This window comes from Odontesthes bonariensis, chromosome 9 (genome assembly GCF_027942865.1).
Source record: "Odontesthes bonariensis isolate fOdoBon6 chromosome 9, fOdoBon6.hap1, whole genome shotgun sequence".
Taxonomy (NCBI): Eukaryota; Metazoa; Chordata; class Actinopteri; order Atheriniformes; family Atherinopsidae; genus Odontesthes; species Odontesthes bonariensis.
Genome location: NC_134514.1, coordinates 17,982,755 through 18,117,662, shown reverse-complemented (window position 1 = coordinate 18,117,662; position 134,908 = coordinate 17,982,755). Strand labels below are relative to the sequence as shown.

At 39.6% G+C, this 134,908-nt stretch overlaps 6 protein-coding genes and 2 long non-coding RNA genes across 21 annotated transcripts; 2 read left to right on the top strand and 6 right to left on the bottom strand.

Moving 5' to 3' along the window:
- Positions 1-18,007: 18,007 nt before the first annotated feature.
- Positions 18,008-33,081, bottom strand: pde9ac (phosphodiesterase 9ac). Of its 6 annotated transcripts, none has more exons than XM_075473475.1 (20): positions 32,995-33,081; positions 32,508-32,614; positions 30,926-30,996; positions 28,430-28,507; positions 28,207-28,250; positions 28,059-28,113; positions 27,805-27,875; positions 27,595-27,682; positions 27,405-27,486; positions 27,242-27,316; positions 27,067-27,153; positions 26,763-26,867; positions 26,466-26,548; positions 26,034-26,190; positions 24,589-24,702; positions 24,221-24,325; positions 24,003-24,131; positions 23,802-23,897; positions 21,153-21,231; positions 18,008-20,427 (listed from the first exon to the last, which is right to left on the bottom strand). In XM_075473475.1, the coding sequence occupies exons 2-19, from the start codon at positions 32,574-32,576 to the stop codon at positions 21,181-21,183; spliced, it is 1,560 nt and encodes a 519-aa protein (XP_075329590.1). In that variant the 5' UTR covers positions 32,577-32,614; positions 32,995-33,081; the 3' UTR covers positions 18,008-20,427; positions 21,153-21,180. The 6 variants fall into 6 exon arrangements, with proteins under 6 accessions (XP_075329590.1, XP_075329589.1, XP_075329593.1 ...); XM_075473474.1 differs by having other exon boundaries at positions 32,508-32,637; positions 32,995-33,077; XM_075473478.1 differs by having other exon boundaries at positions 21,153-21,225; positions 32,508-32,637; positions 32,995-33,077.
- Positions 33,082-36,937: 3,856 nt separating this feature from the next.
- Positions 36,938-43,869, bottom strand: hepacama (hepatic and glial cell adhesion molecule a). Its single transcript, XM_075474412.1, has 7 exons — positions 43,627-43,869; positions 40,976-41,323; positions 40,383-40,664; positions 39,284-39,374; positions 38,957-39,024; positions 38,736-38,806; positions 36,938-37,746 (listed from the first exon to the last, which is right to left on the bottom strand). The coding sequence occupies exons 1-7, from the start codon at positions 43,727-43,729 to the stop codon at positions 37,390-37,392; spliced, it is 1,320 nt and encodes a 439-aa protein (XP_075330527.1). The 5' UTR covers positions 43,730-43,869; the 3' UTR covers positions 36,938-37,389.
- A 2,813-nt stretch (positions 43,870-46,682) lies between these two features.
- Positions 46,683-50,835, bottom strand: LOC142388339 (neurogranin-like). 4 transcript variants are annotated; one of them, XR_012770306.1, is made up of 4 exons: positions 50,640-50,833; positions 48,990-49,145; positions 47,500-47,598; positions 46,683-47,330 (listed from the first exon to the last, which is right to left on the bottom strand). XR_012770306.1 is itself a non-coding variant. In XM_075473472.1 (4 exons), the coding sequence occupies exons 1-3, from the start codon at positions 50,652-50,654 to the stop codon at positions 47,543-47,545; spliced, it is 273 nt and encodes a 90-aa protein (XP_075329587.1). In that variant the 5' UTR covers positions 50,655-50,835; the 3' UTR covers positions 46,683-47,330; positions 47,500-47,542. The 4 variants fall into 4 exon arrangements, 3 of the variants coding, with proteins under 3 accessions (XP_075329587.1, XP_075329586.1, XP_075329588.1); XM_075473472.1 differs by having other exon boundaries at positions 48,944-49,145; positions 50,640-50,835; XM_075473471.1 differs by having other exon boundaries at positions 46,683-47,598; positions 48,944-49,145; positions 50,640-50,834.
- Positions 50,836-52,493: 1,658 nt separating this feature from the next.
- On the bottom strand, positions 52,494-55,894 carry LOC142388690 (uncharacterized). The gene is made up of 4 exons (XM_075474235.1): positions 55,407-55,894; positions 55,244-55,323; positions 55,067-55,110; positions 52,494-54,384 (listed from the first exon to the last, which is right to left on the bottom strand). Exons 1-4 carry the CDS (start codon positions 55,558-55,560, stop codon positions 52,494-52,496), a joined length of 2,169 nt encoding a protein of 722 aa, XP_075330350.1. The 5' UTR covers positions 55,561-55,894.
- A 282-nt stretch (positions 55,895-56,176) lies between these two features.
- LOC142388846 (uncharacterized) lies at positions 56,177-58,516 on the bottom strand. Its single transcript, XR_012770332.1, has 4 exons — positions 58,487-58,516; positions 58,349-58,399; positions 58,127-58,230; positions 56,177-56,274 (listed from the first exon to the last, which is right to left on the bottom strand). It is a non-coding gene; the product is annotated as an uncharacterized LOC142388846 (long non-coding RNA).
- Positions 58,517-58,706: 190 nt separating this feature from the next.
- LOC142388845 (uncharacterized) lies at positions 58,707-59,577 on the bottom strand. The gene is made up of 4 exons (XR_012770331.1): positions 59,333-59,577; positions 59,164-59,217; positions 59,025-59,060; positions 58,707-58,929 (listed from the first exon to the last, which is right to left on the bottom strand). It is a non-coding gene; the product is annotated as an uncharacterized LOC142388845 (long non-coding RNA).
- Positions 59,578-62,051: 2,474 nt separating this feature from the next.
- On the top strand, positions 62,052-114,248 carry LOC142388337 (uncharacterized). 3 transcript variants are annotated; one of them, XM_075473464.1, is made up of 98 exons: positions 62,052-62,313; positions 62,409-62,510; positions 62,709-62,900; positions 63,177-63,287; positions 63,877-64,069; positions 64,281-64,417; positions 64,910-65,134; positions 65,315-65,456; positions 65,578-65,701; positions 66,087-66,278; positions 66,400-66,537; positions 66,666-66,848; positions 66,950-67,144; positions 67,399-67,547; positions 67,672-67,840; positions 67,959-68,093; positions 68,298-68,450; positions 69,222-69,423; positions 69,685-69,825; positions 69,924-70,109; positions 70,375-70,446; positions 70,595-70,721; positions 70,810-70,943; positions 71,271-71,366; positions 71,654-71,803; positions 72,288-72,467; positions 73,729-73,845; positions 74,592-74,741; positions 74,843-74,995; positions 75,292-75,507; positions 75,909-76,013; positions 76,622-76,766; positions 76,857-77,068; positions 77,256-77,474; positions 77,691-77,794; positions 78,416-78,569; positions 78,958-79,057; positions 79,284-79,456; positions 79,755-79,991; positions 80,108-80,295; positions 80,681-80,801; positions 81,110-81,260; positions 81,369-81,508; positions 81,680-81,826; positions 82,188-82,316; positions 82,709-82,864; positions 83,915-84,031; positions 84,130-84,291; positions 84,452-84,670; positions 84,823-84,963; positions 85,284-85,418; positions 86,133-86,348; positions 87,065-87,243; positions 87,520-87,622; positions 87,759-87,917; positions 88,085-88,247; positions 88,544-88,647; positions 88,751-88,930; positions 89,020-89,241; positions 89,689-89,868; positions 90,252-90,443; positions 90,819-90,968; positions 91,117-91,220; positions 91,613-91,815; positions 92,243-92,463; positions 92,604-92,750; positions 92,890-93,054; positions 93,184-93,335; positions 93,504-93,672; positions 93,841-93,949; positions 94,296-94,432; positions 94,601-94,726; positions 95,288-95,467; positions 96,189-96,413; positions 96,544-96,670; positions 96,858-97,057; positions 97,177-97,389; positions 99,236-99,381; positions 99,762-99,889; positions 100,059-100,203; positions 101,228-101,360; positions 101,483-101,632; positions 101,744-101,870; positions 101,963-102,174; positions 102,320-102,482; positions 103,596-103,684; positions 104,366-104,526; positions 105,029-105,143; positions 105,653-105,849; positions 105,935-105,983; positions 106,076-106,222; positions 106,371-106,706; positions 106,871-106,968; positions 107,054-107,160; positions 107,249-107,328; positions 107,997-108,025; positions 108,119-108,247; positions 108,691-114,248. In XM_075473464.1, the coding sequence occupies exons 1-98, from the start codon at positions 62,103-62,105 to the stop codon at positions 109,144-109,146; spliced, it is 15,453 nt and encodes a 5,150-aa protein (XP_075329579.1). In that variant the 5' UTR covers positions 62,052-62,102; the 3' UTR covers positions 109,147-114,248. The 3 variants fall into 3 exon arrangements, with proteins under 3 accessions (XP_075329579.1, XP_075329578.1, XP_075329581.1); XM_075473463.1 differs by having other exon boundaries at positions 71,271-71,468; XM_075473466.1 differs by lacking the exons at positions 107,997-108,025; positions 108,119-108,247; positions 108,691-114,248 and having other exon boundaries at positions 71,271-71,468; positions 106,871-106,972; positions 107,249-107,327.
- A 328-nt stretch (positions 114,249-114,576) lies between these two features.
- Positions 114,577-124,916, top strand: scn3b (sodium channel, voltage-gated, type III, beta). Of its 4 annotated transcripts, none has more exons than XM_075473467.1 (6): positions 114,577-115,349; positions 117,026-117,192; positions 117,314-117,542; positions 120,808-120,946; positions 123,358-123,435; positions 123,964-124,916. In XM_075473467.1, the coding sequence occupies exons 1-5, from the start codon at positions 115,295-115,297 to the stop codon at positions 123,419-123,421; spliced, it is 654 nt and encodes a 217-aa protein (XP_075329582.1). In that variant the 5' UTR covers positions 114,577-115,294; the 3' UTR covers positions 123,422-123,435; positions 123,964-124,916. The 4 variants fall into 4 exon arrangements, with proteins under 4 accessions (XP_075329582.1, XP_075329585.1, XP_075329584.1 ...); XM_075473469.1 differs by lacking the exon at positions 123,964-124,916 and adding an exon at positions 121,867-121,920 and having other exon boundaries at positions 114,580-115,349; XM_075473468.1 differs by lacking the exon at positions 123,358-123,435 and adding an exon at positions 121,867-121,920 and having other exon boundaries at positions 114,581-115,349.
- Positions 124,917-134,908: the final 9,992 nt, after the last annotated feature.

Below are 134,908 nucleotides of genomic sequence, written 5' to 3'. Positions count from 1 at the left end.
GTGTGTGTTGTAAAGGCAGGAGCACTGTTCTATCTATTAGCTGATGCACTGCATTCTGGGTGGGCTAAGTCACAGATTGGAGACCCCCAAATGTGGCAGCACTCTCACGCTGCTGGGACCCAGAGGTTGTTGCTCCAGTGAAGGGGAAAGCAAACAGAGAGGCCATAAAGCAGAGCAAACATTGTTAGGTGGGACTGGCAAACCAAACTGGGCCCTGGATCCTGATAGACATGAGGAGTGGAGGTCAAGCAAACACACCCCTTTGTGATGGAGTGTAGCTCTCAAGTATTAACGAGCTACATCTCAGTTACTATATTCAGACAGAGGGAGGAAGTTTGGGTCCAAAGGAGAGATGCATGTCTGCATTCTATCATTTCTTTGACCTCTAAGTTTGTGACTTAATGCCCTCTATTCTGTCTCCTTTTGGGCCTTTATTTGAAAATCATGTGCTTGCTTGTCTCTTCAGACACTCAAACACAGCGGTCCAAAGTGCAGTTGCTCTGTGAGGTGGTTCGCTTGCACCGGCACAAACACATATCAAAGACAGACACAAGCCTCAGTGTACAGATGGTGTTTATGATTAACTAGCATGGTGTCCTGCTGTCATTGCTGACTCAATGAGGGGTATCTGGTCATCCGTTTCTGGGTCTCACCTCAGTGGTTTTTGTTATGAGTCAGAAAGAGGAACGTTTGTTCAGCCCCAGTAAAGTTAAGGAAGCAAAAGAGGTGAAATGCCGCTGCGACTTCTGTTTATTTACATGTATCATCAACCTGCCCTTTGCCCAGAGTTTTTATCTGAATCCTTTAAAATAGAATTAAACTCAGAGGAAGAGATAAAGCCATTATAGTGGGCGACTTTAATGTTGATGCAGGTATTGATGGTCCTTATTTGACTCCATTGGCTTTTCTCTAAATCTTATCAATCCACTCGCTCAGAAAGTTTACATGCACAGTTACATAAAGCTACTGGTATGGCTCAATATTTAATTGGACTACTGGCCTTGTCAACTCCAGTTGATCATCGTACACAATGCAACTTTCTCCCAAATTCTGTGTTGTAAAATCGATGAAATACTCCATGTTGTTCAGTTGATGTGAGTAAAAAGATTAAGGATACGATTAAAACAATCAGTACGTTTGCGTAACATTCGAAAAAAACTGATTATTGTTGTTATTTTGGCGAAAATTTTAATTTCAAATAACATGTGTACCTACTCTGGCTGAAAATGAATATGGTTATTGTCTTAGAATAATTCCTGCATGTAAGCGTTCGATTGGACTCAAACTGGAGTCGGTGCTCTCTGCAGGCCGCGCAGTAACAACAGAGAATAACCACAACTGATGGCGTGCATCTAATTTGTCAACAGAAAAGAAAAGAAAAAAAGACACGGGAGCAATTTGCCAACAGCTGAATTGTTTTTCATTTGTTTTAGTCAGTGAAGTAATTGGTCAACAGTAAAAAACTCAATTCTAACAAGTTGGTCTGGGGCATATCGCCACCTTTCACAGCAAATTTGAACACACTTCAATGCCTTTAGTCAATGTTGTGAGTGGCAGTTGGCTTAGCCTTACTACAGAAAATGTTTAAATGTCCCAAAACTGTTTCCCATCTGGAAAAGGTAGTCATGCATTGGGGGACTTGAGCCTGTGTGTAATTTGTAATTAAATCAGACGTAGAGAAACCTGGAAAAGAACATTCAGGTTTCTTTTCAGCACTGTAGCCAGGCTGGTAAAGAGCCAGAGCTCCGTTTAGCCATGACTCTTTAGTAGTCAGTAGCTTCTTTAACATATTCGCTTTTGGGGACTGATGAAACTTTTAAAATGAAGAAATAGCTGCAGGTAGAATATGGTTATTGTCTTAGCATTGTGGGTAAACCTGAAGAATTTACAGCTTCCTACATATCCGTGTTCCGCGGGGGTGTTATCTTTGAACAAAGTAGTTTTTTTGTGTAAAATAGGTCAGCCACAGTTGTTACTTTCTATATCCCCACAGCGTGTAGTTACTTCTCTGGCTGCAGGGAAGCTACTTTGCTGGGTTCACACCAACACGTGAGTTCTGCATCACTTTGATGTTGAAATATAAATCAGCTTCGTTGTCATCTTGATCCTTTCCCAAATGGGCTCTTCAAGAATATTTTTTACCATTAATGAACACTTCCAGATCGAACCGAGTCATTATATTTATCTATGTCCAATCTGCCTTTCATCTAAAACTTTTGCTGTTCATCATGTTGATCACAGCAATTTATTGGAACTAAAGGGACCACTATAGGCTGGTTTAAATTCTATCTCTCTGAGAGATTCCAGTTTTAGAAATGCAAGCAAATCGTTAGATTTACATCGTAAAGGGCTGGGTGGCTTGCAATTTTCTTGTTTTAAATTCAGACAAAAGTGAAATTAGTGTTGGAGTGTAATGAGGCCCTAAATAGCTCAGCAACATACTATCTAATTGTAACCTTAGCCATTCTTCATTGGCTCCCTCTTAAAACCACAATAGAATTTAAAATCCTTCTCCTCATGGTCAGAGCCGTTAATGACCAAGTTCCATTGTATCTTAAAGACCTCATAGTAACATATTATCCCAACAGAGCACTCTGCTCTCAGACCGCAGGCTTATTTGTGGTTCCTAAAGTTTCTAAAAGTCCGATATTAGGAAGAGCCTTCAGCTGTCAGGCTTCTCTCCTGTAGGTTTTGCTCCCAGTTTGACTTCAGGAGGTAGACACCCTCTGAATTTTAGAGATTAGGTTTAAAATTTCCCTCCAGGCTGCTGGGGGACCCTCTTCAGTCCTCTGACTACCTCTTGTCTATTCTCCTCTTTTTCTTATTTCCATTAATTTGTATCACTATTGCAACTTTGCTACTTTTGTCTTCTATTCTCCCATGACTTATATTTGTTCTCTCAACTTGTATCTTTCTCCAGAGATGTTTTGCTGCAGAGCTGCATGTTTATGACCTGCAGTTACGGGCCTGACCGCCTGCCCATGTTTGTTGTTTTCTCTCTTTTCTCTCCCCTCACCCCTTGCAGTTGAGGCAGATGGCTGCCCTCCTTGAGACTGCTTCAGTTGGAGGTTTCAACCTGTTAAAAAAGGATTTTTTTTTCTCCTCTTTGTCACCTTTTGCTTGCCCAAAGGGATAAATGTTAGCATTCTGTCGTTGATGTTGTAGAACTCTAATTCAAAATCAACAGAGATGACTTTTGCTATGATATGGGACTACATAAATACATTTGATCAAATTAGAATTATTCCGACTTTGTAAACTTAAAATTCATTGGAACATGCTTTTGATTACTCCAGCTAAGAAGCTGTTTGCATTCCTTGAGGTGAACGCTGTGAAATAGACACCACAGTCCTATCTTGTCAGTCTCCTGTAGACTCTCCGTGTGTTTGCTTAACACAGCTGCAGAGGTTCATTATCTTAACACATTTGATCTTGGCATCTTCGTGATGTGGTGAAGAAAGAAAAACTAAATGATATCTCTTGGTCTGTCTTGTTTAGAAGGGATGCGCTGAATCCTTCAGCAGCAGTGATAAAAAAGTTTAGAATTCAATCTGTATTTTTTTTAAATCTGTTTTCCATTTGAACATGTCCATTTAGATTTTTCCTGAAGGAGGCAAAGCTTTTGGTTTCATTACTGTCGTACATAGGCTGCTGAAAAAACACCGCATATGATCACCTGATTTTGCTGTCTCACACCCAAAAACTGAAAGGAGGATGTGGTCGTCAACTGGTCCTCTAGAGCTTTAGATCCACATTTGCACTTCCACTTTTACTGTTAAAAATGTGGAGTGCTTCCACAATTTGATTAAGACCAATTGCGCTTATGGACTACAGCCGAGGTGCTAAAACTGCATTCCAGTCGTGTGTGCGTGTTTGTGTGTGTAGACTTGCACAAAGTGAGCTTAAAATGGTGCAGTTTGACAGGGGATTTGTGCCACCCAGAAAGAGGTTTTCACCAAAACAGCAATTTTTGCCATGAACTGAGCAAACAAAAAAAAAAAAAACAGTAGGCTTGCTGCTCTGCGACTAATCAGTTTTGTCATATTTTAAGTAAACAGTGTGGCTTGGATTAAGTGCATCTGGAACAATTCTTTCATATAGGGACAGAAAACCCCCCCGATAGTAAAAGCAATATTTTCACTGAGAGCTGACTGCTTTACATACAGCCATGCAGTAACACACCATTACTCCCAGTATATATTTTCCTTCATAATGGTTTGCTTGAACAAAGTATTCAGAGGCAATCACAAAGCCTCCAAAACCAACATGGTGTTTCACCTCTGCAGCACTGCAGAATGAGGACAGCCAGTGGGGGAGAGCCAAGCTCTGTGGTTGATCCGTAGTTGATCTCTCCCCCAGACAGATGCCAAAAGTGTTAGTGTGTATGTGTGTGTGAATTTGAGAATGTGCAGTATTTACATTGGGATTGCAGAAGCTGAAGCTGCCTCTCTGTCTTCTGATTATATTTTCATATCTGTGCCTCCCTTATTTTCTTCTCTCTGTTTAACTGCTTTGCCGACAGCGTCTAAAGGCAGCGGCCAGTTGCTCAGCGAGCTCCCTGCTGTAGGCTGTCTGAACATATCCCCTTTCACATCATGGGGCTCAGGGGCCACAGTAACCCTCCTGGAGCTCGGGCTTGCATGGAGGAACAGAGAGAAAGTTGGATGACGATTTGGAGACAAACTAGAAGCAAGCCAAGAGAGGGTTTCTGCAAATACTGTGCATATGACACATTTCAAACGTGTGGGAAAACTGAATGTCAGCGTTCCATCAAGATTAAGAGCAAAAGACAGGTCATGAAGAGGAGGAAGGAAAATAAGAACTGCAATAGCAATGATTCACATCAAATTACGAAGTACATGCTTCATCTGCAATGAATGTGCGGTACCTTTTCAAAAGAGAACAAAAAAAGCACTTCAGCCCTCTTGTTTGTGTTCAAATACGGCGATGCTTTAAAGTTTGAGGGATTACTTTATAGCTGCATACATGCCCCCCAAAAACCCCAAACAAATAAACAAGTAAAGTAAAACAGAAAATAAAACAAAACAAAAAACTTTATCTATGGATAAACTAATCCAATATTCTGAAGTAATGACTCTGGCTAAACATTTGTGGTGTTAACCAGTCCTGCAAGTCTTGGAGAAACTTTAGTTCACTTCTGTATAAAACTGCTTTGCCAAAAAAATATATAGTTGTTTTTCTTCTCATAAACTGCTTAAATAAGGTCGTTGGAAAACTATTCTTTTGGATTACATACAGGACTTTTAATTGGCTCTACCAATGCATGATTTTAATAACCATTCTCTGCAAAGTGGGTAGAGACACTGAAGCTTCGGCACGGTAAGAAATACTTGCATAAGCAACAAGTAACTAATATCTTTAAGGGACAGAATGCAAGTAGAACAGTAAAGGAAGTTTAAGGCTAACAATAAGATAGACACATTTGGGTGTTAGAGGTGTTCGGAGAGGAGGTGGTTCTTACAAGAGATGAGTCTTCAAGAGATTTTTGAGAGTAAACTGTCCCTCAGATTCAGTTCCAGGACGAACTGAATCAGGTTTTCTACGCTGACATGAAGTGTTTTCCTTTCTTCTAACAACACTGCTATATTAAACCAGAAAGCTCTGTTTAGGTTTAATTTCGATGCATAATATTTTTCCTTCAGGCTTGTCCACGTGATCGTCAGCGAACTGTGGACAGGCACCAATGTTCTGTATGGAGAGCGGTGGTTTTCTCCTTGCAGCACAGCTGGGGGATTTGAGAGGGGCCATTCAGTGTTTAGAGTTTAGCATGGGTTTGTTTGGGATCTTGTGGACTCTTGTGGTGATCCTTGTTGGGTGACCCGTCCCGAGGAAGGAAAAAATCTTTCCTTCACTTCGTACATTAGCTCTCTGACTTGAATCAGTGGAGTCCAAACTCTTCAGAGGTGGTTTTGTTAGTTTTCCCAGTCTGATGAACATCAACAACTCTTTTTGAGGGTCCCCGGCATACTGCCTTGTTCGGGCCACGACACACCTCCACAAACATGTTGTCAGACTTTGATAGAAGCCTGATGTTTATATAAAACAGGGCACACACTCACATCTGATTGACTGAAACTCAAAACATCTGAATCTAATTTCAACATCAAAATGACTGCTACACATGTTTTTGTCATTGCATTAGTGAATGATTTTCCTCAGTGAATAAATGATCAACTATAATATATTTCTTCTGATTTCTCAAGCTCCTCTGTGTTGTTCTTAAGTATACATTGGAAGCGCTTGTAGAATACTTTACATTTCCTTCGTTTAATACCTTCACCCAATGGCATTTCAGATGGAAATCTTGTACATTCCACTCCACCATACCGTTTAAAAGCCAAATTTAACGTACCATAACAAATTTAACGTACCATACAATTAGCACGGATGATGTGCAAACCCCATTTCTGGAAAAGATGAGACGTTTTTTCTAAAATGTGACAAAAACTTAAATCTGCAATTTATCAATTAGTTAGAATCATTTGTTCGTTGTTGTTGTCTTCTTTTTTTTTTAACACAGGTAAGTACAAAGGAAATTATTACAGTTTCTTCACAAACCAATTTCTTGAGCTATAAACAAGTGAAGAATATGATACCACCGAAACACTTTAGATAAGCTGAGAGATGAGGTTCTGTAAGATGCTGCTATCAGCAAATGACTTGGTGACAGGTGAGAGTGTAAGGATCGGGTTTCCACCACAGGCGCTACGTCTCTCCAAGCAAGGAGGGGTCGTGGCTCACCACTTTGTGTCAAACTTTGTCAGAGAATCGTCAATAAGCTCAGAAAAATGTCTCGATATAAAATTTCAAAACCTACGGTCATAATACTGTGAAAAGACTCAATTTCACTGCGTAACTGCCAAAGAGGGAAAGCACTGCTGGATGTATTTGACCCTCGAGCCCTCGATTGGGAATGCATAAGAAACCATCACGGCACTGCGATCAGTATAACCACCTGGGAGTACCTTCAAAAATTTTTTTTTTACTCAACACGGTGTTTCTGTTTCCAGGAATATAAGCTAAAACTGTGTTACACAGTGAGGAAGCCATATTTCAACTCTGTGGTCAGATGAGTGTATTTTGAGAGTAGTGATCGCATCGAATTCTAGATTTATTTCTATATTTTCAAATACAATGAAACTGGTCCTTAAAGACACTGAAATGTATTTCTTTTGTACTTGTGACTGTAAAAGAAAGGTTCAAATTGTATTTAAGAAATATTTCCCTTTTTATTAAAAGACAATTGTAAATCATACTTCCAAGCAGTTATCACGCAGTTGAGACTTTATGTATATAAATTGTTATGCATACGAATAGTACACATTATGTACCCATATGAATGCTTCCGAAACAGAAGAACAAATGAGTGTCCGAAAGGTTTTTTTCGCTGTTACTAGATTGTGTCACTATTCGATTACATAATCCTATGTACACAAATGTTTGGATGCTATTTAATTTTTCTACATGTTTTGGTGTGTCTCATGAGGGCGATGTTCAGATGTTCCTGTGTCATCACAAGCAGGAGCAGAGTCAAAAGAAAAATGTGCTGAAACAACCACCGTCTTTCCACATCACACCCTCATATATGGCTCCCTATGCCAAACAAGCACTTGTTAGGAGAGAATTCCATGGAAATTCCCATAAAGTTAATGACAGAGAGTGAGATTACAGAAACAGGAGGGGAAAAAAAAAAAAAGTTTCTCTTTGAATTGTGAAAATAAATAAACATGTTTGGGCTTATGGCTCGGAGCATTAAACCCCACAGTGAGAATCTTTCCTTGCAAAGTCCCAGCAGAAGATGAAAGGCGATGTCACTCTAAACACAGGCGTAGAAAAGTATCATTTATCTTTCCCCATTGTGGCAGGCCAAAGCTGTTATGATCTGGCAGCTCAGGCGGAGCTACCTTTCTCTTTGTTTCTGTAATGTTCACATACAAATACTTTGAGCCTCTACTGTGTGTATTCAGGGTTATTTGGAGAAGAAAAATGTGTCATTGTAGCTGGTGTGTACACATCTGGCAAACTAATGGCCTTATTTGCGAGCTTGACAACAACCATTGTTACACGAGTTTATCCTTACAGTTTCAGACCACTGTGTTGGCGTCTCCAAACTTTGTCAAGCAGACACCATCAAGCAATGACAAATAAGATGAATGCACTGACCCACGAGCTAAATAAAAAAAAGGATTTAAGTGTATGTGAAGGATTAGATTCTATGGGCCTGGACGTGAAGCACTGTTGGACCTTCATGTTGGATGACGCTTGGTCAAGGCCTCCGGCAGCTCTTCTGCATCAGATGGTGTTGATTAAAAGTCTTGGCTCTTAGGAGTCACATGACTCAGAGAACATCTGTTTAGGATGTGGGGGAGATCTCCACATTTAATTTATCAAACTCTCGACCTGCTGTGGTTAACGTAGAAATTACGGCTAATTCACAGTGGGGAGCTTTTAATAAGGTTGCTGGGAGTCATTCAGAGGTGAATGACTAACCCCAGTCTCCTTAGCAGTTCAACTCTCGTTTGTGTAGTTTTTCATGTCTGTTGAATATGTTGCAGCTTTGTAATGTTATTTACCGTGAAACACGACGTGACATTAGGCATCATCATGTGCCTTCTAAAATAATCACAATCCATTGCTGCTTACAGTATAATGGTTATTGGTGTGAAATTACCTTTACACACAACATCTTTTGAAAGTATCTGCTTGCTTTTTCAGTGATATTTGACTTGGATGCGTGATGCTAAGGAATTGTGACGGTTTCTAAACCTTTCTACTGGATGAATCGCTGATAAAAATGACTAAACGCACATTTTCAACCACCAAATAAAATTGAAATGTGACATCCAACAGGGTTTTAATGTAGGTAACATCAGTATCTTTTACTGGCTCATCGTCTTACTCCCCGAAATGAATAACACACTTCCAGCATTCCTTAAATTCTTTTTATTTCTAACTGTTCTAGTTCACAGTTTAGATCTATCTTTGTTATGATATTATATTAAATCTCCTTTAAAGTGTGGAGCAGTTTCAACACGTGAAATGTGCTGGAATAGGTTGTTTGCAGATTATGTTGCTTAACCCTGTTGCTGAAACATGAAGTGCAAATGGAGGGCATTTCAAATCAATCCGGTTATCAGAACACACCAGGACTTGAGTGTCTCAGTTAGATATCCAAAAGGGGGTAAAATAAGAGGGTAAAAAAATAAGAACAGGGAAAAATGGTTTGCAAACTGCAGTGAAGAAGAGCACGCCGGATAATACTCATGTGAGCATTATCTCGTGAGTTTGTTTAGCTAACCTCTTCCTCGATTTATAAAATTCAAGCTGTTGACATTTCATCGGTTTATTAGAGCTGTACTTTTGCGACTGAACAATACCATTTAGCAATGATGATATGTGTTCTAAATGGTGTGTAGCGTTACAGCAACAAGCTTTTGTGGTTTTTTGTCATTCTCATTTCGCTATCCTGGAGCTTTAAACAACCACAACTGCGATGATTGACGATAAGTTACAAGTCCTCTTTCTGTTTAGATCCCTAAATGTTATCTCATGGGACGTTTGAGGGGGGATATTAGGTATTAAGGACACAACGGTAGCATTGAGAAGCACTGTGGCATTCACAGGAAAATCAAAGAACAATCGATAATAACTATTGAGCATCTTCCTAACAAGAGTTGTGATTCCATCCACTTAAAAAAGATGTCCGCCTTCAGAAGAGGAAGCTAAATCTACTGGTTTGACAGCAGGCAGGACTTAAAGTTCAAGTAATCATTCTACTCCATTATGTACAGGTCACATCTGATATATGTTATGGTTTTCTGTTAACGTTTTGTAACCTTGTCTAAACTGACAAACTTTCTTCCATTTCATCCATTCAGCTCTCCACTTTCTCCCCTCCATCTGACATAAGCGTATCACTGGAGTCACATGAGTTCATGCAATCACATGCATTTTGCTTTAAGACAGGTAGGTGAAGTTCGCATGATGTCCTGTCTGCATGATTTGGACATTTGCGTTCTCACATGCACCTCATCGAGATAAATGTCAAAAAAGATTCTGCGCTTGCAGTTCCATTATGAAAATGGCTTTGGTGATTGAGGAGGACAGTAGCGGGCTGCACATGGCAACCTGAGGTATGAGTGAAAAGATTCTCACTTCAGGAGAATGGTTCATGCAGTCTGTGGAGGCAAACAGCAGAAAGTTAGGAATTTAAATGAACTTAACTGTGCTACATCATTTAGACCGTGTGTGCCAAATAGACACAACATGGGCAAAAATCATCACATATGAAATGATGCATGCCAACAGAAATATGAGTATTTGACGACTGAGGAGACGTTTGTTTCTTCATTGGCAGTCTTTGTCGGCTCTTTTGTCGGCCCATTTTTTGGAGGTCAGCAGCGGTTGGTAGGCAGGCTGGTGGAGACCAAAATAGAGCTAAATGAAGGGTCAGTGTTGTACTTGCATTTACTTGCAATAAATATAACATCAAAAGAATACTGATTTTGCTCTGTATGTAGCACGTTTATTCAAAGTGCATCTTGTGTTGCTGGTGCCATTTAAACAGATAGGTTCAACAACACAGTCATCACCAAGGCAGGCACCGGGTGACACAAGCCTTTCAAGAGCTGGAGTGTCTTCTGGAACAACGTCAAACAGCGTTTGTCATTGCTTTTATAAAAATTGAATTTTCAGAAAATCATCTTTTTAATAGTGATTAGCGTCACTTAAGCCAAACTTAACCCAATTCCACGTCCAGCCCCATGTTATTACCCAGGGGGAGATTACAGAGGAAATATGTCAAGGTACTTTTCTTTTTTCTTTTTTTTGGTAACCATTCTCCATATGTTCATCTGTCATTAGTCCTGCTTTCCTGCAGAAACAGGCCAGCCATTCATACAGATAAGAGGCCAGTGTAATTGCTGTGTAGACCGGCAGTCACGGCACGGCTGCTGATGTTCTGCCAGCACACAATCAAGATGCCTCCTCCAGATTATCATGGTGTAAACAAACTGGTGCAGGCCTCTCCCTCAGTGAGCTGTCAGACATCTTCCATGAGTTGGGATTAGGTCTCCAACAATGGCTGCCAGATTGGGCTCACAACTTCTCTCTTAAGTAATTATGTGTGCAACCAAAGAATCGCAGTTACACAAAAACACAAATCCTAGTCAATCAGGACTGAAATAAATTCAATTAGATATGTTGAATTGTGTTTGAAATGAGTAACTCCTTTATCTGAGTGCCTTGTTTCGGTCCACACTGTGGATGTGTGGTTTTCTGGTGCTCTGTTTGACTGGAGAAACAATTAACTTTACTGCTTCTCACAAGACAAACAGCAAACCAGTAAAAAATATCCTATTTTTACTTTCAGGATTGTAAGTTTTAAATAAGTGTAACTTATATAAAGCTGTGACACAATTTTCTTAATTTGCTGCTTTTGACCAAACGTATCAATCCATGTAAGTATAAAATAAATGCTCCCGTTTAAACACATGTTAAATATCAAACTATGAAGAAATGGCCAAAAGGACTATGATGCAGGGTTGTGTTCTCTTATTCTCCCAAATGAAAGTAGAACAAGATGTCAGTGTGTCTCAACATCCCTCACAGCGTTTGGAAAATAAATACAGTATTTTTCTTTTCTTTTTTTTGTTATTTTCATGCTTTTTTATATCTCCCTTTTTTTCATTATTTCCAGAAAAGGGTGCAAATCATTAATTGCCTGCATCTCTGTCTTTGCTTGAAAGGACAACACAATATAGAATTAGACAAGTGCTCTGCATTCATCACGTTGAGCATTAATGACCTTTGCAAGCAGGAAATGTGAAATCTATTAAATTCACCTATTTGCTTAATGTTGAGTGAAAACAAACCATTTTAGCACAAGAAAAAGACAGACTCATCATGGAATTGTTTTGGGTGAAGGCCATTTTCTGATAACAAATGCAAAAGCAGAATTAACTGGTCTCAACAATGGGGTTTTACCTGCATGCGGGAACCAAGACAGTCAAAGATACAAACTAAATGATGCTGGTATGCAGGAAATGGATACTTGAGATGAGCCTCTATATGCACCGCTCTGTGGAAATGATACCTTCTCATAGTCACTGAAACCAATGTTGCCTTTGATGGTTAAATTCTGCAGTGACCTTGAAGAAGATATTATTCATAGAGCGGTATTGATACATGAAATGATAAGATGGATGAGGTTGCTGAAGAAGCTGGTTATGACTTCATGGGAGAGCAGCTTTGACAGAAAGCACGATCCCTGTGTTTTCAGGGGCATGTTTCCTGAGCCCATGTAATGATTTCCATGACAGAGTCATTCCTGTTTTTGATGCAGTGCCGAATAAGCCTGAGGTGTATCCAGTGTTGACCTTGTGCAGAGAGTTATCCACAGATTCTCTAAGTCTTTTAATGATAATATGTGTCGTAGATGCAGGAATAGTCAAAGTCTTCATCATTTTCGTGATGGAACACTGATCTGATATTGCTTCACAATTTGTTGATACAGTTTTATTTTTTTGGCAGATTGCAGAATGTTTGTGGATCTTCACTACTTAGAGACCTTGCTTCTTTTTTATGTCTAGTCATTTTATTGACCTGCTGCCAGTTAACCTAATGAGAAGCAACATGTTCCTCCACTTTTCTCTACTTTTTTGAGGCATGTTGCTGCCATCAAATTCAGGATGAGCTAATATTTTCATGAAATAGTCAGATGTCTCACTTTCAGCAGTTCGCGTTTTCTATGTTCTGTTGTCGACAAATATTGGTTTAAGAGATTTTATAAAACCTTGCATTCTGGTTTTTATTGACATTTTACACAGAATGTCCTCTGTGACATTGAAAATGACATTGAAGAATGGACTGGAAAAAATACTGAATGGGCCTTACGAATATTTTTTAGGGATTGCTTGGCCAGCTGTGAGTATTGAATCTCAGGACATAAATGCAATGAACATGAATCAAGAGTTCAGGATGATAAAAGAGATTATTTCAAAAGGAAGATCAGCACTTCCAAAGATGTATTTACTAAAAAGAACTAAGAGAACATTCCCACTCAGGATTTGCTATTGACTACTAAACTAAATGTAAATCGTAAAGCCTCCTTCAAAAGCTGACAATTTTTTTGCTCACTTTCTGACACATTCATGTCACAGGACAGGAAATGCGGGATCTTCCTTCAGTTAATTGAAAAGCATGTTGCTTCCAAGCTGGATTACAAGAAGTTTAGAGCAGAGTTTTGCCTCCTAAAGGCAAGAACTTTGACCAAAGTCAGTCAAAAGTCAAAGTCAACTTTATTGTCAATTCAGCTATATGTACAAGGCATAAAGTGGACTAAAATGGTGTATCTCTCATCCTCCGTGTAGACAGAATTAAAAAATATATAAGATGTTGAAAAAAGCAAAATAGAAATTAGATGACTGTGTTATTTACCCTGCCTCATTACGTTGTAACACCTCACGGAATAAAGCAGGTATCAAGAAGTAATGGATGTGTTTTACAGGTACATGAATATGGACACACAATTCAACACTAACATGCTTGTAAAAAAAATCTGAGGGGGCAGTTTGCAAGTCAGTTTAACAAAACAGGAGGTAAACAAAATCCAAAAGGTCAGGTAAGAAAAGGTGATGTAGTGATAAAAGCTATTAACACTTTTGTCTTACAAGTCAACCAATGAAACACAATCAAACTTTTATAGCAATGCAAAGATTTAGCAAATTGCGTAAAAGAGTAGGGAGACTTCCGTAACTCACTTAAAAGTGTTTGCTGACAGCTCTTTATGGAAATGTTACATTTAAGAGAGCGTTTTTATCAGGAGGCAGTGCAGGTGTCTCGGGGCCCTGTGGCTGAATGTGTGAGGTCTCCCTCGTTCGTAAAAACGTGTGGCTGTTATACTAATGTCAGTTTTTAGGTCTAATCGTTTCCCCAACCGAACCTTAGGTACATTCTGAGGGAGGAGAGAGCAGAAAATCAGATTAAAAAAACACTGATTTGCACCATCTCTGCTACTGCTGGTGTTAATTCTCTGAGAGGAAGAAGATAAAAGAAGAGAGCAACTTTATTGTGCTACTCTGATTTACACCATATGACACTGCTCTTTGTTCCTTCTGCCACAGAGTCTGAAGTTGCTGACACAAAAATGCAGGATCAGAACTTAGTGTTAACTTCTACTTGTGACCTTTGGCTTCATGCTATTACTGGCAGGGATGCAACTGTCCTCAGTAAATCTAGGTTGTGTCCTCACAGTCTAGTGGTCAAACAAGGCGTTTGGCATTCTTGTGAATGTGGGAGTCAGGAGAATGATTTAACTGCCCCTTCTGCAAGTATGGCTTTGTTCGAGTGATGTGTTTGTCTACATGAAAAAGGTCTGAGCTGCGCCGTTGTCCGGCCACCAGAGAAAAGGTTGTATGGCTGATTCATTCCTCTATCTGGTGCCACAGTCTAATCTGCGGCGTGACAAACGATAACTTGGAATTGCATTTGTCTGAAGGAGAAAACAGCTACTCTGCGGAGATTACAAAAAGGAAAAAAAAAAATCCTGTCAGAGTACATAATGAAGAACAGATTCATGGACAGTAAGGTGAGGTCGGACTGAATAAGCATTTGTTCCCTGACATATGTTTTGTATTTTATTCCATTTCTCATGAAAGTAGGGCATGGATCATCCACGTCCTCCTGCAGCAAGTCTTCAATTTCAGAGAGCCTGCTGACAACATGCACACACACACACACACACACACACACACACACACACACACACACACATACACACAGAAACCAGTATGCCCTCACCTTAACCCCTGGATGAGAACATGCAAGGAGGAGTTCTCCACGGAGCATTAACTTAGGAAATTAGACAGTAAGAAAACAAGAAAAAAGTGGGGGGAAGATAGAGGATGACGTTTTTCTGAGTTATGGCCAAAAAACCTTGACTACACCTGTAAATCTGCCTCTCTTGATGATCATTTTTCTGAACACACGGAACTGAAAGAACCTTTCAGTCAACATTCCGCTATGTCTTTCAAGATAAATCTCATAAGCTGCATCATTCTGTATTTCCATTTACATATGACCGGCTTTATGTGGACAAGCCAAAACATGTTAATCAAACGGCACAAACATTTACAAGGCATTACCACTGGCATCTTGACAGATGCAGTTTCATTCTGCGCTGTGGAGCCTTGTGAAAGGAATATCGTTATCAGTTTAAATCAACATTCCAGTATATGTCGTTCTCACATGCTCCTCAATCTGATAAAGTGTGATGAATCCAGATAAAAAGGCTTAAGTTGGATCAAATTACCCTTTGTTTCTTTTTTAAACTTTCTCCTGGCTCAGAAACCAGGATTTTGTGAGACCACCAGTGCAGATCTGTGCATCCTGAAAGCCGTGGGAGGTACCTGACGTTCATCACGCTGGAAAGTCCCAAATAAGGTTGCACGGATTTCCAAAAACCAACAAACACAATGCAATTCTAAGCTTAATATGGGGATTTGTAGATCGGAAAGAACTGAAAATGAGTAGGTAGAGCTCCCAGGAACAGGTGTAAATCAAGACAAAAGAACAGATGCAGGAAATTAAAGTCACCATGTGAGGGATTTAAGTGTTTCTAAGCATTTCTTTGTCACCCCCAAGTGGTAGAGTCACAGTCAAAGTAGATCTATGCTCAAACTTTCTTTCTCTTTTTTTCAGGACTGATCTATTATGTCCTACACATAATGCAGTAGCTATTCATCATTAGAAGCCCTCAAATCAAATCAAATGGATATTTGTGATTTCTGAGGACTTAAAAAGATGAGCTTACTCTAAACATCTTGAAATGCTAACTGATGTTTTCTACTCTTTAAATCTTGCATGTTTGGCTTTATTTGAACATTAATGGAGAAAACACTGTTATAGTGGTGCTTTCCTTAAAATGAACTTCGATATTTCAGTTTACAAGTCAATAAAACTACTGCCGTGTGCGGATTATATATCAAAACCCTTATCAGATATCTTTGCAAAAAAGCCACACCTTCCTTTGTATGAAGCGGTGTAATATCATTCAAACCGAGGGAATAAATATGAACCCTTACTCATTTAACTGCCATCAAGGTGTATTTGCAGTAATTACAGTATTCGCTTTCACATCAACAAACAGGTCCATTGTTGTGGCGGTTCATTATCATGTGACACCCAGCCTCAAGGCAAAAAGACTGACTGCAGGCATTTGGATATCAGCTACTTTTATCAGTGTCGATCTTATAAAAACATCTAACTGTCTTCAATGATATGGCAGAGGTTGGGTGGACAAACTGTCAGGTGTAAAAACTCAAATGAGATCAGATCTTAAATGCTTAATAATTAACGATGCAGTCAGTCGCTCACCCTTATGACAAAAGTAAAAGCATTGAAACAAAGCCTGTGCATTTGTCACAAAGAATACAGTAGGTCTTAAATATTCACCAAGGTGCTCCTTGTATTCAGAAGTAGACGTGCTTTGATCAGTGACCATGCAGCGGAGTGCAGTCCACTGCTCTGTTATAGTAAGACAACACATTGTTTAACAGGAACATTCCTGCAGGTTGTATGTCAATACACTCTGTCACGCTATGTGGAGGAGGCGTAGGGTAATGACATTCATTCAAACAACACCCACTAACTGAAAAATGTTCACTCACTTTCTTTCATCTCAACAGCAACGCTTCCATGTGGTATCCTCTTCTTTTGTTCTTGTTGCCTTGAGATAATTATTTTGGCAGAAATCAACAGGAAACATCAACTGAATCTGAAAAAAAAACTCCCCACCACCAATTCAGTAAATGACATTAATTAAGGTAAATCACAGATTTGAGTGGTGTAAGCGAAGTTGATTAATCATCAAAGGAAAAAAAAGTGCCTTTGGTCATCCATACTGTAGTATTCTGTAGTGGCATGTGGTTTCATCAGAACTACATTGGTGGCATTCAGCATGTGTCAGATGATGCCTGCAGGTGAAGTGATGATGGAGTAATTTACAACATGCCCCCCAGGCAGTCATAAAAACACATAGCAAGAGGAAAACCACCACCATCTGATGGCTGGAGGGGAAGCTGTTGAGGGAGAGAGGGGTGTGGATTGGATTTAGATAAGTGGCACCTTTGGGTGGTACTTTGAATAACTAGTCATGTTTCAAACCACCACATGTTGACTTCAATCTAGCTTTCCGTGTAAAAATATTGCAACGAAGAATCGATCAATCGAGATGAAAAAAGGGATGAGAATAACAGAAATTTGTGCACAGCACTGTATGCCAGCCTAGACTGAGATATTAAAAAGATTGGAATAAATTCGGATTTAGATTCAGATAATCCACAAGGGGAAATTCTTTTGCTACAGTGCTCCACTGGAGGTATAAAAAGTAACAATGGTATTGTTTTTTAGGATAGAAATACACACACATAAAAAACAACAGTTAAACAACTGTGTAGTGATTATAGATATGGGAACAGTGATAAACAACGACAACAAGACAAAATGAAAAGCTAAGTAGTAAATTAGAAAGTATATATACACTATGCACGTTTGTACAGGTGTGCACATAAAATAACTTTTACAGCTTAAGCTGTTAAAGAAATTTTTTTATTAATGTGAATAAATTAAAAGAGATTATTTTTTCCCAGGTAATGCAATTAAGGGTGAATCACCCCTGCATGCATACTCCACACATGCTTCAAAGTTCCCTCTTTTTGTGCCTTTTTGACAGTAAAGTGTAAAGGTATAAGAACACTGTCAAATTCCTAAAAAAAAACAGGCTCCCATTCAAATATTTTTCATTTTCTTTTGTCAGTTGGCTACAATCATTAGAAATTAAAAATCATCCCATTAAGTCTGCGTGTCAACTTTTGAGATGACTGCTGTTCTGTAATATATTCCTGCTTTTCAAATCAAATCAAATCAAATCAAATTTATTTATATAGCACATTTCATGTACAAACAATTCAAAGTGCGTTACATAAAATAAAAGCATTGCAGCAGGGAGTGGAAGAAGCATTAAAATACATTAAAGAATATAAAGAGAAACAAATAAAATAATTTAAATGAATTTAAAAACAAGCAACAGTCAAGATAAGTTAAAAGATACTTTTAAAATCAGTGTTGTCTGAAAAGAAAATCCACATTCAATTAGCTTAAAAACTTAGATGCACAATATGGGGCAGAATATCTTGAATGTTTTCTCGCACGGTAAACAACGTCGGACATACTGCAGTTGGTAACTCTTCCCTGTTCCTGTGCGTTTATACTGTTGACACGTTGACGGTCCAGTTAAATGGCAAAGTCAACAGTAACCATTGCTTTACTCAAGTGTGCATGTATAAATCTCACCTGCAGAAAACAACGGTTAGAATGCGCTCAGAGGATTCCTGAACAGACAAGCTAAAGCTAAGAGGTACGCAGAGTGGGGCCACCGGAAAAGCAAACATTTTCTCATCTAAAACAGCTTAAACTTAATTTTGTAGCTGTTTCCTTTTGTAGCAAACACTTTATTGTGGCTCAACTTCTGCATCAGATAGTTTCACAGAGTGGGTCTGCATAACATGGTCCATTGTCACACAGTGTTGCAACCTGGACTGGTTTGGAAAGCATCAGGGACACAGTGCTTCTATGACACTCTGTGCTGGAGCTGATGTAAACAACTGTTTCATGTAGAAGAGGTTTAAATAACCAAACTACAGCCCTCGCTCAAACCTCTGGGAAATCCTTCATGTTTAAGCAATTATAGATGGTGAAAAGTTCCCTCATCTGGTGGCCCCCATTACATGTAACTTTTAGCCTTCGTTTGCCTGTCAGGAAAGCTTCTGATTCTTCGGACTAAAACAATTAGGGTGGCTTGTTATGGTGACTGTACTGCAGATTTTAGGCCCACGCAGAGTGAGCCGTCAGCTGTCTTGCAGACAGGTAGAATTGATCGAGCTTGTTTCTTCTTGTCTGCAATTATTGCGGTCAGTTTCAGAGCTTTCATGTGGGACATTGTGGTCAGTGTGTGTGCTTCTGGATGGAAAAGGTGAGCTGTGCAGCATCCTTCTTGAAATTTATAAATACAGGTTGTTGTTTTGCCATCACTGCTGACTGAATTTGAAACAGATGAATGCCTGAGACTTCTGCAATCATTTGACACAGGAAAATTTTCCATTGCACTCAAAAGCCATACTAATATGTTGGAGGGCACCGTATTGGGATCTTTGTGTAATGTTATCGTGTGCAAGTAATAAGTGGCAATATGGTAAAACAATCCTAACTTCAGGCTAATTTACCCACTGTTTCCATGTTGTCACCCGAAATAAATTGTCTCCTTCCCTGACTTAGTTGGAAGTTTATGGTGACAAGCAAGCTCTGGTGTGAAAAGTCCTACAAAGAGATGGTAACGATAGAAAAGTCTGAATGATTTGTAAGGTAAATATGAGCTTTCATGTTTGTCCAGCTTGATATGCATTAAGTTCAATGGATATGAACAGACGAATGTTTCATAATCACTTTATTTAAACAGGTTTTTTCACCGTTTGGTTCCAGCTCCCGCTCGCAACTTGATTAACACTGTCACTGTGTGTAGACCTCGTTATAAGATCCATATGTTTTCTTTAAGTTTTGTCTTAAACTCTTCAGCATTTGTTTGGCTCACATTTTAAGTATTATTTCCTGTTTTTAGCTTGAAGGCTCTGAAATGTGTGTATTCTCATCATAGTATATAATGATACTCACAATGTCTGAGATTTACATGTACAGTGGGGTGTTTGAACTCCTTTACATGCATTATTGTGCTTCACTCTGGACAATGTACTGCATGCTCTGAAATTTCTCGATTTTATGAAAGCGTGACAATAATTAATTGAAGGGGAGTATGAAAAACAAAGTAAAGCTGTAAAGCCGCATTGTTTTTGGAAAGCACTCGTCCCACATCACATCAATCAAAACTTTATTGCTAAAGTGTGGTGAAAACATCTCACTTTGGTGCATTTTTTTTCAAGAGAAACTGTGAAATAAAGAAATGACCGTTTTGGTGATACATTTCCTGAACCTTTGGTCTTCCGCCTTTGCTCCACTCATTGTCCATTTGGTACATTTGCAAAAGCATCTAATCCGTTAACACTTAAGGTTTCACTTTTACTTCAAATCAAAAATGTAAAGAGAGCACAACATAAACACCCTAAATATACACAGGAGGTCAGTAGGTCCTTCCTTGTAACAACCAGCTCTAAAGTCTAAGTCAAAGTTCAGGATATGCCATCTAATTTTAGTTCAGTGTGTGGTCGAGCAGTCTCTCTTTTATCTTGTCCTCCTCCTCCAGCTGTCGTCTTCAGAATGCAGCACAGAATGTCTTCACTGGGGAATCTCTCAGGTTTTTTCAAGCGTTTTTCTGAATTTGATCATGAAAGAAGATCCCTGCAATGAAGTAAGAGCTGAAATTAAGCAGTGAGATGCAGTTGGGTCCAAAGGACAAAAGCTTAAAACTAAGACTAGGTTGGAACAAATATTCACTGACACCTCAGTTTGGGGACTGAATGATGTCACAACTTTCAGAGGAGTTTAATTAATGGAAGCTGCCACAGAACTACTGCCCGAGTGAGGATTGACTTCCCTGAGTAAAAAGTCAAAACTTACTCGGTACTTGCTGGCAAATTTCCTCTTTTATTTGTGGAATAAGTGAAAAAAGGAAAAGAGGTTGTAGTTTCAGCTCATGACAAGAGAATCTTGTCACTTTATAAAAGGTGGTGTGAAGTTTAGAGGAAAAACTAACGAGCAGCATCTTCACCAGTCTGTTTTTCTTTACTAATGACAAAGTTAGATTTGTCTTTCTCTGGCATGGCATGAAGCATACATCAGATTTGAGCTTGATTGTGTAGTTGGACCGTTTTGCAAAACAGGATGATACAGGTTCATACTGAGTTTTTCTTCTGTGTGCATATGGTTTTGAACTCTGGTAATTTTGAAAAGGTGAAGTCAACATGGTGAAAGTGCTGCACATTCCTAAAGGTCTGTTTTTATAGACAGAGGTCAGTGTAGAGGAGTTGTTGTGGAGAGCCCACAGAGAGGCAGAGACACAGAGCACTCATAACACTCACACTAAACAGTAGAACACAACCAATGAGTCTGTTGCTTTTACTTACACAGATACAACTGCGCTCACTGCAGAGCTTACGCCGTCTTCCCGCCTAATGACATAGTTTCAGTTTTTTTCTTCTGTGCCTCATTGGACAAAAGACACCTTTATGTTAGCAAGAGGTCTGATGAGCCTGTGTATGAATCTGTCCATGTGTGTCTGTGTGCACAAGTGTTTGAGTTTACCCTGATAATTGATCGTTCCAACAGAAAAGCTAAAATGAAACTGTGCCCGTCATCATGGATTTGTTTACATTTGTTTCTAGTTTTCTCCCTGCATCGGGAACGTAACCCTCATATGTTATCATTTTGTAATCAATTATGTCAGCTCTAATCTGGTATGTCAACACAAGTTCATTTGGATTTTTGCATGTGTGTGAAACTCAAACTTTCCTTTTTTTTTTTCTATGAGCCTTTTTCATGCATTGTGGTCACAGTATCGAAGCTCACAAGATGGGCATGTATATGATTAATATAAAACAATTTATGAGAGATTATAATGTTTTATAAGGTTATTTAAAACTGGTTTGAAACTGTTTTTTTGTAAGTATTATAAGTGGGGAAAATAAGTGATGACATGTTTCCCATCAATGAATCTTCTTTTAAATGATGCATTAATATACACAATTAATCATATATTGACACAAAATGTACTAATGACCGTAATATTCTGATATCAGGGTCCCTCTGTACGTTTACATGACGTTTAAAAAAATAAAAAATAAATAAACTTATTGTGTTGGCCTGCCTAAAAAACAAACTTTTGAAATACATGTAAGCATGTTGGTCTGACTGAAATTGCACTAAACCAAATTTGGAATCAAAGATGGATAAACACCCGGATAATACAGTTGGTAATGGAGTTACTCCTGCATGTCAGCATTCAATTACACTCAAACTGGACCACAGGTTATGCGCACACTCTGCAGTTCCCACCAGAGGAAGTCAGTACACAGGAGAAGGAGAAAGAATGGAAATAACATCCAACTCTATTGTGAATATTGTAAAGCTTATCGAACCTATAAGATGTACAGAACTGTAAAGATGTCCACTTCACTGGTTGACCTGCCCGTGATGTAATAGGTCCTTTGGAAAAAGCTACTAACACACTATTCCCTCCTGGGATAAAAAAAAAAGTTCAATTCAAGTCAGGCTATAGCTGTAGGTCAGCTGAACTGTGCATCTAAAAATCCAGTTTTCAACCAATCTCACGTCAAAACGTGAAATAGTCACGTTAACTTAATCTATTAATGTGTGTTCACGTGTCCAGAATTAGTTAAATAGTCATGTACAGACTGTTGGTTCACATTTAACAAGCGAATAAGTCTGCATGAGGGGGTTGAAGGGACTGTAGGATGGTTTCCTTGTGCTCTAATTTGCTGTTTCATTGATGTTTTCCACATTAAAAACTACTTGGCTATGGTAAGGTATAAATAACAGGGCAGTTAAGGTTAGATACACATCAGGGCTTGCATTAAAACAGACATTATGATAAGATATTGCATCAAAATGCTCCATTACTGGCTGCCAAGTCCCACCCATCTTGGATAAACACACAAAACATGCTGGATACACAAACCAGACACCCTGCTGAAATACATAACTTTCAAAGTCTTGGTGGTTGATATGAATAGGAATACAGGTTTCGTCTTCATCAGCACAGATACAAATTTTTATGTTTTGTGATTTTTTTTACATATTGCCGTGGGACTGAGGTTTATATTTTTTATGCGTAGAATTCAGTGAGTCTCACAGCAAAGTTACAAACTTCACTGACTATTTCCTCCTCGCCCTCCTCTTCAAGGTGTGAAGCAGAAACTATGGTGGCTGTGAAACAGCCACAAACCCCTGTCTCATTTCATTAAGCCTTACAGGGTTACTGTGGTAACAGGATTGTAAATGAGGTCCTCTGATGTTGCAAAAACACTTTCATTCCTATTGTCACGGAATTCTTCACTAATCAAAACATAATTTGAAATAATTCTTCCAATAGACGGCTCTGAAGGCTCCATGCTGGATCTTAAAAGAAAACATTTGTTGTTTTTGGAAATAGGCCTGTTATGTGCTGACACGCTTGTTGGCAGATAATGTTACAAAAAAACTCAATTGTTTTCTTGGCGGCAACATGTATCTTCTTGAAGTCTCCGCTGACTGTCTCAAGGGCCTGAGGATAGAGGGAGTTAATTTATGATTTGTGATTTTGGGGTATTTAAACAAAACTGATTTGATTCAACTTGCCTTCAAATTAGTGTCTCATCAGTCAAGTGAAGTACAAAATTACATTATTAATATTACCAGATTAAACGTTCTCCTTTGTCAGCTTTTGACTGAGGTTTCATATTTTAGAGGTTTAGAAATGAGGGCTGGATTTGAGTTTCCTGTCATATCAATGTCAAGGCATTCCTTATTAACTCCATCGCTACAAACTATTGATTTCTTGTCATTACTCTGACAAATACATGTGATAACCAGATCAACTGGGAGATGTAAAAACATGTTTGTACCCGTAAAAAATGTACGACCTGTTGGCTTTTACTGTTAGTGTGTTCTTGGTCATTATAGATAGATAGATAGATAGATAGATAGATAGATAGATAGATAGATAGATAGATAGATAGATAGATAGATAGATAGATACATAGACAGATAGATAGTACCTCTGTCATGGCATCATCAAGCTGCTTGAGCTCCTCATAGTGATCACGAGAGTCTCTCAAAGGCTGAACCATGAGCTCTTCAATTTGCGGGAAAAGCTGAAAAGAAAAAGTTTGAAAAAGAAAATCCAGAACAAACAGCAACTGTGAATAAAAGCGAGTTTTCTCTGTAAGTTATAGACACGTGTAAAATCATTGTCCTACCCTCATGACTGTCTCAAACATCGGAATGAGGACAAACTTGATAAATCCGATCTGAGCGGTGGGTTTGGTGACTTTATCCCTGTCCATAAAGGGAGCCACTGGAAGACCTTCGGACTTCTCCCTGTCACTCTTGAAGCCAAAGCATTGCCATTTAGTCCACCGCTCACAGCTTTTCCTTAAAGCTGACAATCTGGTAGAGGTTATTTGAGTGGAATCACCTGCATGAAGTACTCTTCTAGTAAACAGTCCACCCATGGCTCAGCAACTTCGGTTGGCCTCACCTCGTTGGAAATATCACAGCACTTGATCAAAACCATCCTCAGCTGAGGAGACAAATACCAACATGTACACACAATATGCAAAGAAGCCCATTCCATGATTACAGTCTAACTTATTACAATTGAAAAGTCTGTCTTACAGGGTTTACTGAAATTCTCTGATCACTTTCCCAGTTACACTAGTACGATCCATCAGGCCTCTGCTGATTTCAGTAAACTGCTTGTTTTAGGTCAAATTCGTTATGCACAGTACAATAAACATTCGAAGAAGTTCCAACATGATTTTGCAAGGCAAAATCTTTACATACGCATGCCACATGCTCCGTATTTGTGAAGTCAAAGTTGTCCACGTTTTGCTTGAAGGATTCTAGTATCTCCCCGTGTTTGGCCATGTCCGTGGCCAGAATGAGGGTGATGATTTCCTGTGAATATTATCAGAAAGTCAAAGGCTTTCTGAGATTTGTAGTGTAAGTTATAAAATCTGAAAAAGGAATCTTCCATGTCATTTCTCGTGTGCTGAGAAACTCCTGAAAATGTCTTAAATAGTAGAGCTATGGAGAATGTATGTTTTGAGTTCATGGTTTTAAAGTGGTTGTGGTTCAGTAGATCTACTGGGAATGTCCGCACACCTACATTGTACTTTATAAAGTCTACAAGGCTCAGTTTGGCATCATTAGTGAGATTCAGGCTTCAGGTGGTTTAATCTGACAGAAACTGGAATGAAAACAAACAAAAAATAAATAAATCTAGGACATCATTTTTAGTTTCATTTTTTGAGAAAAATACAGAATCTTTAAGGTAATTTAAGAAGAGACATTTAGTTTTAACATGTTGATTCTGTCACTGAGTCAACCCACTTATTAAAGACTTGAGTTCACATCCCAATGGTTATGTTAGTCTTTAAAAGAGTTTGCCTAAAATGTATCCAATTCAACGTGTTAAAGCTGATGTGTTAGAAATGTTGGATGGTAAAATATTTAATGTGGGTAGGTGAAAAGAAGAAATACTGTAGGTCATGACAAGTATCCTTAAATCTGATGTGTAATCAGGCATATGAGGACATTGAAACATTAACAAAGTTCTGTAATTAAAACCTAACAACCTAAAGCCTAATTTTTCTAATTTTTATTATTTTGCATCTATGATAAAACATAAAATATGTTTTGTTATAGAAGCAAAATAGTAAAAAAAAAGTCATTTAAACCAGTCAGTGTTCTTTTTATTTGTCTTAATTCAAATTCACACCATTAAAACGGTTAGTACTGAAGATATAGTCACATGTTTGTCCTTCTGAGTGAAAAATAGAGAAAATTCACATATAATTCAATGAGCATGTACTGTAGATGTTTAAAAAAAAAGAGAAAAAGAATTGTGCTGATATTTTTGGTCTTCTTGAGGGTTTGTTATTGGACTCAAATACCACTGAAATGTGCCAAACTGATCAGAGCCCTGTTAGCCGTCTGTCCCTAAAAACTAAATGATAAGAATAATTTTGAACTCCACGGTGGCTATAACTGATAATCATACGTCTTAAATGTCCGATTGTATTTTTTTTGTTCAACTAATTCACCTCATTCATTTCCCAGCAGAAATAAAAGAAAGTTCAAAAAGCTGAATTATAGAAAGCGGGCTAAATTGGCACAGAATAGTCTTCACATTGATATGTAGATCAGTGAGGAGACTGTGCGAGATCAAAGTGAGACTCTGCATGTTTGTGATGAATATATCAGTGAGTTTCCTGTGCACATCTCACCAGTCGGATCCGTTTGAATGCATCAGGATCCACATTTGCAAAGATGTTGCACTCGGGAAGAGAAAGGATCTGGAAGGCAACAGCACAGTGATGGTTCTCCAGTGGGGAGATGTCGTTGTAGCGCACTGCCAGCTCTGTGCGAGCATTGATCTGGTACCTGATAGATGGAGGACATTGTTGAATGGATGGGCAGTAAGTTCTCATAAAGCTTTGCTGATAAGGGAGGTTCTCACCTGCCCGAAACCCCAACCAAAAACAACATGATTATCTCAATCAGTATGTTTTCATACCTGAACTCTTTCCAAGCTGAACTAGTTTCACAGTTCATTGACAACAGTGTTGTGCAGAGGATGTCAAAACATAGTGGGGGTCATTGGGCATCTGCAGTTCTGTATCTGTCAACATGACTAGAGACAGAATAGTGAATCTTACGTGTTGTTGTAGCCAGGGTGGTCCAGGTCATGACATATTGCAGCTGTCATTAAAATGACCATATCTGTGAAAGTCAGCTTGTCCTGGACAACAGTGCAAAGGAAAGGTTTCGTTAGGAAAACGTCAGTTTTCTAGTCTTGAAATTCACTGGTTGCCAATTCAAAGGAAGATGATTAGGTCTTTAAATGACCAGATTTTATTGTGACAGAGGTTATTATGTACAGTATAAGTTCATAAAGTGTAGATAGTTCAGTTGAAGGATAACCTTGCCATGCATGAGCGGGCACTCATACATACCAGTAAGTTGCAGAGGTGGATCACGCCATACATCATTTGGCTAACACAGAAACAGTGACGAAAGTTGTGGAAAGGGTTGTTGCGGTAGTTCTCCTGAATTGCCAACTAAAAAAAAGAAAGAATCATTCAATCATTGTGCTGTCAGCAAAATCTAACGTCAGTCATTATGCCCTTTCAGAACTACTTATGATCCATGTCAGAAATCCGGTCCTCCTCTTAGCAGCACTGCTGCTTTTTAAGTTCAAAACTCGATTGTTTGCACGTCAAGACTGACTCAATGTGTCCTTCATTGCGCTAATTTTACCAGCCAGCGTTTCAGTGTGATGGGATTCATGTTAAACTCCCTCACTAGTCCCAAGTCATGGTACATGTACTCCAGACAGCTCAGCATCTGTAGCCACAGAGAAAGAGAAAGAAGAGCCTGACATCTAGTCACTCAGATAACACAGAATGGGAATGGTTGATGAAATTCAACAAACCTCATTGTGTTCCCAGTGCCAAACATCAAATGTTGGCTTTTTCAGAGCCTCAATAGTCTCCTGAGAAAGTGTGTACTGTATGTGATAGATAAATATAGTAATCAGAAGTAATCAGTAGTTGTTCTTTAATCGTAAAGCCAGGATATATCACATGGGGACATACCTTAGGGTAGGAAGGGACGTCTCGTCTGGGAGTGACCTTCTTCCCGTCATCCGTGAAGCTGTATTTGCACTGGCAGTTTACCCTGAGATCAGAAGGGACCCATTTCAAGAAATTAGATTTTACACTGTACACATTTTCTGTACAGTATGATGTTTCATTAAAATCCTTTTGGGGCCTAACTTAATTTCACCTGCTACCACCTCTTGAAGTAATTTCATCTCGTAGCTTCCTCAGATCATTTTTGCACTTCTCAATCTCCACTACTTTCAATCCCTCCACTGAAACGAGACAAGTACCTGCTTAAAGGAACATTTTTCCTCTAGAGTGGTGTGCTGATGTCAAAGCCACAGTAAAACAGAGCCTTCTTTCAGGTCATTTCAGGAGTTGAGTATAAACTCACATTCCACTCTCCTCTCCAGCATGGCCAACTTGCCAGTGACCTCGGTCTTCAACTCTGTGATTTGGAAGGCTCTGTGAGAGACAGACAAATAATGAGAATGAGAAAGAGGGGCTAGCCTTTGTTTTTGACTGACTGGACATGTCTCGATAGGTGTGGGTTGTGATAGAATTGTGCTGGTGTCAGGTATATATGTGAAGTATGTGTGGAGGTGGGGAGGGGAAGGCATATGTCATAACAAGAGATGAAGGTGTTACCTGCTGAACTGCTCAGCCACCTGGGACAACACATTCTGAAGCATGTCCTCCTTCTCTGCAAGCATACATATGAAACTCAATGAATCACGAGTGGCTTTTACATAGCGAAACTTTATATAATCAAGGAAAGATGTTGCAAAAACTTTACCTCCAAGCTGACCTGTAGACTGTGGGATAACTTTGTACAATGAGCTGTGGGGAGTCAATATTTACACATTAAAATCCAAGTAAAAGCTCTTGAATGGATCCAGTGTAGGCAGTAGTTATGTTTTCCATGGTCAAAGATTGAAGCTCAACATCAGCCCAGGAAAAGATGTCACAGAGACATTTCATTGAAGTATTGATGGTGGATTTTAATGCTGGTAAATTACTTTGGAGAGTTGGTGGGCATGGTGGGATCGATGGAAACCATGGCACCCTCTGGATCAACGACCACGATAGCAGTATTCCTGCAGTGAGAAGGTGAGATGAAAAGACAGTTGTGCAAACTCTGCTTAAAGTGCAACTTGCAGGTTGTGTTATATATAAAGTATATGTATATATAATATCTAAAATATACCTTTTTTTTTTGAAGAGTCAGAACTTAAAGCTATGGTAGGTAATCCTAGAGAGCTAGCAAGATTCGAAAGTGTCCCCTGCTCTAAGCTCCACCCCCCCCTCCCGTCAGTGCTTCATCCAAAGCCGGTGGAACCGCATGCGCACATGGAGCAGGGAGCCGCAGAGGGGGGCGTAGGCAGAAAGCAGAGGCATCTGATTGGTTTTTTGTAGGCGACCAATCCGAGATTGGTCAGCTTTTTCTCAGTCCTGCAGCTGCCACAGAGGTCTGATTATTTTCGTCCCTTTTTCTAAATACATCTTGTATAGATTTCTCTCAGGATAGACGGACCATTTCACCCAGTATTACAAAATGTGTTTCTGAACAGGATTACCAACCATGTCTTTAAGTGAGGCTTTGGTAACAACAAACGTGACCATGTGCTCATTTAGGACGTTGAAACCACAATTGTGTGAGATTTGTAGTATTCGGTAGTTCACTGTATTCTCTATTGGCCACCAGGACACTGGTATACAGTTTAAGGGGCCCACAGCGGCGGAGTGCTGAGATTTAGTCCAACAGAGATATGTACAGTTTAAGTTTTGTTTCATGCTTCTCCTGATTTACCCCACCACTCTCGCTCCACTTTCTCTGGCATCATGAAACTTAGCATCACTTTTATATACATTGTGGAATAAGTCTATAAGACCACCACCAGGTCCTTGGGCAGTAGTTTCTGTTTCTGTCTACTTTAATGCCTCAGTAATGAATGATCACCTGTATGTTTATTACAGAGAGTGCAACATGGTTTGTTTAGATGCCATATAGTGTTGCTCTGAAGCTATCTTTTGTATGTATGCATGTGAGAAATAGTTTACTTTCATAAATTGGCCAAAAAAGGGGGTTGTATTTTACAGGGGATCAGATTTCAGCACAATGTAATTATAATTATAATTAGCAGATCTTGCACTTTATAGATAAAGTATGAATAAAGTTTTTTTCTATTCTATTCTATTCTATTCTATTCTATTCAGTTGTGCGATTAAACTAATTCTTGGTGAGGTCCGTGAGGCACAGATAACAGCGGAGCAGTCTTTACAAGTTTGTGTAGCGTCTCAGCATGCAACACGGTGTAATGTACTTTCACATTCTATACTCTGGTATCTGATGGGAAACTTTACAGAGCTGTGAAAAAAAGATTAGCTGTTATTACATAGTGTTGGTAAATCAGTAGACGTTGGGTTCAGTTCCTCACTGGTTCTCCTCGCACACCAAATTAGATTCTCTCTGATAGACATTATCGGTCCTGGGCCTTGTTCTTTCCTCTTCTCTTTTATGTCTTTCAGGCTCATAAGTATTATGATATAACCTCTCATGCGCCTTTGCAGCTTCATTTTATCTTGCTCAGCATCAAATAGCCTGTACAGATACATATTTCTTATTGTTATTATTGTATTCGTCCTAGCTTGGCTGCCCTCCCTCATGGTATGTTGTAACTGCTAAACTGTTTTTTTTTCCCATAAGATTGCCAAAACTTAGATACTAAAACAGCTCAAAATTCTTTTGCAGCATATACTTTTTTTAGGAACCTAGTTCTTGCTATGTGTTCCTGTACTTAAATTCCTTGGGTGTGTTAAACTGCAAGTTGCTATTTAACTTTTACATTTTAGAATAGATTAGATTAGATTAGATTCAGCTTTATTGTCACAGGTACAGGCAATGAAATGCAGATTGCATCAAACCAGAAGAGCGGAGGCAGTAATTGTAGTATAGCCATTGTGCAGCCATATAATATGGAATACAAATATGTGTGTTTTATATGCAGATATGTTTTTATTGAAAGTAAGACAGCCTTGAATTATGTGAGTTAAACAGAAAGGCAAAGAAAGTTTTTTAAAAGCACATTCGTTTCAGTTTATCTCCATTTCCCGTGATAACTGCATCTGCACATTGAACCTTAAGTTTACTGCATCATGATAAATTTTACAATGCCGTCGGTAGATATGCCACCATACACAAAGAGAGGGAGGAGGGAAGAAAACCAACTAAAAGAACTGTGCATGCACCTTTTATTTTCCTCACTAAAAGCCAAACAGATTTAGGGGAGGAGCAACAAAGTCTCGCTTTCATCATTCATTATTGTCTGCTTTGATGTGCATGACTAATAGAGTGCGTCCTTTTGATCATTGCTTACAAGTGTTTGTTCTTAATGTCACCGACTAGCCATGTCCCACATTAATCATCGCTGTGTTGCATGATATTCGCATATTTTTATGTTGAAATTATTTATATCAATTGTGAAGTGAATGTAAAGCCAAACCCAACAACAAACCTGGGAATGTTAGATGAGGAACATAGAAGCTCTTTGATGTCACACGGACTGCAGTGCCGGCTGAACACCACCTGCAATGTAAACACGGCTCGTTCATTGTTTTCACAAGTCAGATTCAAACTTGATTTGCCTTATATACATGCATAAGGCTGCAGATGTATGTATGATTATTAGCAATTGGCAATAATGTCGCATACTTGCACAATGTTTTGGTAAAAAACTTTTCTGTGACCTACATCAACAATTTGCTGTTTGATTTATAGGGTTCACCTGCGTGCTAACAGCTGCTGTATTTTGAATACAAGGCCATAGTGTTCTGACAGGAGAGAAAGGTGATCCAATTTCATTCGTTTTTCAGACATTGCAGACACATGAGAATTTGAAATAAGGGTTAGATCATATCACATTTTAATTGGATTAAGGCAGCATTGCATTATGGGAACAATTTGATAGAAAATGACAGCTGGAGTCGAAGATTTCATGGAGCTCTCAAAGATGTTATGCACAAAACATATCAGCACAGTTTATGAGACTTAAATGTAGGCCGTGCAAAATCTTTCTTGAGCATTGAATGAAGAGTGAGAGCATGTGCCCGGAGTAAAAACTACAATCTTGAAATGAGCAGGTGTAGTGGACAAACAATCAGCCTCAGGCCGTGGGATCGGGGCTCTTGAACAGAAATGTGTCATCGCCAGCTCTCTACTTGAAGCGCTCTGCATCACCAGATTGGCAAGTGTTTCGCTTATCTTTGTCTCAGGAGGTTTGGAACTCAGGCATGAAACTTGAGACTGTAACCATCTGTTGCAACTGTTTATATTGGGTGAATAATGGCTGCTAGTCACTTTGTTTTGCTCCCCACAATTCTTTCTATATCACCACTGATACAAATTAAGGGTGATGCATAAGCACATTCACAACAGGTGTTTGGTTCTCTCTGTACTACAAACTGATCCGCCTTGTTATCTAATTTTAGCTCATCGTCAGGTGAGGGGAATCTGCTGGGAATACCTGCCGTGAAAGTCAAGAAGGTTCTTTAGAAATTTAATTATTTGGTTATCATGGTCATTTAAGGAACATATTTTTGATAAGATTAGATACAATTAGATTATTTACACTAACTATACATTATAAGAAAAGCTAAATAATTAGAATTTACAAGACGAGTCTGTAAAGTGACGATTAACATATTTTAGTTACACCCTAATACCATCAATTTTGGAAAACTTTAAATGTGATTTGATGTATAATTTGATGAACAGTATGATAACATTATACATGATTAATATGTTCTCAATACACTGTGTTCTATACTATATATGCATTTTTACAATAAGTCATGTACAATCTGTTTAAATCGTTCGTAGGTCAGATCATTAAAAAATTTCATTAAATCTGAATTAAATTAGTTTGTCTAATGTTTCCAAAACATAACTTATCAATAAGATACACAAAATTTTCCATATTCTATCAAACGTTTTGGGCAAACCAGCTTGTTTCACATGTACCATGATACATGTATAGTAAAGTGTATAAATCAAGCATAATCTTAACAAATAAAGAATAAAAAGACAGAAACACCCACCTTTTGCACCTTCCCATCCACATCTAGGTAAATGGTTCTGGGGGCATAGGAGGAGGAGCCGGAGCCCATGCTGACCTCAGTCTCTTGCACACCCACTGAGGTTCTGTCTTTGAGCCCCAAATGACAAATCCTAAAAGTCAAAATCCAGGATTCTCAGGACTCTGTGGATCTTCTGGTTAGATTCATGTAGATATGGCTGAATAGTAATACCAATGGCTGTGTGCTAATGCCTGAATATAAAGATCATGTAAGTAAAAAGAAAATCAGCAATCGATGAACATGCTCACTTTTTCCAGCAACAGAGAAAAACAAGTCTGAATACTGCCAAATGTATTTTCCATAAAGCAAAGGCAGTATCTAGAGTGAAATCAATCAGTAAAATATTCACATTGGATAAAACAAAAAAAATGTTGGAATGACACTGCCAGAAAACAGACAAACAGACATGCAGAATATTGGAAAGCATCAGTGCATCTGTTAAACTCACAGTGTCAGCGAGGCTGCTTCCCCTGCGGAGACTGGCAGTAACGTCCCAGGTGCTGAGGATGCAGCTGACTCACATGTAGACACGCCGAGACACAAACAAGCAGATGCAAGCTGAAAGCTATGAGAAGGAGTGGAAGGTTGTGAGTGATGTAGCTGGTGATGATGGGCATTTAAGGGGTACTGAGCACTGTGAATATAATTGGCACTCACACTGGTTTCCATGGGACTGTTACTAGGGAGAAAAAAGAGACAGCCCGCATGTTAAGTAGTATGAGGCTATTACCTGAACTGGTGACAAACCCACTGTCTATAAAGTGTTGTTCATGGTATCTCATCAGAAAAATGGATGCGTATTATGCTTTTTGAAGCGCTGAACATAAATTATATTCCATTTGACTGAAGCTTATCTCAGGAATCATATTGTTGCTGTGTAGAAGACAGAAATGATTACTAATCAAGAGGAGACACAGTGCTCAAACAAAACAAATTATTGCAGTAAACAATACATGTAAGTTCATGAAAAATTCCCTCATCATTCATTTAGTTTCCATGCCTGCTTCATCCTTCCACCCTGGGCAGGTTTCCAGTCCATCACAGAGACAAAGATGAGAAACAACCGTGCATGCTCACACTCGGTCTGACAGTCGATTTAGATTCGCCAACTAACCTAACATGCATGACTTTGGACTGTGGGAGGAACTACCTATGAATGCAGAGAAACCTCCAAAGGAGCAAGTATTAACATCAATAAGTGCCCATCCATATTCAAATATATACCATGAAAGTAAGCCATGTTGTCAAAAAGCTCTGAGTTCAAAAGCATGTTAAAGTAATGGTGCAGGTGTATTCTTATCAAGGGAAAAAGTTCTTGTTATATAAGAAATAGATCTGTTATCGTACAGTAATTTTTTTGCAGCAGTTGGTGAAGGTGCAGCTAGTTTTAGTGACTTCAAACGGATCTTTAGCTCCAGTGGTTTTACAGGTTTTGATTAAAAAAAAGGAGAGGAAGCGTAAATAAAGTTCTGTTGTACATATTTTATTGATCTTCTATTGTTCCTCTAATAGTTGCTGATGTTTTTGTCAACTTTTTTTGGGCCACAGACAGTGATCCAAGTGAAACTCTGTGAAACCTTAAAGAGGGATTGCTGTTCTAATGGAACTGCTGCAAAATAATCAATTCCTGAAAAGTTTCATTTGATCTTTAAAAAGTTTTGAAAATCCTAACGGTATCTGTCAAAGGATTGTGTTTGAGAAAACCTTTACCTCTGTGCTATGGTAGAAGAGAACCAACATGTTCAAAGTGGAGTAAAAAAGATACTGAAGCAAAATACGAATATCATTCTATATCATGCTCACATTTGCCATTTGTCCAATTAAATTCAATTGTATCCAAATTCACTGTTAATTCACTTCACTATAATGTTGTGATATCAATAGTAAGAACAGAAGGAAGTATATATAGATACTTCCCAAAAAAGTGGAAAACATCATACAGTAGACACAGAAAAGACAGAAGTAGCAGAATTTGGACTGCTAAATGAAAAAAAAAACGAATGAAAATATAAAACATGTAAAGAACAAACACCTTTTAGACTAACAATAGGAGTTATAAGGTCTGGTAATGTGCTGGCACATTCTAACAAGGTTTTGTGTAAGTGACATGGATCAGAGAGGATATTAGATCATTTTATCTCTTCTTCTTTTGCCCATTAACCTAAAAAACGACCAAAACAGTGCTGTTATGGGTCCTGACTTAAAAAAAAAAGGATTAGAGCTTTCCAACCTTAAAATCACTCTCCTCAGCTGGGAATTCCACACAAACAGGCAGGTGTTAACAAGGACATTGGGAAAAGGACTTAACCAGGCAGCCAGAGGAGGTAATTAATTAGATATGGAAAGCATCACACATAATCTCCATTCAGCTCAATTTGGACACCTTCACCCCACACGTGTTCATGCAGAATCACATGAACACCTTCTCTTTGCACCCAGATGTGATACTGTTCCCCAGAGTCTAATTACTCCCTTTGCTTCCAGGCCTTCTGCCAAACTGAAGGAAATGTGGAACATGACAGGACAAACTGTCACGTTATAAACACGATGTGAGATCACACAGTGTTAAAGCAATTTCTAAGCTCAATAAAAATGACCCACTTTCATGATCTGACGACAGTTAGTTTTCCACTCGCCATAACCCGCAAGTTCTTATGCAAATGTTTGTGTGTTAGCTTGCAGTTGTGTGACGCCACGGTGCTGTATGTGTATTCATGAGTCTGTGTTTCAGGGAATAAATGGGGTTTCAAATAGAACAAAGACCGCAAAGCCCAGATCAAAACAGGCGGACCTGAGTTAGTTATGCAACCGTAAGACTCACACCTTTAGTGATGGAAGATACGTCTCAGGATTAAAGCAACCAACAAAATCATGGAGATTTTCATGACAAAAGCTGTCCAGCTGGACCTCTGAATGGAACACATTATTCTGATAATAGTGATAGACCAGGCCACTTTGTGAGTGTATCTAAATACAAATTCGTAATTACATTACACATTAACAGAGCTGCCATACAGGTTGACTCATGTTTAAAAGGATGGTTCAGGGGTAGACCAAAGGCAGGTAAGGCTTTGTAATACTCAAAAAGCACGTGCAGAAGCACCTACAACTAATCATGGGAACTGGCAACAGAGCAGTAAACATAGAAAAAGAGCATCTAAGACAGTCTTAAAGAAGTAAAGATGAGGAAGAGTTCCCTTATCTAAATACAAAATAAAGGACTTTGGTGAACAACTGGGTGTTGCACTACAGCAGAAACTTTCCAGTATAAGTCAAACTGTCAAACCTAAAGCAAAAACTTAACTTGGGTATTTTATTGGATGGGTTTTTTGTCATTCAGTCCAGGAAAACCTGCAAGTTTGCTGGCTTAGGACAGCACAACAGAGAGTCATGAACCAACATGCCCACGTGGACAGACTCGGGGCATGAACTCAATTTTACAAATGACACAGAGGAGGAGTGACTGCACGCTATAATAAGAGCACATTACATCACTTTATGGTCACATTTCAAATAATTGTTTGCTGGTGTATTATCGGCAAAAACAATGCTCTGGTATCTGAGCTGAAATGGAGAGGCAAAAATTCGGCTTATTATATATGACATCATGTTTACATCCAGGAGCACTTGGTCCATAATGCTTCTGTTGGTTTATCTCCTCTTTTCTTTATCTGTTAAACATGTTCACAATGGACTGGGAGTTGTCAGGCTCAGATTCTTACTTTTTGGCTGCAAGTGGATGTTACACTGTTTCCTCACTAATCCAGTATTTTTCTAATTTTGTCATTCTTATCAGCCATAATGAAGTTATTGTTACTGAATACATAGTATGTGTAGATGCCCATCTGGAAGAAGATTCCTTGCATTTTGCTTTTCTTTTTTTTTCCAGGAAACTTTTGTTGATGGTTCTTTAATTTTTTTTGTGGATGGTAGTTTCACTTTATCCAAATTCAAAGACAGGGTTTTCGGACAGAGAGCACCACACACAGTAGATGAATAGCTACTAAAGGCAAAACAAAGGCCTAAAATAGCAAATGTCTTTTGAAATATGAGAGGTAACGTTGCACAACAATCTCCAGATGTTATATGTCAGCTTTGGGTGTTAAAGTGGACAAGTTTATAATAAAAAACAGTAAATTTAATGATACATTGACACGTTACTTCTGGAACGTTAAAATAAAGTATGTACCAAAATGTTTGGGTGACATCTACTGGACTAGAGAAGCATTACACATCATCAAGACTGGCAGCTCTCATATGGTGTGTTTGAAAACAATAACTATATATTACGACAGTAGATTTCTGGAGAGAGATTGAAAAACAAACCATGAAGTGAACACCTATGTGAGTTTTTGCGTTTTATTGCTACAAAAAAAAGATGACAAGATGCAAACTATTGCAATGGTTTTTATTACCTTAGTTTATACTGTGACCTAAAGTGGAATAGGAATACAATGTGAACAGTTTAATTGCTTAAAAGAAAACAAAGCTCTCAAACTTTGAAAACTATTAACTTACATTATGTACAAGTGTATATCAAAATTTTCCGAAAATCATAAGGAGCAAAATATCTATCAGAACTGTAAATTTCTTACTGTCTCAGCATCATACGTATGATATACAACATGCTGGTGAACAGGAGAGGGTTCCAACAAAACATCTCAGATATACTGTGCATAGCCATAGAGATATAGACAAAGAATAATGAATAGGAAGAGAAAGAAACAACTAGACATTGTCAGAATAAAGTGATCTCATAGCAGACTCCAAAAGAAGACCAACAAACTACACACATACATCACATATCACAGGGCAAACAGTTACATCCACACAGTTGTCAGTGCTATGATGGACAGTGAGTCTGATCGCTGGGTTCTGGAAACTCTGGTTCTACAGGCAGGTGGCTGGTTGGGATGCCAACTGGAGGACGGACCTTTCTCACTGGGCTGAAACTGCGTGGAGATGAGCCTGGGGAGTTAGCAGGGGAGCGGACAGGGTGCAGGGGGGGACCTGGAATGGGCTGTGGGAGAGGCTGTGCTAGTGGAGAGGGGCTGCGAGGGTACCTGCGGGGAGCAGACCAGACAGGCCGCTCAGTTCTGTTGGAGGTAGGAGGAAAGACTGCAGCATAGGAAACAGGGATAATTGTATCTGACAGGCCAACAGCATTGCCAGAGCATTCTTCCAGACGCTCCAGAGTCTCCTGAAATAAGACAATGATGCATGTGTGAGAATCATCCTCATGTGTATTGAGTTTTATTTATAATTTTCATATAATGAAGTCATTGTTTAAGCTTCAACATTAGCCGGGGCATGTTTATCCTTATGCTAACTGCATGAATCTATATGAGACATTTATGCTCTCTTGGTTGAGTACCACTGGTTCAGAGTGAAATATACATTGATAACCAACCGCTGTATCATTATGAAACTCTGTATTGACATAAGTGTTAATCACAAAATCATCATGAGTGGAAGTTAGAGATCCCCTGAGTCTAGCAGCACCACCAGGTCAACATTTTTGGCTTTGGGGGAAATATTTTTTAAAGTTGTTCTATGGTACAAATCTACCATAGACCTTTTATTCCGCGAACAAATTCTCTCTTCCTGCAGCTGAGCCAAAATCACATCTCACCACAGATGCATTATCACAGAACAATGACAATCAGGGTGTACAAATTTTAAATCTTAACAACTTCTCCGATCCTATTTTTCCCGTGATACGTGTTTGCATTCTTTAGCTAAGATGACTATGAATGGTCTCAGCAACCATTGTGGGGTATAGGTATTGCATTTAGTACAAACATACACCCTGGCCTTAAAATGAACAAGCTTGCTGCTCACTTAACTCTTCATGTAACTCAATTCTAAGATCAGAATCATAATCTTTTGTTTTTTTTTACTATCACTTGCAAAACAGATGGCAATCATCCTCAGCTGTGCTCTGAACTACTGTGCAGATATTTACCTGTTTGCATGTTACCGTGAGATGGTGAACATGATACATTAAACATGTATTTTTCTAACTTCAAAGCATTGCCACCGTCATAGTGGGCCTTTGTCATTCTTATCTGATGCCGACTTTCAGCTTTGAACGGCCTCACAGAGCCACCAGCATGGCTGCAAACTCTTCCACTTGTTTTTCTGTTGTAAACCTGCTAAATGAAATTAGTCAGTAAAAGAGGGACTCACATCTTCATTGAGAACGTAAAGAGGCATTGGACTCCTTCGACCAAGCGTAGTTGGTTTGGGTACAACATCAACTGCAAAAGATGGATTATCGTTCTCATTATCCTGTATATTTGAGTGACAATCTGCTGATTTGTGAAATTATTAATCAATGGGTTATTAATCAATACAACACGCATTATAAAGGTGCATATTAAGAAATAGGAGCTATAAATGTTGCTCACCATCATGGCCATTTTCACCTTGTTCCATATAAACAGGAGCTCTTTGGGGGACGGGTCGGTGTTTCTTTCTATACCCGGAAAAACAAACACGCAAACAAAATCATCTTAAAGCACACCCAAAACTTGCTGCTCAATACACACAAACTAAATGGCACCGAGGGTTTATTTCCCCCAGCCCGTGTCCAGAGTGGTGACACTGTGGAGCTATTTAAGATTCAAGTCAAATCATCAAGTGCAACATCAAAGCCGACGAGAGTGGGTGAACAAGAAAGGAGGTAAGAGAGGAAATAAGGGAAAAGAAGAAAAAGATAAAAGTGCAGCTCTCACTTGGACGGTTTCCAACAGGCACACACAGTCACCAGGGTGATTAGAAGGAATATGCCCCCAGTGGACAGGATGATGTATAGCGAGCTCCGTCCTAAACCAGAGTGATACAGAGTAGTAGACAGAAACACAAAGAAAGAAAGAAAGATGGAGACGTGTGTTAAAAACAGTCAGACTGACTTGTACCTTTTCTTCACATAAATTAATTTCAAAGCTGGATCTGCCACATTATATGTAAAAACCCTTTCAACTCTATCCTTAATTTTCTCTTTGACAGTGGAAGTGTCGTGCTTGTACAATTAGATGAAGTTGCAGCTTCAAAGGAAAAACTAATAAAGAAAACAAAGGGAGCATGAAAACACTTGATTTTTCTTTCTCCTTCGCTTGTCATTTTGGGTTGGGGCTGACATGAATAGGATGCATTGAAGTAGGACGTCAGGGTAGTCACTTTGAGACTTTGTGTCACACTGCAGTGCATGCACAGGGGATAGAGAGCATGTTTGAGGGCCTGTAGTTGTCTGTTCATGCAGCACATCACAGTACAGCAATAATGAAGTCAGAATTACTGTGGTCCACCGAGGCAAAGCGCCATCTCCACCTGCCTTCCTTTTCTTCTCCCTGCTCATAAATAACTGCTCATTCATTGGATTAGACTGCCTCGCCCTCTCTCTCAGCCCGACATGTGGCTCTATTCTGGCGCCCAGTAACAGCCGCTCTGAGCCAACTCTCTTACAATCACAGTTGGGATTTGCACTTGTTGTAAACAACATTGTTAGAGAGGCCAGCATGCTTGTGTATTGCTCAGCATGAGATTATAATTGCTTCAAAGAGCCAGTGAAAATTGATTGTTTGTGAACAAAGTGCTCAAATGTACATTGCTTTCATAACAAGACACACATTTTCAGATTGGCAAATGTTTAATGAATTATTTGGACCCAGAGTCCACCCACCGAAAATGCTACAAGTAGAGTTACTTATGATTACTGTGCTCCATTTTCACCTTATACTTGTCCTCCACTCTATTTCAGAGTTAATTTTTGTAAATGTTTGAACGCAAGACTAACCTATACTCTAACTTGTACTGTAGATACATGCCACCTACTGTAGACAGTGAGCTTGACAGGAATGCTCTTCATGCTGCTTATGGGGTTCTCCACTGTGCAGACGTAAACGTCATCATCTGACATCAGAACGCGTAAGATGGTCAGCACCTTTTGGTCATGTGAAAGCAGCAGACGTGAGTCATTCGTCAGCACCTTGTCTCCCTTCAGCCAGTTGTAGATGGGCTTTGTGCCATTATCATGGGAACAGTGGAGGTGGAAGGACTCGCTGTACTCCAGGACCGAAGAGGCCATCATCTGGATGTAAGGTTTGGACATAGGAACTGAGGAGGAAAACAAAACAAAGGCATAGTGGGCTTGGGTCAAAATATGTATGAGGGCGTGCTGAGCTCTTGTTGTATTGCGTTGAAGATCACAAAAGGGCACAAGCAACATTGTGAATCACTCTGTGTCATTCTCTTAAAAAGTGACTCCAGTATTAGAATTACGCTCTCTCTTGGCAAGATAATATAGGCTCAACTTGTACTGCTCTACTTTTAGCACATAACTCCTCTTCAGTGTCCTGCTCTGATTGCTCAAATGCTTTGAAACATGACGAAACACAGATATTTAAAAGAGGAGTCATTTTGTATACCATCCACAGTGAGCTCAATGTAGTGCTCTCCAGTGAACGTGTCATCTGTGATGGAGATTTCAACCTCGTATGCCCCCTCATCTGATAGCTGCAGGTTGTGAAGCAGTAGTGAGCCGTTTTCAAACACCAGGATGCGGTTGCGATACTCAGGCCTCAGGTTCCCTATGATATCTGTTCCTATGGACTGCACGACAGTGACGGATTTCACTTTGTCCTTCTTTAGCTGCCACTTGATGACGGGCTTGTCTGTGCTGCTGCTGGAGTAGCTGACCGGCAAGAGGGCCTCTTTGCCCACTGTTCCCCTCACCACCTGAGTCTGGCTGGTCACATTCACTCCTGACACCTTTCCTGTTAAAAGAGAAAAAAATGGTGGTGAGGTCTTGAACTGATCAAATAGAATGGAAATATGATGCCAGGATGGACACAGAGTTTACAAATGACAATCATTTGAAGCCTTTGATGTTCTGCCAAAGAGTGAAACAATAGCAGAAACTATGCGGAAACCACACTTATCACAGCAGCACTAATTAATACTATTACTGGTACTGAAAACGTGAATGCAAAATCAGAGCAGTATTGGCACCAGGGGCAAACATTTCAAGGTCAAATTCTAATTACAAAATAAAAATTTTCATTTGTATGAAAATATCTATTTGTTGCTCTTCCAGGTAAACTTGACGTAAAGTATCCTTTTCTTAGCATACTGAAGAAATTAAACCCCCAAATTTTTGTAGAATGAACCAAAACAAAGATCACTAGTCATGGCACAGATATAACCAGCTTACTAAATGAATGCTTGCATTTGACCTAAATGTTGGGCGGCTACCATTCTCTGTACCTCATTTGCAATTAAGATAGAAAAAGGAGTTTTTTTTCCCTGTCTTTTCTCACCTTGAAAATGTCATTGCAGTTTGAGCAAACGCTCAATAAATTGAATTTTTTAACACAACACTTTTGCATTATACAAGGATTCAATTTGTCTCTATTTTTTTAACGGAAGAACATCTGTGTCGGTCCTCGTTGTTGCATGCAGGTGACGTTTGTGCTTTCCCAGGCTTTTCACTCATTCTTAATGTACATAGTTGATCATTTGGGATTAAACTGGCCAGAATGGATGCGTTGAACAGCCAATGCAGAGCAATATGGATGATATTTACTTGAAAAAATAGAGACAAAGTAAACAACTGTCCGGTGCCAAAGTGGCCCAGTGTGTAAATCGCTGTTTCTATATATATTGTTTGCTCCTGCTGCTGTGAAATTTTTTCAGATGATGAAAATTTGCTCTTCTGTGGCTTTTTTCTGCTTAGCTCTTGGCTTAGCTCCCCCATCAGAATTCCTCCAGCACTCTGACTGCTGTCTCATGAAGGTAAGACACTAACTGTTCAGAAGTTCTTTGCTCAATCCCACTTTGAGAAAAAAAAAGAGAAAAAAAAATCCCCTTTAAACTATACCAACTCTTTGAAAAGAGTAGCTTGATTCCTTTAGACCTCTGTTTGAAAGAAAAAAGGTTTGAGAGCTTTCTTTCACCTTTAATGAGTAAAGTTTAGAAATTCAGAGGCTTACTTTATGCATCGTATGGAGGCAAAGTCTTAACCATCAAAGATGCTGTTACTCTAACTGTCTTGTCACATCATGATCACTCATCTGTTTCATAGAGACACACCAAGGAATTCCTCATGATCTCCTGGAGTGAACAAATAATATACTAATTTTGATTTGTGTTCCCCAGTTATTGTCCTCCCCCCACAGGGATACAGGGATCAGGTTTTATAGTGTAAGCCACATTTCCACCTTTAGAGGGGCGCCCTGTCTTGGAAACCTAACAAAGCAAAACTAATATGTTCACAGTAGAGCTTCCTATAACTCAGCCGTAGTTGGACACATGGAGGTCTAAACATTGGCTGCGGGCCTTGAAGGGGCTTCCTACTGTTTGGCCTCAGTGATGGAGAGATCAACCTCAGAGAGGAGAGAGGGAGAGAAAAAGTCTGCACTATTCTTTGCAGTGAGCCAGTTAGCTGGGCATCGCCTCATTGCCGTGGCAACCATTTGGTCCGCCTGACAGGGGTTGCCAGGGCAATAAGACAAAGGGCACGATTGTTGGGACTTGTTTCCTCGCTTGAAAAGAGTGAGAGAGGGTTTAGAGAGAGAAATTCTTTGTCACTGGTGAATCCGGAGATAGACACAGGGTCCAGTGATTCTACCAAAAGTGGCCTGGTTGGGTAAACTGGGCCCATGGTACTGTTGTGTAATCAAACCACACAATCTTAATTTTTTTACTTTTCATTGCCATTTCTCATGAATAAACAAGCATACAGCTTACCATATGCAAAAGCAAGCCTTGCCCGATTCACAAATCTCCAGAAAACTTTTTTATGATCTCTTTTAACCTATGAATGCCCTTCTGACAGAACTTCAATGGCCACTCCAGCCTCTTTTGAGCTTTAAACGGGGGCCCAGTGTTAAGCACCACCCATGAACAAATCCATTGTACTGCCGAACCGAAGATCACAAAAGAAAAATCATCTGAGACTAACTTAACCTGGATTAGCTTCACTTTAAAAAGAATAATGATGTTAGTTTTGATCTCAGATTAAAATGGCAAAAAAAAACCTGACTGCAGAAGGTACTTATTCAATGATACTTGGACCTACCTGTGAAGAGGAGAAGGAAGACGGAGAGGCTAAAGAGCATCCGTGGTGAAGGAATGTCAGTGAAACTCTCGCCTATAGAGGAAGGCTTCCTTTTCACCTTCATTTTGTGTCCTGGGCAGAGTCTTTCTCCCACTCAGTGAGCATGGTTTATCCACCCTGGGCACGTCTGTGCGGTACAACACTCTCTCCACTGCCTGTTTGCCTGCAACACTGGCCTCTGCCTGGTCACAGTGAGCCCCACTCTCCCCACAGCACCCCAGTCACAGCCAACAACGGCCAACTGTGCATGTGTGTGTTCATGTGAGACAGAGGCATAGTGTAAATGAGCTCCCTTTCAATAGAAAGCTCAGATAAAATAATGCTTGTTTTTCTAGCCAGCCGATTGTCCTAAAGTGTATGTTATCTTTTATAGCTTATTTTAAGGTCTTTTTGAAACTCATCGTAAACTGTCAAAAAGTTAATACTGAGTTCTGCTGTTTTATAGAAAGAAATCCTGCTGGGAATTTTAGGTTTTTTAAACTATTCTTCAGCCGGAACGGTTGCTTTAAAAGGAACCCACTGAAAGCACTGGAACATTTCTCCCCTCTTTGGCCCACTTTTGTTACATTGCTCAAACTCTTCTTTGGAGTGGAGCCTTGCAATAAAGTCACAATTTACCACTTGGCAACTAAACCTGCTGCTGACCCACATACATACAACTTTGAGGCATTGTGTTGCCAGTCTTCCACAGCAGTCTACGCTGTCGGTTGCATGATCCATGCTATCGTGTCTTTATGAAAGCTACACAACAACAGGAGCAACAAATAAAGGAGTAATAAGAAGGTTGTACTTACTTTGTCCTCAAGGTGGAGTAGAAACTACACAGAGGAAGCATCATGATGTTTCAGAAGGAGGAGGCAATGCTTTGAAAAGAAGTTGCAGAAAGCTCAATGAAATTGTCCAGAAAAGCTGTCAGGAATTGTGTGGCAAAACATTATAAAATACAAACTTTGGACATTTTTCTTTTCTGTTGGTCAGATTTGTTTTAAGCTTCTCTAATGCTCCATTATTTTGGGATGCCACATGCAAAACCCCCATATCTTACATCAGTCATTATCACAGTATTTTGATTGTGTGTACTGATGAGTCAGCTGCATTATAAGTCATTTCACCCACTTTCAATGAAATCTTTTGCTCTGAGTTTTTTGGGGCGTTTTGTTTCGAAACAAAAGGCTCCTCTGCAGAGGAGGACGCTTGGTTGACAGAGAGCTCCAGATGTGTGGGACCACCACTCCTCACAGGGCTCAGTGTCCTCTGTAGTGAGCCATCAAAGTGGGACCCCTCCCCTCCACCCCTGGCCTTTCTAAAAGCCCCACCTCCCCATTTCTCTCATCTTCTAAAGCATTTTAAATCAAGTGTGACACTTTGCAGTTAGAAGAGGAAGAGCCGGGGTGCAGACTGAGCTTGTGTGCCTTTCTCAGTTTTGGTGAATGTTTTGTGACTGAAGCCACTGTCATGTTTATAAAACAGCAGGACTAATATCTTCATATTTTTCTCTCTTTTGAATGTGATTCCTTTATTTCACAGCTGAGTAATGTTGATCTGGTGTTAATGCAGCTGTGGCCATAAAGTTAATTCATCTCTGTCCTCTCATTATTGCTCAGTTGTGTAACCTACTTAGAATGAAAAAAAAAAAAAGACCAATGATGGCAAGGCCAGTGGGATAACCACTGGATAGGATATAATTGCGCCCCCTGCTGTTTGTCCTGGCTTATTTATCTCTAATTATCACCCAGGAGACTGGAAATCTTTTCTTACTGACAAGCTGTCTGAGAAGTAGAACGAGCCAACCAAGCACATCTTTTCTATGAAGTACTCCTAAAATAGTCCGGCTTCAGCTAAACAAGATGTTATGGGAGGAGACTACACTATCATTCGCTGGTTTGTTCAAGCCTACCATGGGTTTTACAAACTCACTCACATGTCTATTTATTAATATCTTGACTAACATGATTTCCAGGCTCTTGTTTTTGAAAGCATGTCTTTTCCCTCACTATCAGAATTCAATCTACAGCATGAAGTGCATGTTGTGCTATGTTTGGAGGTGTGCATAATATTGATTGTTCACCCACTATCATTAAAGAGACAGAGAGAGCGTGGCCATGGCACCTCTGGGACTGAGTAGGAGAAAAGAAAGAACAGGTCCATATAAAACCCATAGAGGATGTTTATGAGATTTAGGCGGAGGAGGAATGTCAGCCCGAGCAGGAAGCCTTTTCACTCCAGCATTGCAAAACCACTTCTAACGAGATATTTGTTGTCCTGTCTCTGCAGCTGGTGACACAGCTCATCAACACGTGTGTGAGACTGGGAATGAGTGACTCGAGAGAGAGATCTGCATGTTAAAAGTACGGGTTGTGTTTTTCCTGTGTGAAAATGCATGTGCAGTTTGAGTTTGTGCAGTGTGCTGCGTGGCTCAGATGTGTGTGGGTGGGCTGAGTGGGTGCACTGGGAGACTGAAGATGCACTATCCTGTTTCTCATAAAGCCAACAAGACTGCCTCGGTAGATGAGGAGAGAAATTGTGTTATACTTTCGTGATTTATGTAGCCTTATTTGAATAAGGCATGCATTATAAAATAAGTGACAAGTAGATTTGACTATGGTTGATGTGTTTATGATGACACCCACGACGATATGATGGAAACATCTGACTAAATGCGGGCTCTGCAACTCTGTGCAATACAACCATTTAAACTGTTTTCTCTAATATGCATTATTGTTTCAGAACTTTGAAACTTTACAGCTAAATACAAACCATTTATGAATTATTCATGAGATTTCTCGTGTAAGAGAACCACACAGGAGACAGAGTATTGTTTTAGCTTCAAGGAAGCCTGTTTCCTCTAATTAAAGGCCCTGCTAATGTTGCAGAGGAAAACGAGCTTCTTTGGCTTTTGGGATGTGCAAAAATCTAAATGTTTTACCATTTAATTCAGGGACAAAGATGCAGGTGACATAAAGGTTGCCGTTGGAAACAAACACACCCTTGAATTAAGTCTAAAGCAGACATTTCACTGTATATTTAGGGTGGATTTATTAGTGCAATGCCACGACTCTACACCAAAGTTCAGCAAGTTGCTATTCAGTTACTTTTAAAGGCTCTGCAAACTCTTACAATGGAATTCTACACACCTGATTCACATAAGTCAAACAAGTACAACCCACCAACACAACAACAGAGCATACTGAACCATTACCTTACAAGATAAAGCTGCACCAAATGCATCTGGAAAAAGTGTAATTATGGCATGCTTGATGTTCTGGAAGATCAGATTTATAGAAAATGCTTGAAACTGTGAAAAGAGACCTTGGTGATCAGAAAGATAAAAAATAAACAAATAGAACATACATAGCTACTTTTCTTTTGGTGAGTTTGATATTTTAATCATTTGTAAGCACGGCAAATAATAGTCAAGATACAAGCACTTCAGGAAACAATGCAAAATAACAATTAATTCAAGCCACTAATCGCCAGAAGTGATGCGTACGAGGTGTTTACACAGACAAAATTGCATCCAAAAAAAGCCCCGTTTAGTATTTAGAGGACATTCATTTTCACATTCACAGATCATCATCTAAAAACTAGCACACTACCAGAAGTTTCACAAGAACATGCAGTGAGTTGCAAATTCTGGGTCAAAGACATCCGCACTGATGAGGCTGCTGAAGAAGCAGAGAAGGAGTGTTAAAGTTCACAAAATTCACACAACACACCCTTAAAACAGTTCATTTTCTACTGCTAATTTGTTTTCAAAAGGAAAATGACTCCTGGGGTTAAAAAGGTGTGCCTGAAAGCCAGTCTTGCCAGCTTATGCCAGCCATCTCTCACTACCTTGCTTTTCCTATTTCTTTTCATCCAGGTCAGGGCAGGGGTGTCACTGTTCCGGCACAGATGTGTCGTCGCTCTCTACTGCCCCCGATCTTCCTGTCTCTAAAAACAGAAACAGGCGAGGCATAGTTAACACATGCAGAACATGGAAAGGACAGTTTCCATATTCACTTCTCTTGTCAAGGTTGAAGACTTTGAGATCACTTGTGAGTTGATTTATTATTAAAGAAACAAAGAAACTAAATTAACCGAGAAGAAAACTGTAAACAGGGCTTCTATTAAAGGGTTTATCAATCTTTTTGTGGGTGTGTATTTCCTGTTCTTAGCAGCTTTAATTAGAAGTTAGGGAGTTTGAAAGTATTGTACAGTCTGAGAGTTTCATTCCCCCTGATGACTGATATGACTGATGAAAACCTCTGTTATAAAAAGGGGGTCTCCCCCCAATGGGAGGAGCTCAGGATGCTCAGTTCCACCCCGACAGGTCCATTAATTTTGCTCGGCGTATACTGTGCCGAATGCACCTGGAGCTATAAATACATTCCCTACTAAGGCTACAAAGCAGCCATCAAGTGGGTTAGGGAGAATCACTGATGCAGATCCACTCTGTTAACATGATTCCCCCCATTAAAAAGCAACCGTAAGAGGAAAAGTAAAAAATTTTTTAGTGACAAAAATCGGAAGGTTTTTATTTTTTCTGACGGATACGTGTTTCTGGAGGTTCACATATAAATCTAAATGTGCAGCAAAAATATTCTCATTCGAACAGTCACATTCCTCAAATGATCCTCCTCCGCTGTTATAGAAAATAAAAACAAGAAAATGAGCGTCTACACTGATAATGCGACGTGACATTTTCCAAGTCAACGGAACGCGAACATCTTTTGTGTCTCGCAATTTAGCAGCCCATCTAGAAGCAGATTCATCCGAGCTCTTAAGCAGAGAAACTAACTGAACGATTCAATCATCTGTTGCTAGAGACCCTGCGGGGTAATTAAATGAGTCACTCAGCTAAGTCTTGCATTAATCACTCTTGGGTTAAGCCATAAGGGGCTTTAATAGTTGTATTTAATTATGTATAGAATCTAAATGGATTATTTTGCTAGTTTGTAAAATGGTAAATCACTTTGTGTTCCCTTTTCACAGTATGCTCATGCGTTTGGCTCAGAGAGAAGACCAAAGCTGCTGAACATCCTGCAAACATCAGATTATGCCCCACCCTTGCTTGCTTTATTGTATATAGACAAGTATATTGCTATTACTCTGAGACTCTAGAGGTTCTCTCAATGGTAAAAAATAAAGGGTCATTTTTCCACAGCTTACCTGATGTTACCTAGCGTGGTTAGAGCTTGACAGAGCCCGTCTTACCTTATGTACAGTCACTAGCCATAATGCCCTTTTTAACAGCATTATGGGACTTATTCTAACCCCTTGGCTCTATAACACTGACCTGAGACCCCCTGGCTGCCGTTGAGCACCTCCCCAGTGCTGCTCACCTCCTCCACTTCTGCTTTGTCCTCTGGCTTCATCTTCTTGCGAGTCATGTGGCCACGGAAGCCAGCCTGGATCTTGGCAGCGGCCCTGTTAGCCTCAGGGTCATCCAGGGGGATGTCCATGATGTCCTCCTCCTCCTGGGGTCGGTTGCACTCCTCCTGTGAGGAAGAAAACAAAGTAGTAGTAGTTTATTGCAGTCGGAAAACAGATTCCAGGATCATATGATGATACTTTCTTCCGTGAAAAACTAGTGGGAGTATTTCATCAACAGATTGCAAGAGCATATTTTGTAAACTTCACTGTGTATGCTGAACAGCTCGGTTTTATCATTTCATACATTTATTATTATTTTTTTTAATGGTAAGTGAACTGTGCTTGCAGGGTAGCTCACCCTTATACATGACTTAAGTGGGGCTGTGGGTGGGTCATTGCCCCACTTTTTCCTCTCCAATTCTCTTTCTGTCACTCACACACCCCGCTGGTCAGAGCTGTATTTTATTTGATTTTTTTCTCCTTATCACAAAAAAGTTTAGGAAAAGCCCATTGTATGGATTACAAAATGGACCAAATAAAGCAGTCTTCTTTGTCAGAAACAAAGTTGGTGTAAAAAATTGCTGCAGATATCTATAGATAACGCTTCTTCTTTTAAACTGAATTGACAGTTTAAAAAGATTTGAGGCGATCTTTCACAGAACAAATATCTTCTTGGTCTGCAATGTTTGCCCAGAAAGCATGACCCAGCAGAAACGTTGCTGCAGTCATCACCAGCCGCCTCACGAAGACACTGACAGTAGGCGATCCACTATCCCAAAGGAAACATAGGGTGGCGGGCAAAAGAGAAAAAGAGAAAACCCAGCTTGTCACAAACTGTCAGTGGATTTCGTGCCAAGGCAACGGATCAGTTATATAAACACTCCTTCAAATTGTGTGGAGAACATAGATCAGCTACACCTCGTGCTTTGCTTTTGGTAACAGACTGACATTTCATACAAAGGCAGCCCACAGAACGATCCCACTGTCATCCCACTATCTTGGTGGAGCAGTGCATCGTGTCTCCAGTGAAACCCCTCGAGTGTAGGAGTGTGACCACCCACCTGTTCGGCCAGCATTCATTAGCCTCTCTGTCTGACTGCTCACTGAGCAGCCAGTTCCAGTTCCAGCTCCGCCACAGCATCAGAAATACACTGCTGCAGTGGGTTTTTGTTACCCTGCCAACACACCTTCTCAGGAACCTTAATCTATTCATTACCTCAGAGGTTTTCAGAATTTATCCAGAAAAAGACAGATTTGAAACATTCCGATGCAAATCTCACGTGACGCTATCCACTGATGATAAAAATTTTTTTTTTAAAAGTTTGAAAGCTTTTTTATGACTGGCTTCCACATGCTTACGCATATTGAAACATGAATCATTTGCGATCCATAAATGAACAATGGGTGACATACTACGCTCTGGAAAACAAAAAAGAACAGCACACACAGCTGAAGTCGGCAGTTTGGTGGCATTAGTAACACTGGTGACCACAATTAGTTACTTACCACATTAGCCAAATAACTTTATTGATATCTAACCCACAAGTTACTGAAAAAAAAAAGAAAAAAAAAAGATAAGAACATACTAAAAAAAAAGTTAATCTGAAGCATCTACTTACATTGTGACAGTCCATTTCTTACTCTCAGAGATGACTTCAGTCTTCAGGTGATTTGACTCAGATTGAGTCGCGAGCCTAAATTTCTTTGACGACCAAGTAAAGCGCTCTTTAAGTGAGTCTGCGATATAATACAGATGCCTCACTGGCGCTCACTAACAATCCCTGTATGTTCAGTAACAGCCGCTCACGCACAGAGTGAGAGGGAGAGGAAGAGAGAAAGGAGGGAGGGAGGGAGGAGAGACCTCCTACAAACATAACAGCATGTGTTTCATCTTTTCAGTCTCATTAAGGTTGCTGACCCTCCGTGTTCATTTCATTGTGACAAACAACGAAGTGACCACAAACAACAGCCTGAAGACGAAAGTTATGCAACAGAAATGAGCTGAGTTAGCATCTTTTATTTCAGTGATTTAAAGTTTGACCGTTTTCTAATAATCTGGACGTAAAAAGGAAAAAAGAAAACAAGTGACAACAATAAACTCCACAAATAAAAAACAAAAACAAATGACCACCACAGAAATACTGTGAGGAAACCAGATGGTCATAAAACAAGAACTGCTGACTTTTAAATTCTACTAATAGTGTGAAAACAAAAACTGTGTAAGCATCTTGGACTGTCTTACACTGGGAGGTGTTATAAATTTATTAGAGGCAGAGTGAGCTAACAGCCCTCTCCATCCCTCTGATCCCAGCTGGTATGGCCGCCCACACTCTGCCAGCCTCATAGACAAGACGGAGAGAGAGAAACAGAAAACATCCATTTATGCAAGTTATATCCCTGACAGTAACACACTGCTGCCAGTTTGCTAACCATTAAAACAATCTGTTAAGTAAAGCAGCTGACTAGCTTTATTAATCAAATCAATTGGTTGATTTGTAGAAATTGTTAACACTGTGTGCTTTGATGGATTGTAAGCGATCGTTATGTAGTTATTCTTCATATATTGGACTCCTCATTGGTGTGTCTATCACAGTTTCCATCCAGTTGAGATGTGGTGACTTGTAAACAGAGTATTTGAGGCATGAAAGTTGAAAAAGGAGACAGAGGACATCTGAGGCATGAGTGCTAGGTCACTTTTAGAATAGATGGCCTAAATACGGCACTTTTGCTGTCGTAATTTCAGCTGACATAAATATTTCAACACACAAACATGGGGAGCAATGTTTAACTTTTTAATCAGTGAGTTAGAAACCGTTCTTAAAAGTAGATTTCTGATAGTGCCTAGCAACTATCAGCATCACCATCTCCTATTAATTCCATGACGACACTAAGAGAGAGCAGAATGGCGAGGGGTTACCATAGTAACATTCTCAGTACCCCATCCTACACTCCCTTCCTGCGTATTAGGAGCCTCGTCGGTCCAGACAAATCAGACGGGGTTATCAGTGACAGCAGTAAAAATGCTAAAGGCTTAATTCACAAGAAAAATTTTAACCGTTATTTCATGATGACAGATCACTGAGCGCCAAGGCTCAGTCTGTAGATGCAGCTCCCGAGAGGACAGCTGATTCAGCCGCAGACAGTTTTTCTGAGCATGCGGTCTTGCAAAGGCCTCAAACAGCATCTTGCACACTCCAATGATAAAGACTGTTCAGCTTTGAGACAGAAATATCTCAATATGCCAGTTTACGTGACTTTCAACAGCATCCAAAGTATCAAAGCAACTGTTTTAGAGATATTTTCAAACATCTACCCCCAGAGAGCCCAAAGTTGACCACACTTGTCCTTGAAAGTTTTTTTTATATAGGTTATCTGTGAGAGGAACGGAAGCAGTGCAGACTGTAACCCAGCTAAATTAAACGAGTCTGTCATATTAAACTTATGGCACCAGATGGTTAAACAGGCGTTTTTTATCACGTTGAAATGCTCATTTGGTGTGAGATGCGATGTAACTGGTCTTTTTTATGCAGGATTGAGAGGAAGAAGATTACCTTGTCGCTCTGGCTTGCCAGCTCTGTGGTGTCCTTCTCTGACTCAGCTGGCCTTTCCGCTTCTTGATGGCCAGCAGTCCTGCAATCTGCACTCTGACTCAGGCTGATGGCCTCCTCATTCTCCATCGCTTTACTTCTCTCTTGTTCCTCACAATCAGTCGTTTCCTCTGTGTGCCCCTCTGCTTTCTTTGACGTGACCTGTTTTTCTTCCATAGTATCCTCTGGCTGGGACACCCCAACAGTTCTCTGAATTTCCTCGTTCTCCTGTGGTTCATGTTGTGAACTTTCCTCAAAGGTTTCGCTCTCTTCGTCAATTCCAGCCACTGATGTATTTGACTGGGTTACTTGTGAAGGATTATATTCCCAGCCGCCATCATTCATTTTTTGATGTCCCATCTCACTGTAACTCTCTGAACATAATTCCTCATCTCCACCACCTGTATCTGTTGTCTCATCTTCTTTGAAATCAGAGTCATTTGGCTGCGTCTCTTTTTCATACTCCTGATTCTGGTGAAACTTGTCATCACGTATTTCCTCGATTTCTTCACTTTTATATCTGGCTTCATTCTCTTGAATCTCCTTTTCTTCTTCACTGGTGGGCTGATCTGATGAGCTGATGTTTTTAACACCTTTTTCCTTCTCACCATCATCACTGTAATTTAAATGAGAGTCATTTGTGTCCACCTTCTCCTTCAGTATATCAAATGCTGGATGGTGACTTTCCGTTCCCTGCTCTTCAGCGTCAAATTCCATTTCAATCTCCATTTCAGGTTGAACTTGGTTTTCCAAATCAGATACATCTTGGTCTGTTGAACTTGCAGTAAGCTCCTTGGGGTCTTCCATCGGTTGCGTTTTTAATATATTAGTCTGTAAGGCATCGTTTGACGCCTCTTCCTCGGGAGGTTTCTCTCCAACTGCAGTAATGCACTGAGCCTTTGGAACATCTTCAAAGCTAATCTCAACCAAAGAATCCTCCTTTGGTAAAATATCGTCATCTGAAGCACCCTCAATATGAGCTAAACTTTCATTAGTTTCCCCACAAGAAGAGTCAGTCTCTGTTTTCTCTTTCTGCTTTCCTTTTTCTACCTGATCCTCAGCCTCTTGTTGGCTGCCCTGCATGACTTCATTCTGAGGCTGTAACGATTGTTCAAAAGTTTCTTCAACCTGGTGTTTTAAACTCTCTTCCTCTTCAACGACATGTGAATCCTCTTGAACAGTCTCTGCTTCCATTGTTTTTTCTATTCCTCCTAGCTCTGCAGCACAGACATCCACATCAGCTAGGCCAGAGTGTGGAAAGATCTCCACTAGTTCGGCAACTTCAGTTACATTTACTTGCGATTCTGCAATCTCCTCATCTAGAGAGGCACTCCCTTGTTGATCACATCCCTCTGCTTTTGTCACTCCTAACTCCTGAGCACACACATCAACATTTGCAGCTCCTCTGACTGTCAACAAACCAGTGGGATCTGAGTCAGACTGAGGTACATTTTGGTCTGGAACAGGGTTGCTATCTATTTTCATATCTGGCCTGTCAACTTGGCCAAGTGTAGTTATTGTTGGGTCTTTCTCCTTGTCAGTACCATTATCTTCATTTGACAGTATATCTGCAACGTATTTTCTTTCTGAAAGTCCAATTTCGGCTGAACCAGCGAGTTTCTCTGCAATATTATTTTCTTCTTCTTCTTCTTCTTCACGATCTGTGCTTTCAGTTGAATCAGCCTTTTCAGAGGCGTGAGGTTGCGTGGTTGAAAGAATTGAGGCTTCATCTAAATTACTTGACTCATCTTCAGTTTGGGACTCATATGATTTATCTCTAGAAAGTACAAAATGACATGACAAAATTGATATGAGTAATGTTGTATCGGACAAGAAGACATTTTGCTTAATACTAGTGATTAAAGTGATGCTTTTCATAACAACATAATATCATGAGATCTCTGTAACACTCAACTGGAACCTGTGACTGGCCTCCTAGAGCTGGTGGTCTTACGTTGATCATTTCTGCCTTTCCTTCTCAGCCTCGACACTGCAAATCTAACAGTGCTGACGTGATATTTATTCATGCCCTTATGTATTTGAAACATTATTTCTTGGAGTGGACCACATTACATATTGCAATAGAATACACTACTGCCATTTCTCATCAGATTTGACATGACTTGTAAATAATTGCAAAATCATGTTCTTCTAGCTCATAAAAACTACAACTTTGAAGTGTTTTAGAGAACGCAGCCATGCCTAGACACCAGCTAAAAGTGATCAGTGAGCTAACTGTAATTACTCTGTATCCTATATTCCTTATCCAAAAAACAAAACAAAAAACACAACAAGAGAATATCTACAGAAAACCTTACACCAAGTGACTTCAGAAAGCTTTTTAATTATAAACGTATAAATTATAATATGGCATCATCAGAACTTGTCACTATCCTTTCCCTCTGCTCTTCCTCTCCCTCTTCTGTTGATCCTCTGGCTACACATAAAATGAGACTCACTTGGAAATGGTCATTTCTGGGGCCGTTTCCTTGTCAGGACTAGTCTGGAAGAACAAAACAAAGCAAAGTTGACACAAATGTGACGGTAAACCGTGGAACTGGTGAGCATAAGCCAATTTTAAATAAGTGTACAGAGAACGGGGCTTTAAGTGACCACACTGTAGGTTAAAAAAGTACCTCTGTATTCTTGAAAACAGGGTTGTTGTAGAATCTATCTTCCAGCTTGGCTGTCCAGTCAGCAGGATCCATGCCACTCTCTGCAGGGAAAGGAGAGGAACACAAATATCTGACAGCAGTGAGCGGCGTTTGTCTCGTTTATCATGTTAAAAATTGCAGTTACCTTCTCTTTGTTTGAGGAGAGCATCGAAGTACTGCGCAGCAAACGCAGGGATGTCTTCAGGCTGGTCTCGTAGGACCTCTCGGGCCAGTCCTTCCAATATGGTACCGAAGCCTCGAGGGACCCGCAGGTGAGTGTTGGAGAAAGGCACTGACATTTTTCTTTTGGGAGGGGGTGTGTTTCTCTGACCCCAAATTATGACAAGGAAAAGTTAAGTTTTTCGCACTTAGATGCTAAAACTCCTAATGTGTAGCTTTTAAGGGATGTGAATCAAGCTAACATCGGGGACTTTGTGAACATTAGCAACGTTTGTAGTTAAATGTAGTTAAATGTAGTTCTCACAGAACTTCACCGGATTAAATACGTATTCAGCGACATTTATAAAATCCCAGAAAACAAATAATTAGGAACACCTGTTACCTTAAAGTCCTCGCAGTCGACTTTCAGATACTTTTGAATGTTAAACGGTGGCTAGCAACAACCAACCAATCGGTTCTGTTGACATCTGTTTCTAGGCAACCATTCTAAATACGGACGCCGAAAAGGGTCAAACACCAATAAATCCACAACTACTGGCATCATTAGAAGGTTGTGTTTATTATAGACACGGCACAAGTAAGGAAAACAATATATGAACATTTAGTTAAAAAAAATAAAACTTGTTTAGGGATATAGAAAATAACAGACATGTTTTTTGTTTCCCCTCCTCCCTTTCCTCCTCTGGCAGCTTTAAACTATATCAGGCATATGAGATGACTGCATACTCAGAGTTGGTGCTCATCTTGCGGCTGATCTCTCTGAGCTGAGGCACATGCAGTCGGTCAGCTGAACGTGAGGCCTGCAGATAAGATCTTGGTTCATCTCCCCACCTCTGCACATGAAACAAACAAACAAAAACTTATGCAGCATACTTGGAAAGACTAGCTCAAGACATGTGAGTGACGCCTTCCCCAATGACAATATTTATAAGGCTATTATCCCTGTCACTACAGGTTATTTGGTGTATTTGAAAGTTACGGCCACATATCAGTGGTTGTAACAAGTACTTTTACTGTAAAGCAATATATTGCCTTTGCTTACAACTGGCAATCTGCAGAGAGCGCTTTCATAAATAAGTAAGTAAAAGTAATTTTGATTGCTAATCTGGTATGTAGTTGAATAAATATATATAGAATCGTTGAACAATTTAAGAATGCTGTTCCGTAATGTCACTTTGCAAGGAATTTCTGGATTTGATCAGCTATGGTACATTATGTTATTAAGAAATTTAGAGAATGTCAGAAAAAACCTCTCAGCAACATTCAAGATCATTGAGCTTAATGGCATTAAAATCAGCATGTGGGCAAAAAAATCTTGAGAACCAGTGTCAGGGTAAAACAGTTCATCACCACATGCAGAGAATGCAAGTTAAAACTCTATCATGCAAAGATTAAACATATACTGTTTAACCCTCAAACAGTAACGTCGGGTGATTTTCACCCATGTGATGCACATGTCCCAGGAACGGGTGGACCAAAGAACAAATTCCCAGCTGCATTATTATTATTTTTATTATTCTATGAATCTCATTAACGATTCCCTAATTTTTCAGTAATTCTTGAGCCTTTTATATGGTCCCCCCTGTTTTTTGGCACCTTTTTTTATAGCTGGAAATAAGCTGTGTGTTGTTGTGTTTTAATATTCTTTGATGAGAAGTATTTTTTTGGGGGGGTTTATTATATTGGGTAAAATATACCCAACGTTAGTGATGGTGTTACAAAAATGGACGTTAGTGTTCTAGGGTTAAACAGGATCTAGAAAAGATGAAAGAACCTTGTTGAGGCCAAAGTTTTTTTTAACATCGATTGAAGCGAAGCAAAAAGTTGTCCTGTGGTCTGCTGAAGCTAAATTTGGATTTGTCTTTTTGGATGTCTTGGACACTGCACCCTCTGGGTTTAAGAAGTGAAGGAACATTCAGCTCCTCTGTGATGGAGTGAGAGCGCATTAATGCATATGTACGATGCATTTCTGTTAAGACACTATACAGGCTTCTAAGCGACGCATCATGCCATTCAGGCGGTGTCATTTTCGTTGACATTTGGCGTTTTTTCTTAGTAACAAGCGATATTTTTTAGAATTACAACAGCATTATTTTTAAGGAATGAAGGCAGTTAACTGGCCTGTCTGCAGTACAGAAATGTAACCCGCTGAAATTGGCATAAAATTAGAAATACAACAAAGGGGGCCTCGCGTTCTTAAACAGCTGAAACCGTGCAAATAGCTTGAGTGGGACAACATTTTGCTTTCAAAATTACAGCAACTGGTATTGTCAGATGGCACATGTTACAAAGTGTTTAAAAAAAAAAAAGAAGAGATCTATCTATTTACTCCTTTGTAAATGCAGGTGTTGGTATTTAGTTCATTAAAATATTGCACTGTAATCCAACACATCTGCAATTAAATCCTGCCTTCATGGCAGCTGTAGACTAGTTTACCTGAACACCTGTTATGAATGAACAGGGAACTGTGTTTAGTAAACGTATGCAACTGCTTTCTTACGGAATGCGTAAAGATTATATCAAAAATTTTTGATAAACGTAGTTAATAAGCCACATTCCACACAAAAAAAGAGTCTTGCTCCGGGTATTTGATGTATGCAACAAGTAGAAGAGGGTAGATTAAGTTGTTTGGGTTAACCGAAATACAAGAGACATATTGACTATGCATGAAGTTTTGTTGCTTACCTCTCCAGTAGCCAAGTAGCTGACCTGAGTGAGCTCTGGTGTACTGATCCCTCTGATGGTGATCATTATGTCAGCATATGGAACTTCAGTATCACTCTCATCATCTGCTTCAAAGAAAGTCATTATATTGTAGTCTGTCATTTTGTATTTCATCTGGTTACTGCTGCTTAGAGTTTCTTAAAACAATGTAAATAAAGGAATTGACCTGACAGATGATCTTACCCGGTGGCGGAATCCTCACAGTAACCCTTTCACTTTGTGCCGACAATGTCCCTGGAGAATACGACAGATATGAATGACAGGGTTTCATTTGGAGGCCATGATTCTTGTATTTTGCCTTTGATGATTCAAAATCTTTACCTTTCACTGGTGAGAAAGCAGCCTTTGGTGGTTGTGGTGAGCTGAAACAGTTAAAAATCATTTAATCATCTGCTGAAGAGATTTTGCTCATTTTAAATTTTCAAAGATAAGTGAACACAAATTTAACCAAAGATAAGTTTAATTCTTCTCACCATGACCTGGAAATGACTGGCTCCCCTAGAATGTGTGACAAAGTATTGATAAAATTTTTTTATATAAATGAGATTTTATTCCTTTTTTTAAAATTCAGACATGATTATGTCCAACCCTCCCCCCTTTTTTTTAAAACACAAATTAGTGTTAATAGCGTAATATATTGTAATCACCTTTACCATTCCAGTTCTGCCTGTTCCGGTTCAGGCACAGAAAGACAGCCAAAGCTGCAAGAATCATAGCCACCACAACAGTAACTGTTGCCAAAACCCTAATTCCAGTAAATTCTCCTGTTCAAACAGAAACAGTTGCATTAGCTTTCATTGTATCAGATTCAATCACAGGCATTTAATTTTGACATCATTTGCTACAAGTGTCATCTCACCGTCACTTGAATCTTTTGGCTCAGCAGGAAGAGATGCTGAGAAAGTGAGATCATAGTGTATTACACGAAGCAACGTGCGGCAAAGCATTGTTTCAACTAAGGCATGATTTATATCAGACATTTTTTAACAGTTCCTCACCATTTTTAGTTTCAGTCTTTGGGACAGTTGTCCAGTGTGGGACTTTTCTTTGAGCTGTAAACACAAAACAAGAACATTTGTTCACCTCTAGCTAACTTCAAGAACTCATTAAGACCAGATATCTGGATTATGTTGATTTTGATATTGATTTGTAGTAATATTTATCAACCTTCAAGATAAAGAAAAACGATGCGCTCTGTTTTTTGTGGAAGTCGAGGGTGCTCTGTATCCTCAGTGTAGCAAGTATAGTTCTTTCCTATATACTCAACAGACACATTTGATAGACAGAGGAAAACGGCACAAAAGCTGCCATTTCTAGATGTTCCATGACAACCAGAGTTGTCTGATGCTCTACTCCAGTAGCCACGGACAAATCCTGATGAACAATTGTAGGTGCAGCTCAATGTGAGGCTTTCATCCAACTCCACCGCCCGTTTTTCAATGGGTGCCTTTGTATTGGCACTGCTTACAAAATCTGCAAAGAGAGGCAAATTAATTTACTTCACATCAGAAAAAAAAGTAATTATGTTACCTCAAAGCATTAAGCTCGACTTTTCTAGATGAGTGGATTATTGACCTTTTGTCCACCAAAAGACAAGCAAAGTGATGTAAACTGAAATAATCATCGTTGGTCCCTGTTTTGTTGAATCCTCCCGCTTCAAGACATGCACTTAGATATCCTGTGCTCTTGCAATGCAGTGATGTTTGCACCTGCACAAACACAGTGAGGTACCCACGTACTGTATATGTTCCTCCTCTTGGGTTAGGGTACAGGATGTGGTAGACCAAAGGATTTAGAGCTGTGTAAAAATATTTTAATTTTCCATATATTGCACCTGACTTCCTGTCATGAAAATTTCAGTTGCAAGTGTAAAGAGCAAATGCATATCGGAAAGTGACTTAGATATTTACTTTAGATGAGGATCACTTGTATCTATGCATTAATGCTTAAGTACAAGCATTTGACACCTGGCTTCCTTGTACAGTTTGCATCTAGGTCTGTATATCTAGGACTGCACCTTGCTCTCTGCTTGAGCAAATGATGTGTTCAACATAAATTTTACACAATATTTAAGTAAATTATGTTAAAGTTTTCACCCTATTAAGACAAATTGTGGCTTACGCAATAAGATGTTTAATGTGAACGACAATCAGCTCCAGAAATATATCAGATCTTTTAGTATCTTTTGCAAAGTTATTCTCTTTATAATCTCTTAAATGACTGAACATGGGCAGCATAAATAATTGCAGTGATCCACTAACAAAGACAACATCTAGGTGAGCTTTGGCACATGCTCATACATTATGAAAGTAGCAGATATAGTTACAGAAGCTAATTGCACACCACTGTCAGCTTGAGCAACCACCTGGGAATCACATTTCAGGCTCATTTCACTTTCAGACTGAGGGCCTCTCACTTTCATAGCTCCAAACAATCATCCACGTAGGCTTGGACTAAACAATCGGCTATGAAAATGCACAAAAAATGCAACGTCCTTGTGCACTTTAGAGACCCAGTGATAATTTTCTCATGGAGAGCAATGCATTACCTCTGTTTTTCAGCTTCGGGGATTTTTCTGCTGCTGACACAGTACAGAGTCGCTTCAGGTAAGAATAACAACTATCAAAGTTTTAATAATTTCTTAAAGTATATTTATCAACCTAAAGACAAACTTCTACATTCTTCCCAACATTCATTTTCCAGAATCACCTGAAGGGAGTGGAGACCTACTTTTCTTTCAAGAGCCAGACCTTGCTCAGTGTCCAAAAGGAACATTTTTCTCCCACCAGCTTTGTTTAGATTGTCCGTCTGGTAATTTGTAAGTCATCATTGAAATCTTTGATGTGTATTTTTTCACTATGTCGACAAGGGACTTAGACAGAATCTCAATGATGAAAGGATATATAACTTAGCTCCCCTTAGGGCTCATATGTAAGAAATACATAGTATTGGAACTGTAATGAATAAATTGTATTTGTAAGAGATTTAAGTAGAATTAACATATTTCCGCTCCAGTTGCCCTGGCAACGTATCTGCACCCAATAGATGTCCAGCAGGAACATTCAATCTCTACACTGGGAAAAGCAGTATCAATGACTGCAAGGTAAAAGACGACCGTGTATAAACGACCCACTCACACTCATGCTTGTTGTGACTTGCCCTCTTTTGAAAGTAAAGAACTTGTGCATTTCACTCAGAAGTCCCCATAGCAATAAATCATGTTTGTGGGCCCTTTTCACGGCAAACCTTTTGACTTTTTCTTTTTTAGCAAAAATTATTTACGAGAAGTTATGACATCATCATCATTAATTAGTTATAGAGTGGCTCCGTGTCATTATGTTCACTCATTATTCATTTCTTTATATTGCAGCCTTGTTTTCCGGGCCTGATCAGTTCAGAGGACAGAGTGGACTGTAGGCTATGTCCTGCGGGCTTCTCGTGTGATCAGCCAACTGGGGCGCTTTATTTATGCCCGGCAGGACAATATTCACCTGAAGGGGTCCTGCAGTGTCTGACCTGCCCCGTTGATTCTGTTTGCAAATCCGGTTTTCCTTATAAGGTCATAATTAACAAAATGTGAAAGACAAAGCTCATACATCACCACTTTAAAAGTTTGTTACAGTACAAATGATTAGTAATAAAAGCTTTATGCTTTTTTCTTGATGTGCTGTCCTTTTCTTATTTGTGTCCTGCAGTGTGGACCTGGGAAGGAGCCCAACGTAGATCACACTGAATGTAATGACTGTCCCTCAGGTTTCTATTCCACTGCGTGTACTATTCACTGTGTGCAGTGTCCAGCAGGTGGTGCAGCTATTGAAGACTATTCCTGCTCCCATACTGGGGCTGATGTTTGATATCTATTAATACCAAAAAGGTCCCACAGGGATTGAAAATATGTTTTCTGCCTGCCATAGGAAGTTACTGTCCTGACAGTGGTATGTCTCAGCCGCTCCTTTGTCCTCCCGGTTGGACCTCCACACCCGAACAGCCCAACTGCCGAAGCTGTAATGATACGTCTTTGTTATGTGGGGGAACTGTGACCCCCCGGTCCAGCATGTCACTCCACAGGTCTGGTCAACCCATCATCTGTCGACCAGGAACACACAGACACTCAAAGGAAGAGGCAGCTTGTATCGTATGTCCAAGAGGTTAGTGTTCGTTGGTGCATAACTGCATTTTTCTAGCAGTTTCCTTTCCTCCTTGAGAAGGCCAAACATGTTTATACATGTTATGTTTGTCCAAGGTCATTATTGTGTGGGAGGTGTGGCTGTCCCCTGTCCTGCAGGGACTTATGGCTCCAAAGAAGGTCTGCAGAGGCTGAGAGACTGCACAATCTGTCCTGCGGGTAGAGTATTAATTGTGGCAAACTTCAGGTTCTGAAGATATGCAGAATCATTTGACGAAACCCATAAACATACCTAAGCTGCTGCAGTTTCTCAAGCCTAATAAACCAGCTGTGTTTAACCACTGCTTTATATATCTTTACCATATATGTTATAACCTTCAGAAAATGTTCTCCTCATCTATAAATACTTTTCTCTAGGGTTTTACTGCCTGGAAGGTAGCTCGCAGAGACCCACCTCCCAGTTCCTGTGCCCACAGGGCTATTACTGTGAGGAGGGCACCGCCACCCCTCATGGGTCACCTTGCCCTGCTGGTACAGCGGGGGAACAACTGGGTCAGACAAGTAGGGCAGCCTGCAAGAGATGCAGAGAGGGACGCTTCTGTCCTGCAGGTTAGAAACTCACTTCATCAAAGCAACAAATACTGAAATAGAAAAAAAAGAATTGTCCTAGAAAGTTACTGAATTCATACTTGAAGAAAGAACATGGAAAAAAAGATGGATTTTTTTTTTAGATAAGAAATCACAAGATGCACAGGGCTCAGGGTTTCTTTTTGTTCACTTACAGTATCAGACAAGACATTGGACACATTTTGAATGAGTAGGGGTGTCCAAACTTTTGACTGGCTCCGTACTGTACATGTAAAATGTGTGTGTGTTACTAAATAGGCTCATCGGGTCCTGGTTTGCCCTGTGCTCGAGGTAGGTTCTGCCCTGCTGGCACCTTGGAGGAAGTGACATGTCCTCCAGGTACCTTCACCCCTCATCAAGGGGCAATAAGTGAGTTTACAGTTGCATTTTTATTTATACAATACTGTAATAATATACTATATTAACACTTGTCAGTTTATTTTAATTGACTTGAGCCACTATTTACCATGTACAGTTAAGATTCATAGTGTGTTTCTATTCAATTGCTTGGTTTGCTCTTGCTGGAAATTACGACAAGACATTGTGTTAGAAGATACGATAATACACTTTAACTAGTTCTATGTTTTTTGTTATCACTACAAAATGTATGCGATTTAAACATTATTTTAAAATACTATAATTCTTTAAAAGCTCACCTAAACTGATATGATGGCTAAGGAGTTTATCGGAGCAAAGCTCAGCTATTACATAAACATATAAGTATTGCTTAGTTCCTATGAGGAGTCAGAATGTATGGATGATAAACTGCAACAGATGAATGCCCAAGAGGGCAAATAGAAAGAAGTCCAGTCCACGGAAAGCTTGACTAGTGAGTCAACTGTACAAAAAATGATGGAAAAATTTGCCAAAACTCCATTTGATATAACAGATATCCTAATGTAGAAAATGTGACCCCATAATCCTGTCTTCATCTTAGCATGACAACTGTTTCCTCCAGGTGTGAAGGACTGTCTCAAATGTCCAGCTGGTTTCTATTGTCCTGAGGGGACAAGTGACCCAATGCCCTGTCCCCAAGGCTCTTTCAACCCCTTAGAGGGCCAGGATGAGTTGACTGATTGCAGAGAGTGCTATGCAGGAAAGGCCTGCACACAGATAGCTCTGAGAGCCCCTGATGTGGACTGCATGCAAGGGTGAGTAACCTCTTCAGAATCAAGAAAACATTTTCTGTCGACTTTGCTTCTGTGGCACTGTTCACTTGTGTTTCTGTAAGCGTGTCTCTGATATGAAAACTGAAGCTTTTTAATACTCACTAAAGAATTGTTGTTATATTGTCTGTTGCATCTAAACCTACCATGCCATTGTTACCCTTTTGCCAAAGTTAAATTGTCTGAATTTCCACAGGTTTGTCTGTCCTCCTGGTTCCTCGAAACCCAACGCAGCAAGAAATGCCTGCTCACCAGGAACACTTAGCAATCGCACCGATCTTACTGACCGCTCGCAGTGTCAGCAGTGTCCAGCACGCTATGCCTGTCTTCGGGGTGACATTTCCTAAATCTCTTCAGTTGGCATTTAAAAGTACAGCTTGTATCAGAGAAAATAATGCATTGCTTGTTTTGTTTCACCCGCAAATGAATTGGATTAAGCGGTTATAGAATAGAGATGGATGGATGGATGTTTTTTTCACTGTTGTACAATTTTGAACTCAGTCAATATTGTGTATCGTAGTTTTTAAGGGTGCATTATAGTCATATAAAAGTTACAACACTGTCAAATGTGCTTCACCAACCTGCAGAAATCAAATGACCAATTATTAAACCAAAAGCTTCATCCACACTGATCAGCAACGATCAAAAGTTCATCCATTGATTCCAATTTTTGTCTAAGCCTTGAAAAACAATCACGGAAGTTCCCTCATTTGTAACCATGTTGAGAAAAAGATATACAGAGAAACTATGTATTTTTACCACATTTACTGAATCTATAGCTCATTTGTTTTCCCACCTCAATAACTATAATTTCTGCTTTATCAGGAACTGGTGGCATGCAGAGACCCCCACTTTCCTGCTTTGCTGGACATTTTTGTCCACCTGGAACTATGTTCCCAACCCAGTACAAATGTCCTGTGGGGACATGGAGCAGTCACAGTGGATTGGAGGCTGAAAGTGAGTGCCAGCCTTGCCCCCGCGGCTGGTATTGTTTAGCTGGCTCTGCAGCTCCAACAGGACGGTGCAATTCTGGACACTACTGTCCCGAAGGTAACACGAGTACGATGCAGCTGGTGATGCAGTACATATTCAAATTAAATGTATGCCTTTTAGACTGCAGTTGTTGAATAGAAATAAGTTTCACTGTTGACTTTAAATATCATTTCGCAATAGTTTGTTTTGCAAACACAGCTTCAAGTGGATATAACTATGTTGATGTTTCATCGTCAGGGACTGCATATGGCACGCAGTTTCCTTGCCCTGCAGGCACTTACAGCATCCAAATGGGCAACAGATACAGAGAGGACTGCTTGATTTGTCCTAAAGGTTTATTCTGTCAACGGGGAACCTCCAAACCTTCACCTTGCCCACCGTAAGCAGAATATCAGAAACAAGATGAGACAATGATGAGGATGATGATAGACTTTTCTACATGAGGGTTTTATTGGTGTAATACATAATTGTGTTCATCCCCTCCATCTTGTCTTTCTCAGCTCCACATTTCGCCACCTGAAAGGAGGTCGGAGGCTGGAGGACTGCTCTGCTTGCCCTGCTGGCTATTTTTGTCCCTACTCAGCCACTGTCAACCCCAGAGTGTGTGGAGCTGGCAGCTACTCTGTAAGGCCCCAATCTCACTGTGACTGCACAAGTGACAGAACCAATAGAGGCCAAAGCGCGTGTATTCCAATCTTTCCATAAGCCATTTTGATTGTCCTATTTTTAGATTAGCATTTACCACCCACATGATATTGTCTTACATTACTCACCTATTATGTACATCTGTAAATGTCAGCAAGAGGAATAGTTAAAGTGCATTTTAATGTTGTACCAACATTTTTTTTGTCAGTACAGAGGCAATATCAGTATTGCTCCAGCATCTTCCATATTAAATTCTCCTTTTTCCTACATTTTCAATATCTATTTTGCTCTGTCCCTCCCCCATACAAGTTGATATCTTTAACTTCGACTCCTTGAATCTTTCTTCATGTTCTCTTGTGTGTAGGATGAGGGCTCTGTGGAGTGCTCTCCTTGCCTGCAGGGCCACTACTGCAGTAATGAGACCACTAGTGAGGAAGCCATGCGAAGTGTCATGGTGTGTCCCCCAGGTTTCCTCTGCTCTCAGGGTTTGGCCAGAGACCCCCAACGCTCAGCCACACTCTGTCCACGAGGTTTCTACTGCCCAGGAGGAAGCATTGTGAGTCAGGGATTATACTTGCAGCAAGAAAAGAAAAGTTTTATTTGTTTTTTCTTCTATTAGATTTAGATGAAGTACTTTTGGATTATAAAGCAACCTGCAAATGTGATTCTACTCATAGAATCCTAACCCCATTCCTTGCCCTAATGGCACGTACGGTGAATCCCCTGGTCTGCGTGATATCTCAGAGTGTCTGCAGTGTCCTAAGGGGAAGTACTGTTACACCCAGCAGCCCCAGGAGCAGCCCATTACCAGGCCTGTAAGAAGAAGAACATTGAAAATGAACATATTTGATCACAAATTACTTTAAAATCTAATATGGACACATATGCAGCTAAATTTGTATGCAGTGATTTTGTATTCATGGTATATGTTGTCATACTTAAGACAGGAGTGTGTCCAGATGGGCACTATTGCCCCCCAGGAACTGGCTACCCCTACACCTACCCCTGTCAGGCTGGCACATACAGGAATAACACACTTGATCACAGTGGAGAGGCCTGTTTTCCATGTCCATCCAGGCATTACTGCAACAGATTGGGAACTCATGTGCCCTTACTCTGCCCCCTGGTAGGAATGTATAATGTTTACAAAGACAGTGTAATTTGTTTTTCCTCCCTACATGGGAATCTTTAGGGAATATCAGTCTCTTTCTCTCTAACTCTGCTCAGGGGTTTTACTGTCCAGACGGCACTTCAACTCCCAAACCTTGTCCTGAAGGAACCTATAGCTCACGCTCTGCTCTCAGTGATGGCTCAGAGTGCACTCCTTGTGGTGGAGGCCAATATTGCACCGGTGTGGGACTTGTAGAGCCTTCTGGAAGCTGCAAGGAGCGTTTCTACTGTAGAGTGGGAGCCAAGTCTGCCGTATGATGATGCTATTTTTTGTGATCTCTACTGTGTTGGGACTTAAAAGTCATTAATTTGTAGTTTAATACTTATTTTCTATCATCATTAGCTTCCACAAGCCCTCTTTAGGCCAACAAGTGCATTAAAAAATGCATAACAGCAAGAATGACTTTCAGATTTTTTTAAAAATAGTTTGATTAAACAATTAGTTTTAGGTATTATATCCACTACCGTGGCTTCTCTTCACTTCAGGGTGCTGTCATTATTTTCAGACTCCAGTTGATGGACCAACCGGAGGTTTGTGTCCACCAGGAAGTTACTGCCCTCTGGCTACAAGCTCTCCCTTCCCCTGTCCCTCTGGCACTTTCAGCAATAGCACTGGCCTTCACAGCCCTGAGGAGTGTATTAGCTGTCCACCAGGGTAAATACCCTCATATTGACTCCTTATTCTTCATTGCAAAGTGATTACTCACATTATCAGCTTGTTGGACAACGTGAAACTCACGCCTCCACTCCATGAGTCAACATGCTTCTGTCCATGTCAGATTTTATTGTATAGGTTCCAACAGCACCTCACCTTCTGGGCCTTGTTTTCCTGGTTTTTACTGTACTGGTGGCTCAACTTCACCTCTTCAGTATGAAGCAGAAGAGGGATTTTATACTTTGGAGGGGGCAGCCAGGGCAGAGCCGTGTCCTTTTGGTTTTTTCCAGCCGGTAGGAAATAATACTATACATACAGAATATCAATTAACTCTAATCTGAAAGTGCTTTCTGGAAATGAGATAATACTGCCATGCCTAAGGTTATTCACTTGTCTATACTTCTTCCACAGCATCAACGTGCAGGGTCATGTGTTGAATGTCAAGCAGGCAGACTATGCAACCAAACAGGCTTGTCCCAGCCACTACTGTGTCCCACAGGACACTACTGTCCTCCAGGCTCTTCTACTGCTCGTCCCTGTCCTCCAGTCAGTATCTCTTCATTAGTATGTGTGACAACATGGGTTTGCTTATTCTCTTAGCTGTACTTTTTCTTCTACAGCTAAGTTTGTCTTTGGTTGTCAATTTTGTTGTCTCATTTATCTCGGCTCAGTCGAGCTACATGAATCTAATTTACTATTTATCAAATTCACAAAGCTGATAATGAAAAATGGTTCTATCTGATCATTCAGGGCTCCTACTCTGATCAGCCTGGTGGTGAGGCAATGAAACACTGTCGACCGTGCGAGGCAGGTTCATTCTGTAACAGAGCTGGTCTCTCTGAACCTCAAGGTCTCTGTGACCCAGGACACTACTGCACCTCTGGAGCCTACTCTGCCTCTCCAGTAAGCCATGATGATGAATAACTACTTAGATAACTTATCCAAAAGAGAACCGATGTTTAGATAAAAACAAAAGGAGAAATGTGAGAACACCCTCAACACTCTCAAAATGAGCTGTTTTTGGGAGGAATAACAAAAAATAGGACCAAATATCTGAGGTAGTGTAAAGAATGAAAAATGAAAGAATCAGATACTAATAGGGACTTAAAAGGTTTATAGATGTGTGTTTTAATGTTGTATTACAAAACCATTAACGATTGCTTTAGCTCAAATGAGGCAGTTTGGCATGGTGATATGAGCAGGAGCAGCAGCACAAACAAGGAAAAACATGCTAATTATAGAGTTGGAATGATCCAGGTTTTTAAATTTAATCTGTCTGGATTAAGGTGAAAGCTATGTTGTTGATTTGATGTCAGCTTTTATTTTTTCACACACTGTGCCATTTGTTTCTGTAATTTAATTAGATTAAAGATGTTTTTCCTTCCAGTTTGTATTGAAAAATAAATTACTGAAGAGCTTCTTTGGATAAACTGTTGATAATGCGTAGGAAATGAATGACAGCTACCAACTCAGACTGCCCACTGCTTCATGTTTACACTTCTAGAACAGTTAAAATGAGGCCAAAATGATCAAACTCAAACACAACTTGAAGCCCAAGAGGATTTCTGCATTCCAAAGCCCGAAGATATTCAGTTTACCTTGGAGTTATTCAATAAATTACATGATTAACATGTTTTTTAGATTGATGATGAGTCATTTTCTGAACTCCTACAGGTGGCTGTAGCATCTGGGGGTGTGTGTCCTGCAGGTTTCATCTGTCCTCAAGGGACCAAACACCCGCAGCAGCACCCCTGTCCCATAGGAACCTGGAGCAGTTCTGTGGGAGCCCAGAATCTGTCGTCCTGTCTGCCCTGCCCTCCTGGACTCTACTGTAACAGTACCGGACTTAGCCAGCCTTTAGGATTATGTGAAATAGGTATTATTATGATTCAATATTATATTGTAACACAACAATTTGAAACACAATTGTGTGCTTGCTCACAGACCGTTCCTGCTGTATTTCAGTTTCATAGCAAGTGAAGATGTCTGTTTTTGTGTAACTCTGCACCAAAAATAATGCGTCAAAATCCTAAAATAATCTATGTTCTCAAGGCAGAAGGGAAAAAAAGATATAAACAGGATATATTAGGATCAAGTTACTTTTATACAAGTAACCTCTGTATTGTCTAATTCATAGGTTATTACTGTTCTGAAGGGGCAGTGTTTTCAAAGCCCACCGATGGTGTGACAGGAAACATTTGTCCACTTGGACACTATTGTCCTGCAGGCTCAGCTTTTCCTATTCTCTGTCCTGATGGGACATACACAAACACTACAGGTATAAGGAGTTTGATAGTAGTGACCAAATTACATTAAATCATCAGAGATCATCATCATTGCTTGACAGCTGTGTTCTTTTTTTTATTATTAATACAGGGGCAAAAATGTGTGATGACTGCCTGTCTGGGACATACTGCCTGTCTGGAGAGGGTGTTCAGCCCTGTCCAGCAGGTCACTACTGTCTTGGTGGTGGTGTTGAGGGCATTTTGCCCTGTCCCCCTGGTACATACAGCCCTCTGTATGGCCTCAGTCAAGTGGAGCAGTGCCTCATTTGTCCAGCAGGTGGGAGTATTGTCACATGGTTTTCAGTGCTCTGTTTATAGAGACATTAGTATTCCAGACATAAAATGCGTAGCTGAATTTGATTTCAATGTATTAATTGTAATCTCTTTACTGGGTTGATGGAAGCTAATTCATAGAAATGAAAGACAATAATTCAAAGTTTAATCATATTCAATAAACTAGATGAAGAATATATTATGATCTAAATTGGATTTGTTTTGAACATTCTCCACGCTTCACGGCTACTCAATGATATTTTCCACAGGTTTTTATTGTGAAGACTGGGGGCTGTTTGAACCCACTGGGCCCTGCCAGTCTGGTTACTACTGCATGGCAGGTACACTACATAGCATATCCGTATAATTGGTACCACATATTCAATATAACCTGTGGCCTAACCTAAACAAAGTGCAACAGCAAAATACACCCTAGAGACTGCTGAAGTGGACTGTATTCAGCTAAACTAAAACGTTCAACATCTCTAGGTGTAAACTTTGAGAATCCTGAAGGCAACTTCAGCACAGGAATAGGAGGAGCATGTCCACAGGGGAGCTACTGTCCTGCGGGCACCAGTCTCCCTCTGCCCTGTCCATCTGGGACCTTCTCTGACAGGTTGATTGGTCAAAACATTAAACACAAAATCATTTCCACATTACCTCAACAGTTTGTGTCCACGTGCTTAAAAATTGCATTGTTGCAGTCTTTATCTTGCAGATGCCTCTGGCTGTAGTCCATGTCCAGGAGGTCAGTATTGTGCCACTGCAGGTCTTACTCGGCCATCTGGTCTGTGTCAGGCAGGAACCTATTGTCCAGGTGGAGACACAACAAGCACAGGTAGCATTTTTAAGTGAATCTCACCTGGTCTTATTGCCACAGTCATTTTCCCTGCTCATGCTTTCAGCATGGAAAACATTGTTTGACGAACATGTGTTTTCTTGCATAGAATGAAATAGTGGGGAACAAATATAAATATGCAAGAAGAGATCCACAGAAGATAGACTGTTTCTGATAAATGCAGGAGACCCAAATGTGTGACTATGTTTGGATGAATTAATGAGTACTGAATTAATCTGTTTTAATTTATGCCTGGATTTATCCCATTAAGAACAAAGTGGTGATAATTCAGTAATCTGTCGCATCTGATTGGATTTTCCTTTTCAGGCTCAGAAGGAGGGCTTTGTCCATCTAATCATTACTGCCCTGAGGGTAGTGCTAGCCCAGTGCCCTGCCCAGCTGGAACCTACACCAACCTCACAGGTCAGCCAGTGTGTTCTCGCTGCCCCGCAGGATATTACTGTCCAGAAAAGACTGGAAATTTTACCAAGTTCCCCTGTCCCCTTGGATTCTACTGTCCTGATGGTACATTTACACAAAGCACATAAGTCATGTATATCATGTTCTTCTTTCTTATATATTTAAAAGTGTTTAATATTGTGGTCATTTGAATCCAGCATAGCCTGTGCAGATAGGGATAATGTTTAACTTTTTTTTCAATGTAAATGCCAACATGGCATGAGTCTGAAATTAATTTCCAATATGCATAGGAACTAAGCATGCAACGCAATTTCCTTGTCCTCGAGGATACTACAACCCAGAACCCATGACTCAGAGCCTGGATAGCTGCCTCCCTTGCCCTCCAGGACACTACTGTGAGAAAGAGCGCCTGACCAAAGTGTCTGGAAAATGCAAGGCTGGTCAGTAACAGTAATCTTTGTTCATTTCTACCAAACATACAATCATGGTCATGTAGCCTAGTTTCCCAGTGTCAGGACTGTGTCCTCTATGCCAGCCTGTTTGGCTCCAGGGGCTTGCAAACCAGTCCGAAGCAGTCTGGAAGACTTTGGGGAGGGGAACAAAGAGTGCACATTAATGAAACATCTCAACACCAGCAACGTTTCACTTACACATTGGCTTTTAAATAATTCCCTGCATATATTTTATTTATGTACAAATATGCAACAAAGGCAGGCCTTTTGTGTCAGTCACACATTGCTCATATGTCTAAGGCTGAAATTAAAAGCATGTTTGCCTGGCTCATTAAGCAATTTTCCCCCTCAGCAGTGACTCATCTCCCTCACCTTGCTCTGTATTGCTGTCTCCTTGCAAAACTGTCTTGTTTTAACCTGCGCTGAGAAAATTAACATGTGCTTTGCGTCTTGCTGTGCTTGTTCCTCTCAGGTTGGTTCTGCGTGTCAGCGGCGTGGAATTCTCAGCCCTTTGACCTTGACAATTACACAAATGCCAACTGTCTATGTCCAGCTACCTCCACCGGGGGGCGCTGCCATATGGGGTTTTACTGTCCTCTGGGAAGCTCAGAGCCCATCCCTTGTCCTCCAGGGACCTTCTGTAACATTTCAGGTATTTAGATGTTGATAACATATTTCATTATGCACACAGTTCAATAGGATACAATAAGCATGATCTCACAAGAAATTAACTCTTTAACATTTAGATTAATTAGTTCATGTGGTGTGATGTACATGGCATGCAAGAGGGGTCCATGGACAGACCCAAAACAGGGATGTTTTGGTCAATAGACAATGTTTCAATGCCAATAGACAGTGTCTCAAAATAAATACTTGCTTTGTAAAATTCTAGCGGTGTTCTGATGCTCTTACCACAGCGAGCGGTCTTACTCCCACTGTGTGCCACTGATTTCCTGCTCTTAAGCTCTTTGTTTTCATTGCTTGGTTGGCTGTGTGAGCCTGGTCGAGCGTGCAAGTTTTTCCATCGCGAACACAGTTCCAGCTTTTCCTTTCACTGAATGTCATACCTTCTTTTCTTTTTGTGTGGGCCTACTTGCACATTTCTAAGGTTCCACATTACACCCTTGACAGAGCTCTGTTGCAGTAATATGTGCAGAATGTGGTTTAGAATGGTCTAGCTGGCAAGAGTAAGACCCTCTATGATTAAGACATTGTCTGGATGATAGCATATGTTGCTTCAAAACAAGTATCATTCAGTATCAACAATGCCTTCAGGGACATGGCAATTACTCACGCCACATGCATGAATGAACCATCGTACCATCATAGTTGCTGGCTTTTTGGCAGTCTGCTCAATAAAAGTTTAATGCTTCCTCTCCTCTTTTGCCTTGAGGGTTCATAAATTCCAAAGAGAATTAAAATGTTGATTTATCAGACCACGTGTGTCAAGGTTGTATGTAATGGAGGAGTACTGAGCAAAACAGGCAGGAAATTAGAAATGGAAAAACAAACAAATACAAAAAACATTTATAAACTGGACCCTTTCCCCATGCAGTGAACTATTCAGTATATTTACTGTTAGAAGAAAGTAAAAAAAGATGATAGTGGCTTGTTTCCAATTAATTGTTTACTGACTTTTCGTAGCATTGTGCATCTTTTCCAGTTCTTTATAGCCACTTTGAAAAAATAAAAAAATAAATGCTGCTGTTACATTTAAAATGTTTATATAATTTAGAAAATGAAACAGCAACTGAAACATTGTATTCTATTATCATTTACCTTTCACACAGTGTACCACCTATTTTTTGGGGGCTTTCGACAGCACAGATGATATTCTGCAGGAGGGAATGTTAGTTTCACTGTTTTTGGGTTGACAAAATCCAACTAACAAATGCGCTTGTATTGCCCAAAAGGTTTAGCTTTGCCGATGGGTCCCTGTTCCCCCGGATATTACTGTAGTGGAGGAGCCACTAAGGCCAGACCAACCGATGGAGAAACGGGCAACACCTGTCCCCCTGGGACATACTGTGGTGAGCTCAGCTTTACTGACCTGGAATTGTATTATGAACCAACTCATCTCTTTAAGCGTATTCAAAGTCATATAGTAAAGAGCTTGGTAATGAACAGTACATTGGATCAGGAAATGAGATAATTGGGATGATATTGCTTAGTTTTATTGTTAAGAGGTTATTAAGAGGGAGTATATAAGACCTCAATCTTGGACTATGAAATAATCTCACCCTGTGTCTGTTTCATTATAATCAGTAATGAATTACTTAGTATAAATTGCAAGATAACCAAACCTGAAAAGTAACTTTTGTGAACTATTTCTCTTTGACAATCCCAACACAGTACAAGAGTCTGCACAGTACGATCATATCTTAATTTAAATTCGAAAGGCGACTCTTTAGAATATGTAGAGATAGTGCTTTATAGCTACGGCCCCTGCTTACTAAGTAAAGCATGAGTCATTTAGATCCCTCTTTTTCTCTCCATAGCCCATAGACATGCAAATGAAATGGACTGGAGATCGCAAACAAATACCTATGACTCAGGTGGATTAAACTCCTGAAATTACTGATCTGTATAGGTGTGAGTCAGCCTTTTCTGTTTGTGTTCGGCTATTAAGAGAGTACTGAACTGTGTAGGGTACGCCTCTACATACTGTCGCGTTTATCTTGATATAGACTGTGCTGCCCTCAACAGTAGCCAGTATTGGCATCAAGTACCAAAAAGGAATGAAGAGTTGATCTTTTTCAACTGTTTTTGTCTGCAGCTGAGGGCTCAGGAGAGCCAGAATTGTGTCCAGCAGGTACTTTCTCCCCAGTGTCCGGTCTGACTAATGAGGCAGGCTGTCAGCCCTGTACAGCAGGTTTCTACTGCAGAGAAGCAGGTCTCAGGGCTCCGACTGGACCCTGCGGCCAAGGTCAGTCAGTATGCTGTTTTATGAGTCATTTGTGTTTGACACGTTCCTTTTAATAAAACCCTTATATTTTACGCTTGACTATATGCTGTGCACCTCCATAGGCCACTGGTGTCCTCCTGGTCAGACTGTGGCTACAGCTCTGCCATGTCCTCATGGTCACTTCTGCTTAGAGGGCAGCTCAGCTCCAGAGCCGTGCCCAATGGGAACATACCAGGATAGAGACAAACAGTCGTCCTGTGCTGTCTGCGAGGCAGGTTAGAGGCCTTATAAATCTTTCACCCTTCCTTGGGAAGCATACATTTCTGCTTGTTATGCAGTGTTAATTAGCATTTTACCATTTCTATCAGGATGCAACGGAAAAAGCTATTAAGCAGGCCAGAGAGTGTTTATCTATTGCAGCTGAGGGGTTTTCACATGTTTCTTTTCTATTTATTATACTGCACCTTGCAAGGTTTATTTGAATAAGTAATTTGCAATTCAGACACCTCGATAGAATAGAGGCTTAAGTGTTTTATTTTCCACCACAAATAAGCATTTCTCCTCTTTCAAGGATACTACTGTGATTTTAGACTGCATCCAGCCAATGCCTCTTTACTGAGGCCATGCCCTAAAGGACATTACTGTCCTGCGGGTACAGCTCTGCCCAACCAACACCCCTGCCCGATAGGCTCCTTCAATCCAAGAGAGCGCACAGACAGCCCAGAAGGCTGCATTCCATGTGCTGCTGGACACTACTGTCCTTTTATTGGACTGTCAGAGCCGGCAGGTGAGAAGAGCTCCTTTCTCTTCTCCCCTCCTCTCTTCTCTTTTCTTCTCTTCCAGCATTTTACTGTGATTCCAACTATCAAGCTTCCACAGTCTTCTATTCATTATGCATGAGTGCATTACATTACAGGTTTTATAAAGTTCAAAGCAAGGTTCTCTTGTCTGTTTTAAATTTTTAAAAAGGAACTTTAACTTGCAAAGCATTTTGGCCATTGCACTGGGTTGCAGATAATTTTTAGACCATATTTACCCATCTTTTAAAAACATATTTTTACACAGAGAGCTAATTTGGAGGATTTACTTGTTAAACCTAGAAGTTGTGGTCCCCAACATGCACTGCAGGACATTAAGAAGCAATTACTATATGATCAAAATGTATTGTAATGTTTTTTTCACCTGCAGGACCATGCCATGCTGGTTATTTGTGCAGACTGGGAGCATCCTCTCCCAGTCCCCTGGATGGACTCTCTGGTTCACTATGTCCGCCTGGTCACTACTGCCCCTCAGGTCACTTGCTTGTCCTTTCCTTAATAAGGTGCTACCAGCTACTTTGTCAGTGCTGCTTTACTGCTGATGCCTGAAACTGATTAAGTGCAGTGGCTGCACACTGTTAAGTAACTGTAATGTAATATTGATTAAGATTGCTTTACAGGCTAATGTAACCAAATTTATAATGTGTTAGGCTATTAACATTCTGCACCATTACATTGTAAGGCTGCAATGTTTTATTCATGGTAATTATCATTCTGAGGCCAACGGGAAGTTCTGACAACATATATCTTGTAACTTTTAATACAGTTGTTTTTGAATGAATTCACACACTTGCTCTCTTTTACTTGGCTGACCCTTCCCTTCGAAATGCTGCTGTAGGGTAAACTCTGCCTTGCTATAAGTTGCTCAATGTTGTGCCCGACAGTGTCTGCTATATAAAAGTGCCTCACTTGTTTACTTGCACTTAAATTCTGTAAAAACAATGTGTTAAAACAGACAGTGTGTTATGCCAACTCTATTGCCCAACTATATGACTACATAATTATAATAATCTTTTCATGGTTTTTGCATACATTTGTTTATTGGAGTTTAAATGTATGTTTTGATTTGTGTCTTATTTGCAGGCACCATAGCTCCTGAGGTCTGCCCTAAAGGAAGCTGGTCAAACGGCTCAGGCCTGCGTAACCAGGGAGACTGTAAACCCTGTTCGGGGGGATCTTACTGTGACTATCCTGGCCTCACTAAACCTAGTGGATTTTGTCATGAAGGGTACTCCAGTCTTCTTACCAAGACTTACTCATGAAATATTCTCCCCTTCGATCTTATAATCAAACTGTTTTCATGCTGTTTTTCATTCAGATATTACTGCTCAGAGGGAGCTGTCACATCTACCCCTATTGATGGAATTACAGGGGAACCCTGTCCCGAGGGTCACTACTGCCCAGAGGGAGCTGTTCAACCTTTGCCATGTGATCCAGGGACTTATGTGGCTGTTACACATGCTACACATTGTGAGCTCTGTGTGCCAGGCTGGTACTGTGTTTCTGGATCTCTGTACCTCTGTCCTGCAGGTTTGTGGTTTCTCTATTAAGGTTTACTAGTAAAAAAAACACTTAAGAAATACATTTAGCTGTATGCAAACATTAGAGATATCATCAGATATCAAACATCATCTCTTAAAAAACAGATGTAATGATACAATTATTTAAGTTTTTCATCTTGAATTATTGTTTATTTCGTTTGTCTTGGGGCCTGTAGGCTTTTACTGCCCCGAGGGAACTGGATTTGACTTGAAAAGCTGTCCAGAGGGAACTTATGGTCCAGACAATGGCTATTGGTCTGTTTCCCAGTGCAGACAGTGTGATGGAGGCCATTACTGCTCTTCCAGAAATGGCACAGCTGTCACTGGACCATGCCAAGAAGGATATTACTGTTCACATGGAAACATCTCTCCACAGCCTCTCTTAGAGGCTGTAGGTAAACAGATATCCGTGCAAGCCATGTACTCCATGCAAACTGGCTCATTTAGGAAGCATAAGATAGTATTTGCTGGTGATGCAAAAATTTGTTTTGGTAATATATTAGAAAAAAAAAATTATTTCTTTTATTGTTTAGGAAGTGTCTCCCTATTAGTGTTCTTTCTTTAAGTAATTGAAAAAAGGTGTTTTGTTTGAGCTGTGTGTCTCTCACCAGGAGGAGGGCCCTGTCCCACCGGTCATTACTGCCCAGAGGCCACTGTCCATCCTCTGCTGTGTCCACGTGGAACATTCTCTAACCTCAGCAAATTAGTGTCCAAGGTCACTTTCACTCAATATTACATTCACCCGTCCTCTTGACATTGACTGACAGTGAAGTCTTTCCATTTGAGATCACACCAGGACTGTGATTTGTTCAAAATTCTATGCAGTAGCTACATATCTTAAGCTGAATTGTGAAGAATCAAAATGTTCAATGTTAAATGAATGAATGCGTAATGAAATGAATAGTCACATGAATAAATTTAAACAAAGATAAAGAAATAAGAATTTTGAGAGGAATGTAATAACCAGTGATGAAAGGAGACGCTTAAGTATACACTTAAAAAACAGCTTTTAGTGAAAGGACATTTGGGTACATTTTTAAAAATTGCAATCATAGTTTTATATGTATTTTTCTACGTGATAATTATCTCAATGTCATAAGTTATTCATCTTATTTTCTTGTACTATTGTTATGTAATAATGGACCATATAGTGTCTTAAAAAATCTATCATGCTCTGGTACATACAAGTCCTTTACAGTATATACAGTAGCTTATAATGGTTGATCTGTCTTTCATTGTGACAACCAATCAATATCTGGCTCTTGGTCAATGTTACAAAATGTCCTCACTTTCCTCACATCACTTTCTCTTCCTCCCCCTCTTTGTCTCCCCTCAGGAGGAATGTCAGCCTTGTCTCCCAGGTTACTACTGCGATGCTCTGGGGCTTTCAGCCCCCTCGGGAAAATGCTGGGAAGGTTTCTTCTGTCTAGGGGGAGCAGATCATCCTGACCCACCTTTCGGAGACAACCATGGAGGACCGTGCCCAAGAGGTGATCTGCAGAGATCTGTATCTCATTTAGAAATTTAAAAAAATAAGTGAAAAATTCACCAAAACAGTGATTAGGAAAAAAATGGGTGTAATTAAATCAGGTAGTTCAGGAAGTAATTGGCAGTATAAAGCTGTACTTTTCATGACATCGTTGGAAATACAACGCAAAGGGGAATTTCGAAACGCATAATTATGTTTTTTTAATTTACATATTTACATAGGCTAAGTTAGCTCGTGAAAAAATAAATGAATAAAACATACTCCTACGTTTTAGGACCAAACAAAAGCAGCTTCTCTTTGAGAGTGGAAATCACACCCTGGGTCTTGTGTATTGTGTGTGTCTTTGTGTATGTCCATTTCTTTCATGACTCACGTTCTCGTTCAAGCAGGCTATTACTGTTCAGAGGGCTCTGTGGCTCCTCAGCACTGCCCCTTGGGAACCATCAGCACTGAGGAAGGCCAAGCCAGCTGCAGTGCCTGTCCCCAGGGGTAAACTTGCTTATCAGCTTTAAACAGTCACTTGGAATTGTTAACAAGAACTTTGCAAGAAATGTAGCTATACATGTGTATATATGGTACAAGCTTTTGGTGTTAACATGCATAAGTGATTTTTTTCCTTCTTGCTATGCTTACAAGTATATCTGCATACATAAGCACGCTCAAGCTTGATTGCCACCATCAGCAGCCAAATTTGACCTTTGTTTTGTCCGGTCAGTTTTTATTGCCCTGGCAGAAGCAATGCCTTTCAACCAGAAAGTTTTGAGTGTCCAGTGGGTCATTACTGCCCGTCCAGGACTTCGTCCAAACACCAGTACCCGTGCCCAGCTGGATCCTTCAATCCTCACACTCGGATGATAAAACCTCAGGACTGCTTGCCGTGCCCTCCAGGTCACACATCATTTACTGCTAATCATTATTAGAGTCCATAAGGCTTTAGTAGCTGACCCAGGGTTCATGTAAATGATCTTGATGGTAATTACACACTCTATATAAACAATAAATCCACTTCAATGAGCATGCTATAAAAATGTAATCAAAAGCATGAAAATTATCTGGATATATTTGGTATGTCAGCTTGGATTCATACAGCCTACAGAGCTTGCTCTTCCTTCATTTTCTCTTTGCATATTTTTAGGGCTTATTTTCAATTCCACGGAACTTGACTCAGTTTTTCATTTTAAATCAGGCTTCTACTGTGACTCTCCTGGGAAGAATGTTGCATCAGGTCTGTGTAGTCCAGGGTACTACTGCCTCTCTGGAGCCCAGTCACCCACACCTGAGGATGGAGGATTGACGGGTAATAGATGTCCTGAAGGGCATTACTGTCCTCAGAGCTCCTCAACACCCCTGCCCTGTCCCATAGGATATTACAGCAACAAAACCAGAAACAGTCTTCGCTCTGACTGCCTGCCTTGTCCTCCAGGTTTAAACTAATTTAGCACATGTTGTTGCATTCCATTACATAACTTGAATCATTTGGCAATAACCCCTTCATACTCTGCCAGAGACTGCTTAACTAGGTTTTTTTTGTTTTTGTAGGTTTCCTGTGTGTCAGCAGAGGGCTCTCTTTCCCTTCTCATATCTGTCCAGCTGGCTCTTACTGCCCTGGCAGAGAAAACAGCAGCCAGGAGGACTCAATAGCCTGTTCACCTGGAAATAAGTGCCCACCTGGATCTAATAAACAGGTACCCTGCTTTCCGGGGACCTACCAGAATTTACCAGGACAGGTGAGGAAGATGAGAATACACTGTTATTTATATTCCAACATGTCCTGTCCATTATCTTGTTGTATACTCCAGTTAAATTAAACTCGCATGAATGTGCTGTGTTATAGACAAAATTTGGTTTCAGATCCTGAGGAAAATACATGTTTTACTGCCTCTGAAATATTTCTATTGCCTAAATGCATACAAAGTATATAAAACACAGGACTTTAATGTTTGTGAGACTTTTATTTGTACATTTTGTGGTGATGGTCCATTACTGTCTTCATCTACGTACACTGCATAAAGTTTTATGAGCCATAAGCATCATAAGCATCAAATGGTAATGATTTTTGACAGCATTTCTACCATCTAAAAATATGTCTTTGCATAATTTACTCTTCCACAGGCAGACTGTGTTAAATGTCCAGCAGGATTTTTCTGTGCTGGCTCGGTGCATCCTCACACTGGAAGTCTGTCTGGGACTCACACTCCCACGCTGTGTCCTGAAGGATATTTCTGCCCACCAGGTAGGCAATGATAGTGAAGATATTAAAACACATGAAAAATGTGCAGCATTATCAGATAATGTCATAGTATAAACTGATGTGACACAAGTCATGCTGCAGCCAGGCTCAGTGAGATTATTGCAGGCAAAACACACTGGGGCTCTTGTTTTGTGTGTACTCTCAGACAAGTGGCTGCAACCCTAAATGGCTTTTTTTATGAAGCAAGTGACCATTTTAGAGCATAGCTGAGATATGCTTGGTTTTAACAAACTGCTTATGTGATGTTTAGTCCTGGACCATCTGTAGACATTGTACTAAATTATCTACAGGAACGCAGACTGGTGTGGCATTCCCATGCCCAGCTGGCACTTTCAGCAGGCAGATGGGGTTGTCCAATAAGTCAGACTGTGAGCTCTGCCCGCCGGGGAGGTACTGCAGTTCCTCTGGGCTGACTGCTCCAACTGGGCTCTGCTCTCCGGGGTAAGCACAGGCAAACACAGACCGATTGTAGAAAATATACTTTCTCTGTTTAATTTAGCTATCATATTCCCTCCCAATTATCTGTCTTAATCATCTTCCTGTCCCTAGTTACCTTTGTACGCAGGGTTCTGTTTCTGCCCAACCAGAGGACGGCCCAACAGGACGCCGCTGCTTTGCAGGGTCCTACTGCCCGCAGGGTACCAGCTACATGGTTCCCTGTCCTCCAGGCACCTTCAGCTCCTTAGACGGTGACATAAAACTTTCAATAATTACACGAATACACACTAGAATAGGCAACATAATAGACAGAGTAATCTGATGTTATTGTTTTTGTGGCTATAAACGTAGAAATATTTTATTTTGCAGTACTTTTACCTCAAATCAAATATACGCTATTTTTCAAAAATCTTTTTAAACAGGGGCAGTTTCTATAGAAGCATGTCAGCCCTGTTTGCCTGGCTACTTCTGCGCTAAGGGCGGCCTCTCCTCCCCATCTGGGCCCTGCAGCCCTGGCTTCTACTGCAGAGAGGGATCAAAAACTGCCACACCTTTGGGAAATGTCACAGGTAACGAGACTCTTCTTCTTGCCCTTTACATAGTGGTAATTATTATTGTATGGCATTACAGGCGCAACAGGTCACCCTACTTTAGTAATCATACTTTCAAGTACCAAAAGCTAAGGTCATCGACAAGAGCTAAAAAAGAAAATTGCCAAGCACAATTTCCTCTCAGTGCACTTATGGTTTTATTTAACATTTTCATGCCTTTATCTCTGCAGAGCTGTGGAAGTCTTCCCAAAACTTTGACCAGTCCCTGCTGCTTTCTCTTTGTATTTTTCTCGCTGAGACTACACAAAATGCCTCTGGCCTTTTAGTTTGCTCACTAACCTAATGTGTAATGACATCCAATAAAGGTTTATTGTCTCAGTTACAGGGGATATGGCATCTTCAGCCCCATTTGCTGGTGATTCCACCCTGGGTCATTTCCATGGTGATGGATGTCCTGCAGGCCACTATTGCCCTAAAGGGAGTGCAAAACCAAGCCCATGTCCTCCAGGTAAAAAGCTAACATATTCAGACAGAGCTCTGAAAGAAGAGGTGGAAATTATGTCTGTTGGCTTGTGTCATGAAGGTGTTGCTGCGCTGACATTTATAAATCTTCTATCACTTCCCTGAAAGAGCCATGTATCTGACCTCTCACTTTATATCACACAGCTTCAAAAGGTTGTGTAAAGTGTCTTGAAATCCCCCAGGGGTATAGTATAATGGCTAAATCTATCCTTAACTTTAGACAAAGTAGTAAAACTTAATGGGAGTCTAAGAGCTCTGTTAGAATGTTCAGGTATATCCTTGTGTGAATAAATTGAGCTATCTGCTGTATGGATCACACATGAGTGTGTATAGATGTTTTAGTTTTTTTTCTTACGGGCTGATTTGTCTCTTGTCCAGGCACTTTCTTGGGGAGGTCTGCAGGGGAATCTGAGGCTGACTGTGAAGCTTGTTACGCAGGCTCATACTGCCCCTCGTGGGCTCAGACATCTGTGGACCTCCTCTGTCCCTCGGGGTGGTTTTGTCCCACAGGATCAGTGTCTGGACATCAGCAAGGTACAATACACATCATTAAAGGTCACCGCAGTAAAACTCAGTGGCACTTGCAATTCTTTAGTTCTTTCTTTTCAAATAATTCGTGTTCAAGCATGGTACAGTAAGTCTACTCTCTTGTCAATTAACCAAAATCACTCTTGGGATGCAGTCATTGGTCATTTTAACTTTACTGTACTCACTGTTAAAGGTTTACTTATGAGCTTGCATCTCTATCAATGATATAAGGTGTTTTAATCTTTTTAATGGACAGAGTATTACAACAACTGATTGTGCTTTGACGTAAGACAAAATATAGACTTCAGATCAGCTTGCATGGATATGAGCAATGTCAACACACTGACTGCATTCTCTGTTGTACTGTTTAGTGAGAAGGGATTTATTCTTCAATTGAATATTAATTGTTTCATTTAAATTTTCCGTGGATTAAACCATTATCATCATTATTATTTTAATTTATACTTGTAATTCCTGATTTTTCAATTTATACTTGCGTTGAATTGGTTTAAATTTGAAAAATCTGATTTGTTGATACGATTTTTCACATTTATGTTGAAATGCAACGCAGTGAATTTTCTTTGCTCTGCAACTGGTGCTGTGAGTGTGACACACAATCCCCTGCTATTATTATTACAAACACAAGGGCTGCCACACCTGCTTTCCACCCTTTATTGAGAAGACATTTTGCCAATTAGAATAGAATAGAATAGAATGACCCAGAATCTATAAATAGCCTTGAGCTTGTGTCTGTCAGACGCTGGGCACCTGCTGTGGAGCCTGCTCTCTTTTCTCCTCATCTCCCTCTGGATTTATGAGATGCAAGAATATGGCTTCGAGCCAGTGTCCCCTCCATTGCACTGTTTCCATGGTGCCACACTGGACATGGTTAAATACACCAGTTATGCTTTCTCTTATGGTTATTTACCATAATAATTTATTTAAAGGGATATACCATGTTATTGCTTGGTTTTCAGTCCACGTTGCTCTTGTTTTCATTCTAAAGATGCAGCAGGAAATGACAGGTTGGACTTTTTTTGTCTTACTGTTTTACAGGATGCCAGTGCCCACCTGGTCACACGTGCCCACCAGGTAGTGCTGAACCAGACATTTGTAGCGCAGGCACCTTTCAGTCTTTTTCTGGACAGTCCACTTGTGATGGCTGCCCATCAGGTAAATTATCTGTGCCTGCATATTTTGGAACTTTGTTAACAAAGAAAACAAATCTGATCTGAAATCTATTTTCAAATTAAACATGTCATCTTTACCAGGTTTTTATTGTATGGAGGGTTCATCAATGCCATTGCCATGTCCAGCGGGGCATATCAATCCATTAGCTGGGAGAACGTCTCTGAATGACTGTTTTCCTTGCCCCTCCGGGTCATTTTGTGACAGCACTGCACTGACCCATCCATCTGGACCTTGCAGCCCAGGTTTGACAGTCCACAGCCATGTTAGAAAACTGACCTACAGGAGTTTATTTTTCTCCTTTTATATACAGGGAAAACTATGGCTTATCTGAATACAAATGGTCACTTATCGTACATGTCATAATTCTCAGTGGGATTTATAACCATAAAATCTCCACCACAGGACATTTTTGTTCCCTTGGGTCCACTGAGCCATTGCCTGTCTCGCAGCCCTATGGTGACATTTGTCCCGTGGGTCACTTTTGTCCTGAGGGATGTAGGTCACCCAAACCATGTCCTGTTGGCAGTTACCTCCCAGAGTCTGGAGCTTTCTCCGTCTCCCACTGCTGGCCTTGTCCCCCTGGGAAATATTGCCTCAATCCTGGAGCCTCACAGCCCTCAGGTGGGAGATTACACCAGTCTTATCCTTGCTTAATGCACATAGACCTGCAGCTCATTTCGATTCACCTTTTACTGCAAGGCTGAGATCAAATGTATTTAGTTAGATATCCATTCCATGGTTGCAACCTCTTTTCTAATTCTTCTATATGTTAGGTCTGTGTTATGCAGGTTTCTTCTGTTCTGGAGGATCTCATAGTCCCACGCCTCGAGCTAACTCTACTTTGTTCAGCTGTCTTTTTGAAATACCAGAGCTTTCTACCATGACAGACCTCATCTTCTGTTCCAATTACTCTGGTAATTTCTGGGAATTTATTATTATTTTTTTTCATTTGTGATAACACAACAAATAATTAATTTAAAAGAGCAGAATATTGTTTTCTCCAAATTCTTCAACCTGAGAATCAAGTATTCTATGTTGGGATAAATGCCCTGCTAAGTATTCTATGAACAGTCTTTACCTTACAATGTTACATTGTGAAAATATGGTGCTTGTGTGATAAAAATTTTAATACAGCATGCAGAAATAGAAGACAGGGTCTTTTTGGTCTCTCTGTGTTGGATAAAGACATCAAACTTGCATCTCTTTATGCTCTTTCTGCCATATTCTGTTATAGGAAGTGATGCTCACTGGATCAAAGTGGTGACAGTGCCACGGGCAGATTCCGATCATAATGTGAATCACCCTGCGTTACCTCTCAAGAGTCCACATTACTCATGTTCCACCTACAGAGGAGACATATGCCCAAGGGGTGGGTAAATCCTGAAAGTGAACTTGAGCAGTTAATGTGATACTTTGGTCATCCCCTTAGGCGCACATGTTATCTTCCCTGCTTATTACATGGTTACTTTGATCACTGTAGCATATGAGAGGTCTCCCCCGGATTTGCTTCATGTGCGTGGGCCAATCTTTGGTTTATTGGGACACTTTTTATCATGACTAAAATGTTAAATAAGGTTAAAAATACCCAGTTTTTTGTTTAGTGGATTGTCTTAAACAAAGGTTAAGAAAGGACTTAAATACATGCATTACATAGAAACTATCTTCACTGTTCAGTCAATTAGTCACTAAGGCAGCACAAGATGATGGTGCTTATGCAAATTGACTTTCTGGATCAGGTACGTCTCACTCTTGAAGTCTGCTATGTGAAGACCTGAAAGCCTGAATGTTGAAGTGGCTTTCGCTTTTTTGAAAACGAGCTGTACCGTGAGTGTTGGTTAGTGATGCTCATGAAAGCAGCACCGAAGTAGCTGCTGATATCACACCATATAAAGAACAAATTTAATTTTGAGTGCCAAAATATTTTGTCAGCCTGAAGCATCCAAGAAAATCTGTTGGATGAAAAAAGTTTAGCGACTGACAGAAAGGTTTATCTTTAGAGGGAGTGAATGCGTAAGAATGTTCATTTTCACGACCGTCCCTTTTTCTGGCTGCAGTTGAATAATTCCATATTGATATTTTTCAGGTTTCTATTGTCCTTTGGGATCTGCTTTTCCTAAACCATGTGAAGCCGGTTTTTACTGTAACCAGACTGGTCTTGATGCCCCATCGGGGCCCTGTGCAGCAGGGTATCACTGCCCTCGGGGTTCTTCAGACCCTTATGCCAACCCCTGCCCCACTGGACACTACTGCCCTCCAGGGACTCCACTTCCTATGCCCTGCCCTCTTGGAACCATAAAACGTGAGCTACTTCGCATTAGTAATACAGCGATAATTGCTAGATAGATCTCATGAAATGCATTTTTAAACTGTTTTTGTGAACAAAATAATTCTCAAAAAAAAAAAAACTGCAAAAGGATTTTTCTTTTTTTTTTGCAAATAGAAAAAAAAATTGGATTAGCCGGTAATCCCTTGCCCTTTCTTAGTCTGAATTAATGAGACATTAGTAATTAGACCTATTATTGAGCTGAGATAAACAACATCCTCTTTGCTGCTCACATTGTCATTTTTTCCCACACTCATATCCTTACATGAACTAGTGTCTGTCTTTGCAATTCAGTGATGTGGGGAAAAACGAAAACTTCCATAGAAACATTTCTTTTCCCTTTAGGCGCTTATGAATAATTGTTGTCACAAAATGGTTTGATCGTGTAATTGTATTCTTGTCTCGCGGCAGACAACTAGAATCCTATTAAAATGTGCTGTTGCTCCTTTGTGTGGCTATGAATTAGAAACTGATGAGGGAGCAGGTACATTGTAGTTTGTATTCAAATAACATTGTTATCTACTTTAATGCTTTAATTATTTCAGCTTGTAAAGTGATTCGGGGATTTTTTTTTCTCCAAAGTTAACAAATGCTATGCATGTAGAGGTTTGTAGAACACCATAGAATTATCTTTTTACTCAATTTCCTGAATTATTTTCAATTGGATATGTCTGATGTGTGTTATGCACCAGGTTCCCTTGGTGGAGTCACAGCTGAGGCTTGCCAGCCTTGTCCTCCAGGTCACTACTGCCACCAGAGAGGGATATCTGAGCCAAGTGGACACTGTGCAGAAGGCTACTACTGTCCTGTAGGACAGATTTCTGAGAGACCAGAGCAACATGTCTGCTTAGTGGGACATTACTGTGTGAAGGTTAGTCATTCAACATTAGTCCTCAAGCTATTGTCAGTCATCACTGCTGAATATTGTATGAGAAGTCCTCAGCTGTGGTTCTCACTCTGTTATGACAAGTGCGTTACTATATGTTGAAGTCAGTTGAAACTGTCCTCCTGACTGGGTAAACACTGTCTCAATCTTCACCTGGTGCCGTGTCTGTCTCCACTCTTATTATGGAGCTCTACTTATAGTCAATGATAGATGTTTTTTTTCAAAGAAGGTCTCAGAAAATCCATTTAATTGTCATTTCAGGGCGGTTTCAGACAGGTACCATGCCTTCCTGGCAGCTACCAGTTCAGACAAGGCCAAGGGAGCTGTGAGCTGTGTCCTGCTGGCTTCTATTGTCAAGATCGAGGTAAAGCTGACTGGTGCATGAATGCTGGTTGAATCATTTAGCAGCCGGGAACATAAATTCAATCTGCCTTTATTGATCAAATTTTCTCTGAAAAGAAAATATGTGTTTATCTTTTAATTCTGCATCTACACGTCAGGAATGAGCCTTCCAATTCCCTGTGAGAGGGGATTTTATTGCCCCAGTGGGTCAGCAACTCAACGTCCCTGTCCATCAGGAACCTATGGAAACATGTCAAGACTGGCTGAGGAATTACAGTGCACACTATGTGACCCTGGCATGTACTGTAAAGGAAAAGGTTCAACAGATCCATTCTTCTGAAAACTCTTTGTTGAGCCTTTTTGTGCAACATATTGATCTTGCAGTTACAATTAAGATTTAATGCTAAAAAAAAAAAAAAAATCAACGAGTATATGTGGTCTATTGGTTGTGTTTTGAAAATATTCATTATTTTTTTTCTTTCAGGGAGCACTCTCCCTAGTGGGCAATGCTCTGCTGGGTTTGTTTGTGTTGGAGGTGCCTATCAACCTTCACCATCAGACTATCTGACAGGGTTCCTTTGCCCCCCTGGATTCTTTTGCCCTGAGGGGACTTTTGTACCTAAACCATGTCCAAAGGGAACCTTCAGGTGACTATCCAACAGTATTCTTATTTACTTGATAATCTTTAATCTTACACCCCTTCCAGATCCTTATAACCACATGCAATATTATTTGTGAGACCCAACAGAACCTGACATGTGAAGCTACGCAGATATCACAGCACATTTTGATGTGTAATATCTGAAATCTTAACAGTACATTCAATCCTTACACATTAAATGTAATAATGATGAAATAAAATAAAAATGTATCATAGAATAATAATAATAAAGTAGTTAATGAATATAAATAAAATTGACTAATAAATATGATATTTTGACAGTGAGCAGAGTGGGCTTGTAGATGATTCTCAGTGTCAGAGCTGCAATCCTGGCTTTTACTGTTCAGAATCTGGCCTCTCTGCTGTCTCTGGACCCTGCCTGCCAGGTAAAATAGCACTTAGAATTCAGCTATGTTGGGTGTTGCCTGATTGTACTTGCTTTGAAGGAGAATGGCTGTAAAGATTTTATTGAAATGTCTCTGCTACCAGGGTTCTACTGTCTAGCGGGTTCTCAGTCTGCTACTCCAGTCTCAGGCGTATCCGGGGGTATTTGTCCAGCAGGACACTACTGTGCAGAGGGCAGCAGTGTACCCGCACCCTGCACAGCAGGTTTTTATCAGAACGAGGAAGGAGGGAAAGGCAAAGATGACTGCAAACCATGCCCTCTCGGTAAAATAAAAAGCCATTCAAGTTTTTCAGACTGAACAAATTCTCTCACCGCACCAAGAAAACGATCACTCTTTTAATGTCTTCACCAGGCTGGTTCCAGGCTTTACCTGGTCAGAAAGAGTGTTATCCCTGTCCGGCTGGTTACCACTGTCAGTCTCAGAGTCCCAGTCCAAACAGGGGAAATCCCATGGGCGTGTCTAGCCCTGTGCTCTGCCCTGCTGGGTATGTTTGTCCCAAGGATAATCCAGTCAGTCAACCAGTCCCGTGCCCCAAAGGCACTTACAACCCCAGCCAAGGTTTCACCACAACAGGTACAAACCGTGACCTTTCAAAAAAAAAAGGGGGGAACAAAGGCATTAATTTCACAATGTTGGCAAGCTTTGAAAAAATAATGCAAAAACGCAAAGATAGTTGAATGTTGACCGACCCAATTAATTTGATGATATGAAATTTCTTAAATTCATATTGTCTGCATTGAAATAAAAGTCTAAGCGAAGGGAATCACTCCACTTTTATTTTTCACCTATATTTTTCATTATGTCCTTTTTTATTTATTCATTCAATAGATTTGACTGATCAATTGAAAAAGAAAAAATTATAATCCTATAATCAGAAAACTGTTTGAAATTTTTGGATTCTTAAATTCTCTCCTTTTTTACTGTGTTCTTTAAGCTTTAAGTCAGATAATTCAGTTGTCACTGACATAGCTTCTGTTGCTCTTCGGGCTGAAATGAAAGTTGTCAAACTCTGTGTTTCAGGTCAGTGCTTAATGTGTCCAGCTGGTAAATTCTGTGGGTCTGAAGGTTTGGTTGAGCCCACAGGATGGTGTGCTGCTGGGTTTCTTTGTCTGATTGGTGTGAAAGTGCCAAATCCAAATGACAACAAAACTGGATCCCTCTGTCCTCCTGGGAGTTTCTGCCAACGAGGTCTTCGAGAAGGTACGTAGAAATAAATATGGCTAAAGTCTTTGGATAAAAAGAATAAATAAAATGGATGCTTTGGTGACTTTATGTACATGACTTTCTTAAAGCTTCAATGAGTTGATTTTACTCAATATGATCTGTATAATTAAAGCGCAGACTTTCTGTACAAGATGAAAGTCTGCGCAGATGATTTGTACAATCATTGTACAACTTGTTACGTCATTAACAAAACCATGGTCACAGCTCTTTATTTTTAGACAGTACCAATTACTTTTTCAAATTTTGACAAATATTTCTCATCATATCATGTGGTTAACAATTTCAACAAAGATATGAATATAAAAAGGATGAGATTGAGAGAAACATGCTTGCTTGTCTTTTAACCTGTTCTGTTTCAGGTGATTGCCAGGCAGGGTTTTATTGTGACTGGGGCTCCAGAAAAGCAGATCAGACTCTGTGTCCAGCTGGCTTCTTTTGCCCCAGTGGAACACCAGTTCCCATGCCCTGTCCTGCGGGAACATTTAGCCCTGAAACTGGCAACATCCATCAAGACAACTGCACTACCTGTATCCCTGGATATTATTGTCAAGGTGTGAATAATAGATTATTTATCTTAGTAAGTGAGCACAGACATTTCAAAAGAAGTCATTGGTATGTCAATTACCAAATATTTACAAGCCCACATGTTGATAAAAGCAACAAAGTCATATTCTTGCTGTGGCTGTTTTGCCATGCAATTCTTGGATACACTTTGTTTTAATAATCAAATCAGAGCAGATCATTTTAGGGTCAAATACAGACAGTAACTGGAGGTTACATCTTTGTTCAGCTCACCTAATTGAACTATGACTTCAGTGTCAGTTCAACTTCGAAGATATCATTTATTCTAAGTGTCTGAGAGGAATTAATCTAAATTTGTTTTTGTTTTATCTAATATCATCTGTTTTTCTTTTGGTGTGTCTCAGATGGAGGTACTTTCCAGCCTGCGCTGTGTCCTGTTGGACACTACTGTCCTGCAGGTCTGATTCTAGCATTTGAGTTCCCTTGCCCACCTGGCACTGTGCAGAGCCAGCTCGGAGCCTCCAGTGCTGACGCCTGCCATCCCTGTCCCGGCGGTATAGAAAATAATCATTTTTTTTCCTTTCAGCCCCTCGTGATCTAAACCCTAACTAAATCTAAAAATCTACTTAAAAGGGATTTTAAGTCCACTGTGTTGCAAGAATGTTGTGATTGTGACCCTTTTCTGTTGTTTTCATACTGCAGGAATGTTCTGCTCCCGGTCTGGTTTGTCACAGCCCACAGGCCTCTGTCAGGCAGGATATTTCTGTCCGGCAGGATCAACCAGCCCAAACTCGACTGAGATTCAGGTGTTGAGCTCTTTCTCTCTTCCCTCTTTGGGGGCAGTCAGCTCTCATCCTCAGTGATGTAGTCTTAATGATGTTGATATTGACCCCTCGGCCTCTTATCTAATGTAACCTTTATGTAGAAAAAGTAATATGTCAACACAAAATATCACAATCTGATTAATAGATTTTCAAAACGAAAACTTAATTAGCATATTCATGCTCTAGACCTTTTTATGTGTGATGTCTCAAGATCCTTCAGTGGGAGTAATTCACTGAACATCAAAAACTTTCCCTCTTAAACTATCCTATGCTTTTTCTATTCTAGTCAGTCATGCCATCTATCATATGGTATAAATGATTAGATTCGAAGGATGTCATATTATTAGATATGATTGTTTTTTCACTTTTCTCAGGGGACTTTGACCAGAAGTCATCTTTGTCCATCTGGCCATTACTGCCCGGCTGGTACTGGCTATCCACTCCCTTGCCCTGTAGGTTCTCTTTCCATGCTTCAAGGACTGAAGGATCCTGAGGAATGCCCACCCTGCCCTCTTGGATTGTTTTGTAACAGTCCTGCAATGGCAGAGCTCTCAGATGCACTTCCATGTCAGGCTGGGTAATAACCTCTGCTTCACCTTCTGAGGCTGGTTGTTTTTTTTTTTTAATATAGAATTAACTATAGAGTTTTTTTTAATATATTAATATATATATTTTTAATATATTTTCTCCATTTATGAGATGTATATAAGATCTGAGACCAGCTGGACTTTGTGAAAGAGGAATTAAGAGTTTGTTCGTTTTCGAATATTCTGGCCATAAAGTTATTTGTTTCTATCACTGATAGATGAAATGTATTCCTTGTGCTTCATCAGAAATATTTTTGCCATTGCAACAAAAAAAATAATGATTATCATATATAATTTATGGCTAGGGCTAACACCAGTCTTTAAGCATTACAATTGAATGACATGTCTTCACTCATCTATGTCAGCTTGTGGCAATATATTATGATCTAAAGTTTCGGTCCTTGTTTACGCCTACAGGTATGTGTGCTTGGTTGGCAGCTCCAGTCCCACTCCATCTGATGGTTCCCATGGTTACCCCTGCCCTGCCGGCTACGGCTGTCCTGTTGGCTCAGCAAGTGAGGTGCCCTGTGCACCTGGCACTTACAGTCCCGCCCCTGGAGCAGCCCGTTGCATTATCTGCCTGAAAGGAACCATGTGTCCCTCCACAGCAACTAAGGAGCCCTCTATCTGCCCAGCGGGTGAGGATTGTGAAAATAAACTTTTAATCAACAGTATAAATCCAGTGATCGAACTTGTTTGGTTATAACATCAGCATTTTTTATTTTCAGCCAGCAACGATTACTTCTGTAGTCATATTTTATAACTGCTCTTCTCTTAGGTCATTTTTGCCCTGCTGGGACAGCTCTGCCTCAGCCCTGCCCTTTAGGAACTTTCAGTAATCAGACAGGTGCCCATTCTCTTTCTGTCTGCACACCATGTCCTCCTGGATTGTACTGTAGCTCATATGGAGCATCAGCACCACAAGGTTAACTACATATCAAAACATTTTGTGACATTATTTATGTCTTTGACAAAAAAATGCTCATGCACACACCTCCTCGGTTAAACTAATAAGTAAGAAATCAAACAGTTTTTTTGTGTGTTTTTTTTTTTTTTTTATGTAGGTCCATGTTTGCAGGGTTATTTCTGCCAAGGTGGAGCTACGAAGCCAACGCCTGAGAGTTCTGATGGGTTTCCCAGAAATGGCCCTTGTCCTGTTGGCCACTTTTGTCCAGGAGGGTGCCTCGCACCAGTTCTCTGCCCTCTTGGAAGTATTCGCAACACTACTGGTACATCTGCTCGGACTGATCATAAAGTTGCTTTTTTTTCTGTTAGAGTCAAAGCTTTTGTTAGAAAGTGGTTATCTCAGTACCCATGTCTTATGTTTAATCACTCTATATCCTGACTGTTGTCTGTAGGGGGTGTGTCCATGGAGAGCTGCTTTGCCTGTCCTGCAGGTCACTACTGCTCCGCAGAGGGTTTGGCCAGCCCCAGTGGCCCATGTGCTGCAGGTTTTTACTGCCCTTATGACTTCTCTTCGACCACTCCATATGCCTTTCTTTGTCCCAAGGTAAGTTTATCCATGTACACTTTCAATCTTGTTGTCTCAGTATTTCTCTTTTCCTTTGAATTCTCTTCCCATGTGACAGAAGGTTGTGCTGCATTGTGCATTATAAATGCCCTGCCAAATTGGATGCAACCTTTCAGATGTTCCTTTATTATTTTTATTCTATCCTAGGGTCACTTCTGCCTGGAAGGATCTGCCCTTGCCTTGCCTTGTCCCACAGGAGAGTACCAGCCAAACTCGGGTTCAGAGAGTTGCATCCCCTGCCGACCTGGATTCTACTGTGAGGAGGCCATAGTGGGAGATCCATGGCCCTGCCCCCCACACTCTTTCTGCCCTGCAGGTAAGTGTCAAGAACAAATTTTAGTATAAGACAGAAACTTTAATAGGTAACAAGCTTATTAGTAACCTGTATTATATTTGTAAGGGAAATATATTCATGCAAAATTAGGCTAAAATGTATGATTTTGACATAGTTATTGCCTTTGTAGTAATTTTGACTTTTTTCAAGGCACAATGGTGCCTCAGCCCTGCCCTAATGGGACGTACACCCATCCAAACCAGGAAGGACTACAGGATGAGACAGAGTGTTTGCCCTGCCCTCCAGGGAAGTTCTGCAGGTACACTGAATGCATCATGGCCCTGCTGCATTTGCCTTTCTCTCACATACATCTGGACCTGATAGACAATTAGGCACAAGCACTGTTTACACATATTTAAATACGCTCAAGGGCAAGCGCTCATCTCTGCTCATTATTAGCGGAAAGCATGATCATATCATGCTGAGCTGCTATGGTCCATTGAACAGAGAAATAAAGACATGTGTGAGTGTAATTAACACAGATTATAGGGAGGAAATTATGTTATTACCTTCCCATTCATTTAATGATGCATGCATTTCTGTGTCTTATAAATGTTATTTTGTGTGTGTACAGTGCATATTAACTTTATATATGTTTTTCTTAGGGCAGGGAAGATCCAGGGTGCTTGTGCTGCAGGGTATCTTTGTGTTTCTGGGAGTGCAGATTTCACCCCTCAGGGACCAGTTTCTCAGTTGGGCCTGTGCCAATGGGGTGTGCAGTGTGCTGGACCATGTCCACCAGGTACAAAACCTAAAAAAGTCAAGTGCTACCAAAATTTCATATTTCTACCATTTACACAGGTTTTTCGTGGGTTCAATTCTTCAAATTCTTGAGATAAAAATTCCCCAGCTTATAAACAATTCATCTATTTGAGAAATTCTTTAACTGTGGAAATATTCTTTATTCCAGGCTTTTATTGTCCTGGAGGCACAGAACTGGCTCAGTTGTGTCCTGCAAATACAGTCAGAAGCTCCCCTGGAGGTGTAAGCCTGCAGGATTGCTTACCCTGCCCTCTGCAGTTCTGGTGTAAACCTGGTATGATCTGGCAAAGATTTGAGTTGTTAGAAGTTTTTTTTATTTCCTTTGCCACAGTAAACAGAGAGAAATGCAGTATGAAATTTAAATCAGCATGATGCCTCATTTGGTGGAATTGTCTTTGAGTAGTGATAAAAAGGAAAAGCTGAGTTGAGCTTAAAGCCGAAATGAAAGAAATTATAATTCAAATGCATGCGAAACAGTATACAGCTACACTGTCAGGCTTTTAATTACAGTCATAATGCATTGATGAGTATCTGTACAGTACATACTTGCTATATTGCATAGGTTTAAACCACAGTCAAAACTATCAACTTAGAAATATAAAGGGGCAGGAGTTCCCTGCTTTTAGAATTATGGCTCTGTTTGGGCTCATTAAATGTTAACATGTTCGAAATTCAGCCAGTGGGAAGTGCTTGATGAGCCTTACAACAGATCAATAAGGCATTAAACCAAATGATAGGAGAGAATTCCATGGTGGGATTGTTTTATGTGGCATAAAACAATTCCACCATGAAAACCTTTTTTCTTTCCAGTACTTTTGGTGTTGTTTATTTGCAGGGGACCCAGTCCTTCACCTATGTCCTGCCGGTCATTACTGTGATGGTCTGCCTGGCAGTGACTTCAATGGAGGAACAGGGCCCAGGCCGTGTCCTCTGTACACTTATCGAGCTTCCCTGGGAGCACGCAGCAAGGGTGACTGCCTGCTCTGCCCTCCTGGTTCCCTCTGTAACAGCACAGGTTTGATGTTATATACAGTATTACATTCAGAACACATATTCAAACTTTAAATCAATTATACTAATTTAATGAATATCCCATTGTTTCTCTGCAAGGCCAATTTTACCCGACTTTCATTTAGCTCTAACCTTTCCCTACTCTCTACTGTGATAAAGTGTAAAATACAATTGACTACATATCTTTCTGTAGGGTTTGAATTGATATTTTTCCAATTTATATTCATTTCAAGGCTAACTGTCTGCCTATAGGTTGTAATAATTTAAATGTATAAGAACAGTATTTTCTTTGTGCCTGAGCCAGTGCCTGAGATGGAATATAAAGAAATACAATGTGAGTAAGAGCACTGAATTTAAAACTCATCACCTGAGGCCAACCAAAAGATGGAGTGGAGGATTTTCGAAGAAAAACTTCTTTCTTATCCCCTTCACACATGCTTAAGGTTTAGGACATATATTTAATAGCTAATGCCCAGCAGGAAATTTTCTCTCCAATTTCCATCTTTGCTTCTTTCAATGTGAAAATGGACCCTTCTTAAATGATAAGCAGTAAAAACTACACTATTGTTGTATCAATTTGATATGTTCCAAGGTTGAGGAGTTTGTTTTTACATTTTAAGTCTTGCTGAATATATATGTGGTTGATGATGCTGCAGATTTGTTTCTACTTTGTTGATCGTCTGTGAAGTGATGAATAGGGTTTTCAGAAAACTGTTATTTTCCAGGGCTTACAGACTACTCAAGCAGTCCCTGCCCACCAGGCTTCTGGTGCAGTGGGTCTGGACCTCCCATCCTCTGCCCAGCAGGCACCAAGAGGCAGCTTCCTGGAGCTGCTGCACCCAACCAGTGTGAGCCTTGTGCAGGGGGAACCTTCTGCCCAGACCCTCATATAACAGGAAAACCCAATGTAGAGGGCATACCCTGTAAGGCCTCCTATCAATGTCCAGTAGGTAGGTTTATCGTTATGGCATAGATTAGCTTCTGTATGTGACAGATTTTTCTTCTTACTAAATATCTTAATATCCAAACATACTAAGAAAAAGCTCCTATTTCTGAAATGAGTTTTCACGTGTGCTCCAGGTGCAGTTTCAGAGAAGCTGTGCAGAGCAGGCTCATACTGTGGGCCTCAGACTGCTGAACCTCAAATATGTCCTGAGGGTTATTTTTGCCCTGAGGGATCCCATTCCTACAACAGCCCCAAACAACTGTGAGTGCGTGAAAGGTCCAGCGACCTCCTACTGTAAAATCTGGCATGAAAACAAATCTCTTTCCCAAGGTTGATATGAAAATGAGAGTCTTCAACAGCTGACACGATGAAAGCTTTATGGAGTTTCACTGATTCTACTTGGCCTGTAATATAGCTTTATTAATAACCATGTTACCATGCTCCGCAGATGCCCATATCCTTACTACTGCTCAGCCAACAGCTCCATCCTAAAGTCCTGCGATGGGGGTTCAAGGCCAGTCAACACCAGTGGTCTCAGAGGATCCAGAAACAGCTGCTGCAGTTTGTGTGAAGGGGGCACCTATCGTCAGTACCTTTCCCCCATTCTGCAATGCCTTCCCTGTCCACCAGGATACCACTGCCTTCCAGGTGGTTTTTTTTAAAGAAAAAAAAAAGATATTCATCATCTTAACTAAAGAAAATACACAATATAATTTACTTAATTGTCAAACCACGAATAAAGTGTTAAATGATTTTTATTGCAACAGGTACAGACAACTACAAGTCAAAGCCATGTCCACCTGGCTATGTTTGTCCGAAGGGATCTACTCGACCAATATCATGCCCACCTGGCACCTTTGGTAACCTCACTCATGCTGAGAACATGGATGACTGTCACCCATGTCCAGCGAACACCTTTAACCATCTGCCCGCCCAGAAGGCCTGCTTTCCCTGCGGCAGCTCCTCCAATTCACCAGCTGGTTAGATGCCCAAATCATAGCATCATTGTTTGCATTTCACATTTCACACAACTGTGACAAACAAAAAAAAAAATGGCATTTTTCAGATTGTGACTATGATCAGCTGTTGAAAGATTGTTTAATGCACTTCGAAATTGGGATTAGTCCAGAAAGTTAGACACTAACACTCACTGTTATCTAATGTGAAGCTCAGACTTTAAATATGTTAACAATATATTCAGAAGTTTGCTATGTGAGCAGCAACGACTGGTCGACTCTAACATTAAGTTATTTCAGTGTTTTGTTATATAATTACTGTACTGTGGAGGCAGTCCCCATCATACTTGTGTGGTGTATACAGTCTGGTTCTAAACACAATAACAGAATAATTGTTTCTTTAATTTTTCAGCTAACTATCTTAATCTACATTATAAACACAATAGAACTATGATTAAAGCCACCACCTGTGAAAATACAGCTAAAATGTTTTCAGTACCTTAACAATGCATGCAGATGCAAAATACAAAGTGACAATTACATTTTTTAACATTCATGATACCAGTCAGTCACCACACAAATCTGTGTGAAATAAAAAAAAACCAGTACTAAAATTTAGCAATTTTTTTTACATGTTTTAATGGCGTTTTACAGGGTCACACAAATATGGTTGACATTTCTTTGTGTATTTCTAAATAACAGGAGAAATCTGTATAAATCAGTCGCGGCTATTCAGAGACAACACGGGAAGCCGGGCAGCCTCTCCCATTCTCTGGCGAAATTGCTACATCTTCAATGTTAAATTGACGATAAAACAGTTATTCACAAAACACAAGATATGCCCAATACTGCATTTACTTTCATAACTACAACATGTTGTCCTGTAGCTTAATGAAGTGATTTGTTTTGAAATCGCCGCCGTTCACTGAGGAAATCATGTTATGAAGCCGCCACTAACAGCCAGGCTTCCGAGCCGAGGGCTGCCCGGCTTCGAGGAGGGGGCGGGAGAGTCAAGTTTTTTTCTACAATTCTAGGTCATCATTGGCTAAATCGACAAAAACTCATCACTTCCGAGGCTGCTCGGCGTCTCTGGGGGTAGATTAGACGTGGGCGTGTCAATATGAGGGGCTGTGTCGTGATGATTGGAGTTAGTGTTTGTCGATCATGAGGCAGCCGAATTTTTATGCGGGGAGAAGCACGCTGGAACTTCAGTCCCAAAGCGGATACGAAAGAGACTGGTTGTCTGTGAAAGTGCTGTCGGAGTTTCACTCATTTCCCATCGTTTCCATTTCCATCCTCACACACATACACTTTTGTAAATATTACAATGTAAATAAGAAACACATCCTTGTTGTTTAGAAGTTTTGTCAATCATATTCCTATTGTGCATTTGTTTGTCGTGTTAGCTAGTAGTTTTGTGACAATGGCGGCTATGCTCGATCAAACTCTAAGTATTCATTATGACAGGGAAAAATGCTCCACAGATTCAGATCCAGCCACAGATCCAGCCATTTACAGGCCTTAGATTCGATCATACTTGATTTTGGCCTTTCTGTGTGAATTTTCACAGTCTATACCTTCTTTCTGTGTATTTGCTGGGCATACTTGTCATACTAGACACAGCTATGTTATAACTAATTCTTTTTAACTTTGCTATCTTCTGCTTTGGGATGGCACGAGCCACTACAACCCTGAACACGTTATATGGGCTTCCCCTGTTTTAAAAGTCAGCAGCCGCCATTGGTATAAATAGTACAAGAACAGTCTCTTACAATTGATCTATTTTTTATTTTCACAATGTAATGCTCAGTTTCAAAAGACTTGTTTATTTGTAAAGGAAAATCATTATCAGTCACACTTGTTTCCGCAGGTTCTTCCTCTTGTATTTGCATTGGTGATAACAGAGCTTTCCAGTATTCTGATGGATCATGTGTATGCAGAACTGGCTTTATCTTCTACAATGAGTTGGATTTCAAAAGTTCTACATCTGACAGTGAATTGGACTGTCAGCCTGAGGTGAATAAAATAATAAGAATATATATATTACACTTTACTTTTTCTTAAATGAACCTAGTTAGGTAGTTTCCAGTTAAAATTGCAATTTCTACTTTAAGTTTAAAAAACATTCTATCCAAAACTTTGAACTGAGTGACACCAGCTGATGCTGAGGATTCCAAGAAGTATATAAACAAGCTTCCTTAACTTGCAAACTGTATTGATTTGACACCATATCTTTCTTTATTGTTTTCACATTTGCATTTTTGGGGGATGGAAATCAATACAAGTTTGCAAGCCGGTGGATAGTCAAAAGTTCAGTCATGAGTGATGTAACCAACAGCAACATCCTTGTGTTTGAAGTCCTTTCAGATGTCTGTGTCTGTGTTTGTGTGTCTCAGGTGAACAGACGGTGCGCCACTGGAGAGGTACGGTTAGCAGCATCCAGGGAGTGTGTGTCACCATCCCTCCACTCCTGTAATATCACCTGTGGACCACATGGAGGAACTCTGGATGTGGAGATGGGCATGTAGGTCTCATTTCGATTTATATAAGTGTCAACCTAGTTATAGACTCAATCCCTGATTTAAAGTTACTGTGTAGAAACTACTATACCTTATGATAGCTATGTAAAATATTTTAGTCTGATACACTGTTTTTCCGTTTCTTGACTTATCTGCCTGATCCTGCCACGTCAGCTGCCAGTGTGAGCGATATGTGTCTGCAGAGGAGCTTTGCAATACTTCCTGCCTTTCCAGACTGCCTCAGCTCTCTGCCCAGCTTTCACCAGAGGGAAACCTGCTGCTCAGCCTCAAAGATAGAGACAGCATGGCCTGGGCTAGGGTGAGAGAAAGCTGATAGTGCCACTTACAAACTGAAGATCAGCCACACCAATTCAAGACAGTGAATTATCCATTTTAGTCCTGTTGTTCAGCATTTTCTAATATGTTACCCCATGTTATTTTTACATGTAAATAAATTAGAAAAGCAATATAAGGCTGCTACTGGCAGATAAAAATGAGCACAATCGGTATTGTGATGGTGCAGCCAAGTAACTTTTCAGACTATGGCCTGCTTACATAGATTACTGGGTGGAATACCTGGCGCAGCATCTATCAAACTTTGCTATTCTGAGTCTCAGCAGAACACACTGAAAAATGCTGCAGCTGCACATTTTGTGATTTCATTGCATATGGCGAGGGAAAAATGATTAATAATGTCTCTCAGAAAAACAGGAAAGTGTTTAGTTTTTCAACAAGAAGCTATCTTGGTCTTGTTTTTTCTAAAAATCTCATCACTTATGAATGTGCATGTTTTTTGTGTGTGCTGCATTTGGAGATATTTAATAACATGACATTTTTTTTTTTATTCAACAAAAGCAAAACGTCTTTTCTCTTGTGCAGGGAATTTGACTAAATTCAACCAACTAGCCTTCCCTGGATGGCATATAACGTTGGGTAGACATTGAATTTTGGATGCATAGTATCGCGACTTAAAATTGACAAAGCAAAATATTTTATACACACCAAACCTGACCTCTAAATGTGAGCTTTGCACATCAAGCATGACATGACGTTGACATTGTATCAACTTTAAATTTTGGTCACCCTTTGTCACAACAAAAAAACAACATTGAAACTGGGTAACATTCAATTTAACCTATTCTGTATGTTAAGTTATAATAAACACAACTCACGGTAAATGTACAATCTACTTAATATTTTACAAAAGGGGTATTTTCTTCAACCTAATCAGCCCCCCTGACTTTTTTTTTTATATTGATAAAGCAGATTTGTTTATATTAAGCAAACTGTGGCATAGCACCGCTGTGTCAGTTCTTATTTGTGTTGTTTGTGCTTACTTCCAGACAGTAACAAATGTCTTAGGTCCTGATATCCATGCAAAGATCTCTGGAAAAATACATTTGGTCCAGTTTGACTCTGAGGGAGTGTTTGGTTGGATTCCTATACAAAAGGACCTTGTCAATCATTTTCTGTCAGGTAACCTGATAAGTCATATTCGTTATTGTTCTTTTTTAAAGAACCCATATGTTTATGTATCCAGCATCAATTTGCAATAGATTTGAACGACTTGTAAATTCTACAAATTTATCTCTATTTAGAACCAACAGAGATCCTAAACACAAGATCCAGAAGCAGGAGAGACACGAAAGGTGATAGTGTTCCGACAGTCCTTCCTAGAATCCCAAATCCCATCGCCTGTCTTTCCTCTGGTGACATGCTTGTTTTTCATCTCACCATCAACCACACCGGTATCATACCTTTTTTTTCTACTTTCAGAATTGTTTTATCATGATGATAAGATTGCATTTTATGTTCTTTAAAATACTGTCATCTTATTCCAACTTTGCTTAAATCCCTAGACCGACGTCTCAGCCACTTTCCAGTGTATCAGAAAGATCACCTGTTTAATAGTAACCCCAGCTGGGACTTTGGTGCCTTCAGACACCTGCAGATACTCATGAGCCAGACAAACGTCAACTCTACAAGGTACGGTAGACTCCACACAGTATTCATCATCTTGAAATACATATTGCATAGCAACTCCTTATCTGTCTGTCTTTTTTTTTATCTTCCCTCAGGTTTGCCCATGTTTTCTCAGAGACAGGGAAATATGTGTTTGTGGACAGTGTTGTCCCTGAGTGGAGTTTGGTGGTGGTAGTCAGTGAGGAAGGGACAGAGTGTGACCCCAGAGCTGCTGTATTTCAACCCATGACTCCAGCACATTTGGTCAAATATGGGATTGTCAAGCAGCACCAACTCAACCTCCTACCTGACTGGAGAGTGATTACTGGTAGGTATTTTTGTGGGAACATTACTGTAACGAACTTACCCTCTGGATAGATACTTTACTGTCAATCAATATGCAGCCAAAGAGCACATATGATAGAAAGAGATGGCTCTGTGTATCACTACAATACAAAATTGCCTGTGTGCAGGGATCCTGAGTCTGCTGTTGGTTGTGGTTGTAATTCTGACCACCACAGTACTAGTTTTGCGACCCAGCGAAGCAAAGCTTGTCACACAGTGGAAAACAAAGCCGAAGTGGCGCAGTCTCGGGGAGCCCTTCTGTCCAGCGGAGTGTGTTTGCAGCAGAGAAAGGTGTGTTCGTGTGGACAGCATAGCTGATGTGGTGTTTTCTGTGTCAACACATGGTGGGTGTCTGATTGCAAATTCCGTAAGTGTATTCCTGCCCTCACAGCAAAAAATAAACAGAAATGTAAAAAGTTTACTGTCAATGATGTCACATTATGATGCACAAACTTACCATGTCATGGTAAGAAGCTTTTTTTGCTGTAATAATATACTAGTTATGCTATAGTAAGATGATCTTTTAGCATTTTAGAATAAAAATTGTATGCTTTTATAACAAGAAAACATGTTCATTAAAATATTAAAATAACCTTTAGTATTGCAGCATGAAACATTTAGATGAGATGGTATAAGCCTTGCTGAGGAGGCATCTTAGTCATCCCGTGCCAGAGAATGTTTGTATCCGTGGAGACATTCTTGCTATTCCAAATAAAAGCTCAATGATAAATGATTTTTCTTTAAAAAGTGTCAAACTCATTCTTCTTTTTGCACAGTCCCATAGATTTTAAAATCCCTCCTCGTCTACTCCTAATTATGAATATCATCCACACTCATTGTCTTGCATAATTGTCTCTGATAGAGTCTAGTCATGACGGTATTGAAAATAACATTGATCTCGTGTAATTTGAATGGAGATTTGTCGATGGTTCCTAACTGTGGATTAAAGTGAGTGCTTCGGTTGGTGTGCTGACCATCTTCTTATCCTAAAACAGGGGAATGGAAAAGACATAACAAAATGTCAGTCAGTTGATCCCAATATTGACAACACTGCTATTGTTCACAAAGGGTAATACAGCAAGAAGGAGATTGATAAAACTTTCTCATTAACAGCAGAATTGTCATACGTCAACATGTCAAAACCCACTAACATTTTCAATGCAGCTTTCACACGATCGACTTGATACTTAAACCATTTTTCTGTTTCAGATGTCGTACCTCGGTGTACAAAGTAAAATGGTTATTTTCTTTGAAAGAGACAGATGGAAAAATAATAGAGAGAGGGGATGTGCTGTACATTTTGTTAAAAACTATTTGAAATTGAGTTTAACATTTAAAAGCGCTAAGAGATACTGTGCAATGCTTTCTCAAAACTGTTATTGTGGTCTTATCTTTGTTTTTCAGCATATTGGTCCAAAGCCAAGGTGGCATTATTGGCAGCAGAGGTGTAGGAGAGGGAGCAGAAGCTGAGGAGCCCTTTATTTCAAAGGGAGGCAAGTGCCCTGTTTATTACACTGTGCTTTATCTTCTTTCTCAAACCATCATGAAAACAAGTAAGGGCAGTGTGGAATTTGAGGCCAGCTGGCTTTTAAAGATGGTTTTGCTAAGTGTGGTCTTGCATAGACGATAAGTCTGCATACAGTGATTCAGTATCAGCAGCCAAAAAGAGAAAAAATAGATTATTTTATTTGAAGCTAGCCAAAGTTGAAATTATATTTTGTGACTCACTTCAGTAATGCTTTGGTTATTTTCAATAAACCACCCCTGTGATAATTAACCAATAAAAATGTTTCCATAAACACTTTGGCTGTGTTTTTACGTCTGACTGGTTTTCAATGCACTGCCGTTATTTGTCTGTAGTCTTTGATAGTGGAGCTGATTTTAATGTCCATCAGTGAATGCTTATTGCATTATTCATGCAGCTTGATAGAGCATTAAAATGTCCATTGGTCTATTATGAAACCAAAATGCACAAATAGCCAGCAGTTAACAGCCTATTTCCAGTCTGACTTAATATATAGAAAAGGGATAGTTTATGCTGCACTCTAATGATTTGTGCTGTTATCATTTAAGAAAGTCAGAGAGACTTTTCTGAACTGATAGGAAACCAAATGAAGGAAACTTTTTAATTTCATTATCCCTCCATTCAAATGACAATTACTGGTCCCATTTAGGAAGTCTGTCAGGTTGCTGCGATCTGGAGGAGTTTAATGTGAAGACTCTGTATGACAAACTGGAGGATCAGAACCTCCATATTGCTTCTCAACTGGCCCGACACCGCAAAGACATGCAGGAATTTTATAGAAATATCTGCCAACAGGCAGAATCACTCAAGGTGAGTTTTACAAACAAAACATGACATGTAGTATGATGGATGAATTCAAAATATCCAAAAACATTTCAAGAAAACATACCGTGTGTTTGTCTTTTTTTTATCTCACCAATGTTTAAAACTTTAATTATAGAAACTTTTGGCATGCATTTCTATTTATTTTGCACTGAAATTAAAGCAGCTCAGGAGTGGATTTTAGCCCTGATGTCCTGCAGCTATCCTAGAAGGCACACAGTTTATTGGAAGGGTCTGTCCAATTAATTAGTGCTATGCTGTATCATTCTAGGTAGGGATTCAGCAAATAGACAACTCAAATTTTTTTCTCATTAATGGCCTACAACTATTCTTCTTTTGTAAATAATGTATTGACCATCGACTTCAACTTAGTACAAATGCACCTAGTTGGAAAAATCAATGATTTATTCAATAAAGAATTGCCTATTAGTTAGTTTTGTAATATGAAGATATATTTAAAAAAAAATCTAAACTGTATATATTCTTTTAGAATGTCTTCGAGAATATGGATACTAAAAAGCTGAGTATTCTTAAGGAGATTCTAGTCCATAATGCAACAAAGGATAAACCATCTCCCACCAGTGTGGAGGAGGGAGATACGCAAGGTAAAAGGAAATGATGATAAATATGAAAAACTTTCAAGACTCTAAGATGTTTAAATATTCTCTTTTAACCTTCAGAATTACATTTACGAATAACAGTATTTGTCTTGCCTTTAAAATTGTGAGAAACTGGAAAAAAATCTCCTTCTTATCAAGAAAAACCATAACTCATACTGTAGTTGAGTCTTTTTAGTGATTTTTTTTTTTTAACTAGTTTAAGAACATAAAAAAAAAAATGCCAAGAATTTGTTACAGTATGTTTTGTGGTTCTACTTTTTTTTTCTTATCTTACTAGATGAAATACCTTTCAGCTGCTCTTATTTTTCATATCATACAAAATGCAGCCATGGCAATAATTCTCACAAGTGTTCAAGGCTCTAGATTCAATGGCTCAGAGACCTAAAACAACATCTTGTTGTGCTTTGACAGGCTGAATTGTATGTCACTAACTTTAGTCAATGTTTTTGTCAAATCTATATCTTGCTTGGAACTGAACTTCTTCACCACCCAAGCTGCAGCCTTTATATCACTACTGGGAGCTGTTCTTCGATCAGTGGAAGCTCTGTTATGTAGGCTGACAGGAGAAGCCTGGCAGAACCAGGATTTGGCTGGTGTCACATACTGTCATACCGGTCCTCACGATGCCAGAGACTGTCAGCCTCAAGCTGGATGTATGCAACCCAGTGACACCAACATGTGTTTTGCACAGGTACAGCACTGTAGTGGCATAGTTTGGTTTGTAGCATTAACTTGAAATAAATAGAGATTTACTTTCGTTCTCAATTGTCCAACAGTTTTCATCAGTAACTATGACCAAAGCGGGAGCCCTTCCCCATGAGACAGGTTAGAAGAAAATCTTTACATGTACAGTGGTTTGTTTTATTCACATGGATATTAGGATATTATGTCCTCAAGACCCATTCTTTGTCCCATAGAACACGCACAAAGCGCAGTTCCGTCTCTTAGTGATCACGATCTGTCCAAGCTGGTCACCATGTCTCCTTTATTCAAGACCCTGCAGGAGATTCAGCAGTCTTTACAAAACCAAACCACAGATGAGCCACATCAGAACTGCCACAATGGTAAAGAAACATAATACAAAATCAAACCCAACTGCAGTTTAGGACCCAAGAAGTAGGAATTAATGATAAATGATGGACATTATACCCTGTAATAAAAAGTGTTAAACATCCCATCTCAAAGTCTAAACCATGGTGTTTTCTCTATTAGCGTCTATGGAGCATATTTTCCAGGGCAACCACGATGGACAACTCGTCCCCACTGCGTTGGACAACCTCTCACCGCAACACTCAGCCATTTTCCTGTTTGGTTGTGAGGTGATGCAGCTGCTTGCAAACTATCCCAGGTTCCCCTCTGTGCTTCTGCTATTGGCCAAGTCAATCCCCTTTTCCTCATCTCCTTCTAATGAGAGTCTGCTGCTACATTGCTCGGGGGACTTTTATTTTGATGCCACCAATCAAATCCTTTATTTGTCAGAGGCAACACTTCAGCATGTGGGACATTTCATTGCCATCATTCTGCAGTCCATGGCCCACATAGCAGCAGGTAATCAGAAAAATATTAGACAGTCCCTAAAGCCAATCTTGCGTCTTGCTTTTGCAACAGTCACATGTTGTACATTATAATAGTCCTGGCAAGCATCTTTGAAAGCTCAAAGTATGTAATCTTCTTTGGAAACTACATGAAATATTCATATTATTTTTATTCAGGTCCCAAGCCAGAGAGGGTTATGCAAGCTCTGCATGAGGCCATTTCAGCTCTGAGCATTCACCTGTTCAATCTTTCTTTCAAATGGAGCACAGCAGAGGTGTGTAAGTGCTATTCAAACATCACTAATCATTCTCCTCCTGCTCAAATTTCTCCATTTAATTTTTTCTGCCTTCTTTTTACAGTCAAATTTCAGTGCATTAGATGGGCGGCACGGCACATTAGTCGAACAGTTTCTGAATATTAGAGTTCCCTCAGAAGCACACTTCACCGAGCACTTATTGGCTAGCAGGTTGGTGATCAAGATAAAACCTACAGCATTATACTTGTTCATTTTTGCAGTTACAGTAAATAACTTTCATCTCCTGTTTACAATTTAGACTCAAGAACTATAAAAATTTCAAGTTGGAGCAGCTCATTTCCAACCTCAAACAAAGTTCATCTCCAGACATCGAGACAGGTATGAAGTTGTTCATTTCTAGTTTGATGCAATTGAATTATAGTCAGCAAAATCAATGACAACATTTTCTGTTCCCCAAACTATACATAATATATACACTTGTTTGGAGACCACAAGGAATAAAACTAAACAAAAACGCTTGTTAGGAAGCTTTCAGTGAATTATTTTTATCATGTGACCATTTGTTTCCTCTCCTCACATCACATTTCTGCTTTAGTGACAATTTACTCTGTAACTTTGTTCTGCAATTGTACCTCAATATGTCTCTGGAGCTCAAAGACATATACTAACAAATGTATAAGAAACAAGGCAGCAGGAAGAATTGTCAGAATGACTGAACATCATGAGTGTCCAACATTGATTTTTGTTAGCATCTGGTCTCCAAATTCACAAAATGCATTGATTATTGACTGTAGATGATGGAATAATCAAATCGTCCAGTACTCAAATACTCAGAGTTCATTCGACTTTAAGTCGATGTTTCAATGAGTATTGAAGCTCTTGAGTCTGTTATTGCACATGCACCTATTGGGTGTTTTTGCTCTGCTGGAAATGCAATAATATCAAATTGCTTGGTGCTTTAATTGTTACTTTTTCCATCAAAATAGACTCTTAAGACATTTCTCTATGGTTTTGATTACGAATAATCAAAATATGTTATTTTACAGGTTTGCCAGGAAAAGGGACACCAGTGCAGGTAACGAGGATGCAAATAGTAAACATAGTTAATTTTAAAGGATCACTGTCCTCTATTAAATCTCAGATTACTTCACCAATTCCTGTGTTCTAGATGTCATGTGTAGAGGAAGAAATTGATCGCATGCACGAGTCTTTCTTGCAGCTGAGCATGCAAATACAGAGGAGAGCTCAAATGAGCACATGGCGAAAGGATAGAGAGACCAGTGCTGGAAACCGTGTGGTAATTGGCTTGTATATTACACGTTACAAATATCTTATATTTACACAGTTCAAAGACTGAATCTGTGTGAAGATTTGATTTAGTTGGAAAAGGGATTAGAAATGATCTCTTTGTGTTTTTTTTCCTGCATATTTTGTTCAAGTTTCTTACCACTCATTATTATCGCGTTTCATACACGTGACAAATGACATATTCAATTGATAAATTCTTTAGAATAATGATATAAGATTTAAACATATCTCCTTCATGCTGTTCATTTGCTTTTTTTCAGCCTTGACAAAAAGATTAATGCATAAATCGATATGCATGAATATGATGTGTGCCTGCCTATGCATTTTTGTATCACTGCTTTAGACTATGTGCAAGAATGTATTTATATATTTTCTCACACAGCATCTACAATGCATAATCTGTGATCCACTTTTTATTTTTATTTTTTACAGCGAGCATCATCAACAAGCATACCAAGCCTGAGTCGTAATGGAACAGTCCTGCTGGAACTGAAGAGGCGGTATGTATCACAGCGCATCAACGAGCTCCAAGTCACATTAGGCCAAATGAGGCAGTGCCAGCAGCATGACAACAAGTCCACAAATGGGACAAAATGCAGTACACAAAGTGACAGCCGCACCGCTCAGCAGGGGGAAAAGGACCATTACCTTGGTGGAGATGGCTGCAGTCCCACTGATGGCCATCAGCTGTACAGTATTTCAGCCAGCCAGAATCACAGCCAACACAGTGCGGAGAGCAGAGATCTTGGTAACTATAAACCGGAGAGTCATATTTCTGAGCAGCAGAGGAGTTGCACTGTCCAGACCAACAATCCCAACACGTTACTGAACTGCCAGGTGCTGGGGAGCCAAGAACTGCTTCACCTGAATGTCCAAAGAAAATTATAGCTTAACAGTCACATGGCAATGGGAAATATAATGGGACACACAAATATCAAGGATGTGTGGGTGCCTACTGATCACAATGAGGATCTGAATATTAATAAATTTTTTTTTTTTTTTTTGCATGTGGTTTTATTAACTTTCTCTGTCTGTCCTTTGCCCCTTTGTCCTCTGTCATGTTTGGTCTTATATAGTTTTTCTTAAATATTGTTTTAGTTCTTGTCTTTGTTGTATTCTGTCTTGTTTGTTGGAGATTGATCTGAGTGACCTCTGTGTTAACACGCAACAGCTATAAAACAGTTCAGATGTGCTCTTTTAATTATCAATGATCCCAGACAAAGATGATTTTTGGCAGCAAGCAGAGGCATAACACAATCTGTCATCTTGTCAGAACAGTTTCTCAGACAAGATTTAAAACTGGCCCCTTAGACAGGCTTTGTTCATTACTATATTGTGATTAACATAATTAACTTCAGGTGAATAAACACAAGTTGACACTTGCATTTTCTATGTTACCTCCTGATCACACCTCTCGCTTATGAATAGGTGACAATCTGAATGTTTTAGGAATATTTTATATTTCTCCTGTCTTGCACACATGAATATTGTCTAACACATGTTTTTTTAAGCTCTTTTCGTTGTCATAAGGTTTCTCTGTAACAAATGTACATGATACTAAAAGTTCTTACCCAGCTTGAAAGCCAGTCATATATGTATATGTATATATATATATATATATTGCATGACTGCTGTTCTTCTTGTTCAGTTGTTTATTTGACATATAATCTGAGTCTTATAATAGGAAGTCAGTATTACTACAGGGGCTTGTGAGCCAAATCAGAAGGTCAGATGGAAAGTCTTCACCTACTATCAGTGTTAGCTGAGAACTCCATGCCAGTTCCCCTTGGTTGAATTTGGCATTGCCCTGTAGCTGTATGTGTGTGCATGTTTGCGAGTATGTGGGGTGTCATTGAGTGACTCCCTGTGATTATTTGCCTTATCAGTTAGATTAGCTGCTTTGCCACTGACTGGCCTGTGTGCTGGCTTCACAGCCAGACAATGCATCTGTGTGGTGAGAAGCCAGACACTGCGCTTTTTAGAAATCCCGAGTAGAATCTATTGTGCTTTATGTTAACTTTCTTTCTTTTATCTTGAATGAGGCATTTATTGGACTCTTGCTCTACAGAAAGTCAAATCAAACACTGGAGACGATCAGACTAAAATCTACGAAAACTTGCTCTACAAAGCTAGTTTTTTTTTTTTAAAGAAAGTACCTTTCCCACCAATTACACAGTTCAAGTAATAATAGTTTTCTATTTTTGATTTAGATTGTTTTTTTCAAAGAAAACATAAAGCAAAGATGAGGGAAAAAACAAGGAGGGTTTGGAAAAAAAGATGAGAAAAGAAATTCAGTTAGGGTATAATGTTAAGATTAAGAGGTTAAGGTTAGGGGAGGAAAAAAAAAAGGTTGCTAGTTTGCATGTGTGAGGTTTGAAGGAGGAAACTGTTTCATTCAGCCCATTTAAAAAAACTGGAGGAATCTTTTCCTGACAGATTTCTTCAGTGCTTTTTATTTGGAATGTTTTCGATCTGCACTTTCAAGTTTCTAATTCTTTCCATCAAACCCTCTGTAGATTGTTTCCTTTCCTCCTCTTTCTTTCCGAGATTCTCCTTCATGGCTGATACATTTTCGAGAAGGCAGGACTTCTCTTCATGCCAGTGCTGCTTATCATTTTCCAATGATTTTTGCCTCTCCATCACAGCCTTTCTTTCATGTCGGTTGTCGTTTTAAAATACTGACAGGAGATGGGACTTGTCCTGCTCCCACTGCCGTTTTTGTTCATCAGTCTTTTTGAATTTGGAGCAGCCCAGATTCCAACTGGCTAATTTTACAGGGGGTGTCTGCATGTAGCTTCTCTTTCTTACAAAGTTCTACGTACAGAACTGCTGTCTCTTTTTCTTCCTCAGCTTTCTAAAATTTGTAGCTCGTTCATGAACTGCTCCACCGCTTTTGTTCGCGCAGCGTTTTCCTTCATAGCATCCCTTCGCTGGTCATTCAGTTGAGCCATGCGATATAGCCTATATTTTGCTGGTTTCATCTAATTGCTGAGCTAAAGAGCTTATGAATGCATCAGCTGCATCTGGTATAGCAGGGCATTACTGTCTGTTAGGAGAAAAGAAAATGAAACAAGAACAACAATGCTTCACATGATGAAAGAATCATCTGTCATGGTAAAGAATGTGGGGAATTGTGTGGGGATTTACGTGGGGATTCGCAGGTGTACAACATGTTTACTGTAGTTGTTAGGTTATTTTAGAGGGCTGGCTTTGAGTGATGTTTGTGGGGGTGTGCGTTTGTGTACGTATAGCATTGAGTTGCTTGTTTAATCTCATGATTTGAATGTTATTTTGCTGGCTTTGTCTGTCTATATTCCCAAAATGAATAACCAACAAGTAGTGAAATACATGCAGACACAGCCCTCTTTGATTCCTAAGACTTGTGGTATTTTTTTAAATAAATGTATGCATTTCATAATATTGAAATCTAGAGTAATTTCATATAGAATGAGGACAATTGAGTACAAAATATGCAGTGACCGTCAACACTCGGGTAGATCAAGAGTGAATATGGATATGATGCTTTGAGAGATGAGCGAAGTACTGCTTATACTCTCCAAGCTGCACAATTAATAGTTTTTTTTTCTAGTAAGCAGCACATGAGATTTACATCCCAAGTTCCATCCTGTTTGATCCATGGCTTTCTGCTGTAATCATGTTATAATCTTGAAATCCTTCCAAATCCCTAGAAAGCTGCTCTTTGCTGTATGCACTCCAGGAGAACTGCAAACAGACATACCTACACACATACTTATCCATACATTAGCGCATATGCCCTCTTAAACACTTATTTATACACTCAGTCACTTAAATTACTCCCTGCCTTCTCTCCACTGTTGACTCATGATGTGTTTGTAACTGCCCTTCCTCGGTGCTGCAGCTTGTGGTTAGATGTGACAACATGGCAACATGTTTTTTATTCTCCTTGTCTGAAATGCTTTGTTTCTCATAACCAATAAGTCTAACACACTGGATGCTGGTAGGAAACAGAAATGGTTTTGAAGCTTCCTGTAATGACAATGAGTGTGTATGCCATCACCAAGTAAGCTTCCTGTTGTCGCCATGGCACTGCTTAACTGTTGCTATGGTTTCCTTATCTGCAGGATGTGGTTCAGCCAGACCTGCCATATTTAGCCTGCTCCTCATTGTCCCAGCCTTCTACTGATGCTAACAGCAACACAAGGGTGCACTCAGCTCCCTCTTTGCTTTTCTCTATAAAAGCAAAAACCAGTGACTCAAAATCATTGGTGCGAAAACCTTTCAACTTTCTATGTCAACATTATCAGTGCTTTGCAATTTTAACACAACATGAACTTCAGGAGACATCACTTAGATGTGGAGAACATAGGTCATTGTTTTTTTCATTTGTGTGCATATAAAACAGAAGAAATTCTTAAACCCTAGATTCTTGTTGAGAGTAATCCTCCATTGTTCCAGATACAATGGTTGCAAGATTAAATACTGTGATATTCCAGTGAGATTACCGTCTTTCTTTATCACAGGCCCGACCATCCCTCATATTTACTGCATCTTAAACCCGATTTTCTTTGCTGTGCAATAAAGTTTACAAATGAGAACAACCCAATATTTCTGTTTTCTTAGTGAAACTGTGTCCAGAAAAGTATCTGATAGAAACATTTTTAAAATGATTTTGCATATAATCTGTACTATGAAATATGAGTTTTTTGTTAATCTAGTACTTTCAAGTCAGAGTTAGTGAATATAGATTAAATTGATGCCCCACAAGAAATCCCACTGGATATCATCAATCTGCTTATGTAATTGGATGTCTGTTGATATTCATATTGAATGTAGTGCAGCTCTATAGATTGAGACAATACAGAAAAAAATATATCCTTGCATCCTCATCACATTATTAAGCCTGTACAATCTGGGAGTCAATATAGTCCTGCCTGAGAGCTTAAAAAATATTATATAATTTTTTGCTGATATGAGTTTTCTTTATCATTATTCATGAGATGGACTCAACTGAGGTGTCTATCTTTTTCTACCTGAATCAGTGGATCAAAATAACTCAATTGGATTCTTCTTTGCCTTCATATTTTCATTTTAATCCTCTAGGTTACATAAACAAGGGGATTGAAAGAAAAACTGGCCTTGGAAACTCAAGAGTTTAAACTCAAATGTGAACCAAATGTCACATCAAAGATCATACCCTTTAAAGCTGCACACCAGAGGATCAAGAAAAAGTGGTTGTTTTCTGGAGGTGGGACCAAGTAAGATGTAAGACTTTTACACTCACCTCCTCCCATTTCATTACTGACACATCATGAGTTCAGGCCCAAGTCATTTACTATGAGTTTTGAGTCCTAAACAAGTCATAATGAATCTTTCACAAAACATAAAACCATGATAATGAGAGTAGTAAATAAAGATTTGAACAAATCATCAATGCTTTTCATCAATCATCAGTCATTTTTATTCCCTGAAGCTTGATTAACTTGTTATTGTGATTGTGATTGTTGTAACATTAGGATTTAGGGCAGAGGACAGTGACAGAGGACAGTGTAAGATATGGAGAATTTTCAACTCAAAACCTTAAAAGTTACTTTTAGTTTTATCAAGCAGAACTCTCTAAATTACTCCAACTCTCCATGATCTGTGACCCGAGTCTGCACCTATGTTGTTTTTCTCCACATTATTTCACAAGTTTCATTTCTGCAACAATTACAAGATCTGCACTAGATGAGTCGGAGTATGAGCATCCACAAGTTTCAAAACACAGATGCGGGATATACACAGCTGATAAGTAAAACTGCTTACTAATTTTACATTTTTTGTGGGTATTGTAAAATTAACTGTATGTCCCTATACCTGCCAGCAGCCCTTCAAACACATATCTACATTATACTATACACACACACATATATATATATATATATATATATATATATATATATATAGTTATGTAAAGAAGCCATATATATATATATGGCCTCTTTACATAACTCCCTCATTATCACAGGAGATACTTGGGAAGTTAAAGTAATGCAATTGCTCATGTGTAAATGAGAGATCGCTGCCAGCAGCTGCTAGATATTATGTAACACACAACACAGACACTTTCATCACTCGTTTTAATAGAATGGGGGAAAAAAAGGACGGTGAAGGTTACTACATGTGCACGCCACTTCTTGGCATGTCGTGTTTGGTTTGTTTATCATCCTCAGTCAGATATAAACCAAGCACAAACAGAAATACGCGATGAAGTAATTAGGCCGAACCCAAATGGCAATAATATAGCCATACACATTGTCCTGTAGGAGGGACTGACTCACGCATGCGTATCCAATCCTCTTCTCCTGCCAGCGCTAAGTGACTGCTGAAAAACAAAGGCAGTGAGCTCTGGCTGGGAAATGTCATCAGTCATTCTTAATGGTGGAAAGAGACGCCAAAGAATCAATGGTGTTATTCTTTGAGAGGTGAAATGAGAGAACTGTTCTCGTTGTTTTTTTGCGGTTGAGTGTGAGCAGGACTCCAGATCTCGCAACTGTAAGTAAGTAAATCGGCTTCTGGGAATCCACAGGTCCCTCCTCTTCGCTACAAAGAAAAAGAAAAGAAAAAGAAAAATCTGTTTCTGGATGGATCCGGACGGAATGACGGGAGTTGTGGGCGCGGGAACAGTTGCATCACTCGTGTAGTTGTTGCTTATCACGGACTACTTTCCAGATGCAGGGGATGATGAAATTAGTTCATTGTAGACGATGAATTGCGAACTCAGGGTTTTGGAAGAATACAGAACATAGATGAGACCATAAAAATATCAACCGCGTTCCAACAACCCTGTTAAGCATTTTGTGACTCCAAATCGGGTCTTTTGGCAGGCATTTTTGTTTGGTATTTTCAGTCGAGGAAGAGAGGAAGTTACCTTCGATCTTATCAGCCGAGGAGAGGCGCTGTCCGTGGTCCTGAAGTCATTTCAACAACTCCGTCTAAGACCTCGTTCCAAGACAAGTTGAGAAAAAGCGGAAGTGAAAGAGACCCTGTCCTCCAGCAGCTCCTGAAAGAGCTGAATATGAAAACTCCGTGCAGAGTTCATCTGGAAACTTTAGTACTTCTGACTTTCGTTTGTAAGTATAACACATCAAGATGCTTCAATCTCCTGTTTTATTGTGAACGTTGCTTGTTTTACAACGATGCGACTCTGAATATTCACCGGCCTTGGCATTGCGAACCATCCGATTGGCTGTGAATTCAACATCCAGTTTCAGAGCAGTTCCACTAACGTGTGCAGTTCTACTCAGTAGTGTCAGCATTAACGCTAATAAACAGGTCGAGTTAACAGAGGGAACCGTTGTTAAGCTTTCTCTTGTTTCCTCTCCCCTTTTCTGCCTCCCTTATTCCTTTCCTCGCCTCCCAAGTGTTCGTTTGAACTCATATAGAACAAAGAAAGAAAAAATAAAAAAGGAAAAAAAAGAGAAGAGATAGAATCGATGTTGTCACTGTCTGCCCAGAGGGCCTTTGGTTATATAAGAGCACAGGGCCAAACAATGGTCACACATACGGAAGACAGCTGATTTCTTGCTCCATATCTCTTAATGTATCTTCTTTAATACTCACCTCCAATCCCTCTTTCATTAGTCTAGTATCTTCAGTAGAATTTTGATTCAATCAATTCTTACACCACCTCACCTACAGCACTTAGCTGTCCCTTTACAGTACTAACTACAGTTTCTAAACTATTTTATCTCATTTAGTCCTCCCACTGCCTGGAAATATTAACTGACAGAGGCCATGATTTGTGTGCACTGGTCCAGATGATCTTGGGTTTGTCAGCAATACAGTGACTCGAGTCTCTTGAGTGCTCACAAAGCTCTATAATTGAATTCACGTCTTTTTAGAGCACATTGTGTTTTGCTTCTGGCTAAGTTTTGGATTTATTGTAAATAAGTACAAGAGCTGACGACCTCAACAATAAAGACTGGCTCAGGAGTTTTTTGCTCCAGTTAAAAATTGTGGTTGTCAGTGCACCATGCACAGGAGGTTTTATTCTACCAATATTTGAAAGAGGACTGAAAATTATGTCACTGACTGGCAGCCTATGTCAGCTCTAAGGGACACTTTGAATTTGTATGATGAATTATTTCTGCATCTGTAAGCATTTGCGCTTCGGAATCATTGGGTTCTGTAACAAGTATTAAAGAGCTCTCTCAAAAACTAAATAGGAAAACTGCTGTGGCATGAATACATAACAGTGAACATTTGAATATAATTTAGGACACATAGCTTTGATTGATAATTTGAGTCTGCCACCAAAGGTTTTATGTGGAATGAAAATAAATGAGCTTCTTCTGAAAAATACAATGTCTATGAATATTTCTATCTCTCTGTATGTATATATATATATATATATATAAATATATGTACATATGTCACCTTAAAAGTGTAAAAATATATCTCTTACTTCAATGGAACTTACATTCTTAATGTTTGGTGGTCTTCATCTTCCACAAAGTACTTGTTTTATTGCTAATTTGACTTTTTTCTGTGTCACAAAATCATCCTGTGCTTACAGGTCTTATTTTCAAGGTTATAATGAGCATAGAGAAATATTCCCCCTTTAGCAACAGAAGACATCATCCTCATTTCTTAATGTGCATCACCCCCGTATGAAGGTGAAACATGCACATGGATAAACAATTTTTAAAAATCCAAAAATGTTGGGTGGGAATGACTTTGAATGTGAAAATAAGATTTTGTTGTTGTGGTAAATCTGTCTAACATCTCTATGTAACACCACCTCTAGTCCAGCTGAGCAGGCCGGTATGTGTCGATGTGCCGTCGAAGACGGAAGCAGTCCTGGGGAAGTCCATGAAGCTGACCTGCATCTCTTGTATGAAGAGGGAGGAGGTCAAAGCAAAGACACGTGTGGATTGGTACTACATGGCAGCAACAAAAGAAAACAAAACTCATGTAAATTTCTGCAACAGTATTGTAGACATACCCCTTTTTATCTGTGTTCATAATAGTGTGGATTCTTATTTTTTTGTCTGTCTGTTTGTTTTCTGTCTGCACGATTGTTTCTTTCCCGTAGATATACAAATATGAAAATGCCAGTCCAGTGGATGTGGATGGACCATTTAAGGGCCGTCTGGCCTGGAATGGGAGCCAAGATTTGCAAGATGTGTCCATTATGATCCTTAATGTCACCTATAATGACAGTGGTCTCTATGAGTGCTATGTTCTTCGTGAATTTGAGTTTGGCTTCTTCACCCCCTCGTTCACCGTCATGAGGAATATCTCACTGAATGTGAAAGACAAAGGTATGTAAGGTTCTTCCATGTTTTTCTATGAGGTTGACTCTATTTCACAGGTTTGGCAAAATGCTTAGTTTTCATATCAGTGCTGTAACATTAAATTGTAAATGGTTAGCTATCAACCTTAAATCACTCTTTGTATAATAACTTTTATTTCTGTGTGCTTTACAGTGTTAGCAGAGCTGGTTTTGCATTAACCAGTATTCTCAGAAGGCTTTGAAAATACAGATTGTGCTTTGTAGAAACAGGACAGCATAACTGATACTTTCTCTTCAACACATTTTAACACTTAGAGAAACACTGTGTGCTGTACTGACCTCTGAGTTCTCTTTGTGTTGTACATCCCCTTCATCTGATATTACATAACGCGTTTATCAGACCATGATAAGTGGCTTTTTTAATTATAATTCCTACTGGTTACTTTTGCTAAGTGATACATCAGTGTGAATGCAGTCTGCCACTAACACCTCTTTCCCACTCTCTGCTGTGACTCTACCGATTTCAGAGGTATAATCATGTTTTGTTTTGTCTGCCTTTATTGTCCATCAAAGCTTTCTTCTGTTGTCAGTGATGGCGTTAATTCAAACCAGCTACTTTGCTATCTATTAAAAGGGGTAATGTATTCTGCTTCCTGAATGCTTGGCTTGCTGAATGCATCATTTTCCACCTTGATCGAATATACAAATCAACATGTATATTTGGACTTAATCCTCGCCATTTCTTTAACTTTACATGTTCTATGCTTGCTCATGCTAAAGGTGATAATTAGAGGCATATAAGAATAGGTTTGTGGTATCAAAGTGTTTTGTTTGTAAGAATGCAAATTGGATGCGATTTTCTTCCTAAGTGCACCTTTTGAAAAGTATGCAATGTTTTTTGTTTTTTTTTTGTACACAAATTAAACACCACCTTCATATCTCATACAACTGTGGCATCAAATTTCAGAAAGCCTTGATTGTAGTGGTCATTACAAATGGGTATCATATTACGGTAATGTAGTCCATGGAGGCAGAATGGAACAGCTCATGGTCAACACATCTGTGCTTTCCCTTCTAAGGGATTATATTGCACTAACAGCCTCTACTTGCAGGGACTGAAGAGTCAAATCAGAAAATCCTGTCAGCTGTCTGGCCAGCTGGCTTTCTGGAATTAGGTACACATTCACTGACACACTGGTTCACAGTGGCTCAAAAATTAAACACATTTAAAAGGATTTATTCACATTTTGTCAGACAATTGCCAAATGCTCATAAAACTACATACTGAAACATATTTTGCATATTGTAATCCTTTTTCATGCTCAAATTGGCTATTAAGAGATTATAGTGTGTTTCCATTATACTGTAATTGATGGGTAATAGTCTGGACTTTGTGTTACTAATCTCCCACCACTGCTAGACAAAGGAACATTGGATGTGATGTCAAAAATATGAAAAATTCTATTTAAATATGTGTTACCTATTTTACATGAGGCAAGGGCTTGGGATATTGTCCTCCATCACTTCCACTGAGAGGATGTTTAATATTCTTCTTCATGCCAAAGGAGAGGAGTGACCATAGTGAGTGGAAACGGTTCTAATGGGCACAAGACAATTTTTTTATAACAGAATTGACAAAAAAGATTTAAACTGAACCCTTTCATGTATAAATGATCAAAGAATTGCGCAACATTCTTCTGAGTCCTGATGATTTTTAGCTTTTATTTTTTCATAATCATGTGAAAATATGACAAACCAGGACAGTGTGCGGGGTACTGGCACATGTCCACTAATGTGGGTAATGTGCAATAATAGCATCCAACCCGTTCATATCCCAGAAAATTACTTTTGAGTAGTTGTCCACTGTAGTGACTTTTATGCATGAAAGGGCTAAAATCAGTTTACACAGAAAGAGCCACTGTGACGTTTTACTCTCATCTTTTTTAAAAACTTAAGGGTACCCTGTGGAGTTATTGGGATACCATGAGCACGTTCCCACTGAATTTGCTATTAGCTGAACACAGCCATGACAGATGTCTGCAGGGCACTCTTAACTCTTTAGGCTTCAGTACCATTACAGCACAGGTATGATCATATTACTCTTTATGCAACATAGTCTGAAACATTTAAAAAAAAAAATTATTTTAAATGTTATTGTCATCAGGAGACATGACTTTATTTTTCCATATGTCCATCTGCATAGTAATGATGGTGTAACTGTACATGCCGTAGCTGTATCTTGACAGAGGAAGCTAAATCTGATTTTCTTCATTAAACCTGTTCATTGAACGATACACAACTATAAAACGAATGCTTCTCCAGCAAGCCGAGTTGCTGCAGGCATTTGAGAAAACAATCTCATGTCCAGTCTTTTTATACAGTTTTAAATGTCACCATCAGAACGCATTTACATCCTCTGCTGTTAGCCAGCGAATACATGAACAAAACATACTCCATGTAATGTTGTTCACTGCCCAATGTTCTCTTCTTTTTCCCAGAAAGTCTAAAACTGGTAAACATGTCAGTTTTGCAGTTGCCCTGAAGAAATGTTGGACAGAGAATAAACACACTGTTGTAAATGCTCTATGATTTAATACAATATGGAATATAAAAAAAAAACATAAGTACATGCAATTACTAGACATAATTACATGATAAACATCTTACATAATAGATGATCATGTGAAGTCCAACTCAGCCACAACAATGGTGAGTTGGATTATCATTTTTTTTAAAAGATCTAGGAAGGCAAGGCATCTTTATTTATTATTACTTATTTCATACCACAGGCAACTCAATGTGCTTTACATAAAGACAAGGCATTTAAAAGATAAATTAAAACATAGTTAAAAGCAATCAAAGAAGAGGGGGAAAAATAAAAATATAAAAAATAATCATTAATTAATTGATTTAAAAGTGAAGAGTGCAGATAAAATACTTTCAGGTGTCATATGCACAGCTAAATAGAACTGTTTTCAGCCTGGATTTAAACATTGTCAGAGTTGAGGCCTGTCTCACATCTTCGGGAAGACTGTTCCAGATTTTAGGAGCATAAAACTGAAACGCAGCCTCACCTTGTTTCGTCCTGACTCTGGGCACCAGCAGAGTCAGGACTATATTATGGACACATTGCCCTCTTCACAATGACTGACACTAGACTGTGCATCATCAGTGTTGAATAAGTTCATCAAACTTGCAATAGAGTCTCTCTTGCTCTTTTCTACTCAAAATATTTCACAGAATGAATGCATAATGAATAAAACATGTCCCTGTGCGTTGTTTGTGCTCCACAGCCACTAAGGAAACTGCAGCAATCTACTCTGAGATCATGATGTATTTGCTGCTGGTGTTTTTGACCTTGTGGCTACTGTTGGAAATGGTCTACTGCTACAGGAAGATCTCCAAGTCTGATGAGCAGGCACAGGACACAGCGTGAGTCTCACACAGCTACGTATGCAGATCCACACACACACACACACACACACGCACACACGCACACACGAGCACAGATGCAAGTGGACAACAAACTGAAACAGTGTCTTTCCTGTTGTGACATGCTCATATATTAAATGTGAACTTACACAAACCCAACAAGGCAGTGGGGTCTTATTCGTTAACAGAGATAGTGTGTCCTTGAATAACTTTAAGTATACCTAGAGATGCGTGAATTTCAGGTTATTACATAATACTCATTTAAAATCTCAGCCATATCAGCCAAAGACATTTAGGAAGCAGTAAGGGAGAAAGCAGGACAGACAGAAAAGGGCACCCAAACAGACAGAGATAGCAGTAATTGACTCTACCCCGCACAGGTTTTTAACCCTCCTGAAACTTTAATCTTTATTTTCCCTAACACAGTCTGACAGACCTGAATAATTCTAAGCTCTGCTGACTGCTCTTTTTTCTAAAGAACGTTTTTACATTCAAGATGGATTTTCAGCTCCATCAGAAGCTGACTTTTACATCACCTTGTCAGCACTGTAAAAGACTCAAACTCACCTTTATAGTCGGCCCCCATCGGATTTTCACAGTGTTGACTAAGCCGGTGGATCCATGTTGACAGCTTTTATACAGAGGCTTCTTGCTCTGAAAATAAGAGCAGCAGATAATACACAGCAGTTGTGCTGATTCACTAGTGTTATTTTCCAAACAATTAATTGTAATTCCAAATCCAGCTTCTTCAGAGTTATACAGAGGCCAAGTACTACAGAGTTTGTATACACCACCTCTGTTAACAGTAGAGTAAACAGTCAAAATACAGTAAAATGCAATGGTAAAGTGTTTATTTTTGTTGTTGCTGCTAATGAAGGAACAAAGAGTAACATTTTATTTGACAAGTCTTTATTTTACAGATCTTTTATGGCCTGATGATCCCTTAATTCATGGATAAAGAATTGTGTGTTGTGGTAAGAGTTTTGGAGAACTTTCTTCTCCCCAAATTAAACTGTACACCAGCAACTAACTGGGATTTATTGAGAGTGTGCTAATGAATCACTCTAACTTTGTCTAACTTTGATTTATTTACCAAACAATAAAGCAAAAGTTAAGAGTACTGCATAACATTCAGCCCACACAGCTAAAGCACTGCATTGCTTCAAAGACCATTGAGGTTCATTAACATAGATGAAACAGCTGTTTTATCAGGAAATTAATTACTGACTTTTGATGGTTGAGTAGTTATTTATGCATATGATAGGATTTGGATGAGTTTATGCTATTTTTGGGATTATTTATTGATTTATTTATTTGTTGTTCAGTAAATCAATTCTTCAAATCAAACCATTTGTAGTTGTCTGGGCTTCGGACACTAATGATAAGCATTCTTTTAAAAGACATATTTGGATCCTGAAATGAAGGCATGTAAATCACTTAAGCACTGTTTGAATTAGAGAAATTGCCTTCTAAACATTTTGTTCTATGATGCCACATTTAGTTGGTTTTAAGCCATCTAGGAGCTGCTGACTGCAGAAATAAGCTTCTCCTTAGCATTTAGGCAGTTTGGGGATCCATGACCAGATCAAGAGAGCGCTTTAAGTGAATTATCATTGAAGTGATGTGACACTATAAGTTTCATCAGCCCCAGCAGCTGCAAAAGTTAATGGTTTGCGATCATGTCATTATTTAACGATACGGCAGCACATCCTTAGTGAGAGGCCACACTCGCTCAAAGAGGCAGCGCTGTAGTTAGTTTCTTAGCCAGCAAGACTTTATAAATATGTGTCTTGATATATTATGAGTTACATCAGTGGTTCAGTGGTCATATATGTCTTGTAAATGAAGATAAAGTCAGGAAATGACAGCAGTAAGTGAAGTAAAAAAGTCTGACAAGGCAATCTTTGAATAACTGCTACACTATCGGCGGGACAGTTTAAGAAAATATAAAACTTAGTGCAGATCATACTAATCTTGTTTCATCTACAAACTTATTCTACTGATATATAGAACATAAAGTCATGTTTAGTGGTGTGTGTGTATGTGTGTGTGTGTTTTTAAGAGGTTTACTAAATTGAACAACTAAATAAGGGTGTCAGATAATTTCCGTGAGCAGTCTCTCACGAATGCTCGCATGGAGGGATTTCTATTTTTTGAAATATGTAAGATGTAACCTGCTTTTCACCCAGTGGCAGCTGGAATGGGATAGAGGGGATATGGAAAGTGAATGAGTGAATGAATTTAACTCCCTGTGGGGTTGCACACGTGTGAAATAAAGGCAATAGTTAGGAGCAAAAGCTTCACTTTTTCAAAGTGAAGAAAAATGTAGTCATCTATGGTGTATCTTCTGGGACAGCGTCGTAGCAGTAGGTTTCAGACACTCCTCTGTTTTTCTACCCATCTGCCTACAGGACAAACTACCTAGCCATCCCCTCTGAACAGAAAGACAATCCAGCTGCTCCCGTTACCGAATAAAAGCGATTTTCACGGTATTTTACATGTGATTCTCCCAGTCTGAACAAAAACAGTGGAATCATCTCCCTTTTCAACTCATTGTTTGTACCTTTATTATTCATAACTGTAGTGGAGTCCTGTTGCTTCAACTTCCTCTATGTCTCATCATACACGCCTCCCTCAAAAGGGTTTTCATTCTTGCCATTTTTGAAATAACAAATCTTTTTCCATCCAATCTCCATCTCAATTCCAACTTTCAAATGTCCATTAGAATGTAATTCATGTAGACTGAAAAGTATAACATGAAAGTTCAAGTAAGAAAGGTGAAACTATATGCATGATATTTTTAAATGTGTTGTATTTAAAGGTAAGTCCATCTTGCACTGATCAGCATTGTGAAGAGAGTAAAAAAACAAGATGGACAAAAAAATGACGTATGATATCTGCATGTTCATGATGTTGTACTCCAAAAAAATTTAAAGAATGATCTAAAATGTAGATTTTGTTGCCCATTTGACATTTTTCTGATGAATGAGGGGAAACACTCTCTCTTCTCTCCTTAGATACTAACCTGTCACTATGGCAAGTTATTTCCATGTGTCGACAACAGGCAAAGATGACACCATCTCATCTCTGCCACTGTGAAGGCATCATTACTCTCAGACAGCCATGTGAATCCTGCCCAACGACCTCCCTCGTGTATTGACTGTGTCTCGTGAAGAGCTAGTCAAAAATGTCCAAGTGCTCAATTCTTCTCCTCCTTTTCCTCCCTTTATTCACCTTTGTGCCAGGCAAAGCAAGTGCTTTCAGAACTACAATAGCTTAAAGAGCAAAAATGTTGGTATCCTGTACTTACTATTATCTGATAAATAATAGCAATGCTATATTTGGACTCGCAGTTGTGTAGACTTAATAACCTTTTCCTAATAGTTGGTATCACCTCTGTGATTTCTATTAGCTCTATAAACATATACTGTATCCGACTATTGTCAACTTGTATACTGTAGTACTTGCTCAGTTTATTTTATTACCTTTTTACAGACCATGGTGTGATTTAGAGTCACAGTTTTGTTTGTATTTGCCAAAAAAAAATATTTTTTAAGAAAACTGGATTGGAAAGCTTTTATACTGTATGGATGTGCATTTATCTCTTGCATTTAGCTTTTCTGTATGCATATTCTATCAAATAATCCTATTTCTATTTATCTGAATTCATCTGGAGGTCTTTTCTCTACTTTTTTCTGTGTAAATTTTGAATACATGCTCAGCTTTGATGTCAAAGTACATAAAGTGGTCAAGTCGGCAATCTAATGCTGTAAAATGTATTCTTGAAGCTTTGACTGTTGCTGAAGTTCTACAGTAGCATTGCTATTGAGACTAGATGTGTGCCTCATTCTACAGTGCAACAATGTAGAACTGTAGAATTTGATTAAATCATATCATGATATTCTTGGTCTGTTAGATATATAATGTGTCATGTGTGAGTGAGCTACTATTAAATACAATGCATTCCAGAGTGAGTTGTAGCTTTACTTGTTTTTCGAAAACGTCTACTACTACCACGTCATTGTTCAAATGCCAATTAGTTGATGGTGCACAATAAATTAAGTCCAGTTTTAGACTTTTACTCTGCAAGGATGTGAACAGAAAAATGCAGGGTTGACTCTGCAGTTTCTTTTCATGCTCTTCTTACCTTATGTGACTGTGGTGTTGTTGAAAGGAATGGAGCAGACCTTAAATCATCACAATAAGCACCCCTGGTGTTTCCAGCTCTCATTAACACTGAAAAAAGCAGCAACCAGAACGCCTTTCGATTTGTTTCTGCTTGAAGTCAAGTCTCTCTATGTTAATTGTCAGTCTTCACAGAGCTTAAGCTCAGTATTCTGTAGCGGGGGGATTTTTTTTTTCTTTCTTTTTCTTATGTAGTATAAGAGCTGCATTTGATATGCAAGGCCAGAGAGGCTGTGGAAGGCAAAGAAAGACAGCAATTGGTAAAGCGCAGAGAAGGGGACGGAGACTGGCAGTTGGAGAGGGATGTGATGTACATTGCTCTTTTAGGTAGCCGTGACCCACAGTAGTGACAGATATAGCAGCAGCTGTTGTTATAGCAACCCAGGCATACCTGTAGCGACGCAGATTGCTTGGCAATGAAATCACCATGTGATAGTTGAGACACATTTGTTATCACTTACAAATGCACAAATTATGAAGATAGTTCCAGTAACCAATTGTGTTTTGCTCTTAAAGCAAGGGATGACAGACTAGAGAAGAAGAGACTAACCACAGACGGCAGGTGTATTGTCTGAATGGTAAACGGGTAATGTAACCAGTGTGCCCTTCATCCATCAATCAAGTTCTCAGAAATTGGTTATTGATTGCCCCAACACATCCCGTAAACTATCCAACAATTTGGCATTGTGGCTTTGAGATACACTATGGAAGTGCAATTCTGTAACCTTCCCCTTCCCTCTCTCCATGCCTTCCTGTGTCTGTTTCGTGCTATTGTTACAATGAGCCTCCCTCAGGATACAACCCAGTAATGCGGCCCACATTCCGCTAAAAGTATGTTTCAATTAAACCACCAGTCTCCAATTGCCTCATTGCTTAGATATGCATTTTAAGTCACATCAGTTGTTCATGAACGCTACCATAAACACTCAATTTAGATGTTATTGTACTAGCAAACCGAAATGTAGAGTGAATCGCAAAGAGGATTGCTACAGATGTTTAGTATACAACTGATAAGGCAGACTGTACATGCAGCACTCTACTTCGTTTCCATCGGCTTGTTGTAAGTTACTTGCCAAAAGTAACTTCCTCTTAGTAAGTAAGACCGAAACAGTTGTTGCTATTTTCATTTTGACATGACAAATACATTACCTGAGCTCGTTAATCATGTAATCTATGATCTACATTGGCTATATATCAAGGAAGGGTATTTGTCTCCCCCTAGTGTATATCTTCATCAAACAACATCAAATCAAAGTCAAGTTATGAATGTCAAGCTGTCTTTCCTTCTGTCAAGTACGGAATACCTTACCTCGCTCCTAATGAAACATGATACCAGGTTGATGAGGAGGGTCATTTCTGATGTATTAGTTGCTGATTGCAGTATTTTATGATAAAGTCACACAGACGTGTTATTAATGTATTCATGCTCTCAGTTCAGAGAGTGGCTTGATCAGTGATGTTTGGCTGGGGTCAGAGCAGTGACGCAGCATGCTGTATACTCTCAGGCATCACAGTCACACAAAGACAGGTTATTGATTGCTGATCAATAACCAATTTGGTGGACGTGAGTTCTATCTGTTAAGCAATGTTATGAAAGATGGAAAAATAATAAACGAGTAAAGCAAATTATTACTTTGCTTTGCTTTTCTGCTTTTTAACTAAAATGCCTGTTTCCCTTTCCTATCCTCCTGAAAGTCCACAGTGTGGTTCAGTCCAAATTGATTTTTAAAGCTTTGTATCAAACCAGATTGGATGTAGCAAGGTGTTTCCAAGGTAATTCTGCTGCCTGGCATTTCCTTTTAATGGCTGAATTCACACAAATGCACACATTTGAAAAGGGGAAAAATCTTGTAATTTCCTCCAAAAGAGCTTTTCAAAGTCAACCATGGGCATCTCATTCATAATTGTGAATTTTCACACATTTTAGGCTCTATGTTTCAAGGTATCGCTGTTGACTTTTTCCACACAAAAAAAGCCCACACCGCATCTGCAATGTGCAAGTTACAGTTAGATTGTACATTTCCAGCCAAGACAAAAAAAATAATAATAAATCTCTGGATTTTAATCCAGATCTCCATCATTGTTTGAATAAATAAGAAAACTGAAGTCAAGAGACTCATATTCTCAAATAATTAAAGGCAAAGTAGTTTCCTTTGCCTATGCTGATAATAAATCATCAACAAATGGACTCCCCTTTGAAAATAGATTTTATTACAAAGACAAAAATATGGCTGGTTTGAAAGGCAAGCCAATTTAGAGGAGTAACAGATCCCTGCACAAAGTTGTTATGTACAGGATAAGGATAAATATCTGTGCAGGTACACCACATTAAATGCAGATACTTGATTTGGCAGTCATTTTCAGTTATAACAGGTGTTGAAAAAAATACACCTTGACAAGGACTTGCAGACACCACTCTGATCGTTTTAGGGATTGAGACAGCCAACATTAAAGTAAGACTATTAAAAGTATTGAAAGCATATTTGATACTCTGTCCAGAGGTAGCAACAACCAACCAACCAAGCTATAACATGTGAAATAACTTTAAAGCTGCCCTCTGCAGTTTTGTCCCAAATCCAGCCCCAATGCTATGCTGGATGACTGATTTCTTGCTGTGAACTTGTACTTACTATAAGGATATGGAAGTGCCATAAGTGCTATCATCTAACAATCTTTTAATCTTTAAGTAAACAAAATTAACTTAAAAGTATCTTAAAGTATCAAACTATAATTTTAATTCATACTTCTGTTACCGAAGAAAATTCTAACTTCAGTCAGAATTCACTTGATCTCAGTTTCTACTCTTAAAGGATGCTCTGTCAGCAATAAAACTGTGCTAACTTGTGGCAGTAGGGAATATCACCACACTATTAGCTGATCAATATCAGATTAGAGATTTACCTTAGAGCCCTGACTTACACATTCTTCAAAGTCAATCCTTATTATGGAAACAGAAATGGGCTAGCACAACATCTTTTTCAAGTTCTATCGGCTATTAAATTCTGCCTGAACAACCCTGAATCACCTCTGGAGAATCTATCTGCGAAGGTTTAGCACAATCTAACTTTGGGCAATGTACATAGTCCCCATGAATGAATTCTGAGGCATTCGGAGCCTTGGTATAATTAAATCATCCTTGCCTTTATAGAGATATTATCATCCCCTTGTGGTGTCATTAGCATAAAGAGGAGCAAATAGGTAGAAGTGTTTGACAAATAGAGCTGCTCCTGACTACTGAATGAGACACCGATCTTTTCAGGAATATTAATTTGCTGCCATGCAATCCATCAAAGCTCATTTCTAATGGATATCCTGCATTGAGCTGATACAGGAGGAAAAAACCCAGAAAAGATAACATGTCCAAAACCGCAGCTGCTTCAAACTACTAATCAAAACTGAATCCATGAATTAAACAGGAACCCTTTCACTGTATCCCTTAACCTCTCTGCTCTCCAATCCATCTCTCCTCTCCATTTTCCCATCCTTCATTTCATTCACCTGCATTTTAAACAAGAGGCATCTTTCATTAGCAAGACAAAGAGGATGCCTTAAATAAAAAGACCATTTACAAGTCAGACTCAGGCGTGAGGCAGTGACTGAGGCCCTGCTCTCTAATTTGTGATGAGAGGATGGAGCTGGCCCACAGCACAATGACGTTACGGCTCTATTGTTAGTGAAATGAACACCTGGCTGCCAGAGAAGTGCTAAATCACTGCTGTGTTCATCCACACCTGAGGCTCGCCACACAAAGTGACACAAAACAGAACATTACATTGCAAGCTGGCTGAATTCAAACAGTAACTGTGCCTGAGGTGCAGATTTTACTTCTAATCCATTAACAACTGATCCATCAGTTGAATGTGCTTTTTATTTATTGTGGGTTGCTATACAAACGGCTATAATAATTGTAACATTATTTCCTCAGAAGAACAACTGACAGTGAAACATTGTTAAACCTGGTTAGGCAAAATTGGTGGAGAGGGAAATTACGCTTGTGTTTCCAACCATTTGTAATTAAGCTGTGTAGTCAAAAGTTGATCAGGGAGAGGAGAAGATTTTAGATCAGAGCCAAATCTAAGATAAGCCTGCAGCTTTGTTACCTTTGCACTGAAGCAGAAGCAGTATTTGACTGATACCCTCTTGACACTTCTGGTCAAAGAAAGCCTCATGTCTGATAGATTATATCTTAGACCCTTGGTCAATATATACACACTCTTCAACTTGAAATGTTTGCAGACATGACTCAGCCAAGGGTGTTCATTAGAAATATTGAGCCGTTTCTCACAACAACAGAGTCTCATCTCACTATTGCACTGGATAACCCCCCTTTTTTAAGGTTTTGACAGAGGATGATAAAGTCACAGAGAGTTGGGCCCTGAGAAATAAAAGCTTCTCCCCTCTACTGCTACAGGGAGGTGGGGGAACTGTAAACCCAAGTCATAACTCATCTCTAAAAATCTCTTGAATCAATTACACACAATGGGAAGTTTTTCCGATATTGGCCGAACATCAGCTGAGTTACTGAGTTATCCCGAATAGCTTAGTACAAGCACTAATGGACCCTGGCAGTATCTCCAAAATTACCACACTAAAATCACATGCCATGACACCAAACTTCTACAGTAGTACAAATATGGTCTGTACTCACAAAACGATGCATTTGGAAGTTTGTACATAGTCCAGGAGTTTATTATTATCAACACAAGCCTGATAGCTTCTCTGCTGCTAAAGCTGCGTTGACGTCACTTCCTTGATCTGGGAGCTTCAAAGTAAGATGAGGGTTGATCTACTACATTAGACAACAAAGCAAGGCTGCTCAATTTCTCCATTGATAAAATAAATTCACAACTCTACAACATAAAAATTCATAAAAATTCATGTAGAATATAGCATATACTTTGTTATCTACAGTAGTAGAGTAGTAGCTCGATGCAGTAGATCTCTGGCTGCAACTGTTCACTACCAGTGGGGACACCTGAGCTCATCTGCCTCAACTATTGTCAATGGCCTAGAATAAAAAAAAGTTACATGTGGAATCCTGAACAAATTCCACTGACTAAACTTCAAAGAAAAGATAGCTCTGTCTCACTGTTTAGCTTGTCATTGAATCTTTATTTGCAATGTTTCGGTCTGTCTGACCTTCATCATGTACCTGGGCTTAGAACATCTTCTAGTATATGTATCCACACATACATCTACAGCCACATTCAGTCATTTCATCATCCAATCAGAGGGCTGGAATCTATTTCAAAACTCATAAGAAATACATTTAGCAAACAGCCATACTTTTCAACATTTTTTCATTTGATTTTTTTGTTGTTGTCGTTGTTGTTGTTGTTTTGTACAAAGCAACACAACAACGGCTTGGCCAAAACCCACTGTAATCACAACAAGATCCAATAGTCAATGTGGATTAGGGTGGTAACTATAAACACATTAACAAGCCATATACAGATTCAGAAATGAACACACTTCAAAGTAAGGGCTAATTACAATTTTACAATACATGTATTACTATAGTTCTTAAAACAATTAATGGGTACCAAAATCCTCTAAAGCCAAGAAGATATTCATCCTCACACCAAGATTAACCCTTTAAATTCTGCACTGATAAGAAGCATCTTTTTTAATTTGCTTGGTTTAATAATAACCAGAATTAATGTTTTTTTCACAAATGGTTGGGGTGACATTTTATAGGGAAATTGTGACGCAGAAAAAGTAGTGTCATAACACAGGCTTGATTTTAGCATTACATACCTAAATAATTAAAAAGAAAAAATACAGACCTAAGTCAGTGAAAAATGTGCTTCACCAAATGGTAAAGCATGATGTTAAGGGGTGAGGTCACAGAAAAATATCTTTTTTTTCATTTTTAATTTTTATTTATCATTTATTATTTAACATCACATTTGATAAAACATCATCATTCAGTCCATTGGGTGACAAAGTCTGTAATGTTAATATCCAGAAAGCCTCTTTTCTTGTCAATAACAACTCACGATCTCCATCGCACAGAAACCTACAAAGTGGAGATAGGCCATGCGACCCATTTTGATAAAATGAATCATGACGTGGCCTTTCTCCATTTCTAAGACTTCTAAAATTAAACTAGACTAAATAAACAATTTGATATTTAATGGGGCCAAACTTGACAGAGAAAAGTAGCATATTTTGGAGTTGGATCACATGGTAATCAAGTATAGATATCCTTTTAGAACTTGAACCCTTTCAAAAGAATTTGTGACTGCACTAATGTAAGACATGTGAGCTTGCAGCCCACTTGTAGGCCCCAAAGATATTTTTATGAAATCTAAGAAACTAATAAATATTAGATATTAAAGGAATACATATCAAGATGTTAAAAGTACCCGGGTGTTTTCAACCGATACGGCCCTCTGACATAACTGTAATTAGCTGTCATCCCATAGCAGAGAGTGAATTGTGTTGACAGGTCATAAACCCATTATCATTTTTTCAACTGCTTGAGCATAATTTTGAAAAACATGACCCATTTTGTCAAAACAATACGCACAATTAGCACAACCACACACCCAAGTAGCAGAACACCTCAGATCCTCTGCAAAGTGAAATTAAACTAAATTTTACTCGTTACCAGGGGTTTCATGATAGAAAATGTTGTGAAATAAAACTCAATACCACACAAAAGACTTTCGATATACAGGAGCGACTTATACAAACATGACAGAGATTACAGTTTTAACTCAAGATAATGAACCATTTAAAATAGGTTCCATTTTAAGGATTATCATTTCATTCAATTCAGTACTGTAATTGTGAATAAATGTTATCCAGTATAATACAATTAACTTACTACCGTGGCTATTAAAACTTACATCAGCAACATACTTAATGTACTGCTAACACATATGCAGTTAAAAGTGTAAGCTAGGTATTTCCTCAAATAAAGGCCAACGGCAACATTTATTTACTTCCATTGCTCAGTGTACAAGGTTTAGAGTGTGGGCCTTTATTAAAGGGTATAATCTTTTTTTTGTTAGATATAATTTACACAATTAGTATGACTTGTCATATAATTTCTTCTTATTTTATTGCCTCAAACAAAAATCTGGAAATGAACACATTATCATTCTTATGTGAATCAGCGTAATCTTTGATAGGTATGTAAAAAAAACCTGTGGCCTGTGTTAAATGATACACGGGGGTTGTCTTTTTTTTTTTTTTTACAAGCTGACACAATTTCCTGAGGTGTTAAGGAAATGCTTTGGACAAAATAACACAGAAAGACCCTACAACGACTTATTTGCCATCCATTAATTTACGCCTCTGTTTAAGTGAAGCATTTTAGGGCTTGGAGTGATCTGTAGTAGCTACTCAGTAACTCTTGGAGTTACTATGGTATGAAAGAGCATACAGTAAAGAGCATGAAAACTCATATACAGCAAACTGAAAGATATATACTTGACTGGCAATTTTATTCATGAAATACTTAAAATTCTCTCATCTGCAGTCGGACCATGGACAGCTGGTATGCTACCGATCTCTCTTTTAGGCACAACAAGATTGTTCCCAAAGTTGTTAAAACACAAACCACAGAAAATAATGGCCAGTTAATTACCCCACTGAGAACTTAATATTTCCTCTGTAATGTTGGCTCCATAAACTCTGAACTTCACTGTCGCTCCATTCCACTATGTCCTGTTTAAATGTTGATCGGATAAAAAGAAACTGTTGCTTAGCATTTGCATCGTGATGTAATTTGTCTAGTGTTAAGAAATAGAAGACCAATTAGCTAAATCTCCCATGAAAATGAAAAAAAGAAAAAAGGAAAAGACACCATTATATAGACATTCTGTATTCAACCACAGAATATCTTTCTGAAGCCCCTCTCTTTCACACATCACAAAAATACTGATCAAACTCAAGTTAATTCAACCTTCACTAAACCATAAAAGTAATTCAACAAAGTGAATTTGGTGTAGGTTGAACTAGATAGGCAATGTATTGTGCAATCGTAGAATCCAGTAAAGAAAAAGCGTTATTGAATACTCAAATAGGCAATAGCAGTGAAGCTTTTCTGGTGAAACTAGACAAATTGCTTAAAAAACAAATAATCTTTCAACATTTAAATGGATACATAAATTTTGCACCTTAATGGGGAACTCCGGTAACCTGACTCACGTCATTTGGCTGCGTTCACCAACTACACGCGGGGGCGTTCCCTTTCCTCACACAACCATCTGAGGAGCCTGGGAGTCATATGTGTTTCGTCCGATTAGAAAATAATCAGAGCCAATCATTAATCGCTGGGTGGGACTTTGGATGATTGGCGGCGTTATGGCCGCGTTATGGCCGCCCATTCATGCTCCAGAGGGCGGGAGTCAGGTAAACTCTGAGCTACGTCACGGGTTGAGTCATTGGGAGTGGCTGCAGTGGCGTGTCAGTCAAGACGACGGACAGATTCTTCATCCAATCACATGCACGAGTTTTAGAAAAAATAGCCCCATTTGAAATCATGTCGGTTGTGGACTCGTCCCAGATGGTATGCGAATACCAGAGGGCGGGAGTCAGGTAAGAACTCCGGGGCATTTGAAGCGCAATCCCATTGCTAGAGGTTGTCAAATACTGACAGAAGGACACAGACTGGTGCAAATCGGCGCTCCCTGTGCGGCGATTGCGCTGTTTGCGCAGCCTGTCATGCTAGCCAAATACGTGGTGGCCAAGGGGCAAGTGCTAAACCTTCCACGTAAAACAACAACTTGCACACTGCAGAAACGTCACACCACTTTATAAACCATCCGACAATAAAGTCACAAGCCTTACCATCAAAACCATATGCAAGGTTCTCACATTACTGGCATGGGGACGTTACAAAACAACTTTATAAACAGCATGTCACTTACCGGTTAGTTGTACGCTAGCGCATGTGAAAGCCCAAAAGAGTCAATGGATGATACTCCCATATCATAGCAATTATTTTCTCTAGAAAAACTGCGTTCAAGTAATTAAAACATTACAACAATATTACTGGGCATGTATTGTTGTAATGTTTTAAATACTTGAACGCAGTTTTTCTAGAGAAGATAATTGTTTTGTATATGGAATTATCGTCCATTGACTCTTTTGGGCTTTCACATGCGCGAGCATACCGACAACCGGTAAGTGACGTGCTGTTTATAAAGTTGTTTTGTAACGTCCCCATGCCAGTAATGTGAGAACCATGCCTATGGTTTTGATGGTAAGGCTTGTGACTTTATTGTCGGATGGTTTATAAAGTGGTGTGACGTTTCTGCAGTGTGCAAGTTGTTGTTTTACGTGGAAGGTTTAGCACTTGCCCCTTGGCCACCACGTATTTGGCTAGCATGACAGGCTGCGCAAACAGCGCAATCGCCGCACAGGGAGCGCCGATTTGCACCAGTCTGTGTCCTACTGTCAGTATTTGACAACCAGCAATGGGATTGCGCTTCAAATGCCCCGGAGTTCCCCTTTAACTGCAAATTGGGGATGATTTGAGAGCAAGTTGTGTCACGGTTTGGCAAAGTAGGAGGACCCAGATGCAGACATGGGACAGGAGCCAGGAAGAAACTTAAAGGGTTTATTATAATATAAATGAAAATCACAGCCAATGCTGGAGAACCAAACTAGAAAAACAACAAACACCTAAAGAAGAAACAACAAAAAACTTAACTGTACAAAAACAAGGACACTGACTCTTAGAGATGGGGAAAATCATGTGTATTATGACGGAGGATCTGAACATGACTGAAAAGAACTGGGAGACTAAATACTGTGGGAAGA

Excerpts from the sequence above, each read along its gene's own strand:
- LOC142388337 (XM_075473463.1), top strand. The coding sequence starts at position 62,103 with ATGTCTCAGCCGCTCCTTTGTCCTCCCGGTTGGACCTCCACACCCGAA. Across the intron at positions 82,317-82,708 it reads ACCAAGCCCATGTCCTCCAG|GCACTTTCTTGGGGAGGTCT; the intron begins GTAAAAAGCTAA and ends TCTCTTGTCCAG. Across the intron at positions 88,931-89,019 it reads CTGCAAACCATGCCCTCTCG|GCTGGTTCCAGGCTTTACCT; the intron begins GTAAAATAAAAA and ends TGTCTTCACCAG.
- scn3b (XM_075473467.1), top strand. The coding sequence starts at position 115,295 with ATGAAAACTCCGTGCAGAGTTCATCTGGAAACTTTAGTACTTCTGACT. Across the intron at positions 115,350-117,025 it reads AGTACTTCTGACTTTCGTTT|TCCAGCTGAGCAGGCCGGTA; the intron begins GTAAGTATAACA and ends CACCACCTCTAG. Across the intron at positions 117,543-120,807 it reads ACTGAATGTGAAAGACAAAG|CCACTAAGGAAACTGCAGCA; the intron begins GTATGTAAGGTT and ends TGTGCTCCACAG.
- pde9ac (XM_075473475.1), bottom strand. The coding sequence starts at position 32,576 with ATGGGCTCCGGCTCCTCCTCCTATGCCCCCAGAACCATTTACCTAGAT. Across the intron at positions 27,683-27,804 it reads GCTGGAGAGGAGAGTGGAAT|TGGAGGGATTGAAAGTAGTG; the intron begins GTGAGTTTATAC and ends GTCTCGTTTCAG. Across the intron at positions 27,154-27,241 it reads GGCACTGGGAACACAATGAG|ATGCTGAGCTGTCTGGAGTA; the intron begins GTTTGTTGAATT and ends CTGTGGCTACAG.
- LOC142388690 (XM_075474235.1), bottom strand. The coding sequence starts at position 55,560 with ATGTCAGTGCCTTTCTCCAACACTCACCTGCGGGTCCCTCGAGGCTTC. Across the intron at positions 55,324-55,406 it reads TCTCCTCAAACAAAGAGAAG|AGAGTGGCATGGATCCTGCT; the intron begins GTAACTGCAATT and ends CTTTCCCTGCAG. Across the intron at positions 54,385-55,066 it reads CCAGAAATGACCATTTCCAA|AGATAAATCATATGAGTCCC; the intron begins GTGAGTCTCATT and ends TGTACTTTCTAG.
- LOC142388339 (XM_075473472.1), bottom strand. Across the intron at positions 47,599-48,943 it reads CGGCAGCCAGGGGGTCTCAG|AGACAGGAAGATCGGGGGCA; the intron begins GTCAGTGTTATA and ends TTCTGTTTTTAG.
- hepacama (XM_075474412.1), bottom strand. The coding sequence starts at position 43,729 with ATGAAGGTGAAAAGGAAGCCTTCCTCTATAGGCGAGAGTTTCACTGAC. Across the intron at positions 38,807-38,956 it reads AGGTGAAAATGGCCATGATG|TTGATGTTGTACCCAAACCA; the intron begins GTGAGCAACATT and ends CATCTTTTGCAG. Across the intron at positions 37,747-38,735 it reads TTTACGTTCTCAATGAAGAT|GAGACTCTGGAGCGTCTGGA; the intron begins GTGAGTCCCTCT and ends GTCTTATTTCAG.